The 127829-nt window shown below is 41.6% G+C and overlaps 1 protein-coding gene and 1 long non-coding RNA gene across 3 annotated transcripts; one reads left to right on the top strand and one right to left on the bottom strand.

Moving 5' to 3' along the window:
- Nucleotides 1–7859: 7859 nt before the first annotated feature.
- LOC132891708 (uncharacterized) lies at nt 7860–12454 on the top strand. The gene is made up of 2 exons (XR_009655354.1): nt 7860–10137; nt 10455–12454. It is a non-coding gene; the product is annotated as an uncharacterized LOC132891708 (long non-coding RNA).
- A 14655-nt stretch (nt 12455–27109) lies between these two features.
- LOC132891707 (prostaglandin F2 receptor negative regulator-like) lies at nt 27110–67792 on the bottom strand. Of its 2 annotated transcripts, XM_060929568.1 has the most exons (9): nt 67408–67788; nt 65127–65498; nt 61511–61924; nt 60369–60752; nt 58480–58899; nt 53691–54095; nt 48472–48579; nt 28844–29152; nt 27110–28708 (listed from the first exon to the last, which is right to left on the bottom strand). In XM_060929568.1, exons 1-9 carry the CDS (start codon nt 67457–67459, stop codon nt 28548–28550), a joined length of 2625 nt encoding a protein of 874 aa, XP_060785551.1. In that variant the 5' UTR covers nt 67460–67788; the 3' UTR covers nt 27110–28547. The 2 variants fall into 2 exon arrangements, with proteins under 2 accessions (XP_060785551.1, XP_060785552.1); XM_060929569.1 differs by lacking the exon at nt 48472–48579 and having other exon boundaries at nt 67408–67792.
- Nucleotides 67793–127829: the final 60037 nt, after the last annotated feature.

Here is a 127829-nt window from a genome sequence, read left to right as displayed (position 1 = left end):
AGACTTCCGCCTGGTTGGTAGTAATTTCAAAAAGAAAAGAGACCCAGTAAATTCAGGTAATCCAGAGGAGGCACGGGACATTTTGGGGAACCTCGTAGACTTTTTAGACTTTTGTTTACGGGACGAGACGGGGCTGGTAGAGCCACGGGATTGGACTGGTAAACCTCGTAATTTGTTTACGGGACGGTGAGCCTCGTGAAGACACTCCACGGGAGAGCTGTCATGAGAAGAGCGCGCTTTTAATCTTTGATTCCTTCGTGCAGCCACCATGGGGGGAATAATTGTATTATATTAATTGTATTATATTAATTGTATTATTGTATTAAGGTAGCCGGACCCCGAGAAAAAACCCACGGGATTGGATGTGGTTTAGCATTCTACACAGATTCTAGACAATTTGGCCGGCTCAGTTTTGATTTATCCTCATCCAGGTAGCCTATTTGCAATCTCTGGGAGCTGTGTAATGTATCTTTAATTGTTTTAGCATTTATATAAGGCATTACTGGATATGCACAAAATAATGAAACAACAAATCAGTACTCTGGACATGAACAGTTAGAACTGTGTTCCTGGTGTGCATAAATGTCAAACCTTTGGTCAATCAAACCTGTATAACCAACTTCCAAAATCCTTATTTCCCTTATAAAATCCTTATAAGATGCAAATTAAAATGATTTACCTAAAAATTGAATGATAATTAACAATGATATATCCCAGGTACTTTTTATTCAATAAACTTTAAGAATGAATACAAAGCTTCAGTGTTTGACAAAAAAAACACAAGGTGTAACTGTTATGTGCTCTTTTATCATCGTGGGAATTGATTATAGCTCTAAATAAATATTGAAGGGTTTTTTTTGTTAAAAAGAATCCGTATAACTTTATTTGTACGCCCGTATACTATGTTTATTGAATCAAATCCGTATAAAATACGGACATTCTGTATATTGTTCATTATGATCTCAACGAAAGCTTCACTGAATCGATTCTTTAGAACAAACTCGCATGCGTGTGAATCAATTTACTTGATTCACTCTTGATTCTTGAGAAACTACGGAAACCTTATTTGTATTCCTGTTTTCAAATTGTAAACAATAATCACACTCTCATGCTGCATGAAATTAAAGTATGAACTTTCCTTAAACCATTACGTGTGCATGAACTCAACAAATGCCGTTGATGCGTCTGTATCGATTCGCTTGATCGAGTCATTTATGTTTCGTCCCAAAAAAGATCCGAATCGTTTGTGAATCGCATCACTGTTAGAAACCCAAGAGAAGAGATCCTCTTCCCTTAACATCATCAGAGGAAAAATCTGCTCCTTAATCAATTAGTTTCAGCGTTTGGTGAGTAGATCATCTGCATTTTATTTTATATTCCTTGTGTGTTGATAGTCCGAAACTTGTAACTGGAAGGTTATCAGGAAAGTCACGAGTGGTCCGCGAGCACTCTACAAGACTATTAATGCGTTTTAATAATTAATAGTGCAGCTATTAATGCAGTTTCATGTCTAGATCTTATAAATGATGAATACGAAGTATGTGACGGCAAAATAACATTATGAGAACTCCCATGATGCTTGTGAACTGGGCATGCGCACTGGATAAAAGAAAAAAAAAAACCCAGCTCTTTAGGGCAAAACTCTCGTCTCCTCAGATTTGGGCAGTAATTCTATGCGTTCAGACCTTAAATAAGGAAATAACTGTACAAGCAAATACAACACAAAAACCATTTAAAAAAAACATTCACTTAAATTAAACAGACATGGTAAAAACAGAAGAAATATATTTAAGGCTTAGAGTTTGATTAATTTAGCCAAATCAAATATCACTTTCAGATTTGAAGATATTTATCAGGAGTCACTTTTAAAATATTGAGTATTATACCACTTCCTGTTTAAAGGCATAATAAAAGGCATCAAATATATTTACCCTACGTGTGAATGGAAATGCCGAAAAGTTTAATGTTTAACCTAATGTTTAATGTTGATCTAAAACATTTTAAACTGATCGTGTGGTGGTCTAGTGGTTAGGATTCGGCGCTCTCACCGCCACTGGTGTAGTGGTATTTTTATTAATCATATGTTTCTAACCTTTAAATATCCTATATACTCCTGTTTCTGACGCGTTTTAGCGAAATGTGGACTTGTCTTGTCTGGGAAGCATGAAATTAGTTCAACAGCGAGCTAACCCGCTCTTTACTTCATTTTGACATTTTTTGAATAATTGTCGTCCTATTATAATATATAATATTTTGAATAATTGTTCCGTAGCAATATGCTTTGTCTCTTTCTCAGTCAGCATTGAGATAAGGGCTCCCAGACTGTTACAGAGAGCTATAATATAAACAAACAACTCATGCAAGAACAGCCAGTGGCGATTCTAGGGTCTAGTGGGGCCCCAATCAGAAATTCATTGGGGGGCCCCACCACCACCACACACACACACACACACAACAGAATTTCACTAGGACAAACTCTGGACCTTTGTAATTTTAATAAATAACCAACAAATTGTAGCAAGTATAGTTTTGTTTTATTTCACAAGTTAGAAATATTACATAAACAAACATGAACATTGTGAAGTTTCTGTTTATTTTAACAGAGAGTGCAATATTAAATATAATATTATATTAAATGTATTATTTCAATATTATATTAAAACAAACAAACGAAAAGCCTTTAAACTTTTAGCTTTTAACCTTTGTGTAAGGCAGCGGTTCTCAACCTTTTTTTTTTTTAAACAAACGCCCATCATAGGGAAAAATACTATTGTCTCTGTTCATTATTATTGCTACTGACTTACCACCATCTTGCTTTCTTCTCCCCTCGTCTTCTTTTTTCTTCTTTCTTTTTTCACTCCCGGATGGATAGTTTCTCTTCATAATAATTTAGCCATGGAGGTCTACCAACACGCAATATGTGCACGTTAATAGCCTACAGGGTTTCCGATTTGTGCAAACATGTGGTTGCACGCGCAGGAAGGGATCCCTCTGCAGACTGCAAGCGCTGATTGCTTGAAGAATATTGTCACTCAAAAATGTGGTCACACAATTGGCTGCTTAGCATTTTGTTCCTCCCAACAGCTTATTGTAAACGGGAAACCCGTGAGAGTCAGACTCAGCGAATGACTTTTCAAAACGCAAATTTCGATTCTTCTTCACTCTCGACTCGCAAATTTCTCTATCAACTGCTGTGCAAATTTCGACTCTCTTGGTGGGGGCCCCAAGCAGCTGATTGGCTTGCCTGGTGAGAAAAATCGCCTCTGAGAACAGCAGGCAAGGACAGCCACAGAAATCTGCAATGGGCAGAGAAAATCATTATTTTTGGCACTTTCTCACAATAATAAATTTAATAAGTAATCTCTTTATATTATTAGGTAAATTCCATATACATAAAGTCAAAATGTCCAAGACAACCAATTATCATTCCCATTAATACTGTTAATTGAATTAAAAATGTATTTTGAGTCTCTGTCACATATCGAATCCAACAAAGAGTGCTTATCAGCTATTCAATTTTATTCAAATTACATTCAGTGAAATTGTTTGTCATTTCAATTTGCCCTGTTTTTTTATCTCCTTATCTTTCTTTAAACTTATTGCTACTTATGAGGCTAAGCTTAAACATGTTCCTCCTAATTTCAAACTATTGATATGAAATGCTCTGATTAACTGCTTGCTGAGTTTTAAACCTCCATACTTTTGCCTTTAAAAACCAGAGGATATGGAATGGATAGGCTTTTAATGTATTTAGTTAACCATAATTTTTTTCAGCAAGAAACAGATAACAAACGTTTACTTGAATAACTTTTTGTTTATAAATCAGAGACTTGGGTTTATCTTTGTTTAACCATTAAGAAAAAACTTCATAAATTATCATGATTATGATACATTGGCTTGTATAAGTACTCATTGTCCTTGAACCTTTCCGCATTTTGTTGCACTTAAATTGACATGAAACTACACAGAATATGATTTAATAAGCAATACCTCTCTCTCTGGATCCATGTCATCCTACAGTCTCTTCTTGAACAAGGCGTGGTGAGACACTTTACACAAGATTTACGTATGAATTGATTGTTTCTTCTGTAATATCACAGGTTCCTGCCATTAATGATCTCTGTTCTGCCTTTTTTTCACGCACATGAGGAGATAGCGTTTGGACTCAAAGTTTCATTTGACTCTCCTGCTGTTTTTTTTTTTCAGCTGTAATTCATAACGCGCTCTGTGACCTTCTCCCTCCCTCAGGACTCTGTGGTCTGTGTGTTCTGGTATCTGCTGAGTCACCAGAAATCTGCCAAGACACTGACACTTGCGCCTGCTCCAACATCTGGCACATAAGGGCTTTAAGGTTTCCAGAACCAAGCTGCAATATTGCATGGACACTTAAGTATTTGAACTTTTGAACTTTCTCAAGGCTGTCATTCTAGACACAAAACCTCCTCCACTGCAACATCCTTTGACCTGGACTGACGCTATGGTGGTCGCTTATCACTCCCTCAAAAGCACCCTTTGTTCCACCCCTGGGTCACCTGCTCACTTCAAGCCCTTCCACCTCTATGCCTGTGGACACCGGGGCACGGCCTCTGGGGAACATGGGGGGGGGGGGGGGGGGGGGGGGGAATGCATCATTGTGCGTTTTTATCCAAAACATTAAAACATTAGACAAGGCTTATTGCGTGTCTGGGGGCTGTCTCCGCATGTGCTTTGATGGTTGCAAAATTTACAGACCCATTACATTCATTTAATCAGTAATTTAATAGATAATTAGATTAACATATGACTGTTTATTCTCTGTTCTACTAACAATCTCGAAATTCGTGTCACATCCTCTTTTGATAATGTAGGTCGCGCTCTCGCACACCACCTTAATTCTCGGGATGACACTTGGGATGACATTGATATTGTCTGTCTAAAAATCATACATACTACTAGTATCAGGTCTGATCTCTTCCCTCCAGCCCTCTAGGGATCTTTGTTGATGGTTCTTGTTCTAAACCCTCAGACGGTTCTTGTTTTATAATTTATAATATCACACCTCTGTGGTTATTCTGTGTTCAATCAATATCAGCCTGATATTCTGCATGAGACATACGCTCTTCCTTTCTCATTTGATTTTTGTCACCTTGATTGTGGACAAATTCTCTAAATGGGTAGAAGTTTTTCCCTGTTCTCGAGAGAACACGAAGGTAGTTACTCGTTTTGATACCTAGTTATAATAATAATAATGATACATTTTATTTATAAGTGCCTTTCAAAGTACCTAAGGGCACTGGACAATAAAAAAGAAAACAAACAATAAAAGCAGAACAATAAAATAACAACAATAAAATAATAAGAAATCAATAATAATAATAATTATTGTTATGGGGTTTCAAATGCCATAGACTCAGACAAGGGTACCCGTTTTACCTCAAAAGTCACACAAAACCTTTGTAAGTATCTCTAAACTAAACTGGTGTTTTCACATTCCTCAATCCTCTGGTATCGTAGAACGTACTAATCGAACATTGAAAGACAAATTAATTAAGGTCATGCAGGACACAGGTTTGGTTCTGTAACCCATAATTCATTCTGGCTGAAATTCGTGTGACACCAAGAAATTATTCTCCCCTGGAAGAAGGGAACTCCGGCTCCGGGTACCTCTGATTTGAAAATGCATATGGATGAGTATTCTGCAGCCCTTTAGATAAGTTGCATAAAATTTGTACCAAGGTCAATAGTACAATATTATCTCCACCACACACCCCGTTCACGTGGGAGACAGGTGCTGGTGTGACTTTTTAAAGTAATGATTTGGACAATTGGGAAAACAATATAATGGGCCTGCAGACATAGTCGCCATTACTTTTGCTGCTGTTTTAACTGATCTTTTTCCACAGTGGATCCATGCCACTCGATTGAAGAAGGCTCCATAACAAAGTTGTGTTACAATAACAAGTTTGCTGCTATTAACGCTTTTTGTGTCCCTATCTAGTCTCCCTCTGGCCAGTTTTCTCTCTCTCTCTCTCTCTCTCTCTCTATTTCTGAGCTCTACACAGATTCGACTGAGAATCCTCAAGACGTTGTGAACAAAGAGGGGAAGAGATCTCGCACCCCATTTGGAACCAGTCATCCTCACTACAACCATGACAGTCCTCATCACGGGTTTCGTGACTTCATTGTTGCTCGGGGCAGGGTTACCCGCCCGAGCCTTCTGGACCACTTCATTGTTGCTCGGGGCAGGGCTACCCGCCCGAGCCTTCGTGACTGCTTCATCTTTGCTCGGGGCAGGGTTACCCGCCCGAGCCTTCTGGATCACTTCATTGCTCGGAGCAGGGTTACCCGCTCGAGCTGGACTTCGAGACAACATCTTCTGGACTAACTTCGCTAACTGGACTGCACAAGCGCACACCACACGAATGTGTTATGTCTTTCATCTGATGCCGTTTTCTACTATTATTACACATCTCTATGCTCTGAAACTCTGTATTCTTACAGGACTCTGTTCTCACTATAGGTCGATATGCCTTCTAATTTCATTTTTCCCTCACTGTTTTAGAACAAATTACTCTGAAGGAAGTAGCGTGTATCTGGGAATTAAGAGGTTTTGAGTTTCTCTAAGCTCCGGTGAGGTGGGACGAGGGCTGATTGGGCATGCCCGCCCTCTGAGCACCAATATACGTCAAGAAGGGCAAAGATTAACTCAGGATTAATTCTCGATGTAATCACATATGATCATGAGGTGATAATAGGATTTGATAATAGTGATACTATTATCAAAGGGGCGGATTGTTGGGTTTATATGGGTGTTATTCTTGTTGTTCTTGTGAGTATTATTGTTGAAATGGTGGCAAGGTTGGGAGTTGGCTTGGGGTTCGGTTGGGGGTGGCCTTCTGTCTCGGCTGGACGTTGTTTGGGAGCATTTTGTTTGTGAGGTGTGTGTTTTGGGCAGGGGGGTGTCTGGGGGGCCCACCGGGGTCTGTTTTGGTGTCGGGTCGACCCGCGCACGCACTTTGATGTTGGATGTGGTGGTGGCCTTGTTGCTGAGCGGCGAGTTAAGACTCTTATATTTTTATAGTATAGTTATAGTATATATTATTATAGTATATATTACTTATAGTATATTTTAGAGCTTTTTAAGATCCTTTATTATTTTGGACTATTGCATATACTATGGCAGTGATTTTAAACTGTTCCTGTGTAGCCTGACCTTCGTCCAGTGGAGAAGAACACTTCTTTGTTAGACCAAACATAGTCTTTGTTTAAAACATTGTCGTAAAAACATCTCACGCGTTTTAACGTGTGTAAATGAAATTGCTGAATTGCTGAAATATTATTTTGCTTATGATTGAAGGTTTCATTCACACACATACATATGGAATTAAGATGTGATTTGCTGACCTAGCACATAGACACAGATATCAAAATGATGTCACTCACTCACACCCTCCCATAGACACACACACACACACACCCCTCTCTGAGGTCACATACAAACACACACACATTTGACAGACACAACAGCCGTTTGGAGAGATTATGATTTGTTATAAAAGGTGTTTGTAATCTTTCATCTTTGACGAAGTGACTGTGCGAATAAACTGGCATGTGAATCTCTGATTCTTTGTCTGTTTTTCTCGACCTGATCATTATCGTCCTCGGATCTGAGGGGGCTCATGAAGGAATCGGGGTCTCTTTCTGGGTGAACCCCAACATTCACAATAGAACATAGACAACATATCAAATGTCGAAAGAGAGACATTTTGAAATTTCATGCCAAATATTGGCTCATTTGAAATTTCATGACAGCAACACATCTCAAAAAAGTTGGGACAGGGGCAATAAGAGGCTGGAAAAGTTAAAGGTACAAAAAAGGAACAGCTGGAGGACCAAATTGCAACTCATTAGGTCAATTGGCAATAGGTCATTAACATGACTGGGTATAAAAAGAGCATCTTGGAGTGGCAGCAGCTCTCAAGTAAAGATGGGAAGAGGATCACCAATCCCCCTAATTCTGCACCGACAAATAGTGGAGCAATATCAGAAAGGAGTTCGACAGTGTAAACAGTTCTTTGGTTAGACAAATCAAAATTTGAAGTTCTTTATGGAAATCAGGGACACCGTGTCATTCGGACTAAAGAGGAGAAGGACGACCCAAGTTGTTATCAGCGCTCAGTTCAGAAGCCTGCATCTCTGATGGTATGGGGTTGCATTAGTGCGTGTGGCATGGGCAGCTTACACATCTGGAAAGACACTATCAATGCTGAAAGGTATATCCAGGTTCTAGAGCAACATATGCTCCCATCCAGATGACGTCTCTTTCAGGGAAGACCTTGCATTTTCCAACATGATAATGCCAAACCACATACTGCATCAATTACAGCATCATGGCTGCGTAGAAGAAGGGTCCGGGTACTGAACTGGCCAGCCTGCAGTCCGGATCTTTCACCCACAGAAAACATTTGGCACATCATAAAACAGAAGATATGACAAAAAAGACCTAAGACAGTTGAGCAATTAGAATCCTACATTAGACAAGAATGGGTTAACATTCCTATCCCTAAACTTGAGCAACTTGTCTTCTCAGTCCCCAGACGTTTACAGACTGTTGTAAAGAGAAAAGGGGATGTCTCACAGTGGTAAACATGGCCTTGTCCCAACTTTGAGATGTGTTGTTGTCATGAAATTTAAAATCACCTAATTTTTCTCTTTAAATGATACATTTTCTCAGTTTAAACATTTGATATGTCATCTATGTTCTATTCTAAATAAAATATGGAATTTTGAAACTTCCACATCATTGCATTCCGTTTTTATTTACAATTTGTACTTTGTCCCAACTTTTTTGGAATCGGGGTTGTACTCTCACTACTTGCCATAATGCTCAAAATTAAGATGCTTGAAACATTTTAGTTTATGTGTAATATGCCTAGAATACTAGTGTATCTCAAACAATTAGAATATTGTGAAAAAAGTTCAATATTTTCCATCAGCTATTTAAAAAAGTTAATATATAATATATTCCAGACTCATTACATGTCAAGTAAAATATTTCAAGCATTTTTTTTACTTTAATTTTGATAATTATGGCCAACAGTGCAATTTTTTTTTAAAATTGCAACATATTAGAATATTTCATTTTGAGTTTGAGTAAAACAGTATAAATACTATGTATCTCTCGGTCTAGTTCAGTATATGCAACCACAATCATGGGGAAGACTCCTGACTTGACATTTGTCCAGAAGACGATCATCAACACCCTCCACAAGGAGGGTAAGCCACAGAAGGTCATTGCTGAAAAGACTGGCTGGAAAAGGTGCACAAGCAACAGGGATGACCGCAGCCTTGAGAGGATTGTCAAGAAAAGTCGATCCAAGAACTTGGGAGAGTTTCACAAGGAGTGGACTAAGGCTGATGTCAGTGCAGCAAGAGCCACCATGCATAGACGTCTTCAGGAAAGGGGCTACAACTGTCGCACTCCTAATATCAAGCCACTCCTGAACCAGAGACAACATCAGAAGCGTCTTACCTGGGCTAAGAAGAGAAAGAACTGGACTGTTGCTCAGTGGTCCAAAGTCCTCTTTTTAGATGAAAGTAAATTTTGCATTTCATTTGGCAATCGAGGTCCTAGAGTCTGGAGGAAGAGTGGAGAGGCACAGAATCCAAAGTGTTTGAAGTCCAGTGTGAAGTTCTCACAGTCTGTGATGATTTGGGGTGACATGTCATCTGCTAGTGTTGGGCCACTGTGTTTTATCAAGTCCAAAGTCAACACAGCCATCCACCAAGGGATTTTAGAGCACTTCATGCTTCCATCTGCTGGCGAGCTTTATGGAGATGCCAATTTGCCAATTTCCAGCAGGACTTAGCACCTACCCACAGTGCCAAAACTACTACCAAATGGTTTGCTGACCATGATATTACTGTGCTTGATTGGCCAGCCAACTCGCCTGACCTGAACCCCAGAGAGAGTCTATAGGATATTGTCAAGAGGAAGATGAAAAACATCTGACTCAAAAATACAGACGAGCTGAAGGCTGCCATCAAAGCAACCTGGGCTTCAATAACACCTCAGCAGTGCCTCAGGCTGATCGACTCCATGCCACACCACACTGATGCAGTAATTCATGATAAAGGAACCCCAACCAAGTATTGAGGGTATTAATGAACATACTTTTCAGTAAATCCTTTTTTGATTGATTTTCAGAAATATTCTAATAATTTGAGATACTAGATATTTTCATGAGCTATAAGCCATAATCATCAAAATACAAACAAAAAAAAAAGGCTTGGAATATTTCACTTTACATGTGATGAATATAGAACATATGAAAGTTTACAGTTTTAAAGTAAATTATGAAAAAACAAACTTTTTCATGATATTCTAATTGTTTGACTTGTGAATTGTTAATTTACTATATATTTTGCAACATCTATATTGTATATAATTTTTTTTCTTTTTTCTGTATCACTAGAGAGACACCAACTGCGGGAACCAAATTCCTTGTGTATATTAACATACTTGGCCAGTAAATCTGATTCTAATTCTTAGATCAGCATGCTGAAACAACTCACTCATCACAAAGATCTCACTCAGTTCAAATACCAGGCGTCTGCATGTCCATAACAATTTAAGCAGCAGGAGCTCTTTTTGGACTTGTCCAGGGTGTAACCTGCCTCTCGCCCATAATCAGCTGGGATAGGCTCCAGCTTGCCTGTGACCCTGTACAGGATAAGCAGCTACAGATGATGGATGGATGGATGGATCTCTTTTTGGAAGAATTCCATGCTACACTTTGTGAGACTACAATCCATAGCAAAGAGCTAAAGATACAGAGGCACAACTTTCCAATAACAACTGAAATAATGCTCCACTGAATGCAAAGAGCAGTGTCAGCTTTTCTGAAACCCCATGTTGTTAAGTTTAACTCCCTTTTGCATGATTTTTGCATAGCTAAAATGGAACTTCAGCATTCTCTTAACTTTGCCATTGCACAGAGGACAATGGAACAGTAATATAAAATGTATTAATGCTCATTAATAAGCATTCCCATAAATAATGTATGGATTCCTGTAGTCTTTTTAAATTTGTGGATTTAGCATGTACACAGGGCTAACAAAATGCTTGGAGAACATCCTAATCACAGTCATGCTCAAGCTCTGTAAATTCTCGGCCAAAGTGAGCCTGTGTTACAATATTAGAGCTGCTTAGGGAGAGAAAAAAGCAAATGGAGACAGGGTGAAGAGAGGAGAGGACATGGACAATAACCTGCACAACCCTTATTTAGAAGAGAACTAGTTATGAGCAGTTTGAGAACATTTTTAAAGCTTTAATAAGTGAAGCAGTTGACTTAAATGAGGATTGAGACCCCACCATGAGTTTCGGCATACTAGTGTCAATGTATGGTGCTCACCCAAATGGGATGAGAGGTGAAACGTCTTCAAGAATCTCCAAGGAAGTCCAGTTGCTCTCTTTTACCACCCACAGTTTACTATGACCTGGATGACTGAGAATCTTCAGAGACACCCAAACACAGATGGTGTGTTCACACCTATGAAAACAGCCCAAACTAATGCCTAGTTTAATAAAATAAGAAGTGCAGTGATCATAAGGGGTCCATGGTATTTATTTTAAACACTGGATGGGATACATAGAGAGTTTGGGAACAACTTCAAGCTCAGCAAAGAGATAGTGTGAGGTAGGACATCATATTTCTATAAAATGCATTTTTCAAGTCACAAATGATCAATTTAGCAATAGTATAAACAACAAAAATGTGAAAAAATATTTTTGAGGGGGAAATAGTATTTTTTCTGAAGTTTCTTGTGAAAATCTGTGAACCCAGAAGTGTAACTTCATTCTAAGAATAACAATGGCTGCTGTGATTGGAATGTTGAAATCCAGTCAGTGGATGATTGGGAAAGTTCCCCTTTCATTGTATATGAGGTGGCATGAATGAGGAGTTAGAGGGGGAGGAAGAGATCAACAAGATGCTTTATGTTGGTTGCTATATGTATGACCCAGATGCAACCAACACCGAAAATGTGGTACCTGAACAGCCAGATATGGAATGGTGTGAAATGACCCACTGAGACTGGATAATAGTTTCAGTGCTTTTTTGTTGACTCACCCGTGAGAATACTGTTAAACACTGGATATTTCTGGATTCACTGTTTAAAAGCTGCTTAGTTTGACTACTATGAAGTATCCATGCCAATTGCAAGAATACCCCGTGGGTATGTATCAGCATGGCCGACTAAAAGTGCATGCAGAGACAAGCCTGTATGCATAGAACATCACTACCAAGCATCTTCCTGGCTAATGTTCTGTGTCTGACAAACAAACTGGATGAGGTCCAATGTTGGATTACTTTCCCATGGATTAAAGACCGCAATGTCACTATTTTAAGGTGGTGTGTGTATCAAATACAGGATCCAGCAGTACAGCAAAATTTACTGTTGGATCTAGCATGAAGCATGTGTGTGCGAGTAAGGCTCACTTACATCATGGTACAGTACATAATGAATCAATGATTTAGCTCAACAAAGTCAGTCTAATACCTGCATGTTAGACTATGTGTGGCACTCGCTCTACAAAAATAGTACTATAGACCCCTTGAACTAAAGTCACATTTATGTTAGCAACTGTCACTACCCTAGACCTGGGGGACAAGCGAACTTTGTTCACATACTGAAGCCAAGCGAAGAAGTCCGGTGTCTACTGCTGTTGTCTGAAGAAAACTATAGCTAAAAAAAAAACAAAACAAAAAAACCAAAAACTCTACTACCCGATTACTTGGATAATTTTAGTCAGAAAGAAGTGAAGGATAGATATATGCGGAAATTAGAGTTTATTAGCAGCTATGATCCGTACAAAATTCCTCGAAATGACTGGAGTGACAGTGCAGATTTGTGGTCTAGCATTAGCTACATCTTGGAATATACCTTCTTTTCCCAAAGAGTCCCGACATGGAAGAACAGTTTAAAAAAAAAAAATTACAAAAGCAAGAAAACCTTCTTTATGTAAAAGACTTTTTCCCCCCGACATCAGCTTTTGGGAACAGAATGTTGCGAAAGCCAAAACATTTACTCTCAAAGGACTCCGACCTGAACTGTGGGCTAGATGGTATGCCCGGCCCTCCATGTCTCAGCAACCCTAAGGACATCTAGTTACACACACATTTGCACTCCATCATTTATACATTGATACTTATTGTTGTTAAAACAATATCTGAAGTATTATTTGTATAACAAAATATCTTGCTCTAGACTTTCAAACAATATTGTCAGATTTTAATTTGATCTAATAGTGGATGGTACAATAATTTCAAACGCTAACAATCAGCACATTCCAGTTGTAGCTATCGTCATATAATAACTATAATCACCCTTGTAATAATAATTTCAGTAAACGGTTATTGTTGTTCAGTTCCCTGTTCATTTATTCTCTATTCAAAGGCACAGCTGAGTCACACAGGTTGACAATAACAATTTTATCTGAAATAGTTTTTCCTGTCTTAGTCGATTTATTTCCATTTCACATGTATGCAGCTGTTGTAAAGTTCAGTCTGTTTGTATCAAACTCTCTGTAGGTTAATTACTACACTCTGGCTCCATGGTGATATTTTGCACAGGACTGGGTTCCTCTGATAACAGAAACAAAGCTTCAGCGCTCTCTGCTCTTAATCTTTCCTGTTCTTTCAGGATATATTGCGCATGTCGCTCCTTGTTTTTTTTTTAACTGAGTTATGTCCGAGTTGTTTGAAACCAACCTGGGTTTTCCATGACGAATAAGGAAGCTGTTTCACCTGTAAGAAAATCAAACACTTTCATGAAGAAGCTAACTTGAATGCGAGCAGAAAAAATAAAATGAGATTCTTAAGCAAACTCTTCCATACTCACTTGCGACATTCTATTTAAAAAAAAACAAAAACGTTAAATACAATAATCAAGTTTTCTGGAGTTTTAAGGCTTAGCTCCTCTCCTCACATTCTCTTTAATCGCTCATTTCTTCATTGTTCTTGAAGCATTTGCTTCTCTTTGTTAACATTTTTCTTGACAGCGGGGAGACCTTTTATTTATTTCTCTATTTGAACAACCAAAAACAGTGAAAAAATGAACATATATTGAAGACAGATTAATGGTAGACCGCCTTTCAGATTTTTTTAAGTGCAAGTCATAAAAAGAATTTTCCTTGATGCCCAATCATTTTTGTTTAGTGGACCGAAAGCTACTGAAATAAAATCGCAGACTTCCAATTTTCTTCATTTTAAAAAAAAATATAAAACAATTAATGAATTTAGGGCCACGTGGCCCAAAATTCTCTGCTAAACCCTAAATTTCCTGCTTCACCATGAGCCAATTCAAGACACTATGTCATGCATCACGTGGTGGGCTTTCCCCGTTCAACGCAAGGCATTGTGGGATACAAATTTGAAACAGGAGAGAAAAATGGAGGGCGCGAGTGTGCGAATGAAATGTGAAAGACTGACTACAGCAACAGAAAGCGAGAAGAAAAGTCATTATGTTGTGAAGGAAAGAAAACACAGGACCAAACTAAAATATATTGGCAGTCAGCGAGCACCTCAGTGTGATCAGCTGTTCATTTAGCGACAGAATGATGCAACTGTCAATGCACGGTCAAGGTAAACCTGTAGATGGCAGTAATGCAACACTGGATGCCAGCTGCCTCGTCTCGTCTTCTTCCGCTTATCCGGGACCGGGTCGCGGAGGCAGCAGTCTAAGCATGGAAGCCCAAACTTCCCTTTCCCCAGACACCTCGGCCAGCTCCTCGGGAAGAACACCGAGGCGTTCCCAGGCCAGCCGAGAGACATAGTCCCTCCAGCGTGTCCTGGGTCTTCCCCGGGGCCTCTTCCCGGGGGGACATGCCTGGAACACCTCCCCAGGGAGGTGTCCAGGAGGCATCCGAAAAAGATGCCCGAGCCACCTCAGCTGATTCCTCTCGATGTGGAGGAGCAGCGGCTCTACTCCGAGCTCCTCCCGAGTGACTGTGCTTCTCACCCTATCTCTAAGGGAGCGCCCAGCCACCCTGCGAAGGAAACTCATTTCGGCCGCTTGTATCCGCGATCTTGTTCTTTCGGTCATTACCCAAAGCTCATGACCAGCTGCCATAAAACCCAAAAGAAGGAGGTAAACCTGAGCATGCACACACGGACTTCCTCTGTCTGCTTGACTGTGTGAAGCAAGCCATTTCATGCACATTATCTGCTCGGGAATCCCCTCAAATTAAATAACTTCCCAGCCACGGAATGGCCTGTTTTTTTTTTTTTTTAGTTTAAGATAACAGAAATAAACATCTCACAATGTCCAAATTTCAGAGGGAACTATTCTCATCTCATTATCTCTAGCCGCTTTATCCTTCTACAGGGTCGCAGGCAAGCTGGAGCCTATCCCAGCTGACTACGGGCGAAAGGCGGGGTACACCCTGGACAAGTCGCCAGGTCATCACAGGGCTGACACATAGACACAGACAACCATTCACACTCACATTCACATCTACGGTCAATTTAGAGTCGCCAGTTAACCTAACCTGCATGTCTTTGGACTGTGGGGGAAACCGGAGCACCCGGAGGAAACCCATGCGGACACGGGGAGAACATGCAAACTCCACACAGAAAGGCCCTCAGGACATAACTTGGGACTGGGCAGGTATTTATGAAAACATTTCAATGAAAATCATTTGAGTCATTTTCAGCCTCAGAAGGGTTGTTCTTCATCCATCAGAAGGCTTGTTCTTTGTCCATGTGGTCACCTGCAAACTTTAGTCAGGCTTGAAGGTGACATTTTTTGGAGGAGGAACTTCTTTTCTGGCGAACAGCCTCTCAGTCTGCAGTAATGTAAAACTTGCTTGACTGTAGATGGTGTTTCAGCAGCTTCCAGTTCATGGTAGGCCTGTGCTTGGGTTGTTCCTGACCATCAGAACCAATTTCCCCTCAGCTGAGGCTAACAGTTTGGGTCTGCTTACAACAAAGTTGCTTGGCAAAGTGATTACCCCTCCCAATAACTTGTACTTACATATTTTTTGAACTGCTTATCTTGGACTCTGTGGTTGTTTAAAAATGGCTCCAAGAGACTTTCCTGATTTGTGTAAATCTATGATCCTCTTTCTCAAATCTGCACTGACTTCCTTGGACTGTCATGATCACTAACAGGAAGTTAAGAGGCCTTGGCAAATAGGGGAAAAAAAAAGACCTATTTTGGAACTTTAAACACCACTGAATGAATAATGGAAATAAGCGTATGCAAATCTGACCCTGTACTGATTTCAGAAAAAACAAAATAAACTAAAACATGAGCACCAAATTTGATTTTTCCTATTAAAGCTGTATGTTGTACAATCATTCTGCCACAGAAAAACAACAGCACTTAGAAATAACTGAAAGCCCAGTTTTGCCATAATTCATTTTCCAAAATGATACGTCTGTGTATGTAAACTTCTGACTGTGCACATATATTAATTTTGTATAATTTTAAACAGGAGTTACGTTGACTTGCAGATTTTGTTGCCTATCTAGGACAATCTGATTACTTATTACACAAAAGATTTTTTTTTTTGTATAGAACAAACTTCAGTACTGTTGGGCGTATACGGTGGTCAAAACTGTAGGTGATCTTGAGGTCACTCTGAATGGTGAATCAAATAAAGTACAATTCACAAAGTAATTGAAAAAATATTACCACCACACACCGGTTTAAAAAAAAAAAAAAAAAGGTTAATTATAATTATCTGATTTTAACCATAAAGCATGTCAGCAAAAACAGACCCTGGCTCCATTCTTGTGGATAGTATTTAATTTACATTTCTCAACAGGTTTTCTGCAGTCGTGAAATCCAGATGAGGGACAGGAAGTGAAAATCAGCATGGATAAGATTAAGGAAAGCCAGTACTGTGCTAGTTTTGACAACATCATTATACAAAAGGAGAAATAAAAAAAAAAAATCACAACTCCTTATGGTTTCTTGGTTTGATCGATTTGAGCAACTGAACAACACAAAGCTTTAGCATTTTGAGAGCTTGTGATGGTGCGTGCAAAATCATTTCCTGACCTCTGTGGTTAATGCCATAGCAACATTATATTAGCAACAGGCTATTTGGTGACAGAGATAAAACTATGCAACATCACCCTTCTTCACCCTTCAGTGAATACAATGCCTTGTTTTCTGGGTAAAAACTATAACGCTTTAAATAACTTCCCAGCCACGGATGGCCTGTTTTTTTTTTTTAATTTAGTCAAGTCAAGTTTATTTGTATAGCGCATTTTAACAATAAACATTGTCGCAAAGCAGCTTTACAGAATTTGGATGACTTAAAACATGAGCTAATTTTGTCCCTAATCTATCCCCAATGAGCAAGCCTGTGGCGACGGTGGCAAGGAAAAACTCCCTCAGACGACATGAGGAAGAAACCTCGAGAGGAACCAGACTCAAAAGGGAACCCATCCTCATTTGGGCAACAATAGACAGCATGACTATAATATTAACAGTTTTAACATGAAGACAGTTTCGTTAATGTTATAACTCTTCATTGATGGAAACTTGAATGCAAAACTGTTCATGACAACTGCAGTCCTAAAGTTAGCAAGCCAACTGTAGTCCTCAGCCATAAAAGCATTACTGTAAGTGTCCAGAGCGTCTTCCAAGTGTGACTTTCAACTGTCCATATGGGGCCATCCTCCACAGGAGCGATGTGATAAAACTCCGACCAGACACAGGGCACCAGGATGGATCAAGCAGGTCCGAGGGGCAGAAGAGGTCAGCATCTCAATCCCAGGACCAACATGTAACTCAAAGGGACAGATTGGGGGGGGGGGGGGGGAAAACACAGGTTGTTAGGTATGCCCTAAAAATGACAAGTATTAAATCTGTGTGGTAGGCTCGCAGAGACGAGAGTCTTGACATCAGACATAATACACAACAATGGCATGTTAATATGGTTAAAAAATATCATGACCTGCTCTGGATGGATGCTTGATTGGGTGATGGGAGCACACTCCTCAGCAATGATGAGATGCAGATGGGACCCTTAGGGCTGGCCAAGACAATTCAGTTACATTTCACCGGGTCTGGGACATGCGACAAATGTCTGACGGCCGATTCCCTGCAGGCTACGATAGCCAGTCGAGGTCTCCACCCTCTCCACCAAAAGATTTCCTGTTGACTCCATGTAACTCAGAGGGACAGATTTTTTTTTTTGGGGGGGGAGGGAAAGAAAACACAGGTTGTTAGGTATGCCCAATGTCACCTGAATAAGTAGGAACAGTATACATATTGCACTGAGTACAAGCAGGGACTCCGGCAACTAACTATGACAGCATAACTAAAAGGGGAGAGCCAGAAGGTAACACAGGCATGAGGGTGCCCCGGGACATAAAGCAGCCAGCCACTACACCGTCAACAAACTCGAGTGAGCAAGAGAGTGGGGACTGACAGCATCCATACATCCCAGTTTACCAAAACACTCTATGTCTGAGGACCCTCCAGATCTACTCCTTTACCTCATAAACACCATTAACAAAAAGCTTGACTAAACAGATGTTTTCAGCCTAGACTTAAATGCTGAGACTGTGTCTGATTCCCGAACATTACTTGGAAGGCTGTTCCATAACTGTGGGGCTTTGTAAGAAAAGGCTCTACTCCCTGATGTAGCCTTCACTATACGAGGTACCAGCAGATAGCCTGCACCTTTTGATCCAAGTAGGCGTGGCGGGTCATAGAGGAGCAGAAGTTCACTCAGGTACTGTGGTGTGAGACCATTTAGTGCTTTAAAGGTCAATAGTAGTATTTTATAATAAATACGAAATTTGATTGGGAGCCAATGCAGTGTGGATAAGACAGGCGTAATGTGGTCATATTTTCTAGTGAGGACTCTTGCTGCTGCATTTTGAACTAACTGGAGCTTGTTTATGCACTTATTGGAACATCCAGACAGTAAGGCATTGCAATAATCCAACCTGGAGGTAACGAAAGCATGGACTAGTTTTTCCGCGTCATGTAATGACATTAAATTTCTTATCTTAGCAATGTATCTGAGATGAAAGAAAGCTATCCGGGTGATGTTATCAATGTGAGTTTCGAATGAAAGACTGGGGTCAATAATCACTCCGAGGTCTTTTACTGCTGCACGTGAAGAAACAGAAAGGCCATCCAGAGTCACTGTGTAATCAGAAAACTTACTTCTAGCTGTATGTGGTCCTAGTACAAGTACTTCAGTCTTGTCAGAGTTAAGTAGAAGGAAATTAATAAGCATCCAGTGTCTAATGTCCTTAACACATTCCTCAATTCTATAAAGCTGGTGTCTCTCATCAGGTTTTGCAGAGACATACAACTGTGTGTCATCAGCATAACAGTGGAAACTAATACAATCTCATCTCATCTCATTATCTCTAGCCGCTTTATCCTTCTACAGGGTCGCAGGCGAGCTGGAGCCTATCCCAGCTGACTACGGGCGAAAGGCGGGGTACACCCTGGACAAGTCGCCAGGTCATCACAGGGCTGACACATAGACACAGACAACCATTCACACTCACATTCACACCTACGGTCAATTTAGAGTCACCAGTTAACCTAACCTGCATGTCTTTGGACTGTGGGGGAAACCGGAGCACCCGGAGGAAACCCACGCGGACACGGGGAGAACATGCAAACTCCACACAGAAAGGCCCTCACCAGCCCCGGGGCTCGAACCCAGGACCTTCTTGCTGTGAGGCGACAGCGCTAACCACTACACCACCGTGCCGCCCCAACTAATACAATGTTTACAAATAATATCACCCAGAGGTAACATATATATAGAAAAAAAAGCAGTGGACCCAAGACAGAACCTTGTGGAACACCAAACTTTACCTCAGTACATCTAGAAATATCACCATTTATATCAACATACTGATAACGATCAGTTAAATAAGACCTGAGCCAGGAGAGGGCCGTTCCCTTAACTCCCACAATATTTTCTAGTCTATCCAGAAGAATGGAATGATCAATGGTATCAAATGCTGCACTAAGGTCAAGCAACACAAGTAGCGAGACACAGCCCTGATCAGACGCCAACAGTAGGTCGTTTACTACTTTAACCAGTGCTGTCTCTGTGCTATGATGAGGTCTAAATCCTGACTGATACATTTCATGGATGTTATTCCTATGTAAATATGAGCATAACTGTTGTGCCACAGCTTTTTCAAGGATCTTGGAGATAAAGGGGAGGTTTGATATTGGCCGATAATTGGACAGCTGACAGGGATCAAGGTCAGGTTTTTTTTAAATCAGGGGTTTGATAACTGCTAGTTTAAAGGATTTGGGTACATAGCCAATTGTAAGAGAAGAATTTATTATTTTTAGAAGCGGTTCAATTACTTCAGGTATTATCTGTTTGAATAGACGTGTAGGTAAGGGATCTAGTATGCAAGTTTTGGCTTTTGATGCCGAGATTAATGAAAGTAATTCAGTTTCTTTAAGGGGAGTAAAACATTCTAACTGATGATCTGATACAGTTATATAGACCCTTTTCACTCACGTGACCTTCGTAAGCGCGACCGCCATTTTGGACATGAAGAAATAACGGTTTATGGCACAAACCCTTTCGGTTCTCGCTCATCTAGCTGCTACAATGACTGCTTAGACTGCAACAATAATACCTAACACACATTTAAGTATCCGTCGTAAAGACGTGAAACTCGTTGAGTGACGAGTGTGTTCATTGATAAGCTAACACAATCTAAAAGTAGACATACCATCACACTGCCCTGGCGCTGTGTACAGTTTACCTTCTATGGCTTGTGCACTCACTATTTGCCATTACTTTCTCCAACCCAGTGTTCGAACTATGCTGATATTTTTGGGGGGTCCCTTTTTTTCCCTTGGGGGGGGGGGGGTGGGGTGCTTGCGCTTGTCTCAGAGCGCGGATCTCCAAACATATGAGAAGCCTATCTTGCACACACATCACGCGGACTCCACACCTCCACACACGCATCGCGTCTGAAGTCATAACTCATCAGGGGAAATCGTGTCCGCATTGGCATGTTCAAAAAACAACCTCGCGTCAACAATGATACCACACGCAAGAAAAAAAAAAAAACAGTCAGGCTACTCAACACATCTGATCCACAGCAGCACCAAAGCATCACTGGAAATCATGTCAACAACCAATCTTCCATTTCAACATGCGTCAACAAACAAATGGCACCACAAACATGAACGAATCGGTCAGGCTACCGATTCCAAACCCACAGCAGACGAATAATTAAATGCATCTTACCTTAAAGCAGAATCGACCACAAAGGAAGTCTGTTGGCACACTTCCTTTCTACTAGTTTGTGTCCCCAACCTGGCAGCAGCAGTCGTTGTCATATCGGTTTATTTTATCTTTGATGTAAACACAACACTTCGGATATGCAAATGCTTCCCATTACACACGATTGCTGTGTCAATAAACATCATTTTGCCAATATTTTAGAGACCATCCATCTTCTCCGTCGGTCAGCATCTGTCGGGATCCGATAAAATGATAAATCTTGCCTTGTGTGTTGGTTACTGCATCCAGGTGCACAACAATATAATGGCATGATGGAAGTCTTGTTGAAAGTAAAAACTTTCTTTGATGGCTATATTCCTTTCGATGCTTCGCCGTCGTTCCTCGTTGTTGGCTGTGGTAGACTACTGGTAGTACATGTCCAAAATGGCGGCCACGTTTGTCGTGACGTCACGTGAAAAGGGTCCATAGTTAACTACAAGGTCACTTTCATTGTCTGACCTTAAATTAGTAGTTTGAATTTTTTGTTGGATATTCTCAATTTTGTCATTAAAAAAATTCATGAAGTCGTTGCTACTACATACTGCAGGTGTGCATGTGTCTATAGTGGACTTATTCCTGGTTAATTTTGCTACAGTATTAAATAGGAATCTAGGATTATTTTTGTTATCTTCTATTAGGGAGGAGAGATATGTTGATCTTGCAGCACTATTTATTAAGATAACAGAAATAAACATCTCACAATGTCCAAATTTCAGAGGGAACTAAATTTCACAGATTTTATGAAATCAAAAGGCTGTCTAGCTTTAAACCTTGCTTACATTTAAGACAGTGTCTGTCTGAGCCCCAGGTGTAATTATCACGTGATGCCATGCGCAAGGATTCTATACAATAACATCAGCTGATAGTCAACCTTGGGGTCAACTTCAAACCCAAATCTTTTTATATTTCATCCAAATAGATTGTCACCACATTAAAGATTTAATTGATTACATTCATATTGTGTAAATTATATGTACCTCTTTGCAAATCCACCCTCATTTGCCATTCACTTAACAAAGCAATCATCCGCAGCACGCTAATACTAATTGGGTTGAAATTGGCTTGTTTAGCTCGAACGTGTTCATTTTTGCACTCCATGACTGTCTTTAGGCTGTTCAATCAACTGTTGAGCCAAATGTGAAAAAAACATTGCAACACAATGACATGGTATGTTTTGAATGAAAAAAAGAATAGGAAGTAAGCAAGATAATAGCAAAGATTGGCTTCAATAACTACACACAATGGCTTTTACTCACAAAAATAGTCCTTGAAATGATGGTCATTACTGAAGATTTGCATCTTGGTTGCTAACAGTGTTGTTAGGGGCATAACTCGGGAGTGGGCAGATATTTATGAAAACATTTCAATGAAAATCATTTGAGTCATTTTCAGCCTCAGAAGGCTTGTTCTTTGTCCATGTGGTCACCTGCAAACTTTAGTCAGGCTTGAAGGTGACATTTTTTGGAGGAGGAACTTCTTTTCCCGAGTGACTGTGCTTCTCACCCTATCTCTAAGGGAGCGCCCAGCCACCCTGCGAAGGAAACTCATTTCGGCCGCTTGTATCCGCGATCTTGTTCTTTCGGTCATTACCCAAAGCTCATGACCAGCTGCCATAAAACCCAAAAGAAGGAGGTAAACCTGAGCATGCACACACGGACTTCCTCTGTCTGCTTGACTGTGTGAAGCAAGCCATTTCATGCACATTATCTGCTCGGGAATCCCCTCAAATTAAATAACTTCCCAGCCACGGAATGGCCTGTTTTTTTTTTTTTTAGTTTAAGATAACAGAAATAAACATCTCACAATGTCCAAATTTCAGAGGGAACTATTCTCATCTCATTATCTCTAGCCGCTTTATCCTTCTACAGGGTCGCAGGCAAGCTGGAGCCTATCCCAGCTGACTACGGGCGAGAGGCGGGGTACACCCTGGACAAGTCGCCAGGTCATCACAGGGCTGACACATAGACACAGACAACCATTCACACTCACATTCACACCTACGGTCAATTTAGAGTCGCCAGTTAACCTAACCTGCATGTCTTTGGACTGTGGGGGAAACCGGAGCACCCGGAGGAAACCCATGCGGACACGGGGAGAACATGCAAACTCCACACAGAAAGGCCCTCAGGACATAACTTGGGACTGGGCAGGTATTTATGAAAACATTTCAATGAAAATCATTTGAGTCATTTTCAGCCTCAGAAGGGTTGTTCTTCATCCATCAGAAGGCTTGTTCTTTGTCCATGTGGTCACCTGCAAACTTTAGTCAGGCTTGAAGGTGACATTTTTTGGAGGAGGAACTTCTTTTCTGGCGAACAGCCTCTCAGTCTGCAGTAATGTAAAACTTGCTTGACTGTAGATGGTGTTTCAGCAGCTTCCAGTTCATGGTAGGCCTGTGCTTGGGTTGTTCCTGACCATCAGAACCAATTTCCCCTCAGCTGAGGCTAACAGTTTGGGTCTGCTTACAACAAAGTTGCTTGGCAAAGTGATTACCCCTCCCAATAACTTGTACTTACATATTTTTTGAACTGCTTATCTTGGACTCTGTGGTTGTTTAAAAATGGCTCCAAGAGACTTTCCTGATTTGTGTAAATCTATGATCCTCTTTCTCAAATCTGCACTGACTTCCTTGGACTGTCATGATCACTAACAGGAAGTTAAGAGGCCTTGGCAAATAGGGGAAAAAAAAAAAGACCTATTTTGGAACTTTAAACACCACTGAATGAATAATGGAAATAAGCGTATGCAAATCTGACCCTGTACTGATTTCAGAAAAAACAAAATAAACTAAAACATGAGCACCAAATTTGATTTTTCCTATTAAAGCTGTATGTTGTACAATCATTCTGCCACAGAAAAACAACAGCACTTAGAAATAACTGAAAGCCCAGTTTTGCCATAATTCATTTTCCAAAATGATACGTCTGTGTATGTAAACTTCTGACTGTGCACATATATTAATTTTGTATAATTTTAAACAGGAGTTACGTTGACTTGCAGATTTTGTTGCCTATCTAGGACAATCTGATTACTTATTACACAAAAGATTTTTTTTTTGTATAGAACAAACTTCAGTACTGTTGGGCGTATACGGTGGTCAAAACTGTAGGTGATCTTGAGGTCACTCTGAATGGTGAATCAAATAAAGTACAATTCACAAAGTAATTGAAAAAATATTACCACCACACACCGGTTTAAAAAAAAAAAAAAAAGTTAATTATAATTATCTGATTTTAACCATAAAGCATGTCAGCAAAAACAGACCCTGGCTCCATTCTTGTGGATAGTATTTAATTTACATTTCTCAACAGGTTTTCTGCAGTCGTGAAATCCAGATGAGGGACAGGAAGTGAAAATCAGCATGGATAAGATTAAGGAAAGCCAGTACTGTGCTAGTTTTGACAACATCATGATAGAAAATAGAAATTTAAAAAAAAATTAAAAGAAAAAAAAATCACAACTCCTTATGGTTTCTTGGTTTGATCGATTTGAGCAACTGAACAACACAAAGCTTTAGCATTTTGAGAGCTTGTGATGGTGCGTGCAAAATCATTTCCTGACCTCTGTGGTTAATGCCATAGCAACATGGTGGCATGTCATATGCAAACAGGCTACTTGATGACAGAGATAAAACTATGCAACATCACCCTTCTTCACCCTTCGGTGAATACAATGCCTTGTTTTCTGGGTAAAAACTATAACGCTGTGCATACATCAAAGAATATTCAACAAAGCTATTCACATCTTCTGAAATGACAGTTCATCAAGCCCATTCCCTGAACACTGTATACTTCAGGAGAAGGGCTAGAGCAGTACAAAAAGATAGAAAGTGAGGGGCAAATAGAAGAAACTTGTAATAGAAATAAAAAGAACAAAAGTCAGTGAGTCTGAAGATGGAAAAGAAAACTTAAAGGGATAGTTCGGGATTTTTGACATGAATCTGTATGGCATCCCCATCAATAGTGTCGTGCAAACACACTGACCTACCCCTGACAGCATCCTGTGAGTCCAGTTCTTGTCCAGTTTTGGTCCAGACGAAAGTAGTCCGGCAAGTTTGTTGGGGTCACGAAAGTAAAACGTTTTTCGTCTCAAAACAGTATGTGTTCAAAAGAGTGATATATTTGCATCACAAAACCGTTGCCAAATAAAAAGTCAGACCTCGAAACCGCTTGGCACTATTTTCTCCCTCGGTATCACTGTGCGCTGTCATGTTGACATCTGCGCAGGAATCAACACCTTTCCCATTGTTTGGCAGTGATTAGGAGTTCAGATCAGCGGCGCTAACAAGCTAATTTGAGAGCAAGAACAGCGACAAATTTATCACCTTCTATAACCTATACAATAATATATTTGTGAAAATGGTGCGCACTTGTGACTATCCAGGCTGTAGCAACAAAGATGTGGCTGAATCTCCGCACACATTTCACCATCGTAGTCAGACATGTTGTCGCTAACTTTGCTAGCAGTAAACAATGTAGTGATGTGTCGGTCGCGAACGATCCGGTTCAAAGAGCCGGCTCTTCGGTGGGAGCCGAGTTGGGGAGCCGAATTAGTTTTTTGTCCTTAGGTGCCTGAGAGAGTTAGTTCAGCTCAGCTGAAGGATGATTGTCTATTTGACAACCATGATCATTGTTTTGTTGCCGTGAATTCCTAAAGCTCATGATATAAATTGTCGCTCATAAATTGACAGGTTCGGTCAGCAACCGCCTTGACATGGCCAGATTAATCTGCGGTATACAACGAGACAGCAGTCATTATAACAGGAGCATATTTGCTGTTCCAGCGGCTTCTCATTACTGGTGGAGCAGAGTGCGGCACTTTTTTCTCTTTTTACATGCGCTCAAGGTGCCACATATTTTGTTGCACATTGCTCTGTGTTTGTTAAAATAATTTCCAACTTTGCTTCATAGTTTCTTAGGCCTGATTTATACTTCATAATTTTTGTGGCATTTTGTTCAAGGTCGAGTGTGAAATAAAGCCATAAAGGATAAACAGTTGATGTCTTCTGTGTATTTTATATTGGTAATATAACAGTTTTGCATTGTTTGTGAGAAAATAATTTATTAATTGGTAAGTAAGTTTTATTTCTATAGCTAGAACATTGTTACACTGCTATACTTTACAAAGCTTTACAATGGCTACAAAAACTAAAAAATAAAATGGAAAACATCCTATTGATAAAATATAAATAATGTAATTAATTAACTAGTTAATTGCAGCAATTAAATCAAAAATAAAATCTTGGGAGCCGAAAGAGCCGGCTCCTTATAGTAAGAAGAGCCAAAAGAGCCGGCTCCCGAAAAAGAGTCGAAATTCCCATCACTAAAACAATGAATGAAACAGCCGTGGCTGTCACCTGGCGGCAGCGCGCAGTGATAAGAAGGGAGAGAAAATAGTGCCAAGCAATTTCAAGGTCTGACTTTTTATTTGGCAACGGTTTTGTGATGCGAATATATCACTCTTTTGAACACATACTGTTTTGAGACGAAAAACGTTTTACTTTCGTGACCCCAACAAACTTGCCGGACTACTTTCGTCTGGACCAAAACTGGACTCACAGGATGCTGTCAGGGGTAGTGTGTTTGCACGACACTATTGATGGGGATGCCATACAGATTCATGTCAAAAATCCCGAACTATCCTTTTAAATAATGAAGGAACAAAGAGAGATGCAAATGAAAAGTAGTGAAATGGAAGAAGTCAACCACCAAGTCATGTCATGAATATAAGAAAGAGAATTTATTCAGACCATGCAGAACAAATTCTGAGGGGCTAAGGAGAGATTAAAATTAATTAATAAAAAATAAAAAGCACATCAATCCATTTTGTGGTTATTAAAACCTTTATTATGATATCAATTTTTGGAGGAATTATTTCCTGTTTAATGTAATAAATCATTATTCAAAAATCATTTAACCAAAAGACAGGAAAAGCACAAAAGTGCACTCGGTTGAGCATCAATTTAAAAAGATTTTCACCCCCCCCCCCCCCCCTTTAATATTTAAACAGCAATAAACCAAACAATCCTAGACGTGATTTTAAAAAGTCCCACCATGCAGCGATATAGTGCAGAATGTTTGTGTTCAGCTTCATCCTAAAGAACTCTTTACCAACAAATACATAATCTTACTTTGAATCAATACAGCAAAGCTCACATTGTAGATGGTTTCCTCATAATGGAGGACTGCAGGCCAACAGCTGCTGCTTTCAAAGGAGACAGAGCTTGTAATGGACAAGAGAGCAGTTGAGTGCAGTTTGAGGGCAATTACATTGCAGCTGTTCTATTTTCTAGAGGAAAAAAAAAATTAATGCATTTTAAAAATTTGTATGTGACTGCATGAGTGTGCGCGCACACATTATGTGAAGGAAGGGAGCGAGCATTTGTGAGCATGAAGTGGAAGATCATTTATCAGGGCTTTTTTCATGGCCAGAGTGCTGTACACTAGCAGAGCAAGCAGGACACACTTTCTCCCCAAAGTGCCCAGCTCTAGTAACTGATAATCATTAGGACAATGGGCTCTAGCTTGTATCCAAGCAAACCCGAATAGATAGCACTGTGTGCACAAGAGAGAGGGGTACATTGTGGGAGCGGATCAGGAAACCATGCCCCCGGCCATTAGTGACGGTCAGCTGGACTTCTAAATAACACTCCTCTGAACAGTGGGACTCTGCTCTGACTGACAGGCAGGCTGGATAGATGCAGGACATGCATGGCTGATGTCATGTAGTGACATGGGCTGAATCTGGAGTGGGACTGGGGTAATGAAAGAAATGAAAATCAGACTCTAGAATATGCTTCCCTACTTGCTCCATGTGTCTTGTGCTTCTGCAGCTCTTTCACAAGAGTCCTTCATACAGGAATAAAAATCTGCTCTTCATCTCATAACTTTAATAGCTGCATCACAATGCAGTTCTATGCCTGTAGGGAGTGCAAAATGTTATTCCTGATGAAGTGCTTCCAAAACATTGAAACCCAGAACAGGTTCTGAGAACAGTCATTAAGGTGGATGGGGCCACCGTCACCAAGTTAATCCTGAGATATGGCAAGTGTGTTTCACTGGAGTGACCACATCCTCCTGAGTACACACAAGTAGTCAAGATTCTCCTTTTCTCCCTTGCAACAGTGCACTCGCACATATCTGAATACTTGTGGCTCAATACAGTTTCTAAGGGACATTAGCAGCCATGCAATTTTGAAGTGGGTTAAAGTAAAAAGAGGTCACATTTGCAGGAGGAAGAGGACTGGTTTGGGTCACGTGGCTCAGTCCATCTCCAGTTCCATGAGCTTGCTGCGTGGTGTGTGCATCGGGTTTCTGGAAAAGCAGCAGCGGGAAGTGATAAGTCCAAGAACGATGGACAGTAGGCCAACAACTAGAGCTGCTCCAATGCCATACAACACTGGGTTCCTCATGGAGTCCCACACTGAAGAGACACAAAAACAGTTTTTATTAGACAAAACATGAATGCAGGTCACGTCTGCAAAAGTAATTAACACATTTGCTGTTGCCTTTGTAAATATTATATATAAAATCTACAACAACATGGAAAAATCCTTACATGCTAGGTTGATGGAGAGAAAGACTGGGGCAGAGGTGACTTTCTGCCCCTCACTCCAAAGTCGAGTGTCAGGAGAGAAATGCCAGAGCTTGGCCGTGCAGTAGTACTCTCCCCTGTCCCTGTCCCGAACATGGTAAACACTCAGCACAAATGTGTCCCTGTCTGTGCGCTCTAGAGTACACTGTGTGCTCTCATTTCCTCCGCTTTTCTTCACTACTCCCCAGTGGTCCATGCTGATCAGGGGCACAGCACCATTCTCCATCATCTGTGCTGGACTCTGGAACCACTGAACATCATATGCCACCTCACCTGAGGGATAGGCAGAGAATAGACATGAACACATGAGCACAAAAGGGTTTAAAGAGACTTTAAATGTTTTTATAAACCACAGCATAAGAGGGAGCAAAAATAAACGCAAAACCTCTTCTCAATATATTCAATACATTTCTACTTTAAGAGGAGTGCAAAACTCCTTTAGTATCCAAACACTGGGACTCAGTCAGGCAGGTCCCTGCATGCACGCTATCTGAGGAATCTCCACAAAGGCCATGGTGTATTGCCACACCTCAATGTGCTTTTATCAGCGCCAAGTCATTTTATCCCTGCACAGACTTGTAACTAAATGCATTCACAACAAGATATACACAGCGCCCTCCAAAGTTACTGAAACAACAAGGCCAATTCTATTGCTTTTGTTGTACACTAAAAGGCTTGTGGGTTTGAGATCAATGTTAATTCTGATCCATTTTCTCATTTGTTTCCTGCTATTTACATCTAGATATTAAAACAACTTAGAAAATAGCACCTTTTGTTTGAGCCCACCCATCAAGTGATAAACAAGAGTGCTCTGAGAGCACAATATCCCCCACTGGCAACTATGCTATAACTCTGGTAAAATGCAACTGAATTGAACAAAATTGCAATGTGTATTACCGAAATAAAAGAATCCTGTCAAGTTTCATGAAATTCCTCAAAATTGTGAAAGGAGTTGATTTCAGAAGGCGAGTACCCTTCCTGGGACGGATGGACATCGCCACGACATAATCCCCCTTCGGGCCTTTCGGCCAGCGGGGGATAAAAGTTTTGAGGAGAGTTGATTTCAGAAAGCAAGCACACCTTGATGAAATTGCCAAAGTTTGTTAATAATCAAGGGCATAACTCGTAAAATCTGCCCAAATTAAACGAAATTTCAATATACATATAACTGTCACATAAAGCCTTTTGCCAAGTTTGGTGAAATTCCTCCATAAATTGTGAGAGGAGTTGATTTCAGAAAGCAAGCACACCTTCATGAAATTGTGAAAGTATAATTTTGTTAATCAAGGGCTGTAACTCTGGTAAAATGTGACTGAATTGAACGGAATTACAATATGCATAGTACCGACATATAACAAAAGAATCCTGCCAAGTTTCGTGAAATTCCTCCACAAATTGTAAGAGGAGTTGATTTCAGAAGGTGAGCACCCTTCCTGGGATGGACGGCCAGACGGACATCACCATGACATAATCCCCCTTTGGGCCTTTCGGCCAGCGAGGGATTTAAATTCTTTTTTAAATAAATAAATAAAAATAGGGAAATGTGAAAGACATTTTTGAATATGGTGATGTGCCCCCTTGTTACCCAGGCATAACCTGTTAGACTGACTGTTAGCTCAAAATGATGGCTTGAGCACATACAGTATCAGTCAAAAGTTTGGACACACCTACTTATTCATAGGGCTTTCTGTATTTTGATTTTTTTTTTCTATATTTCAAGTTTTCTTCAAATGGTGGATTGTGATCTCTTTAGCCCTGCCCAGTGAAGGTTGTTAGTGACATCACTGTTTTTGGGTTTTTCTTAACAGCTCTCACCATCATATCAACTTTTGCTTCCTTTTTTCCCCCCAGGACATTCCAAACTAATATTGGCAAATGCTCAATGCTTATGCAATAGTACTGAAAATGATATTCCTTTTTTCCTCAGCTTCAAAATTACTCTTCAACCATTGACAGTTTTCTGGTCCATCCTTTTTTAAAAGCTAGATGGCCTTTAGATTTCATAAAATCGGTGAAATTTAGTTCTCTCTGAAATTTGGTCATTGTGGTATGTTTATTTCTGGAAGAGACAGATGACCCACAAAAGTGCTCCGAGAGCACAATATCCCCTGCTGGCAACTATAAGTGCTTAATATACCCTCATGAAATTGTCAAAGTACAAGTTTGGTAATCGAGGGCTATAGCTCTGGTAAAATGCGACTGAACTGAAGGAAATTGCAATAGAAATTGCAATACGTGTATTACCAACATATGAAACAGAATCCTACATCAAGTTTTGTGAAATTCCTCCAAAAATTGTGAGAGGAGTTGATTTCAGAAGAAGGTTAGTACCCTTCCTGGAATGGAAAGACAGATGGATGGATGGACGGACATCACCATGACAATCCCCCTTCTGGCCTTTTTTTTGGGGGGGTGGGTGGGAGGGGAGATATATATATATATATATATATATATATATATAAAAAACAAATAAAAAAATAAAATAAAAACCCCAACCACCAAAAAGCTATTCTGTGGCTGGGTAGTTTTTTTTTTTTAATTTGAGGGGATTCCGTAGCAAATAATGTGCATGAAATTACTTGCTTTTATTAGATTAGATTAAAAACTTTATTGATCCCTTTGGGAGGGTTCCCTCAGGGAAATTAAGATTCCAGCAGCAGCATTACAGACAGAGAAAAAACTTCTAGATAAATTAAAATAAATTAAGTATTTACATATACAAATATAAAAGAATAAGATATGGGGAAGAGAGACGGGGGGAGGGGGGAGAAGTGGGGCTGGGGTAAGAGTGTGTGTATGTGTGTGTGTGGGGGGCAGGAAAGATATTGCACATTATCCAGTATTGCTTATTGTTAGCCTAGGCTACTGCTCCTTCCCGTCCTCTGTCCTCCTGTTACCCCTCCCCCCAGAGAGGAGTTGTACAGTCTGATGGCATGAGGGACAAAGGAGTTTTTGAGTCTGTTCGTCCTGCACTTGGGAAGGAGCATTCTGTCACTGAACAGGCTCCTCTGGTTGCTGATGGTGTGCAGAGGGTGACTGGCGTCATCCATGATGTTCAATAGTTTGTCCATAGACCTCTTCTCTGCCACCGTCACCAGAGTGTCCAGCTTCATGCCGACCACAGAGCCGGCCCGCCTGATCAGTTTGTCCAGCCTGGATGTGTCCTTCTTGGATGTGCTGCCCCCCCCAGCACACCACGGTGTAAAACAGGACACTGGCGACCACAGACTGATAGAACATCCACAGGAGTTTCCTGCAGATGTTAAAGGACCACAGCCTCCTAAGGAAGTATAACCTGCTCTGTCCCTTCCTGTATAAGTGATTGGTGTTGTAAGTCCAGTCCAGCTTGCTGTCCAGCCACAGCCCGAGGTACTTGTAGGAATCTACAGCCTCCACCTCGACTCCCTTGATCAGAACTGGTCGTGACCTTGGTCTGGACCTCCCAAAGTCAATGACCAGCTCCTTGGTCTTCAAGGTGTTGAGCTGCAGATGGTTCCTGTTGCACCACACAGCAAAGTCCCTCACCAGGCTCCTATACTCCTCCTCTGTCGTCACTGATACACCCAACAATGGCTGTGTCATCGGCAAACTTCTGAATATGACACAGCTCCGAGTTGTAGCAGAAGTCCACGGTGTACAGGGTGAAGAGAAGAGGGGCCAGCACCGTGCCCTGGGGTGCTCCATGGCTGCTAATTACAGTGTCAGATGTGATGTCCTTCAGCCTAACGTACTGCGGCCTGTCAGTGAGGTAGCTGGAGATCCAGGTGACCAGGCAGGGGTCCACTTGCATCCTGTTCAGTTTGTCCTGAAGCAATAGGGGCTGGATGGTATTGAAGGCACTCGAGAAGTCCAAGAAGAGGATCCTCACTGTGCCATTTCCCTTATCCAGATGCGAGTGGGCTCGGTGTAACAGGTAGAGAATGGCATCTTCCACACCAACACCTGCCCGGTATGCAAACTGCAGACAGTCCTGGACATGTTGTACCTGGGGTCTGAGGAGGCTGAGGAAGAGCCGCTCCAATGTCTTCATCAGATGTGAAGTGAGCGCCACCGGTCGGAAGTTGTTCAGCTCGCTGGGCCGATTCTTTTTGGGAACTGGAACGATACATGATGTCTTCCAGAGGGTTGGCATTCTCCCCAGCTGCAGGCTGAGGTTGAATATGCGTTGGAGTGGTTCACCCAGTTCAGCAGCACAGGTCTTCAGTAGTCGCGGACACACCTTGTCCGGGCCTGCTGCTTTCCTGGAGTGAAACTTCCTCAGTTGACCTCTGACCTGGTCTGCAGTAATGCATAGAGGAGTCGGTGTTGAGGTGGGGGCTGCTGTGATGACTGGGGGGAGGTGTGTTGAGGGAAGAAGGAGAGATGGCTGCAGTGAGGGAGAGGGTGGGGGGGACATGGGCTGGTTGAACCGATTGAAGAAGTCATTCAACTCGTTCATCCTCTCCACTGTCCCCTCAACGACTCTGGTCTTTGCATTGTGGCCTGTGATGGTTTGCACACCTTCCCAGACCTCCCTCATGCTGTTCTTCAGCTTCTGCTCCACCTTTCTCCTGTAGCTGGCCTTAGCTTCCCTCACGCAGTGTTTCACCTCCTGCTGTGCTGCTTTCATCGCCTCCCTATCCCTGCTCCTGAAGGCGGCCTTCTTCCTGTTGAGGACAGCTTTGACTTCCTGTGTTACCCATGGCTTGTTATTAGGGTAACACCGTACAGTCTTAGCGGGGGAGACCACGTCTGCACAGAAGTTGAGGTAATCTGTCAGACAGTGTGTCAGCCCCTCTATGTCCTCACAGTGCAGCACATCCCAGTCCGTGATGTCATAGGCCCTGTCCACACGGCAACGGATTCAGGTGAATCTGATAAAATTGTTTATTGTTTTGGCCTGGCGTCCACACAGCACCGGCGTTTTGGGTACCCCAAAACGAAATCTTTTGAGAATGGGTTCCAGAGTGGAAAAATCTGGCAATGGCCCCGTTGCAAAGTTGTCTGGATGAGTAGAACGGATTCGTTTACGATGACGTCACAACCACATGACTGTCAGTGCTTCACGCTGGGTAGAAGTGTAACGAACTCGATGCGAGTTGTCAACAAATCCTATAACTTGGTTCATGAAACGTGCTTACAAAATATTTTCACTGTGAATATTGTGTAATGGTGCAAAGTGAGAGAGAGAGAGAGAGAGAGAGAGAGAGAGAGAGAGAGAGAATAGCCCTTAGGGCAGAGTCTTTAGTCCAAACACTGCGGAAGTACTGAGTATAACCAAACCGCGCACTGCCTGTGCGCTTTCCAAAAACAAAAACAATCCCACCAGCAAAAATGGGGAAAAAAAAAAAGAAAAAAAAAGAGCGATTTCACCTCTTCCGATGTTGGTTTAAGTCCGACAATACATTCCTCAAAAAGGGCATAGAACAACAAGTAATCCATCAATGTGTAGCATTCAATTTATTCCGGACCATTAAAGAATTCTGGAGGATATCAGAATGTTGGCGTACTAGCTTCCATCTACCCCCATTCATTCCTCTTTCCGCGTCTTTCGTTTTACGCTACTGATTAATAATCAAAACTTTGTGGCTGATGCTACAGAAGAAAGGGTTTATGCGCATGCGTCTACTTCTATTGTTCTGGTGTCTCCGATGGGACCGTCTTACAGCGCATGTAGAGGTGTGGCATGTGTATTGCATCGTTTTCAGCAAGCGTTGCGTTGCCATATGAACCTGATATTTTACTGATCTGTTGCCCATGTGGACTCGATATTTAAAAAAAAAAAATCTCGTTGCCGTTGTCGTGTGGATGTAGCCATAGTCTCTGAGGGTATCTTCCATTTCAGGGGACCACCTCCTGATGGAGCTAGTTGTTGCAGGCTGCCTTTGAACCAGGGGGGTGTACTTCGGCTGTAGAAGAACCAGGTTGTGTTCAGACTTCCACAGTGGGGGGAGGGGTGTGACTCTGTATGCATCCCTCACATTAGCATACAGCAAGTCAATTGTCCTGTTGTTCCTTGTTGGACAATCCACAGCCTGGTAAAAAGCAGCCAAAGTAGAGTCCAAAGTAGCATGATTAAAGTCCCCAGAAATGATCATAAATGCCTCAGGGTGCTGTCTGCAGCCTTGCTGTGACAGAGTGAATCCTCTCACATGCAGCGGCTGCATCTGCCCTCGGAGGGATATAAACACCGATGGTGATCACATGACTGAACTCCCTCGGCAGATAATATGGCTGCAGGCTAATGGCTAGCAGCTCCAAGTCCGGGCAACGTAAACTGTCTTTACGGAGATATGTCCCGGGTTACACCAGGGCAATTCCATGTAAATGTCAACCTCACCATGCAAAAATAAAGCAACATGTAATACATCAAAACCACTCCCAGAGATATCACCTAGGCCTGTATTTTACAGATGTGAATAAGTTGAACCAATTTGTAACCAACCTAATATGTCAGTCAGTCTTTCTTTCTTATAATGTAAAACCCAAGCTAAAATCAACTTTGATCATGTACAATTCTATATTATTGCCACAAGCCACAGAAATGTATGCTAAAATCCACAAAACAGCAAAACAATAGCCATCCTAAATATTATTTAAGAGCTTTGATAGTTTTAGCTGATATTTAGAGTTTTTCAAAGGGTTATGGTGGTTAAATTGCTGATTTTCTAAACATATGCCATGTCTATTTCAGACGCGTCACATCCATAACGGAATTTCGTCACATCCATAACGCTGACTTTTCCTTCCGAAACTCTGCATGAAATACAAAATATTTTAAACAAAGATTTTTTAATATTCACCTTGAACCCCTCTATCAAACGGATATCTCCATTTCGACATTAGGTTTACAATTTCACAGAGTTTGATAAAAATGTACAGTAACACAAGAAAAGTGATACTTTTTCTGTCACATCCATAACGCATCTTTTATTGGGCATTTTCTGGCATGCCCTAGATGTACTATGGGAATTGTTCTTGTTCTATCACTTCTCCAGTATGGTACAGCCTTAAAATATGCAACACCTGTTTAAATACTGGGAGACAATAAAACATGCACTGGGTCATTTGTTGCCATTTTGAGTTCAAGTGTCACGTCCATAACGCTGGAATTGCCCACCAGCAACTGTTGACATAAATGATGAGTCCCCCACCTTTGCTTTTCCCGCATGTGTTAGTGTCTCTGTCGGCTCTCACAGCAGTGAGTCCCCGCAGATCCACGTTAGCATCCGGTACAAGGTGTGTTAGCCATGTCTCCGTAAAGGTAAATAAAGCTGCTCTCCCGGTAAATCCGCTGGTTGTTCAGAGCGGAAAGCTCGTCGACTTTATTCGGCAGCGAGTTCACATTCCCCATGATAACGGAGGGAATGGATGGTTTGTAGCGCCGCCGGTTGTCCGCTAGCCTAGCCTTTAGCTTTGCAGCCCCTGGGTTTCCTCCTCAGTTCCGCTTGGATGGGGCATCGTATCCCGGCTCGTCCCATTGTTTTCAGGGCCAGCAGCTCCTCTCTCGAATAAGTGAGAAAATTGGCTCCTGGTTGCGTGTTAAAGTTAAATATATCCATGTTATATAGTTAAACACACCATGTCTTCGTAAGAAGAGCAAAAAAGTTTAAAAAAAAAAAAAAAAAGGTTTAAAGAGCTAAAAACTACAGAGCTACTGGAGAGGCAGCCGTCTCACACAGCGCCCATACGTAAATGACAAATGTTTGCGCAGTCAAACAGGCAGAGAAAGTGCATGTGCAGGTTTACCTTCTTTTGGGTTTTACAGCAGCTGGCATCCAGTGTTGAATTATTGCCATCTACAGGTTTACCTTGACTGTTTACACAGACAGTTACATCATTTTGTTGCTAAATGAATGGCTGGTCCTGCGTTTCCTTTCCTTTACAATCTTCCCTTCGGGCAGTACGACGGCGTAATGGTTAGCACTGTCGCCTCACAGCAAGAAGGTTCTGGATTCAAGCCCAGCGGCCGATGTGGGCCTTTCTGTGTGGAGTGTGCATGTTCTCCCAGTGTCTGCATGGGCTTCCTCCAGGTGTTCCGGTTTCCCCCACAGTTCAAAGACATGCAGTTCGGTTAACATGGGGTGGCTTTGGGCTGAAGTGGCCTTGAGCAAGGCACCTAACCCCCAACCGCTGCAGCATGGTAGCCCACTGTTCTGGGTGTGTGTGTGTGTGTGTGTGTGTGTGTGTGTGTGTGTGTGTGTGTGTGCGCGCATGTGCACGCACGCACGTGTGTGTTCACTGCTTCAGATAGGTTAAATGCAGAGGATGAATTTCACTGTGCATGTGACAAAGGGGGCGGCACGGTGGTGTAGTGGTTAGGGCTGTCGCCTCACAGCAAGAAGATCCGGGTTCAAGCCCCGTGGCCGGCGAGGGCCTTTCTGTGTGGAGTTTGCATGTTCTCCCCGTGTCCGCGTGGGTTTCCTCCGGGTGCTCCGGTTTCCCCCACAGTCCAAAAGACATGCAGGTTAGGTTAACTGGTGACTCTAAATTGACCGTAGGTGTGAATGTGAATGGTTGTCTGTGTCTATGTGTCAGCCATGTGATGACCTGGCGACTTGTCCAGGGTGTACCCCGCCTTTCGCCCGTAGTCAGCTGGGATAGGCTCCAGCTCGCCTGCAACCCTGTAGAACAGGATAAAGCGGCTACAGATAATGAGATGAGATGTGACAAAGGCTTCTTCTTAAACATATCTTTTCTTCTCGCTTTCTGTTACTGGAGTTGGTCTTTCACGTTTCATTCGCACACTCACGTCCTCCATTTTTATCTGCTGTTTCAAATTTGTATCCCACAATGCCTTGTGCGAACAGTGAAAGCCCACCACATGACGGATGATGGCGTATCTTGAATTGAGTCATGGTGAAGCAGGAAAAAAAGAGAATTTAGGGCCACATGGCCCTAAATTTATTAATTGTTCTATTTTTTAATAATAATAATAATAATAATAATAATAATAATAATAATAATCTAATAAAATTGGAAGTCTGATTTGAATTCAGTAGCTTTCGGTCCACGAAACTAAAATAATTGGGTGTCAGGAAATTTTATGTCCCACACTTGAAAAATCTGCAAGGCAGTCTACCTTTAACAACAAATGCAGTCTTCACAGATGAATTGCAGGGTTCAAACCAAGAGTAGACATTCAGAGATACAGTGCCAGTCAAAAGTTTAAACACCTAATTCAATGGTTTTTTTCTTTACTTTATTAAGACACTCCATGTCTTAAAGTAATGATGGATGTCGTTTCTCTTTACTTAGTTGAGCGGTTATTGACAGAGCGATTACTACAGTTGTCAAATCGGACTATTGACTATTTTTATTTACCATTTACTGGTCTTATGCATCAAAGCGACAAGAAACCCAACTAGTTAACTTTTGATGAGGGACACCTGTTAATTGAAAAGCATTTCAGGTGACCACCTCATTAATCTGGTCAAAATAATGCCAATAGTGTGCAAAGCTTCATAAAGGTAAACAGTGGCTACTGTGAAGAATCTAAAATATGAAACCCTTTTTTGTTTACCATATAATTCCATATATATGTTCTATATTTCATAGTTTTGATATCTTCAGTATTGTTCTACAAATGTAGAAAATAGGTCACAATACAGAAAAACCTATGAAAGAGTAGGGGTGTCCAAACTTTTCATTGGTATTGTTCAACCCCAATTCCATACAAGTTGGGACACTGTGTAAATTAAAACAGACTACAAATTATCGTATATTATGGAAAATATTTCATTGAAAATAGTAAAGACAACATATCAAACGTTGAAACTGAGAAATTTTATTTATTTTTAAATATGCGCTCATTTTGAATTTGATATCAGCAACATGTTTAAAAAAAGTTGGGACAGGAGCATGTTTACCACTGTTGCATCACCTCTACTTTTAACAACACACTAAACCTTTGGGAACTGAGGAAACCAATTGCTGTAGTTTTGAAAGAGAAATGTTCTCATTTATTACTACTTTTTTATATTACTTTTTTCATATATTTATTTCTATACAGTTTCATCAGTTTAATGACCGCCTTACATAGCTCTATTTAGTACTCTCACTGTTGTTACAATTGTGTATTATAGTGCATTTATTTTAGAATGTATATTGTTTTGTATTTGTAAATGGTCTTTCTTGCTTTTTTCTTTTAAATGTTTATGAAGCTGACTCGTGGAAAATGCTCAAGAATTCCAATGTACCTGTACTGCAGTGTACTTGTGCAAATGGCAATAAACTTTATTCTATTCATTCTTGCCTGATGTACAATTTCAGTTGCTCAACAGTTCAGGGTCTCCTTTTCTGTATTTTGCGCTTTATAATGCACCAAGTGTTTTAAATAGGAAACCGGTCTGGATTGCAGGCAGGCCCGCTTAGCACCTGGACTCTTACTATGGAGCCGTGCAATTTTAATATGTGCAGAAAGCAGTTTGACATCATCTTGCTGAAAGAAGGAAGGCCTTCCTTGAAAAAGATTTTGTCTGGATGGCAGCATATTTGTCATTGCATACTGTACGACGAAATTGGATGCAATCCTACTAGTGCAACATTTGCTTATAATAATATACTTAAAAAAAAAAAACCCCTCTATCCACATTCAAATGGCAGCGCACATCAAGTCAGATAGATCACTTTATCAAGTATTTAAAAGAAACAGAAATAGCTAAATAAAAAAAAAAAGATAGTTTCCCCCATATCTCCTGTTCCACACTCCAGCCCAGCCAGTGGTGGTAATGCACCTGGTTTGCCAACTCCCAAAAAAAAAAAGGGGGGGGGGGGGGGGGGCAAGGGAAAGAGAGACTATGAAACTGAAACAACTGAGGACGAAATAAGAACCCCACTCAAACATCCCCCCCCAAACTACAGTGGTGCTTGAAATTTGTGAACCCTTTAGAATTTTCTATATTTCTGCATAAATATGACCTAAAGCATCGTCAGATTTTCACACGAGTCCTAAAAGTAGAAAAAGAGAACCCAGTTAAACAAATGAGACAAAAATATTATACTTGGTCATTTATTTATTGATTGAGGAAAATAATCCAATATTGCATATTTGTGAGTGGCAAAAGTATGTGAACCTTTTCTTTCAGTATCTGGTGTGACCCCCTTGTGCAGCAATAACTGCAACTAAACGTTTCCGGTAACTGTTGATCAGTCCTGCACACCGGCTTGGAGGAATTTTAGCCCATTCCTCCAGACAGAACAGCTTCAACTCTGGAATGTTGGTGGGTTTCCTCACATGAACTGCTCGCTTCAGGTCTTTCCACAACATTTCGATTGGATTAAGGTCAGGACTTGACTTGGCCATTCCAGAACATTAACTTTATTCTTCTTTAACCATCCTTTGGTAGAACGGTTTGTGTGTTTAGGGTCTTGCTGCATGACCCACCTTCTCTTGAAATTCAATTCATGGACAGATGTCCTGAAGTTTTCCTTTAGAACTCGCTGGTATAATTCAGAATTCATTGCTCCATCAATGATGGCAAGCCATCCTGGCCCAGATGCAGCAAAACAGGCCCAAACCATGATACCATCACCACCATGTTTCACAGATGGGATAAGGTTCTTATGCTGGAATACAGTGTTTTCCTTTCTCCAAACATAATGCTTCTCATTTAAACCAAAAATTTCTATTTTGGTCTCATCCGTCCATAAAACATTTTTCCAATGGCCTTCTGGCTTGTCTACGTGATCTTTAGCAAACTGCAGACGAGCAGCAATGTTCTTTTTGGAGAGCAGTGGCTTTTTCCTTGCAACTCTGCCATGCACACCATTGTTGTTCAGTGTTCTCCTGATGGTGGACTCATGAACATTAACATTAGCCAATATGAGAGAGGTCTTCAGTTGCTTAGAAGTTACCCTGGGGTCCTTTGTGATCTCGCTGACTATTACACGCCTTGCTCTTGGAGTGATCTTTGTTGGTCGACCACTCCTGGGGAGGGTAAAAATGGTCTTGAATTTCCTCGATTTGTACACAGTCTGTCTGACTGTGGATTGGTGGAGTCCAAACTCTTTAGAGATGGTTTTGTAACCTTTTCCAGCCTGATGAGCATCAACAAGCCTTTTTCTGAGGCCCTCAGAAATCTCCTTTGTTCGTGCCATGATACACTTCTACAAACACGTTATGAAGATCAGACTTTGATAGATCCCTGTTTTTTAAATAAAATAGGGTGCCCACTCACACCTGATTGTCATCCCATTGATTGAAAACACCCGACTCTAATTTCACCTTCAAATTAACTGCTAATCCTAGAGGTTCACATACTTTTGCCACTCACAGATATGTAATATTGGATCATTTTCCTCAATAAATAAATGACCAAGTATGATATTTTTGTCTCATTTATTTAACTGGGTTCTCTTTATCTACTTTTCGGACTTGTGTGAAAATCTGATGTTTTAGGTCATATTTATGCAGAAATATAGAAAATTCTAAAGGGTTCACAAACTTTCAAGCACCACTGTACATGTTATGTAGTTGGCATAACATGGACAGAACTTTGGTCTAGATAGTAAAGCTTTTAACAGGTTGCATGGTTTGGCACTACTCAATCCAGTCTACTGGTACATGCACAAGCATGTCATACTTAGCAGCTCTACTGCACTACAAAAAAAAAAAAAAAAAAAAACACATGCCAAATGGCAAAATATATGAACGTTTAAATGTACATCTGGATGTGGGCTTTGGATGCAATACATTTTATTAGATCTAATGCTTGGCTAGACTAGTAGCATGTTTGTTATGTACTGATAATGTAAACTAGGCTAAAACACAAAATATGCTAGATCTTGGCAGGGATGAGAATGAAAAAAGTCTGAAAAAAGCAGGGGGTTTGGGGGCTGCAGGCACCCAGCGGGGCCCAGAGGCAGGGGGCGGGAGCTAATGATTTTTGGCTATTTTTTTTTTTTACCCCAAAACCATTAATTTTAATCATCAAAAAAGTTGCAATTTATATGGAAATAAATTCCCCTTCTTGGTGGACTACCAGGTGAAAATGATTAATATGGTACAAGAGACTTGTTTTTAATCAATTCAGATTTGATGATTTAAAAAAAAAAAAAAAAAAAAAATCAATGCACCTTTTAATATAAACGAGCTCTACAGTATTATATTTCTGCATTTTTGCTATTCATGTCTTTGAATACTCTAATCCTTTAAAATGAAGTGCAAACCAGAAAAAAAAGTTTTATCATATAATTCTCTTAAGCTTTCTTCTGATGTTATCATAGTAGCAGGAGGTCTTGCATATTAAGCAGGCAACATTCAACATCACTCATCACTTCCCTTTCAACTGTTGTGTGTACTAACTAGGTTTTATCTGGACAGGATGTTGTGTAATGTAATACATATACCATATGGTCAATTTGAAGATCAAGATGGTGATTTTGAATTAAAGAACAGGCATGTACAATTGGCATTACATATTGGAATTTTTTTTTTAAATCAAAAAGTTCATCTTGGCCTAAAAAATTTGGGCAGACGCTCCCGCGCGGCACATACCAGCAATTCCCCATGAAATGAGCAATAAGTAGGAGAGTTATACACGGTATCATACCTAAAATTTTATCAGAAATATAGATATGATACTATGATTCTCCCCAACATGCTACATTAGACAAGCTAACCTCATTTATAAAGATACACACTTATATATGACGTGTATTTGATATATATGATGTATATTCATACATTGTTACTTTACGGAAATCTTCAATAAGTTTGGTCTTTTCATGACAGCCTGTTGTTGACCTAAATATAATGCACATGAAATGACACGCCTCACCTCAACATGTCCTTTACAATCATTTAAGCCACCATGGGCAATGCTGAAACCACTGCTGCAAACAGTACATCGCGCGAAACTGTCATTATTTTCTACCCTTATTAGACAGGGAGATTCTTTTGTGTAATCTGAGCTGAAGTGGGTTTTGTACTTTCGTTTTTTGGGGCGCGCGCTCTCTCTCTGCTATGCCGGTCGGTCCTCGAGAAAAGGGATAAAAGCCCGCCCACACTGAAAGCTGATTGGCTTATTTTGCTGAGTAATCCAATCAGGATGCTCTTTGTCTGGCATGCGCTACATGAACAGGCACACAGGCAGTGTTGCCACACTGGGTGGTTTTAAGTGCATTTTGGCGGGTTTTGAACATATTTTGGGATGGAAAACGTCAGCAATATCTGGCAACACTGCACACAGTCTCCCTCGCGCGCGCACATTCTAAGATGCGTGATGCAGACCTTAATGTTGCGCACGCACGCTCTTGCTCGCTTCTATCAATATGCAGGAGACTCCCGGAAGTTCTGGGAGACTTGGGATGTCTGCGTTATAAGGTGACCACAGATCGTTAATCATACCCCCCCCGAAAATTTCTCAACGGATTTACATCGATCTCAAAAACGATCATTTTGGTCTGAAAAAGTCGGAAATCCGCCGATCGGCAGAAAATTCTCATCCCTGATTATAAATATAATGAATCATTGAATAGGCAAAATAATTTGACCTACCTTTGTGTTTTTTGGTGTATATGTGAAGTTCGATAGTCCTTGCCCATCTACTAGCATAGTTTATCATGTCCGAACACAATGAGCAAAGTACTTTTCCTGGGACGTCTATTTTCCATATGTGATCACCGAGCTTCGTTGTGACAGTCTGCTTGTCGATCTCGACATTCGGTGTTCTAACCAAGCCCATCAAAAACAGTTCTTTATTCCTGCACCTTTATCAATCTCCCTCGCTTGATCCTCTTCTTTCTTATCTAGGACTTTTGCCATTGTCGATATACTAAAATATCCCGCCTGAATACGTGTCTTTCTGATGTTACCAATGCATATCGTCAAACAGTGTGTACAGTCGGTGAACAGCGATTGCAAGCCACGCGTGGAGAGCATGCGTACTTGTGTTTATACACTGCACGTGATGGGATTTCCCGAAAATTCTACCGCAAATAAGTCGAACATTGTCGCAAAAGTGAATGTTAATTACGACATGTCAAAAGACTCGAGTGTGTTAACCCGGAGCCCACCAAGAATCAAGACGTTATAAGGTGACCCCCCCTCTGAAAATTTCTCCACAGATTTACATCGATCTCAACAACGATCATTTTGGTCTGAAAAAGTCGGAAAATTCTCATCTCTGTCTTGGCCCTGGCTTGTTTACTACTATTAATCTGCTTTGTCCAAGTTTGAGCTTACCTTTGTCATAATGAGGTATTTCTCTTTATCAGGAATTTCCAATAACATTCTGGCATGCATGAAACCTACTTTGAAATACTGGTAGGCATCGGTACTTTTGTATGCCTTCAGCATATCTCCCGGGTATTTAGAAGTCCCAAATACTAAATAGTCCAGGATGTTGTAGCATCCCAAATCTGGCAGCTGGTTTGCCGTACACTAAGTGAAATAAATACATTTGTGGGTAAATTACATGGATCTGTGATGTCTGCATGTTTCAGCTTTTCAATGTAATGTAATCTGTTGATATAATCTAAAATTTTTAATAGTTTCAGAGAGACTACTGACTGCAGTCTTCTCGATTTTCATTATTAAATGTTGCAGCCAGGGCGGCACGGTGATGTAGTGGTTAGCACTGTCGCCTCACAGCAAGAAGGTCCGGGTTCGAGCCCTGTGGCCGGCGAGGGCCTTTCCGTGTAGAGTTTACATGTTCTCCCTGTGGGTTTCCTCCGGGTGCTCCGGTTTCCCCCACAGTCCAAAGACATGCAGGTTAGGTTAACTGGTGACTGTAAATTGACCGTAGGTGTGAATGTGAGTGTGAATGGTCGTCTGTGTCTATGTGTCAGCCCTGTGATGACCTGGCGACTTGTCTAGGGTGTACCCCGCCTTTCGCCTGTAGTCAGCTGGGATAGGCTCCAGCTTGCCTGCGACCCTGTAGAACAGGATAAAGCAGCTAGAGATAATGAGATGAGATGTTGCAGCCATATTTCTTTGTTTTCCCGACAATATGGCAGACGCTGCATGATAAACAAAAATCTGTGATGTTAGTGAAAAGGCCCTATAGACTGACATCAGTTTGCCTACTGCCACAACAAGTCAACAGAGTAGGCCATCTCCATGGCACACCACTCTGCTCTGGCACAACTCGTACATCAGAATGCTGTTCACTGACTTCAGTGCAATCACACACAGTAACACCGATCCCCTCCAAGCTGATTGCCAAGCTTAGATAGCTTGGTATTAGCACGTTCCTTTGCAACTGGATTCTGGACTCTCTGAATAACAGACCCCAGTCTGTTAAGACAGACAATTTCTCCTCTACCGCTATAACCCTGAACACCAGCATGCCACAAAGCTGCGTGCTGAGCCTTCTTCTGTTCTCCTTGTTCACTCATGACTGCATTCCTGCCCATAGCTGCAACCCCATAATCAAGTTCACAGATGACACCACGGTGGTGGGTCAGATCAGAGATGACGATGAGTCAGCCTACAGGGATGAGGTCCAGCACCTGGTTGCGTGGTGTGACAATAACCTGGTGCTTAACACACCGAATACCAAGATGATAATCATGGACTTCAGGTGAATTAGGAGCCATGTGCACACCGCCATCTTCATGAAAAGAACTGTTTTAGGCCATGTGTCAAGCTACAAGCTCCTTGGTATCCACAGTGATTATCTCACCTGGTGCCTAAACTCCTCCTTTCTGTTTAATTTTATAAACAAACAAAAAGGGACAACAGCATCTCTACTTCCTACGGAGCCTGAAGAGAGCCCACCTCTGTCTCAGGATATTGGTGAATTTCTACTACTGTACTACTGAGAGCATATTCACAAACTGCATCTCAGTATGGGATGACAACTGCTCCGTAGAGACTGTAAAGCACTCCACCAGGTGGTGAAAACTGCCCAATGGATTACCGGCGCTCAGGTTACCCACCATCAAGCAATGCTTGCGCAGGGCAAATAACATCATCAAGGATGCCACCCACCTGAGCCATGCACTTCTCTCCCTCCTCCCATCCAGCAGACATTACAGGAGTCCGCGCTCCCGCACCAGCAGGATCAGGAGCAGCTTCTTCTCTGAGGCAGTGACCATGCTGAACTCCACACCAGCATTCTGCTAGCATCACTGCACTCACGCTGCACTGTTCAATACTCTAACACAGCGTTTCTCAACCTTTTTTCAGTCATGGCACCCTTCAGAAGTATGCAAATTCTCAAGGCACCACCATATAAAATATATGCAGTCACGCTGACCCCGGCAGTGAGGTTGTGACATGGGAAAGGGAGCCGTGAGACAAATTTTGATGATGCGTGAGGCGGCGACGATCTGCATTAGTGTAACTATCGTTTTTTTGGATTTTAATTAATTTTATTTATTTCAATGTTAGAATATATAATTTTTTGACGGCACCCCTAACGAAGCCAGACGGCACCCCAGGGTGCCGCGGCACCCCGGTTGAGAAAGGCTGCTCTAACATGTCATTTGCACTATTAAAATTCTTGTAAGAAATGGACCACTTACATTGTTGCACAGACTGTGCCACTTTATCCAATAGTATTACTGCACGTGTACATACTGCTGCTGCACAGACTGCCACTTTGTTCAATTGTATTACTGTACATTTAAATAACTGTACATACATAAATTGTACATGTTCAATACTGCTAACTGTACACACAACCTTACATACACTAATCCTGTCCATGTCCCCTTTATTTAAATATTTACAAACATATGTATATTGTAACTCTCCACTGACCATACTGTAAAATATAGCATCACTATGCTGCAGTACTTCTGGCACGTCTCTGTAAATACTATATTTTGCACTTCTGGTTAGATGCTAACTGAATTTCATTGGCTTTGTACCTGTACTCTGCACAATGACAAAATTTAATCTAATCCAATATCCATTCAGTCTTCATTAAAGGTCACACTTTTCAAACCAAATGGATATGGATCACTTCCTATCCGAACCACTTGCCATTTGTCAGTTCTCCTTGTTAACGGTCAGTGACCCATCATTTCAAAAGTACAGTACAGCTTCCTTTCACCTCTGAGTAATCAAACTAAAAAATAGAGAATCATTTCACAGTCCGTCTTCCTTACATTAAATTATTCAAAATACTAAATTAAATTACAAGTTGCTGAACCTGGTTTAACTAGAATACACAGAGTATGATATTCCAAGACGGCTGGCTTAAAGCATTTCAGGTTATTGTGCAATTTGTTCTTTATGGAGTGGTGTGCTCACTTGTTTCCATTGTACACTAGTAGCAGAGTGGGAGCGAGTGCAGAGACGACAGCAGGGGCAGAGCACTCAGACAGAAATAGAAGGCGCTTTTTAAGAACCAAAGATAATTTCAGGACCTTAGGGGAGAACAATGACCCTTATTTTCAACCTATGAATAACAACTAGGCCGAGATTAGCCTTGAAATAAGTGTGTCATTCTCTATAGAGTGTACATGAAATGAGAGAGAGAGATACACAATGGGAAAATTGGCATTACATACTGGCATTTCTTTTTTGGAAATGTATTGCTGTACTGGTGGGTAAATTCACTAGACAGAAGAGAAAACTGTTCAGGCTTAGTGTTAAGCAAGTGACATTCAGATCCAAGTTAATGCATTACACCCTAGAGCAGACATTTACAAGTAAATAAAATAATGAAAATCTAATATATGTTCTGAAATCATGTGTAATGCTGCCACGTTGCTCATCTGAGCACTGATGTCATAAGTCCCCCCTCCAAAAAAAAGGCACAAAAAAAAAAAAAAAAAAAGCAGTTATAGCCCAACATGACAAAGACATAACTGCACCATTATGAAAGTGTAATGAGATTCACCTTTTGCCAAAATACAATGATAAATTATTTAAACTGCAGCATTAAAAAGTAGGAAAAAAATTAACCACCTCATTTAAAAACACTAATATTATTGAAAAGGAATAAAATTTTCATAATCTGAGTAACTCTTAAATCCTCTCGTCTAAGGCACATGGATTGCATAGTTATGCTAACCTTTCTGTACAGTTTTCAGGAAAAGAGATTTGTGGAATTGTTTCAATTAGAAAATGGAGTTTGTATATGAAAACACATACATAATAAATATTCAGCATTTCTGTCCTAACAAACAAATGGGAAGTGTGATTTAACTTAATAAAAAAAATAAAATGTCTTGAAAGTGAGTTTAGATACCTGGTATTACAAAGACTGGAGAAAGGAAGGACCGTTGCCTTGTGCTACTTAGCAACGTAATAAACGAACCTGGACCAGCAGCACTCCACATTAGTCCATGCTATTAAGTTACAGAACTACAACTGCAAATATTTATACTAATATAAGGATAAGGATCAAACCATAAAAGAAGGGGGGGGGGGGGGGGGGGGGGGGGGGGGGATACCACACAACTCTGACAGACCTTCACAGACTTAACCACATGATAAGCTGGAACAAAGTCCAATGGAGACAGTGTTATAGTTCTTTCATGCCAGAAGATTTTGACCTGAAACATACTGTATTCAGATTATCCAGGACTCTACTCAACCTGTTTTATGCTGCAGGCAGAAACAAGACTTTCTGCATGTTCTTTGAGATATGCGATATGTTTCCTAATGGGCTATGGCCATGTTTACTATAACGCAGAAATCAGAGACCACTTACCTGTGTTGGATGTAGCCCCCTTTACAGACATGATACACGTCATTTTAACTGTGCTTCCAGGCACAACCCAACTGTTGCTTGAGTTAATGGACACATTGAATACTGGACCTATGAGGGAAAGCGAGACACACATGCACTTCCTTATTGACTCCCCCTAAGGAAACGAAACAGTCAGACCAGTGAAGAAGGCAGCAGGCCGGTATGTCCAAACCTTAAGTGTTGAGTGATTTTTTTTTTTTTTTTAAATGCCATGTCAGCACCTAAGGCTATTTCATGGCAAGAGCATCTCTAAAAGGCATTATAATTTATAAGTAAATAAAACAAATAAAATTACATAAACATGCAACTAAATGAGATGATTCAGAAATGCATGTGATATAAATTCTAAAACTTTGTGGTGGCACCTTCTTAAAAACTTCATCCAAAATACTTTGAGAATAAAATTGTTCCCTCTGTGGCGTTTAGACCAAAACAACAAAGTAAAACATACTTGACTGTCAGATCTTCTACAAAATGGCATGATGGTGGCTCATCCTTTCATAAAAAAACATGGGTGAGCCTTGAATGACCAATATGACACCTGGTATACACCATGATCATGTCTGGTTTGAAATGAGAATAAAAGAGTCTTATTGATGGCGGGATTGATTTCATACAATTTGTTTTCAGGACATTCATTCCATTCAGTCTGCCACTTCCTTAAAGTATAAGATGCTAGCGCAGATCTGAGGCTGGGATTTTACATTCATTTACAGTTGTGATCAGAAGTTTACATACAGTGACATGAATGTCATCTTGGATATGAAGGTCATGGCAATATTTGGGCTTTCAGTAATTTCTTTGAACTGTTCTTTTTCTGTGGCAGAATGATTGTACAGCATACATCTTTACTTAAATAAACAACAAAAAAAAAACAAACAAAAAAACCCCACTACGATTTGGTGCACAAGTTTTAATTTTCTTTGGGTTTTCTGAAATCAACACAAGGTCAAAATTATACATACAGGGTCAAAAATTTACATATGCTCACAGATTATTAATTCAGAGGTGCTGAAACTTCCAAAATGTCTTATCTTGCCAAGGCCGAGGTCTGTTAATGATCATGATTGACTACAGCTGGTAGTTTCTCTGTGCCTTCATAAAAAGGGTTTGTTTACAGCACTCATTGGATTGACCAACACAATACAATGGGAAAGTCCAAGGAGCTCAGTGCAGATCTGAGAAAATGGACTGCAGATATACACAACTCCGGAATGTCTCTTGGAGCCATTTCTAAACAACTGCAAATTCCAAGACCAGTTCAAACAATTGTATCCAAGTTATTGTGAGGTGTAGGCACTTTGCCACGCCACTTTGCTTCAAGAAAACCCTGACGGTCACCCTCAGCTGAAAGGAAATTGGTTTGGATGGTCGGGAACAAACTGGGAACCATCATGGCACAGCCCTGCCATGAACTGGAAGCTGATGGATCACTGTCTACAGTTCAGATCACCATGGACTAAGGCTACGTTCACACTGCAGGCTGAAGTGACTCAAATCCGATCTTTTCGCCCATATGTGACCTGTATCCGATCTTTTATTGACAATATGAACGACACAGATCCGATTTTTTCAAATCCGACCCAGGCCGTTTGGATATGTGGTCCTAATTCCGATTCCTATCCGCTCTTTTCATATGCGACTTCAGTCTGAACCGCCAGGTCGCATTCATCCGACTTACACGTCATCAGCAAGCCACAAACGTCACTATTCTGCGCTGAAGTAGGCGGCGGGTCTCTCAAAAAAAAGTAACAACATGGCGCATAATCACGGGCGCAGATAGAGGGTGGGACTCGTCCCACCCAGATTTAAATTCACCTCGTTCGGTCCCCCCCACTTATAGGGAGGAAAAAACGTCTATGCTGTCTTTCTTTGCATAAGGCAAACCTCACGGAAAAATCAAAAGACTAATTACCATTCGGTTTGTTGAGGTGCACGGCAGTGTATACATAGTTGCAACAATTCACATAAAACAAAACAAAGACTGATATTCGGTTGGTTGAGCTGCGCAGCCTGCACAGGTTGCAAGCTCGAGCTTGGTTGCTATGGTAACCCACAACAAGTTTGACAGGCATATCGGGGTTGGGGTTGGTTTGCTGGCAGCTTTGTCCCCCCCAGTTTTTTGTCCCTCCCAGTTCAAAAAACGTATCTGCGCCCCTGCGCATGACGTAAATGCGAGGGACGCTTCGGGCTGTGAAGGTTCTGAATCTTCTCAATGGAAGGACGCAGAGGTTAGGGAGCTGATTTCCATTTGGGGGGATGCAGCTATTCAAGCTAGATTGGATGGGTCATACCGCAACCGGGCGGTTTTACTTCCGTAAACACTGGCCATGCTCACTGCGTGTGACGTCGTCGTATCCTACAATGCGCATGCGGAACACTTTTAGGTCGCTTTTCGTTCATACTGAGGATCACATACAAGTCGCATATATTTGTTAATGTGAACGACCTCACAAAAAAATCGGATTTCACAAAAAAATCGGAATTGAGCATTAAGCCTTGCAGTGTGAACGTAGCGCAAGAGGCTGCTATCCAAGAAATAACCCCCTGCTCCAAAATTGACTCCTTCACGCTTAACTACAGTTTGAAGTTGACCACACAGACACAAAAAAAGCCTTCTGGAGGAAAGCTGTATGGTCAGATGAGACAAAGATTGAGTTGTCTGGCCACAACACTTATACAGGAAGGGACAGAGCAGGCTATACTTCCTTAGGAGGCTGCAGTCCTTTAACATCTGCAGGAAACTCCTGTGGATGTTCTATCGGTCTGTGGTCGCCAGTGTCCTGTTTTACACCATGGTGTGCTGGGGGGGCAGCACATCCAAGAAGGACACATCCAGGCTGGACAAACTGATCAGGCGGGCCGGCTCTGTGGTCGGCATGAAGCTGGACTCTCTGGTGATGGTGGCAGAGAAGAGGTCTATGGACAAACTATTGAACATCATGGATGATGCCAGTCACCCTCTGCACACCGTCATCAGCAACCAGAGGAGCCTGTTCAGTGACAGAATGCTCCTTCCCAAGTGCAGGATGAACAGACTCAAACTCCTTTGTCCCTTACGCCATCAGACTGTACAACTCCTCTCTGGGGGGGGGGAGGAGGGGTAACAGGAGGACAGAGGATGGGAAGGAGCAGTAGCCTAGCCTAACAATAAGCGATACCGGACAATATGTAATATAAAGTCCAATATCTCTCCTACCGCCGCCCCCCTTCCCCCATATCTTATTCTTTTTATATATTTGTATATGTAAATACTTAAATTAAAATAAATTATCTAGAAGTTTTCTCTATTTCTTTTCTCTGTTTATCTGTAATGATGCTGATGGAATCTTAATTTCCCTGAGGGAACCCGCCCAAAGGGATCAATAAAGTTTTATCTAATCTAATCAATGACCACCATGTACAGAGGGACATTGTACCAGCTGGTGGTGTGGTGGTGATAGGATCATCATGCTCTGGGGCTGTTTTGCTGCTACTGGAACTGGCTCATTGCACAAAGTGGATGGAATAATGAAGGAGGACGACTACCTCAGAATTCTTCGGCATAAACCATCAGAAACTTGAACACGACTTGGGACTTACAAAAGGGCAATGAACCCAAAACACGCATCAGAGCTGGTTGTGGAGGATAAAGCAGATTAAGCTTAAACAAGTCCTGACTTCAACCCTATTGAAAACATATGGATCGTGCTTATAAATCGAATCCATGGAAAGAAAAACATTTAATTGAACTCTACCAATTCTACCATGAAGAGTCATGAAATATCCAACCAGAATTCTGCCAGAAGCTTGTTCATAGTAAACAAAAATGTCAAGGTGAATCTTGTGAAGAGACATTTTACCCAAATATTAGGTGTGCTGTATATTTTTGACCCCATGTTGATTTCAGAAACCCAAAGAAAATTCAAACTTGTGCACCAAATTCTAGTGTTTTTTTTAATTAAAGATGTATGCTGTACATTCTGCCACACAAAAACAGTTCAAAGAAATTACTGAAAGCCCAAAATATTGCCATGACATTCATATCACTGTATGTAAACTTTTGACCACAATTATACCTCTTTAGTGAGGGCTCTCTTGGCAACATTATCTGCCTGCTCATTACCACTGAGGCCAACATGACCTGGAATCACTTATAAGGTGTTAAAACATCTTGTGAAACAAGGCGTGTCATTCAGTTCCTCGCTTCACATTAATTAGCAGGTAAACACTTAGTGCTGGAAACCTGAATGGATTTCTGTTTTGCCAGGAGGAGACTCAAATACCCCCCCCCAAAATAAATAAATAAATAAAAGTGTTTATACACAAGACTGAAGGGCTGTAAGCACAGCAGCAGATACTCTTTGTCCGAAATCATTCACTACTCTCTACTCACTATATAGGGAATTACTATATAGTGAGCTCCTTGGTAAAATGAAAAAATAAATAAAAACGCTTTCGGACACTACTCCATCGCACTGTTATTTACATCATTACTGTCGCACAATTAAAATGTGCCAGATCAGTGGGCTGGTGGGTTTTCAAAATAAATACATACATGTATTTTTGTGATAAATGCATATTATACTGAGCGCATTTCCCACATTAATAAAAAGTACTTTGTGTCTGCTGCATCTTTCAGTTCTTTTAAATCAAGGCTGGATCCTTTCTTCTTTGCTGCTGCCTTTTATTAAGTCAAATTTGAGGTTTGTGATTAATTCCTCACGCTGTACTATAGCTTTTATTCTTGTATTTTTTCTGCCTTATTCTATATTAGCTTATTTCTATTCTCTTACTATTTTTAATTGTACTTTAATGTCCGTTTATGATGCGTTTCTTCCTCCGTCCATTCAACCCAGCACACTTTTTTTCTTTCAGCAAGACCGCAATGCATGATGGTATATATTGCTTGATTAGTAACCATTGGTTGCACACTTCTTTTCATGATGCATTGTGGGATACTTTGAGTGCACTATGGTGTAATTCTCAATATACATTCACAACACTACAAAATGGCGCGCTCACTATATAGTCCACTATACAGTGAGTGATTTTGGACACAGAGATAGAGTTCCTATCTAGAGCTAAATCGGGCAATGCAAAATACAGAGAACAATATAACCATATAAACTATAAATACCAGTAACACTCAGGCAACCTCTTAACTAGTCTAAATGTAAATCATGTTTGCAGAGAGATACCTGTGTCGGAAAAAGCAAGCTGTATTTTATTTGACTCGGCACTGACTCCACTGTTCCATGTGTTGCTCTGATCACGTGTCCAAGCTGTCACATCACAGTAGTAGAAGCCTCGGTCAGAGACTTGAGCCCCATACAAACGGAAGCGGTATTCTTGTGGACCGGTTTTCTCCAGAGCCACACTGTCCGCACGGTTGGGCCCTATTCCTTCCTCCAGCTGCATTATGGAGTCTACAGTCAGAGACAGAACTTTACGTGACTTTCCACCTGTTGTCTCTTCAAAGCGGATGAGCACTGAATATCCGGGGTTTTGCATGTTCTGACCAGTCACCTGGCAGCTCATCTCAAATGTGGAGCCACCTGTTGAGGCCCCTCTTACTTGGTTAGCTACCACACTGAGCACTGGTGCTGCAAACAAACAATGGTTTAAATGTTAAGATCAAACATTTCTTTTGCTTTCTACAGTAAAATACAATTGAAAATCAAACCTATTACAAATGTCAATTTGTTCTACTGCTGACTTGTCAACCACTACAACAAATTTAATAGTGTTACTCCATCTCACTGAAATTAGAAGCTTAGTGGAATGAAACATGGACATTGTCCACTCTCAAAGATTTGTGTATGTCTAAACTCTTCCGAAGGAGACCTAATTATTTCCACAATCAAAAGCCACTTATTCGCATTCATGATTGCATTATGAAACAGAAACCACAGGGTACATTCATGTCCATTACTGTGACCTGGGTGATTTGACTGCATTTCCTGCAGTGAGGAACGAATAAGCAAATAAGTACCTAAAATGCAAGAACTTAAAACATATACGCAGAGTCATGGCCTCACTTTCATTTATAAATACCTTGAGACCTCAAGAATGGCACAGGAATAGTTTTAAGCGTTAACAATAAATCTAATATCGTAATTTTTACAATTAAAGTGATTTATATAGGTAGGGGCCTGAGTGAACGACCTTGACGTCTGTAACGTCACAGCAGGAAGTCTATCGGTCTCGTCGCCATTTCTGCTATATTATAAAACACAGAGCTGACTGCAACTCCGATCCTCCATTTTGAGCTAATTTATCGCCATGCCACGTTGATGTGTTGCTGGCCGGTGCAGCAACATGACAGAAGGTGGATTTACGTTGCATTCATGGCCCAAGAATGTTCAAACTGCAAAGATTTGGACACGTTTTGTGAGAAATTCAAGGACACATTGGGCGACTACGAAGTGGTCTATCCTCTGCTCTGCACATTTTACCGAAGACTCATACGAAACCTCTGATCGGTTGAGGAGTGTTGCTTATAAGCCTGTACTAAAAGAGAGAGTGCAGTCCCAACAATTTAAAAAAAAAAACAACAAGTATTTATTTTTTTTTAAAGTGAGTTCAGTTGCACCAGTCCTCTTGGAGTGTGAGCCAAGGGTTGTTGCTAAAACCCGGGATGGGACATACCGCTCGGGCAGCGACCTCCCCACGGTTGTTGCTAAAACCAGTGACATCCTGTTTCGTCCCAGGTTTTAGTAATTGCCTGAGCCAAGCAGTAATGGTGGAATACACAGTATAGAGTGAATGAGTGGAGCAGCCGTCTTATTTCTAAACTGGATATTGCTGCCATCTCACCCTTACGTGGAAGAAGTGAATGAACGGAGAACTGAACAAACAACTGAAAGTCAGGTTGTTTCAAAACAATCAGCCACAAGATCGGCCTTCAAGAAGCGAGAACACAGACGGGTAAGCGCCGACTCATTTGGAAAAAAAACAAAAACAAAACAAAAGCTATTGTTTACCTGCATTTAGATTAATACAATCCCGATTCCAAAAAAGTTGGGACAAAGTACAAATTGTAAATTAAAACGGAATGCAATAATTTACAAATCTCAAAAACTGATATTGTATTCACAATAGAACATAGACAACATATCAAATGTTGAAAGTGAGACACTTTGAAATTTCATGCCAAATGAAATTTCATGACAACACCACATCTCAAAAAAGTTGGGACAGGGGCAATAAGAGGCTGGAAAAGTTAAAGGTACAAAAAAGGAACAGCTGGAGGACCAAATTGCAACTCATTAGGTCAATTGGCAATAGGTCATTAACATGACTGGGTATAAAAAGAGCATCTTGGCCCATGTTTACATTAGACCGTATCAGCGGATCATCAGATTAACGTTTTTAAAACGATTAGTGTGCACACAGCAACACCAACACACAATTTGCGTGCACACAGCAATACCAATACACGGATACGCTTGGCTCCGCAGGCATCCTGCGCTCCAAATCACTCCGCCCTGAACAGCGAGTGCCCTCTGGAGGGTGCGCACTCCGGCCTTGCGCAGCTCACAGAGCATGCGAGTGAAGTGAACAAGCTGTGATTCGGGACTGAGCCGCTGTGTGTGTGATCCCAGCACACATCACTTACCACTTGGAAGTGGAAGGATGGTAAGCCTAAAGACAATCATAACTACACAATGGGCAGTATTTGCATCAGTATTTGCAGTATTTTCATACTTTTATACTCTTTAATGAAAGGTGATACAAGGCGGAAGTCCGCGCCATTTTTCAGCAGTCGCGTCACATGACCAACACCAGCGAATCAGGAAGGTGGATGTCAGTGACGTTGTCCAATGAGACGCCAGCTAGAGCTCAACACAGCGTATCCACGTATTCTGAATGTTTACACAGCACCGGAGCCGACACGATCTGGATTGAATACGTGGACGCTGGCGGATTCCCGTTTCCCGGCGGTTTAATGTAAACGGACAGTGCATCCGCGAAGAAAACGAGACAGATACGGTCTAATGTAAACGTAGCCTTGGACTGGCAGCGGCTCTCAGAAGTAAAGATGGGAAGAGGATCACCAATCCCCCTAATTCTGCGCTGACAAATAGTGGAGGAATATCAGAAAGGAGTTCGACAGTGTAAAATTGCAAAGAGTTTGAACATATCATCTACAGTGCATATCATCATCAAAAGATTCAGAGAATCTGGAAGAATTTCTGTGCGTAAGGGTCAAGGCCGGAAAACCATACCAGGTGCCCGTGATCTTCGGGCCCTTAGACGGCACTGCATCACATACAGGCATGCTTCTGTATTGGAAATCACAAAATGGGCTCAGGAATATTTCCAGAGAACATTATCTGTGAACACAATTCACCGTGCCATCCGCCGTTGCCAGCTAAAACTCTATAGTTCAAAGAAGAAGCCGTATCTAAACATGATCCAGAAGCGCAGACGTCTTCTCTGGGCCAAGGCTCATTTAAAATGGACTGTGGCAAAGTGGAAAACTGTTCTGTGGTCAGACGAATCAAAATTTGAAGTTCTTTATGGAAATCAGGGACGCCGTGTCATTCGGACTAAAGAGGAGAAGGACGACCCAAGTTGTTATCAGCGCTCAGTTCAGAAGCCTGCATCTCTGATGGTATGGGGTTGCATTAGTGCGTGTGGCATGGGCAGCTTACACATCTGGAAAGACACCATCAATGCTGAAAGGTATATCCAGGTTCTAGAGCAACATATGCTCCCATCCAGACGACGTCTCTTTCAGGGAAGACCTTGCATTTTCCAACATGACAATGCCAAACCACATACTGCATCAATTACAGCATCATGGCTGCGTAGAAGAAGGGTCCGGGTACTGAACTGGCCAGCCTGCAGTCCAGATCTTTCATCCATAGAAAACATTTGGCGCATCATAAAACGGAAGATACGACAAAAAAGACCTAAGACAGTTGAGCAACTCGAATCCTACATTAGACAAGAATGGGTTAACATTCCTATCCCTAAACTTGAGCAACTTGTCTCCTCAGTCCCCAGACATTTACAGACTGTTGTAAAGAGAAAGGGGGATGTCTCACAGTGGTAAACATGGCCTTGTCCCAACTTTGAGATGTGTTGTTGTCATGAAATTTAAAAAAAACAAAAAAAAAAAAACCCCTAATTTTTCTCTTTAAATGATCCATTTTCTCAGTTTAAACATTTGATGTGTCATCTATGTTCTATTCTGAATAAAATATGGAATTTTGAAACTTCCACATCATTGCATTCCGTTTTTATTTACAATTTGTACTTTGTCCCAACTTTTTTGGAATCGCGGTTGTACATGTAACTTGTATTGTGTATTTACGTTACCAGTATAAGATTAATTAATTTGCTTCAGAATGTGATTGTCTCAGTTCATCTGATTATTTAATTAGCCTTTTACGTTTTATCAGTGAAAATGCATGCATGTATGTCTGTTGCATAAGTGATAACGCCTATCCTGTTTTAATGAGAGTCAACCCACAATCAACGAAGTCAAATCAGTCTTAGTTGAGCAAGTCGGAACGGTATTTCTTACTTTCACTATAAATTTTTATTTATATGACTTTGATCTATAGCTGTCAAAGGCCTCGGCCTTAAAACCGGTTACCGCTCTGACGTCACGCACTCAAGGCGGGCTGGCTCAGTGGGGCAACTTGAATGCCAACTTTGTGGTCGATTTTAACTCTCAAAAATATATATTTTTTAATTCCCATTTATGCAGCATACAAGAGTCAAGGATGGAGATACTATCCACTCAAATTTATTTAAAAATAAAAAGGTTCTGCGTATCTGCTTTAATATTTGTGCATTTTCCAAAAATCATAAATATCTTAGGTCCGTAAAGATCTAACAAAACTGAATTGAGCTTAGCAGATTTCCTACTTAAATCAGCTAAGGAAATAACTCATCTTTATGTTAAGAGCTTTACTTTGATTCAGTTTGAAATGACCAACTCCACAGAGAGAGGAAAAAGGAACTCGTGCTTACTCTTAGAGGACCACTGTACTGAGACAGGAATGGACTTAAGCTCTTTAGCCTTGCTCCATTCTCCCTGGTGGCCACGGGTCCAGGCAGCCACACTGCAGGTGTAATTGCCCATGTCCTTGTTCTGAGTGTGCAGCACTTGCAGTCTGAATGTGCTCAGACCACTGCGAGTCATTGCGAAATTACCGCTATCCAGCTGCTGCCGATACAAATCTCCTGGTTTGAGTACCCCACGATGATCTATGGAAGCGATGGTGTTTACGGTCTGAGAGATGGCTTCCGGCATGTTGGTATAGGACCAGGTCACACTCAGACGACTGTCCTGCATGTTCAGTAGATCGGTCACCTCACAGACCAGCTCAGTGGGGTCATCTGTAAACTGGGGGATCTGAACAGCTGTGAGACCCACTTTAAATTCTGGTTCTGTGATAGAGAAATGAAGGGAAAAAAAATGCGTCATTAAAAAGCATTAACCTGTAACCATGTCCATATCTTCACAAAAGTCCACATCTGCTTATCTTGCTTGCCATTGCAATAAGAAAGGTAGGTGCTGTCATACACTTGGCCTCTGATTAAACAAACAGTCTTATGGTAGAAGAACATAAAGGATTAACATTCTCTCTTGTTCCAGTTGTCAAAGTTCAGTCTCTGCACATTCACAGCCGTGTGTACAGAAGCACAGATACACAAATTATTCTCCTCAACTACTGTTGTATTTTTGGAAAAAAACAAGTGCTATTCCTTTTGCATTTGATAAAAATAAATAAATAAAATACCGTATTTAATGTTTAAGCACAATAAAGTCTGAGCACGTAGCACTATTTGTAGAACAGACAGACATTCATAGAGCATTTAAAACTCATCAATACTGATAACACTGAGAGGGAGCTAGTACAATAAAGCTCTTAACAGCACAGAACACTTCCTTCTATAGATGGAAAGAGGAACCAACCGATTGTGACAGTAGTTGTACCGTTCTTTCCTCTAACCTTCACCATAGGCAGGTGTGCAAGAGATAAAAGCACATACAGAAATCAAGTGACATTAAGCAAAGGCCCATTACGACTGGGATCACAGGCAGAAACTGTGGCTCAGTGTAGAATAAAAACACGTAACCAAATATGGAAATAAACAGCAATTTAGTTAAACAGAAACTTCAAGTTAACCAAGGGCAAATCTTATTGGTTTTCCCCATCAGTTTCCAATTTTGTAACAACATCTACTATAAAAGTTAAACGTTACATGACCGTTGAAACTTAGTGCTATAATGCTTTTGTTTGTTTTCTTTATCTTCCAGACAGAAGATAGAGATGGCACAAAATCCAAAAACGGGAAAAAAACTTCCTGGTAATACCTGGGGCTTTCTGCAGCCTCAGGCAGTTTGCAGCTTGATGACATAAGAGGTGAAAACACACCTTAGCCGTGAGTGTTAAGGTATTTAAAAATACATCTTATGCAAAAGATTTATTTCCACAGTGTGAAGGATAAAAAAAAAAAATTACATCTGTTCGATTTCATTTTGCTGATATATGATAAATAGTAAACTATTTAACATAAAATGATAGATTGGACAAAAAGTAGACACAATCACCTACTCACATACTTTTTTCAATCCACATAGAGGACTAACAGGTTTATTTAGTGTGACTATGCAGCCCGTTGATGAGGCTTGTCTGGACACTTCCTATTATGCACAATGTTTTTAAATGTTCAAGCTGCAGAAAGTAGAACTGTATGTGATGAGACAGTTGTTGAGATAAACACACAAATGAACACTGCTGTAAACAAAATGCTGGAGCAAGGAGAATGAACAGGAATAGGAAAAACAGAATTCAGTGGGACAGAGGAAGTTTAAAAAAAAAAACCCCACAAACTCATTAAATTCTTCTTACCTAGCTGTGTCACCTGAACTTGGATAAGATCAGAGGTTTTCTCAGCCGCCTGATACCATTCTCCACTGCCCTGTGGCAACCAGCACTTCACCTGGCAGGAGTACAGGCCAGAGTCTGAAGGCTGCACTTTGGGGAGGAGAAGCCTGAACGTGTCTGGCTGAACCCTGCTCATGCCCACCAGCTCGGAACCAATCAGCACTTGGCCATCTCGTCCAACATGGAGCAACACTCGCTGGCTGTCTGAACCATCACTTTCTTTGACCAACCAGATTACCTCCATGCCCAGAGAAAGCAGGCCAGCAGCAGCTACTGAGCAGGTCAGATTCAAACTGTCTCCCACATTCAGTGTAACATTCTTCTCCATAGAAACCACCAGAGACTGGGCTAAAACAACAGAGAAGCAACTCCATTACAAAGTGCTGGAAATGAAAAGATGCTTGAATGAGAAATAAAGCCTGAATTTTATTTATTAAATCAAGGCAACATCTTTGAGAACACTGGATTATTCTATGTCAACACTGCTGGGATGCAGTGTGTACTACTTGGAATGCCTGTAAATGCAGGGGCGTTTTAAATAAAAAATAAATAAATAAATAATACAAACAAACAAACAAACAAAAAAAAAAAACACCCACTTTGAATTGTTCTTATAGCATTCCCACACACTGTCTTTGTTCATAGTGCTTCATAATTATAGCTAGGATTTACAAAGCTCTTGATTTCTCCCCTCTGGTTGAAGTTTAGATAGGTCCAACATTGGGTACTGTAGCTCACACCAAGACTTTCTACAATAAATACTAGTTGCTAAACTAATGGGAAAGCAGTGACAGCCAGAATGCCAATCATTAAGTTAAATTTTCACAATATCCTCCATATGTAAATTTACATTTATTATTAATAATGTATTTTTTTTCAACCAATGACTCAAATTCAAAATTTTATTTGCATCTCACACAAACATGGCATACAGTGAAATGCTTATGACTGTACATTTAAAGTACAAAAAAGGAGGGAAAAAAAAAAACACAGCAGCTGACCTCACAAGCACCATTTTGGAATGCCATGAAACAGTGCAACCTGTTCTCTTCTCAGTTCAAACCTTGTGGAAAAAAAAACAAACAAAACCTCACAGTGTTACTCACCCAAGGGTGTGACTGTAAGTGTCCCCATTTTTTCACTCCTTTCTAGAATCTTCTGCCAATCATTCCCTCCTCCAGGCTGCCTCGTCCACTCTCTGCCTGTGCAAACATATGCACCCTGATCCTTTGGTTTTACCCCCTTCAGGACCAAGGCATAACTGCCACCACCAGAGAGCCCCAAGATGAGTTCACCATCTGCATAACGCTGTGCAAAGACTTGTCCCACCTTCATCCCATCTTCCGGTCCAAATGTCAAGAGGTCAAGTGAGGTATCCCCTTTTCTAACAGACCAAGTGACAGACAGCGAAGTGTGTGCCGTGTAGGCCCGAGTGATGTTGCACTGCAGTGTCACAGACTTGTGTTCTGAGACTGTTGGCTGAGAAATGGCTGGAGCCACTTTTAGAGAGTCACCAATAACTGTACAAAAATAATTACAATTCATTTGTAGTTTCAACTTGATAGTCTATTAGAATTTACAAAGTCACACATTTAACTAATAAACTTTACTAATAACTTTGCTGGAGCATATGGTAAATCCTAGTTCAATTATTTTACTTCAAAGATATACAGTAGTTAAGCAAATCTGATTTCTCTCTTATGTTCTGGTGATTGCTGATGAGAAAGCACTCCCTCACTACTGGGATGTCATGTCACAAGGTATGTAGTACATTTAATTTTCATATCTCAATATGGAACATTATTTTGTAACTCTACAAAATAATTCACATTTTAACCTCTATCCAGGCCCAGTGTGTTTCGACGTATATGACAAGTAAAATAAAACATCTTTCCACGCCATTAAAGACACATTTAGTCCATCTACAGCATATAACAGAATACAAATTGAATGAATACTTGTGGTGCAAATCCTAATGAAGCCTTAGATTCATGGAGTGCGTCATGAAGTCTCAGTTAACCTCTGTCATTGAGTTGGAATGAAAACTCAATGCCATTTCCTGTTGCAATAAGGGTCACAGCCCCAATCTAAGTTAACCCATAAATAGCTCACAACTCCAGAAGTTGTGATGGATTTAAAAAGATTTCACAACTGACTAAACAAGTAGGGATGATGATTTTCCATTTCAGAAAATTGCCAATTCCATTTTGTGATTTTGCCATAGTTTGATACAGTCCATAAAAACAAAACTTGAGCAATAACATTTTTATTCAATTTCTCCATAATTAGATTTTAAGGTTCAAATTGGGAGAGTGAGAAAAAGAAGTTGAAGAAATGTATGGCATCACCTCCACTGAAAGACATCAAAATGAAATAAGACATCATGTCAGAGCTAGACATTAACTTTTTGATCCACCTGTCCAATTGGACAAGCAACAAGATTTTTTCAGTTATCCTGACCATAACCTTATTACTATGTATTTACTAGTTTAACAAAAGGAAAGTGGTTAGCAAAATTTAGCAAAAAACAGGTAGTTATGATAATCATTATGCTTTAATGATCTTTAATTTTTCAATAAAACTCAAACTTTAACAATAAACAAGAACTACCCAATGCCCCATTATGGTGCAAGTGTTGTTATAACCCATTACCTGATGTGCAATTTCAAGCATCAGACTCACCCAAATTCAAAGCTTATGGATGAAATAAAGTTAAATCTTGATTAATCCAATAAAACCAGAATAAAAATTAATTTAAAGAAACGAAACCGAAAGAAAACAAGTTGGGCATGAGAAGGGTGACAGAATCACATAGGGAATGAAAACAAACCATAAGTGAGTTTGGCACAGTCATAAAATTCCTGCAAAATATTTTATGACATTTGTGATGGTTAATGTGTATGATACAAAAGAAAAATATAATGAATGGCCGAATGATAGTTCGCCACAGATATTTATTTTATTGAGGTATTTGATCGCCATTTCATAATGATCGAAGAATTGATCGCCATTTGATAATGATCGATGAATTCAAACTCTAATAATCTATAATTTGATATTACGATGTGGTTAATTTTTTTCCTTTCTTTCTCTCTCTTTTTTTTTTTTACACACACACACACACAGTACTCAGCTTACCCAGAATTTCGTAAACAATAATGCCGCTTTTCCACTACAAACGCGTCTGAGTCGGGCTGAGCCGTGCCGTGCTGAGTCGGGCTGAGCGGGGCTGTTGGAGTTGCATTTCGACTACAACCGCGCTGAACCGTACTGGCTGGAAGTGGGTGGACACATTGGGTGGAGTTAGCGAAAGTGGGTGGACGTCAGGTGATGTCGTTAAGCAGCGCAAACAGTGACATCAGTGAGCTTTTAAGCGGTAGTCTCACGACCCGAATAGTAAACAATAAACATGGAGGACATGGAGTCGTTAGTGTTGCTGGTCTTGGTGCTGTGGCTTGTTGTCACCGACAACGCGAACAGATACTGGCAAGAGCATATAGATGAGGCGAGGCGCATAAGGCTTCAGAAATTCTCGTAATTCGTAATTCTTCTCCTTCCGGGTTTACGGTGTTTACAGATCCCAGCGCGCTCGCGGGGCGTGTGTGGGCATGTGAGGACACTCCTCCTCACCAATCAGTGCACAGGGGAGTGTCTGCTCACGCCCCCAGCCTCACTCGGCACGGCTTGGCTCGCTTCAGCCCCACTCCAAAACGGTGCGAGTTTTAGGGGCTAAGCAGGGCTGAAACGAGCTGAGTCGTGCTGGTTTTTGGTAGTCGAAACGCGAGCCGTGTCGGGCTGAAGTGAGCTGAAGCGAGCTGAAGTGAGCTGAAAAAGGGTAGTGGAAAAGGGCCATAACACAGCCGCATCACTGAGATGACCGAACTAGATTTGTTGGAACTTCATTGATGTAACTCTTGAATAATTACTGTAAAAATGGTGATTTTCAGCAAATATTCAACTTGTCCCATTGGACAGGCATATGCAGATTTAACATTTGGTTGTTAATGTCGAGCCCTGCATGTGCATGAAAAAACGTCACCATAAATCCACAAAGTACTCAAGTCACAGAAATAGCAATGAACATGAACTGCCAACTGATGAAGAAACAGACAGAAGACCGCTTCAGCAGGATTTACCCAAACCAAGCCTCAATATCACCATTGTGAGCTGCTTTGTATTTTCTGCGGGGAGGTGTTCCTGCTTATAATCCCCAGGTGTCTTTTTTATTCAATCAGCGTGCACACGGAGCATAAAACCTTGCATCATTTACAACTTGGTGATAGTTGAAAGTTTGCTGACAACCCGGTTTATGCCAAGATTCGATTTCTTTTTGCCCCCTCCCCACAAAAAAAAAAACCCTCGCTGTATATCTGCATGGATTAAATTTCTCAAATTTTGAAATTGGATGCCGACAAAAACTCGTTTTCCATTTCAGAATGGCAGTTCCGTTTTGGATAAGCGATTTCCGCTGTGATTTTCCGGGATCACGGAAATCATCATTCCTAAACAAGGACAAATTTATATCTCTCTTATAAACATTACATGCAGTTAGTTCCCCGTAGTCAGCTGGGATAGGCTCCAGCTTGCCTGCGACCCTGTAGAACAGGATAAAGCGGCTACAGATAATGAGATGAGATGGCATCATTACCCCATTTGAGTTTGTTTTATGGTATAAAAATAGCACAATAAAATCAATAATGTAAAGTTAGTACAATAACCCACCTTTAAGTTCCACATCTGCATCATAGTTCCCTTTGACAAACGAATCAGTGCTGGGCGTGCTGCATCGATAGGTTGCGCTGTCTGAGGCCCTGACCTCTCTTATAGTCAGCTCTACTGCATCATCTGCCAGTTTCTTAATGCTGATGTCCCCACTTTTGACCCGGTCCTTCATCGACGGGTTTGTGTATGCAGGATCAAAAGTAGAGATGAGCTGGATACCGTTTTCACTATTCAGCATGAGCTTCCATTCAAAATCCTGCTCAGGTGGCCCTTCATAGTCCGAGACATCACACCGGATTGACACAGACTGGCCCTCGACACGCACCAGTGGACCAGTAGGTACTTTGACCACTCTGCTCTCACACAGCACAGCTAAAACAGAGTTATGTAAATTATTTACATGTACATAGTTTTCCCCTTTCTCACTCTACTGCCATCTTAGAGCTTTGTTTACCTATACACATTAGTATTGGTGGAAAGAACACAGGGAAAAAATTAGTCATTCTAAACAACTCCTACGAAAAGAATGAGAAATTTTGCAGAACAACTGTGAGCCAGGACTCTAAGAGCAAAGTGCATTTCCACTGCTATGCAGTTCCTGTGGTCCCATCTTCAGCCTCTGTACATATGCTATAGCCACCAGAACTACATAAACACAGTTAGCTACGTTAATAATGAAATTACACCACATTGGCACATGGTGAAAAATATAAACCTAGTTGTTCAAAATAGGGTAATAGTGACAGCTAATTGGCAACAGTGGCAACAACCACCCAGCCTTCCCCCACCACCACTGATCCTATTCGTGCCCAAACTCCCTTCACAGTACACAGCAGCAGATTACAATGGATAAAATGAAGTGGAAATTCCAAGAAAGTGCCACAGGGTTGCCACCCAATCTATTGGTAAGTAAAGGGACTGAAAGTGCAATGCAAAAAAAAAAAAAGACAATAGTTGTACAAATACCCATTCCCACTATACAACAAGGCCTATAGCTGGCACTTTAGAAGTAGCTGCCAGAAGTGAGAGGTATCATTTCAATGCCAAATACTGAAACACACACCATTTATGGAAACGTTCACTGTAAACAGCCTTCTTTGGTCCTCATCCTGCTCTAATGACTGAATGAAGAAACACAAGTCACTATACTAAATATTTAGATATTTTTCACTGCACAGTTAAGAGAGTTATAAACAAGTGCAGGCAGCAGGGAAGCCACAGAATGGAAACTAATAACATTAAATAAATCTACAATTGAGTAACATGATAACCTGGAGGCTGTTTCTGAAAAGAAGGGAATACAAAAAAAAACAAAAAAAAAAAACACAACAGTAAAACAGAAGCAAGCACAGACAAGTCAAAGCTTACCTCCACCTATACTGGCAGCATGTTTCAAGCCAAAGCGATCTGATAAATCAAGATTAAAATGAAAAAGCAACAACAAAAGCAACAAGATTTAAGCCAAATAAAAGTCCGAGGAAGGATCTGATTAGTGCATCTGAATATGGCGGAATTTTAATTACTGAAACAAATTTATTTCTCCCAGTTCCTTTTTCCTAGCCAAGTCATAACCAACACCCCACACAAAATTTATGTAACTAACAGGCCCAGAAAGAACAAGAAAAGCTAGAGAAGTATGAAATTACCCCACCAAAAAAAGTATTAAATTTAATCTGATAAAAACCAAGAGTGGGATGAAATGGAGGAGAACAAAAAGGGTTGTGTGTAATTTTCCTGGTAAGTAGAGTTTAACTCAAGGAAACAGCTGAAGTGTTAGTCAACACAGAATCAAAACTGACAAAAAAAAAAAGCCTTATTGTGATACACAATCAACTAAATACTAGTTCCTACACTATAAACCCAACACACTCAGACCACAGTCATGTTAGATTCAGTTCATTTCTGTCCAGTTCCCAGGCAGCTACTTCACATCATTCTGGCTTGTTTCCAAACCACTTCACACTGACACTAAGCACTTTACTTGTGTATAAGCCAAGAGCAACTTTCCCTGGACTCTCACACAACTTTTAATTCACCTACACAGACCCTTTATCCTACATGTCGTTTCTAGTGGTATATAGTTAGTAAACAGTTTGGTAGTTTGTCTCATAAAATCACCTTAGCAATCAGTACCCTGCCGTTTCCCTCGGCTCGGACTGAGGGGAAATAAGGCCAAGAACCGCCACCGTGTTTTTTTTTTTTTAAATTACTATTAATAAAACAACCTTTAAACACATATACACCAGAGGAAGAAAAGAACATACTTCACTGGTCAACTTACCAAACACCACGAACAAAATGAAGAGATGAAAAGCTCCGTTTTCTTCTCGCATCCTGACAAGGAGATTAAATTGTTCCCACAGGATCGCCTTTGTGAACCAAACCGCGGGAAGCTCTGTGGCTGTCCTGCAGAAACACACTCGACTTTCCTGTAACCGGTCACTCACAACAAAACACAGATTCGGTGCCGCAAACTCCTCTGAACTTCTTCAGGAACCGTAAACCAAAAAATCTCCTTCACAGCACAAACGCAAAAGTCCCACCGGTTAACCTTCGCGCATATTTCATGCTCATTACCTTGACTAGATTACGTGTGAGGCGTAACCACTCCGCCCGGAAGTGAGATCTCGGTGCTGTTTTGTAATTGGACGAGAATCGGCTTGAGGCAGCGCGTGCTATCCGCCGCAGGTGAATCACCGCGCCCCAGGCACGAACCGTTCGCGAGCAATAGCATGCGCATGCGCAGTATGCTTGCTTATTCGCTCTGCCGGAATAACACCAAACGTCTGGAGACGCTGTGCACGTTTTTAGCTCCGCTCCAACTTCGCTTTTCGTTTCTCCATTGAACACTACACAATGAGTCATCTTTGACGACAGGAAAGACAGGATCCAGTCACGATTTCAGCTTGAATAGTAACAGTTTTATACAAGATAGTGAAAAAACCCTGCCCTGTTACAAACTGTCATTGGCTCAAAGTCTGAAAGGCCAGACTTAAATGTCTTATTTAATAGCTTCAATTAATTATTTTATGCTTGCTCAGAAGATTTTGCATTATGAGTCATGGTTCTACTCATACTTCCTGCACCAATGACACTACTACCACTCCCAGAATTATTCATTCATTCATTCACCCTGAGTTCAATCCTGGAGAGGGGCTCGTAGTGCCTATCCCAGGAGGAACATTGGGCGTGGTGTAGGGTCAAACCCTGAAGTGGCATCATGCATACTCACACTCACATTCACTCCTACTGGCATGTTTTTGGGAGGAAACCAGAGAACCTGGAGAAAACCTACACAGACATGGACATGGACAGAAACTCCACACAGACAGTAACCTGAGCTCAGGATCGAACCGGGGATCCTGAAGATATGAGATTGCATCAGGGCGGTACGGTGGTGTAGTGGTTAGCACTGTCGCCTCACAGCAAGATGGTCCTGGGTTCGAGCCCAGTGGCTGACGGGGGCCTTTCTGCATGGAGTTTGCATGTTCTCCCCATGTCTGCGTGGGTTTCCTCCGGGTGTTCCGGTTTCTCCCACAGTCCAAAGACATGCAGGTTAGGTTAACTGGAGGCTCTAAATTGACCGTAGGTCTCTATGTGTTAGTCCTGCGATGACCTGGCGACTTGTCCAGGGTGTACCCCGCCTCTCACCCATAGTCAGCTGGGATAGGCTCCAGCTTGCCTGCGACCTTGCACAGGATAAGCAGCTACAGATAATGAATGGATAAAACTGCATCACTGCCCAAAATAAGTACATCGTCCACTCGCATGTAACTCCTAATGGAATTACCAATCACAAATCTCACCCCACATCAACCAATCAGTCTAAAAAGATAAAATTACTAAGTCATAGGTAGCATGGTGGAAAAAACAAAAATAATCCAAGTTTAAAAATTACATCCATTTTTCAGAATATTATTTAATTACTACCTCATATCCCATTTGCATCCTTTGAACAGCTTCTTAGCTGCAATATTCAGTCATGCCCAGACTCCCTCCTATTCTGTTCAAACTTGCTTGGCCAATTTTTGCCCATTCTTCTTGACATACTCTATATACACTTCATATACACATACACTTCATTCTATAAGGCAGAGATGGAGAGGGTTTAAAACTACTGTACTTTTCTGTTCATTTTCCTTGTGTTTTGGGCATTATGTTTTTAGTTGTCTTACTTTTGCTGAATACAATCACATCGAATGTTTAATCTTGAAATAATTTTTAAAGATAAGAGGCGCTTCTTCTTTCACTGAAAAAATCATGGGGCTGGCTGCAATCTTTTGCAACAGACTGTGTAACAGCAGGCAGTACGTGTGATTCTGGTATAATATTACACAAAGAACATCATGCATTATGCCAAATTATTATACATGTAGTAACAATGTCCTAGTGTAATTAAACAGTAATAATAAAGACCATGCATCAAAATACAACCAGTCAGTAGACACGGTCTCTAACATTAGAACACTAATCATTTATACAACTTGTATTAAAGGAACAGTCCACCGTACTTCCATAATGAAATATGCTCTTATCTGAATTGAGACGAGCTGCTCCGTACCTCTCCGAGCTTTGCGCGACCTCCCAGTCAGTCAGACGCAGTCAGACGCGCTGTCACTCCTGTTAGCAATGTAGCTAGGCTCAGTATGGCCAATGGTATTTTTTGGGGCTGTAGTTAGATGCGACCAAACTCTTCCGCGTTTTTCCTGTTTACATAGGTTTATATGACCAGTGATATGAAACAAGTTCAGTTACACAAATTGAAACGTAGCGATTTTCTATGCTATGGAAAGTCCGCACTATAATGACAGGCGTACTAACACCTTCTGCGCGCTTCGACAGTGCATTGATATCTGAGCTCCGTATCAATGCGCTGCCGAAGCGCGCAGAAGGTGTTAGTACGGCTGTCATTATAGTGCGGACTTTCCATAGCATAGAAAATCGCTACGTTTTAATTTGTGTAACTGAACTTGTTTCATATCACTGGTCATATAAACCTATGTAAACAGGAAAAACGCGGAAGAGTTTGGTCGCATCTAACTACAGCCCCAAAAAATACCATTGGCCATACTGAGCCTAGCTACATTGCTAACAGGAGTGACAGCGCGTCTGACTGCGTCTGACTGACTGGGAGGTCGTGCAAAGCTCGGAGAGGTACGGAGCAGCTCGTCTCAATTCAGATAAGAGCATATTTCATTATGGAAGTACGGTGGACTGTTCCTTTAAAGCATAGCTTGGAAAATTCTCCCCCTTTATTCGAAGTCAATACCCAGAGCTAGCTATTAAAGAATAGCTAACTTTAACCTGACTTCTTTTCAGCTTTTCAAATGTGATGTTTTCTAACTCTGCTTTCAATTCTCCATTTTACTGCCTTCTGTACTTTCCCAAAATAGTCCATAAAAGGTCAAATAAACTAGCTCAAAAGGACATCACCAATTCATTTTAAACCAGGTATAGACTGATATAACCGCTTTATAAAATGGGGACTGTACAACAAAAATAATGAATAAAATCTGATGAGACAGTTTCTAACTTCAGAGTATCTATTTAGCCTTTTTATCAAAAGCCATACTCCCTGTTGTAAACTATTGAGCTTGAACTGTTCAGTTTAAACTGTTGAACTGTCCAGCTTGTTAAATTCTTCCTGAAGAATGATACAATTTTTAGACATAGCTTGATAAAACAAGCATATTTATTTATAGCAGCATCAGTACAGCACAAATTTAAGCTATTTTAAAGAGAAGGAGCAGCCCAATCACTGGGTCAGCGGATGATATCAGTGTGCCCAAGACAGATTATCAAGAATTATCATACAGTATGATCTGGCTAACAACACAACTGAAGTGTTTAATATACATATTACAACTATATAATATACATATTATACTGTTAAACAATATAATAGTTTCTCCTTTTGGAAATACTTTATTATTTCAGATGTAACAATAGGCAAACATTATTATTATTATTATTATGTTTTGTTGAAATAGCATAAGAAAACACTTCAAAGGGCAGTAGGATTTATAGATTAGACTTACCATAAGCACGATCAAATTTATGCTTTTACAAAATAGAATAGATTTATACCACCATCTAGCGTCAAAGACTTGTACAAGTCTTTGGAACTGTAGCATTTATTCACCCAACTTACTTCCTCTTTGATTCTGTGGCTCCTGGACAGTGTTGGGCAAGTTACTTCAAAACTGTTTTGCATTATTTATTACTTGTTACTGTCATTTTAAAGTAATTAGTTACATTACAATATTACTGAATTTAAAATGTAAGGCATTACACTACTATTGCATTACTTTTAAGTTACTCTCACCAAAATAACTGGAAGTATGGATTTGGCAATCTAAATGTAGCTCAAGACGCTCAATTAGCTCATCACACATCCAGTGGAAGGTGATGTGGTATCTGACTGAGCTAGGCTTATGGTTAAAAACACTAGAATATAATAGCCACAGTGATGGCTCATGGCACAATACAAGGAACAATCATCGCAAGAACAGACAAAAGGTGAAAGTCTGGCAAATTAGAAATATTGTAACTTTAGGCCTATTCATCTCATCTCATCTCATTATCTCTAGCCGCTTTATCCTTCTACAGGGTCGCAGGCAAGCTGGAGCCTATCCCAGCTGACTACGGGCGAAAGGCGGGGTACACCCTGGACAAGTCGCCAGGTCATCACAGGGCTGACACATAGACACAGACAACCATTCACACTCACATTCACACCTACGGTCAATTTAGAGTCACCAGTTAACCTAACCTGCATGTCTTTGGACTGTGGGGGAAACCGGAGCACCCGGAGGAAACCCACGCGGACACGGGGAGAACATGCAAACTCCGCACAGAAAGGCCCTCGCCGGCCCCGGGGCTCGAACCCAGGACCTTCTTGCTGTGAGGCGACAGTGCTAACCACTACACCACCGTGCCGCCAGGCCTATTCATATTAACATTAATTGAACTATATTGTATTGTAATGTCTAAAGATATGACAGGATACAAAATTAGCATTTCTATGCCTTTATTGTTTTCAAGTTTACAGCATTAAGCATAGTTTATGCTTCATAAAAAAAAAAAGATTAGCCCTAAGGGATATGACTCCATTTCAGAAATTTAACAAAAATGAACATATTATAGCAAATCGTAGCCTACAATAAAACTGGCCTGAAAAAAACCCACAAGCCTTTTAAATCACGGCTAGACAATGACTGTTAGCTATATGAGGCTACCCAGTCACATTTCGAAAAACAGAATTAGAAATAATAAAATCAAAGTGCTTTTAATGATATTGAAGTGCTTAGGCATATTAGCCCTCGAAGGAAAGGCAGCTCAATCACTTTAGTCTGACTTCCGACCAGAAAAAAAAAAAAAACCTCAGTTATACAGGACAAAAATGTAAGTCAGCATATCTTCAACAACATACTCCGCCACAAGTCTCCTAACCTCTTGAGGCTGAAGGAGCATCTGAGAGCGGCAGAATGTTAATTTTGGCTGCTTTGTGATTTTATCGCCATGCTCATCCTCCGCTTGCTTCCTTGCTAACTTCATGTTACTATGGCACCTCTGGAAATGTTTAGTTAAATTACTGGTGCTATTTCGGGAAGTGGACAGTTCTTCAGGTTTAGCACACAAAGTGCATTTGACTACGATGTTCTTCACATCCTTATTTTTCACAAACTTAAAGTAATGGGCGTGTGCCCATCTGGAGAATGTGCTATCCGCCATTAGATCAGCTGCAGGTTCACTCATCTCTCTCTCCTGTCTGACTAGCCTAAAGGAAAAGGAAGCGAAACATTTTGCGCGGACGTTTCACCTCTGCTGATCTCGCGGTGATTTTGGCGAATTTGTATGAAAGAAAAAAACCCCACCACTTCATTCCAGGTTAAAAATGCATTGTAACGCGCGTTACTGACATTTGTACCGAGTAAAATATTACCAATTTTTTTTCTGTAATGCCTTACATTACCGCGTTACTGCAAAAAGCAATGCATTACAGTAATTCGTTACTTTTGTAACGCGTTACTCCCAACACTGCTCCTGGAGATACAGCAGAGTGTATTTACAGCCACTTTAATAGGAACTTGTTCTTGATTCTAAGGTTCCTGTTCTTGGCTGGCAGGAGTGGAACCCAGTGTGGTCTTCTTCTGTTGCATGCTGAGATGCTTTTCTGCTCACCATGGTTGTAAAGAGTGATTATCAAGCCAAGTCAAGTCAATCTTATTGTCAAATATGCTATACATGCTCGACATACAGCACAGATGAAATTTCAGTCCTCTCTGACCCACGATGCAAACAGGCAATGCAATAAATAAAAATTAAAATAGAATAATTGAAAAAACAAACAATAGAAACAGTATAAACACTCTAGATAGAAACTAGACATAGACTAAACACTCAGACAAACAATATAAACAGTATAAATAAACAGTATAAACACTAGATAAGAACTACACAAAGACTAAACACTCAGACAATATAAACAGTATAAACACTCTAGATATGAACTAGACGTAGACTAAACACTCATATATACATACACACACACACACACACACACACACACACACACACACACACACACACACTGGTTCAAATAAACAAAACAGTCAAGGGCACTTGAGGTATAGCAGGTAAACATGAAATAAGCAGTATAAACAAACTAGCAGCTGTTAAGGTGAGGTAGTGCGGAATAGTGCAAATGAGTGAGGTAAAGTGAGATGTGCGGTCCCTGAGTTCAGTGTGTTAATGAACGATGAGATGTATGTGTGTGTGAGAGAGAGAGAGTGTGTTGGGGGGGGGACTGTGAGGATGACATGTCAGATGCTGAAGGGGGGGCAGGGGGGAGTGCGAGCAGAATCTGTGGCAGGAGGCAGAGGGGGGAGGAGGGGCAGAACAGGGAGGGAGTTGAGCCTCCTGACCACCTGGTGAAAGAAACTGTTCTTGAGCCTGCTGGTTTTGGCCCGGAGACTCCGCAGTCTCCTCCCCGACAGCAGCAGGCTGAAGAGGTTGTGAGATGGGTGGGTGGGGTCACCTGCAATCCTGATGGCTTTGCGGGTGAGGCGGGAGTTATAGATTTCCATAAGAGAAGGGAGAGAGACACCAATGATCCTCTCAGCTGCTCTCACGATGCGCTGCAGAGACTTGCAGCAGGACACGGTGCAGGCGCCGTACCACACAGTGATGCAGCTGGTCAGAATGTTCTCGATGGTGCCTCTGTAGAAAGTGTGCATGATGGGGGCTGGGGCTCTTGCTCTCTTCAGTTTGCGGAGGAAGTACAGACGCTGTTGGGCTTTTTTGGCCAGTGATGCGGTGTTGTTGCTCCAGGAGTATATGAGTTACTATATCCTTCCTGGCAGTTTGAACCAATCTGGCCATTTTCCTCTGACCTCTCTTATCAACAAGGCGTTTCCACCCACAGAACTGTCACTCACTCAATGTTTTTTGCTTTTTGCACCATTCTGTGTAAACTCTAGAGACTGTTGTGTGTGAAAACCCCAGGAGGTCATCAGATTCTGAAATACTCAAACCAGTCCATCTGTAACCGATGCCACTGTGAAAGTCACAGAGATGACAATTTTTCCCATTCTTTCCCATCCCACTTAAGTGAACATTAAAGGAATACTCTGGAGTGAAATGCTTTCTAGGTCTATTTTCGCATTATTGGGAGTGCATACGTTGAGTTGCTACCACAATCATGTCAATCGGATGTGTTTTGAGAAAATTAGTTTTTTGCGATTTCAACTGGAAAGCGCTAACACAGCAGTGCGCAGGGCATGTCTTTTTGTCGATACAAAATGCTAGTTTTAAAACCATTGCAAAGCTCAAAACAACATGACAGTTCTGTGGAAGTGAGTAGAGGGTTCCTACAAGCAAAACGAAGTGTCCCTGGGTCTGCAAGTGCACGGATAGAGTGTGTAGAAGAGTAAATACAAAGCCAGTGACCTTACCTGAATTTGGTCTTCTCCAGATGCCATCTTCATGGGACAGTCCGTAAAAGTGGAGTGCCGAGTGCAGAGCCCATCCCGCTGGAAATGCACAATGTTGCTTGTAGGAACCCTCTACTCACTTCCACAGAACTGTCATGTTGTTTTGTGCTTTGCAATGGTTATAAAACTAGCGTTTTGTATCGGCAAAAAGACATGCCTCGTGCACTGCCGTGTTAGCGCTTTCCGGTTGAAATCGCAAAAACAAATTTTCTCAAAACACATCCAATTGACGTGATTGTGGTAGCAACTCAACGTATGGTATGCACTCCCAATAATGCGAAAATAGACCTAGAAAGCATTTCACTCCGGAGTATTCCTTTAAGTGAAGCTCTTGATTTGTATCTGCATGATTTTATGCATTGTGCTGCTGTCAATGGATTGGCTGATTAGATAACTGCATAAAATAGCAGGTGTGTGGATGTACCTAATAAAGTGGCTCATGACTGTGTGTACATATAACACCCAAAAAAGCTGAAAAAGTTAATACTGGCTGAAACAGAAAGGTGTCAGCATTAACGTTTTCAGCAGTTTGTGCAACAGTAGCTCTTCTGTGGGACTGGACCACATGGGCTAGCCTTTGTGCCCCATGCAAATCAGTGAGCCTTGGCAGCCCATGATCCTGTCACCGGTTCACCGATTGTCCTTCCTTGGAGCACTTTGGGTAGATACAAACCCCTGCATACCAGAAACACCCTACAAGATGTGCCATTTTGGAGATGCTCAGACCCAGTCATCTAGCCATCACAATTTGGCCCTTGTCAAAGTTGCTCAGATCCTTATGCTTGCCCATTTTTCCTTTGTTCTCTTGCTGCCTAATATATCACACCCTTGACAGGTGCCATTGTAACATGATCAATGCAATTCACTTTACCTGTCAGTGTTTTTAATTTTATGGCTGATATTTACCTAATAAACTAAAATGCTGATCATCATTTCTCATGGATAAAGGCACAAAGGATTCACAAGAGAAGTTTTAACTGGGCAGTACCAAAATAAATGAACATCAGTCTATAGGCTTTTATTATAAATGTACTGTTCATGTTGATGCTTTTCTGAATTCTTTTTCCATGAAATCTAGAAAAAAAAACCCTCTAAATGAATGCTACATATGGTAATGCAACAATGTCTTTTCCTCTTATGAACCTATTATTGCTGTAAGAATGATTGGAGAAGTGAATCTTACCCACAGGAGAAATGTGCAAGAGTAAATTCCTTACATTCCTGGTTGTTGTCTGCTGTGTTTGTGTTGGGATGCATCACATTACCCAGGTGTTGATTGTTTTCCTATAACAGTATGCCTTGTTCCTTAAATCTTTTTTGTAGTAACATTAAAACCAGTTCAAAAATAAACAGACAGTGCAATCAAGCTATAGCTCAGAAAATTATCATCTTTTAGTGTCTGACAATGTATGCTCATCATAAGGCTATAAGGACAACTCAGAGGGCCATTACTGTGGTGTGGGAGTGTGAAATTAACAATTACGCATTGAGATGTGATATTAAATCCTTAATCACTGTTATTTTTCAGTAAACACAGTCTTAAGCATCTCCTAAGACTATAACTTTTGTTGCAAAAGCAGAGGAAGACCCACTGTTGCAGCCTACAGTTGCAAATTCAGTAATTATTAATGTTTTTCATTTGCATTGTTGTGTAGTTTCTCATTTAGCCTTTCAGATTATGGTTGACTGGAATTTCTGACCAACTGCCACAATGTTTTTTACATTTCAGAAATGAGCAACAGATTTTGAGCATGAACACCAGATGGTGGCACGGTAGTGTAGTGGTTAGCACTGTCACCTCACAGCAAGAAGGTTCTAGGTTTGAGCCCAGTGGCTGACAGGGGCCTTTCTGTGTAGAGTTTGTATGTTCTTCCTGTGTCTGTGCAGGTTTCCTCCAGGTGCTCTGGTTTCCTCCACAGTTCAAAGACATGTGGTTAGGTTAGTGTGTATGACTGTATGAGGACCCCATTGAAAAGATGTTCATTCATGAGATTGTGAACTGTGCACATAATTGGGCTATCCTAAATAAATATATTCCATTATTATTTTACACCCTCTTCCTGTTTCCCCTGTTTACAGACCAACCTTTATTATGAAGTAGCATATACATGTACAACCCCAAATCAGAAAAAAAGTTGGGACGGTATGGAAAATGTAAATAAAAAAGAAGAAAGCAGTGATTTGTAAAATTTTCTTTAACTTGTATTTCATGGCAGACAGTACGAACCCTAGATATTTCAAGTGTCAGGTCAACTTCATTTAATTTCTTAATATATATCCATTCCTGTGTTTCAGACCTGCAACATATTTAAAAAAAAAGTTGGGACTGTCACAGTCTGGCCAAGGGGTTCCAGATCCTGAGCCGAGTTTTGCTCCTGGGGACTGGTGTGCTGTGTGTTTCCAGCCGCTCCACTTTGGGTTTTACCCAAGACCTGCTCTGCCTGCACCTTCTCTGTTCCCAGTCCCACCTGCTACTGATTAGTTAATCAACAACCGTACTTTAACTGTGTAGCGTTTATAGAGGCCCTGTGTCCGAAATCACTCAGTACTCACTATATAGTGGACTATGTAGTGAGTTCGCCATTTTGTAGTGCTGTCCGAATGTATAGTGAAAATTATTACACCCTATATAATAGTGGACTCATAATATCCCACAATGCACCATGAAAAGTAGTGTACACCCGATGTCACTAAAGAAGCAATACCATCATGCACTGCGGTCACGCTGAAAGAAAAAAAATGTGTTGGGGTGAATGGACGGAGGAAGAAACACATTATAAATGAACATTCAAGTACAATTAAAAATAATAAGAAAATAGCAGATAAGCTAAAATAGAATAAGACAGATAAAATACAAGAATAAAAGTTACAGTGCAGCGTGAGAAATTAATCACAAACCTCAAATTTGATTTAATAAAAGGCAGCGGCAAAGAAGAAAGTATTCAGCCTTGATTTAAAAGAACTGAAAGATGCAGCAGACACAAAGTACTTTGTATTTATTAATGCGGGAAATACACTCAGTATAATATGGAGTTATCACAAAAATACATGCATGTATTTATTATTTTGAAAACCCACCAGCTGACTGATCTGGCACATTTTAATTGTGCTGCAGTAATGACGTAAATAATGGTGGGGTGGATTAGTGTCTGAAAGTGTTTGTTCATTTTACCAATGAGCTCACTATATAGTCCTCTATATAGAATTCCCTAGATAGTGAGTAGGGAGCAGTGAATGAGTGAGTGATTTCAGATACAGCCTCAGTCTTGGCATTCTGTCTTTGTGGATTTCTTTTTCTGTCTATACCAAGTGCTTGTTGGATTTTTTTTCCTGGGCTTTCGGTTTTATGTGAGTTTTTGAGTTATGGAATTTGTCTGATTGGAACTTTGTCTTGATTCTGCTTTTGGTCTGTGTGGCACTATGCTCTGCATTAGACTTTTCTTCTGAGCTTTCAACACTTAATGTGTTGTGCCTTAACTTCTGCTCTGACTGTACAATGACAGTTTATGTGAATATCTGCCCTTTTCCCTGTTACTACTGAGAATTTATATTTTGTGTGAAGACACATTTAAAGCCATCCTATTTTCAGAACTTTCTTTAAGTCTGCTTTTGGGTCTAAATCTGATCAGTCGGCCATAGGCTGTGATAGGGATGAGGCAATTTAGGGCTAGTAATGAGATAAAGCAATTAAATAATGATTTGAAATGGGTGATGTCAACAGGTGATTGCAATCCTGATTTGGTACAAAATCAGTATCCAGGACAGGTCTAATGTTCGTAGTGGGGCAGAGAACCACAACCATTGTGTACTTTGTGATGAAAGCCTGAAATTTGGTACACTTATAGCCAAAGACATTCTGAAAATAATTGGATATGGAGCCATCTTGACTTGTCAATATGGCGGCCATGGCAGCCATTTTTCAAAATGGCCACCAGCAACAAACATTTTCTTATGTGTGATGGATATAATTTGATATTGAGGACACAATTTGTTAAATTTATTTACCATACCATTATGAATTGCCTTTTGCATACACCCCATCCCCATCCAGGGGCGTGTTTAGCCTATTTTTGGGGGTGCTCAAGCACCCCCAAAAACGAGCTCAGCACCCCCTAGCTCAGTACCCTCAAAAACACTGCTTTTGGACGTAATTTTCAGAAATAAGTGCCCTTGCGCACTGCGCAATGAATGTGTGCGCGGGCGTGTGTGTGTTCTTGAATTCACCTGTTACGTGATAGTTCTATGAGCAGTAAAATACCTCTCCTCCTTGCATCCCCTCTGATTGGGTTGCCTGTCCATGCGAGCGCTTGCTACGACATGGTGTTTTTTTTAACTGGATTCCACACCGATGAGGAACTCGAAGTAGCACGTGAGTATTACTGGCATAGCGAGATGTGAAGGTACGGACTAGAGTTACAGTTGTTAAACACAACACAATAATATGCATAAAGCAATATCGATGTTCCCTGGTCTATGAACAGAATGATAAAAACGACATTTATCATCCATATCGAGATACTTTTGTGCAGAGCTGTACAAGTGCTACGGTGCTAGACCACCGTGTGTTAGTCAATTTTATTTAATGTAACATAGCGTTTACGTTTGCTTATCATTTATATATTTATATATTTATATTTATATATTTATCATAAATAACATCATAATAATTAGCAAATTAATCAAAACAGACACTGAAACGTACATGCACGAAGCAAACAATTAAACAAATGACTATCAAAAGAACACGACCAAAATATAACAAATATAACAAAAAATATAAACTAATGTAAACTAATGTAAAATCATAATAATACACACTATTATTACACAATACACAATAACACATTAATTAACAATTACCACTGTTCAAAATGAATAGCTCCAACATTACAAATGCAGTAGTAGGTCTTGTTTAGTTAAAAATATAACATAAATATTTGTGTCAGTGGTCGTAAATGTGTAGATATCATAGTTTATTGGGTCAGCTTCTGTTAAAACATTGCATAAGTCTAGTCTTCTTGTCTAGTTAAGTCTAGTCTAAATGCGGAATAAACGTGGAAACACTGTCGTTCAAGCCAGGTGCCTCTGTCAGCTCTGGGGGCTAAGCACCCCCAAAGATCAGATGCTAGAATCGCCCCTGTCCCCATCATGGAAAATTCAAGATGGCCAACAGTTTTCAGCTGTGAGGTGGACTGGTCAGCTATGGATGATCTCAGTGTAGAATTTTACATTTTTCTAGATGCAGAATTTGAAATAGGAACATTAGAATTGCTTGGAAGCTTCCATCTACCTCACAATTCAATATGAACACCATTTCATTCAAAGAACTGGAAACCAGAGGTTTAAGCTGTGACACATGGAAAGTGGGGTGAATACGTCGCATGGTGAGTGGTAATGCCAGTCTGACAGAACATGGATTGATTACCTTGCTGATGAGGAAAGGTCCTAGGTACCTGGGAGCCAGCTTGCGGGAGACGGTTCTGAGTGGCAGGTGGCGTGTGGAGAGCATGACTCATTGCCCCACCCGGTAGGTGGGCGCCTTAGAGCGGTGTTTATCGGCTTGCCTCTTGGATGCTAGGGTGGAGCGAATGAGTCTTCTCCAGGCCATTGCCCACGTCCTCCTGCGGCAGTGTATGAAGATCTGGGCTGAGGGTACGGTGACCTCCTCCTCTTGGTTGGGGAAGAGTGGTGGTTGGTAACCTAGGGAGCACTGGAAGGGTGAGAGACCTGTGGCAGATGAAGGAAGAATGTTATGAGCGTACTCAACCCAAGGTGAGTACTTACTCCAAGAACTGGCATCCCTGGATGCCATGCACCTAAGTCCCACCTCCAAATCTTGGTTCACCCATTCTGCCTGGCCATTGGTTTGAGGGTGGAACCCTGAGGAGAGACTACAGGAGGCCCCAATGAGTTTGCAGAAGGCCCTCCAGAACTGCGTAGTGAACTGAGGACCCCGGTCAGAGACAATGTCAGTAGGGAGTCCGTGTAGGCGGAAAATGTGAAGGATGAGTAATTCGGCGGTTTCTTTAGCTGTGGGAAGCTTGGGCAGAGGGATGAAATGGACTGTCTTGGAGAAATAGTTGATAACTGTGAGGATGCATGTGTTGCCACCTGAGTTGGGGAGTCCTGTGACGAAGTCCAGGGCGATGTAAGACCAGGGTTGATGAGGAATCGGGAAGGGTCTTAGCAAGCTGGCAGGGGGGCGATTGGCTGTCTTGTTCCGGGCACATGTGTCGCAGGCTGCCACGAACTCCTGGATGTCTTCCTTGATGGATGGCCACCAGAAGCGCTGTTGGACGAGTGCCAGGGTTCGAACATCTCCTGGGTGACAAGCCGACTTGGAGCCATGACCCCACTGCAGCACCTGGGTTTGCACAGAACAGGGAACAAACAGATGGTTAGGTGATATGTTGCTTGAGTTACTTTCACCAGGGTCCTGCTCCAGGGCCTTCTGCACGAGCGTCTCAACCTCTAGAATGGCGGCTTCCACCAGGCAGCGTGGAGGAAGGATGGTCTCGGGTGGCTTGGACTCCTCTTGGTGGGAAGAGAACATCCTGGACAGGGGGTCGGGTTTGCCATTCTTGGAGCCTGGGTGGTAGAACAGCATGAAGTTGAACCGGGAGAAGAAGAGAGACCAACGGGCTTGACGGGAATTGAGATGTTTGGCAGACTCGAGGTACTCCAGGTTCTTATGGTCGGTCTAGACTAGGAAGGGGAGATCCAACCCCTCGAGCCAGTACCTCCACTCCTCCAAGGCTAGCTTGATGGCCAACAACTCTCTGTCGCCGATGTCGTAATTACATTCAGCAGGGGACAGCCATCGAGAGAAGAAGGAGCAGGGGTGGACCTTGTTATTGCTGGCCCTCTGGGAGAGAATGGCTCCGACCCCATACTCGGAAGTGTCAACCTCCACAATGAACTGTTTGGTTGGATTGGGTATGGTGAGAATGGGTGCTGTGGTGAACTTGTGCTTGAGCATGGAGAAGGCTTTCTTTGCTTTCTCCCCCACTTGAACTTGGTCTTAATTGAGGTCAAGACAGTGAGAGGTCCGGCCACCGTGCTGAAGTCGCGGATGAAGTGCCTGTAGAAATTAGCGAATCCCAGGAAATGCTGGAGCTCTCATTACGAAGATGGGGTAGGCCAGTCTGCAACTGCCTCAAGCTTGAGGGGGTCCATCTGGATCCTAGCCGGGGAGATGATGAACCCCAGAAATGAGACAGAGCTCTGGTGGAATTCGCTCTTTTCCGTCTTGACAAACAGCTTGTTTTCCAGCAGGCGCTGGAGGACCTGCCGGACGTGGCCCTGATGTTCCTCCAGGGAGCAAGAGAAGATCAGGATGTCATCCAGGTACACAAAAACAAAGATGTTAAGAAAGTTCCTTAGGACGTGGTTGACGAGTGCCTGGAAGACTGTGGGCGCGTTGGTCAGGCCGAAAGGGACCACAAGTTACTCGTAGTGGCCAGTGGTGGTGTTTAAGGCCGTCTTCCACTCGTCCCCCTCCCTGATCCTGACGAGATGGTAGGCATTGCATAAGTCCAACTTGGTGAATATCTTGGCTCCCTGGAGTAGTTCAAAGGCCATAGACACGAGCAGTAGGAGGTACTGGTTCTTGATGGTGATGGTGTTGAGACCTCGATAGTCAATGCAGGGGCAGATTGACTTGTCCTTCTTTTCCCCGAAGAAAAATCCCACCCCTGCTGGGGAGGAGGAAGGGTGGATGATCCCAGCTGCCAGAGACTCGGAGATGTACTTCACCATGGCTTGCCTTTCAATGGGAGAAAGAGAGTAGAGTCGCCCTTTGGGTGGCGCCGTCCCAGGCAGAAGGTCGAGTCCACAGTCATAGGGTCTGTGAGGAGGGAGGGACACTGCTTGGGTCTTGCTGAAAACAAGTCTTAAGTCCAGGTATTCCAGAGGCACGTGAGAGAGGTCGGGAAACTCGCTGGCTGAAGGCTGGGGTGGTTTGGCGGGAGGCAGAGTGAAGTTCAGGCAGGAAGCTAGGCAGGAATGGCTCTAGCCTAGGATGGTATTATCGGCCCAGTTTAGGTGGGGGTTGTGCTGCGTTAACCAGGGTAATCCTAGGATGATGGGTATGTGGGGGTTATTCATGATGTGGAGTTGGATGGCTTCAGAGTGGTTGCCGGAAATCCTCAGAATGAGCGGGGCAGTAAGGTAGGTGATGGTGGTCAAGCCGGTGCCATTGAGTGTCAGAACTGTGAGAGGGACATCGAGGGCGAGTAGCGGAATTCCCAGACACTTGGCGGTGGCAGAGCAGATCAGGTTCCTGTCTGCCCTTGAGTCAATGAGAGCCTGGAGATGGTGATGCTGGTTGTTGTGGATGATGATGACAGGGAGTAACAGTCGATCAGCGTGGGGCTGGTTCCGAGTGCTGCCCACCAGGGCCCCTCGATTCACTGGTGGTATCGTTCCTTTTAGTGAGCAGGCTTGGCAGATGTGTCCTTGCTGACCGCAATAGAAACAGGCCCCTGTGCTCCACCGGCGCTGTTGTTCCTCTGCTGACACCCAATCCCGGTCTACCTGCATGGGTTTGACGGACGTGGCAGGGGGTGGAGAGGAGGTGAAGCTGGGGTGGTTCTTCTCTCTCCTCCATTGCTGGACCCGGGCATCGATGCGGTTGGCGAGGTCCATGAGGCTGGAGAGGTTCGACAGCAGTTCCTGTGATACCAATTCGTCCTCACTGGTGTCAGACAGGCCGTGCAGGAATGCGTTGATCTGGGCACTCTCATTCCAACTGCACGATGTTGCCAACACCTGGAACTCGATGGCATAGTCCGAGGTAGACTGGGACCCCTGCCACAGCTCCATGAGCCCTCTAGCCACCTCCCAACTGGACAGAGAGAGGTCGAAAGTTCGCCTCATCTCCTCGGAGAAATCCTTGAAACAGGAACAAAAGGGTGCAGCAGCATCCCAGACCGCTGTTCCCCACTCTCTGGCCTTGCCGGTGAGGAGTGTGATTGTATATGCTACCCGGGAGCATTCTGTGGGGAAAGCCAGAGGTTGCAGTTCTAGGCTCAAAGAGCATTGAGACAGAAATGTTCTGCAAGTACCTGGGTCTCCATCGTAGGGCTGAGGCGCTGGAAGTCTCGGTTTGCGGAGAAGAGCAGTGGCAGGAGCTGAAGTAGGAGACGGCTGGGCAGGGGTAGGCACGGCTTGATAGCGCTGCATCTGTGTGGTGAGGAGGTTGAGTGAGTTGGACAGGGTGGCGAGGTTCTGGGTGATCTGCTGGAGGTCTTGTTGATGGGTCCTGAGGAGAGTCCCTTGGTGCTGGATGATTGTTCTCAGACAGGTGAGTTCCACTGGATCCATGATGGCCAGAACATACTGTTAGGGGAGGTGGAGGTGTGGTGAGATAAGGATCCACAGGCAGAACACAGACAGTAATCCAATAAAAAAAAGGTGATTTAATCCAGGGAAAAAGGGCATGGCAAAAAGGTGAACAAATGGGACAAAAACAAAAATAGCAAAATAGTCCGGGTAAAAAGAGACAAAAAACTTGACAAAAACACAAGGCAGACAAGGACAAAAATGCTAGAGCAAAAAACCATAAACAAGAAGAAAACCCTAAGTGCAAAAACCATAAACTAGAAAAATAGCTTGAGCAAAAAACATGAAATGCAATAAAGGCACAGAAATGGCTGGAATAGCAAAACGAGACGTTCTGGCAAAGTCAGGGTCTGAGAACGGCCTTTATATAGGCAGGGGTGAAAACCAGGAAGTGAGTTGAAGGTGAGCTGGAATTCCCGTCCTGGATCCAGATCGGCGCTGGCGTGGGAGATCCGTAATCTGCAGAGTGGATGTTCGGGGCGGAGCATGACAGGATGTCAAAACACAGCCAGGGCACACTGGTGACACCACTGCTGTGAAACTCAGCATGGGGTTCAGTGTCAGCTAAATACACTCTGCTTTATAATGCCATGCTTTCTGTAGTCACTAATCAATGTACTGGTTCTGGTCATAGTTTAGTAGTAGTGTATTTTAGTTTCCTAAATGCTATCTAATATTAGCCCCACATCTAATTAATATTGTAGTTTGCATATTTAGATGTAGTTAGATAGCCGCACCTGAATAGACAGGATGTGTCAAGGCGGGAGAGCCAAGGGTAACGGGGCTTTATATTAATTTAATATAGTTATCCGGATGGTGTAAATATTGCACAGGAATTAAATGGCACTGGATGAACAATCGGGCTAGGTGTAGGTCAATTTTTACATCCGAACCTAGTTGTATCCCATACTTGAATGTATTTCCTGTGGTTAAAGGTGGTAAAAGGATAGCCCCTCAGCCTTTGCTGCATTAATAGTTTTCACTTCTGTAAAGACCTTCAGTGACTACGCCCAAGAGACCTTCATTCCATATTTAGCCAGAAAACTTGAGTGTGTCTAGGCTTGATCTGGTGTGGGACCGGTACTTTCCTGAGTCTCTGAAAGCTGCTACAAGAGCAAAGCGTGGTACAGGGATGCAAAGATGTGTGCTAGGTGCGGCAGCCATTCCCAGGAACTGGCAAAACTTTCTCAGGTTTGACAGCAATAAGACTGAATTGTTTGCCTTTCTTTCAGATGCTCTGCTCCAATGGTTTGTGGAGAAGGATAAACAACTTATTGTCACAGATGATAGGGAAGTCCTCAGCAAGCCATCACTCCTAGATGTGTCTTCAATTGCCCCTTGTATGCATGAGGAAGCCGATAGTCGTATGTTATTACACGTTGCCCATGCAGCAAGAAATGGCCATCAGAAAATCATGATTGAAATGGTTGATACTGATAATGTGGTGCTGGCTGGGGCAGTGGCTCAGACTTTACAGCCAGAATATGAGCTTTGGTTGGCATTTGGAACTGGAAAGAACTTTTGATACCTTGCAGCCCATGAACTTGCAGCAGGGCTAGGGCCTGAGAAAGCACGTGCACTACCAATGTTCCATGCATTGACGGGCTGTGACATTGTATCAAGCTTTCTTGGCCATGGGAAAAAGACTGCATGGGCTGTATGGGCTGTGTTTCCAGAGCTTACACATGCCCTGTTGAAACTGCCCCAAATGACATACCACAGGAGGTAATGGCCACAATAGAGAGGTTCATTATGCTAGTCTATGACCGAACCAGCACACGCATAGACATGGCAAGGCAGAAGTTATTTGCAAAGAGGCACAATGTGCGGTCAATCTCCCCCCAAAAGGCTGACCTTGAGGAACATGTGAAGAGAGCAGTGTTCCAAGGAGGCCATGTGTGGGGTCACGTGCTGGTGTCCACACCACAACTACAACCCCGATTCCAAAAAAGTTGGGACAAAGTACAAATTGTAAATAAAAATGGAATGCAATGATGTGGAAGTTTCAAAATTCCATATTTTATTTAGAATAGAACATAGATGACATATCAAATGTTTAAACTGAGAAAATGTATCAGTTAAAGAGAAAAATTAGGAGATTTTAAATTTCATGACAACAACACATCTCAAAAAAGTTGGGACAAGGCCATGTTTACCACTGTGAGACATCCCCTTTTCTCTTTACAACAGTCTGTAAACATCTGGGGACTGAGGAGACAAGTTGCTCAAGTTTAGGGATAGGAATGTTAACCCATTCTTGTCCAATGTAGGATTCTAGTTGCTCAACTGTCTTTTGCAAACGGTCTTTTTTGTCGTATCTTCCGTTTTATAATGCGCCAAATGTTTTCTATGGGTGAAAGATCTGGACTGCAGGCTGGCCAGTTCAGTACCCGGACCCTTCTTCTACGCAGCCATGATGCTGTAATTGATGCAGCATGTGGTTTGGCATTGTCATGTTGGAAAATGCAAGGTCTTCCCTGAAAGAGACATCGTCTGGATGGGAGCATATGTTGCTCTAGAACCTGGATATACTTTTCAGCATTGATGGTGTCTTTCCAGATGTATAAGCTGCCCATGCCACACGCACTAATGCAATCCCATACCATCAGAGATGCAGGCTTCTGAACTGAGCGCTGATAATAACTTGGGTCATCCTTCTCCTCTTTAGTCCGAATGACGCGGTGTCCCTGATTTCCATAAAGAACTTCAAATTTTGATTCGTCTGACTACAGAACAGTTTTCCACTTTGCCACAGTCCATTTTAAATGAGCCTTGGCCCAGAGAAGACGTCTGCACTTCTGGATCATGTTTAGGTACGGCTTCTTCTTTGAACTATAGAGTTTTAGCTGGCAATGGCGGATGGCGCAGTGAATTGTGTTCACAGATAATGTTCTCTGGAAATATTCCTGAGACCATTTTGTGATTTCCAATACAGAAGCATGCCTGTATGTGATGCAGTGCCGTCTAAGGGCCCGAAGATCACGGGCATCCAGTATGGTTTTCTGGCCTTGACCCTTATGCACAGAGATTCTTCCAGATTCTCTGAATCTTTTGATGATATTATGCATTGTAGATGATGATATGTTCAAACTCTTTGCAATTTTACACTGTCGAACTCCTTTCTGATATTGCTCCACTATTTGTCAGCGCTGAATTAGGGGGATTGGTGATCCTCTTCCCATCTTTACTTCTGAGAGCCACTGCCACTCCAAGATGCTCTTTTTATACCCAGTCATGTTATTGACCTATTGCCAATTGACAGGGCCGCTGACAGCTTTGGCTGGGCCCGGGACAAAATGCTCTGAATGAGCCCCCCCCCGGGCCAACCCACACACACACACACACACACACACACACACACACACACACACACACACACACTTCTCTTATCCCAGGTGGGGTTTACATTAGACCGTATCAGCGGATCATCAGATTAACGTTTTTAAAACGATTAGTGTGCACACAGCAACACCAATACACGATTCGCGTGCACACAGCAACACCAATACACGGATACGCTCGGCTCCGCAGGCATCCTGCGTTCCAAATCACTCCGCCCTGAACAGTGAGTGCCCTCCGGAGGGTGCGCACTCCGGCCCTGCGCAGCTCACAGAGCGCGCGAGTGAAGTGCACAAGCAGTGATTCGGGACTGAGCCGCTGTGTGTGTGATCCCAGCGCATATCACTTACCACTTGCAAGTGGAAGGATGGCAAGCCTAAAGACAATCATAACTACACAATGGGCAGTATTTGCATCAGTATTTGCAGTATTTTCATACTTTTATACTCTTTAATGAAAGGCAGTGGCGGCTGGTGAAAAAAATTCTTGGTGGGGCTGGTGTGTGCCAGTAGATTTCCCTGCCTAGTCCAGTATAAGCATTCAAATGAACAGTCAGAAAATTACAATTCCACAATAATAATTTAATTTCCTTCTCAAAATCAGCAGTTTCACAGATAAAGTAAATTAACAATTTACAGCTATATTAGGCTCCATTTATGCTTTGGAAGGGAACGGTTTCAAATACAATACAATACTCAAGTTCTTGAGAGAAGTTTACAGCAAAGGTATGATTTCAGCTGAATCTATACAAATCAACTGTGTGTGTGTGTGTGTGTGTGTGTGTGTGTGTGTGTGTGTGTGTGTGTGTGAGAGAGAGTGTGAATGAGTGAGTGAGAGAGGGAGGAAGGTTTCTAAGGTGAGTGTGGGACTGAGTGAGGTGGTGTGTGTGTGTGTCTGATTCTAAGGTGAGTGTAAGATTTCTGTGTGAGAGAGTGACTATGAAATGAGGTGTGTGTGTGTGTGCGTGCGTGTGTGTGTGTTCTGAGCTAGGTGTATTTCTGTGAAACGAGACAGTGAGAGGGGGAGCGAAACACAGTGTTGACACTCTTGTTGTGAATACAAACTATGACAAGAAAGATGTTTGATTATTGTCCAATATGAACCAAAAGTCTAGTTTTGAACATCAAAGACAGAGAGAGAGAGAGAGAGAGAGAGAGAGAGAGAGAGAGATGCATTTTCTGTAGCAGGGGCGAAATTTCCAGCGCCCCAAAACCATTAAATTCGGTGATGCTGATTGGCCAAATATTTATGATTTTTCCCGAGCAACCATACACGATTGGCTATTCCGCTGCACTTCTGGGGCGCTTTGCCGAGCGCCCAAGAAGAGAAATGATACGCGTCTGTCGGTGGAAATTCACCATTGAATGAGAGTCAGTTGGTGGAAATGTTGTTTAAATAATTCAGATCGCATGTAGGCACACACTATTAAGTAAAACTGACATTGATAATAAAATTAGTAAAAATATATATCGATATATTTTATATTTTTTTCCCCTCCACATCTGGGAGGGTGGCGCCCGAGCGCCCCCTATGAGCCAGCCGCCACTGATGAAAGGTGATACAAGGCGGAAGTCCACGCCGTTTTTCAGCAGTCGCGTCACATGACCAACGCCAGCGAATCAGGAAGGTGGATGTCACAGTGACGTTGTCCAATGACGACGCCAGCTAGAGCTCAGCACAGCGTATCCGCGTATTCTCAATGTTTACACAACACCGGACCAGACACGATCTAGATTGAATACGTGGACCCTGGCGGATTCCCGTTTCCCGGCGTTTCCAGGCGTTTTAATGTAAACGGACAGTGCATCCACGAAGAAAACAAGACAGATACGGTCTAATGTAAACTTGGCCCCAGTCTCTACTCACTCCAACCCTTAAATGACAGGTATTCAAAAACCATTCAACCGGTCAACAACCATTTCATTTTAGTATTTCAACATTTTTACAGTTTTAATATTTTCACATTTCCTTAGTCTGCAACTATTCAGGTGCGAAATGCAATGCGCCGGACTTTTGTTGTGCGTGCGTGCATACTGTCCAGTGTGAAAAGCAGAGAACAACACACTGCTCAAGAAACGGCGGGATATGATTGCGGGCTAATGTGAATATTCTTAGCTTCAGTCAGATATATGAAACACAATGTTATTAAGCCATTGTGGTTATGAAATGATTCAATACCCTGTGCGTTTGATATGGTGTTCAGTGTGACTTGCTCTCCCCTCGTTTGTAACATGAATTGTGTGCCGCGCGTGCCTTGGTTGGAGTTACTTTACGGGGCTGGAAAAAGTTGGCTGTGTCTTACCCAGTGATGGCAATAACGGCATTAGAAATAAACGGCGTTACTAACGGTGTTACTTTTTTTAGTAACGAGTAATCTAACTAATTACTTTTTACATCGTTATAATGCCGTTCCCGTTACTTACAATAAAATGCTATGCGTTACTTTATTAAAGCTGTTCTCATCTGGCACGCTGCTCGTTCAGCCTTTCTTTACTCTGCTTTTGTGTGGGGCGGGGAGACACGAGACAACGGCACAGTAAGCCAATCAGAGTAGATTTGGACAACATACGTAGGTAGGCCACGCCTACTGCACTGGGCACTCTTTCAATCGGAAGACACAGCGATGGCGAGCGGTCAGCCCAGCACTGCGCTTTCACATTGGAAATACAGCCATTACTTTTCATTACTTGAAATAAAAGGCAAGAGTGTTTACGTGCAATGCACATTATGTCGAGGAACAAAGCGTTTGTCCTCGTCAGTGGCCAGTAATTAGTAACATAATTTTAATAACTACAAAAATATATTACATTTGATAGACGTCTTATCTCACATTGTCCCACAAAAATATTACTATAGTGTAGATAACATTACTAATTGGTTCTGTTAAGTGTCCATTTCAGTCATTAAATACATTTAACATTCACTTTATGATTACACTAATTGAATTTGATTTTTTTTTTGAGGGGGAACAAAATGTAACGGAATAATTACTTTCCCTGTTAATTAGTTACTTTTATGACAAAGTAACTCCGTTACTAACTCAGTTACTTTTTGGGAAAAGTAACTAGTAACTATAACTAATTACTTTTTGAAAGTAACGTGCCCAACACTGGTCTTACCTGGCTCAGCTGCCCCACTGCCTTTGCTAGTACCTGCTGCATCATCCGAATCTTTTTTAAAATATTTATGCAGTGAGCCCCTGAGTCTCTTGGTTTCTTCCTCTCTTTTTCTCTTTTCTTTTCTGTGCTCCTGACTTGTGCATGTTGGCAAATGGCACGCACGCTGATTGTCAAAGCGCTATGATCGAACGATGTCGTTTTATTCCCCTTAATCAAAGAGTCAGACCAAACCATTTTTGCATTAGGGGTGGTAGGGGGTTACTGACGCCTTTTTCAAAGACAATAAAGGCAAAAGATCTAGAAATCATTTATTGAATGCAAATATAGCACATTTCTCCCCCAAATCAACACATTTTGAAATGAAATAAAATAATCGCAACTTCATGAGAGCCCAGTTCTGGCCCCCCCCCCCCCCATTCCTGGGCCCGGGACAACATACCCGTTTGTCCCCCCCTGTCGGCGGGCCTGCCAATTGACCTAATGAGTTGCAATTTGGTCCTCCAGCTGTTCCTTTTTTGTACCTTTAACTTTTCCAGCCTCTTATTGCCCCTGTCCCAACTTTTTTGAGATGTGTTGCTGTCATGAAATTTCAAATGAGCCAATATTTGGCATGAAATTTCAAAATGTCTCACTTTTGACATTTGATATGTTGTCTATGTTCTATTGTGAATACAATATCAGTTTTTGAGATTTGTAAATTATTGCATTCCATTTTTATTTACAATTTGTACTTTGTCCCAACTTTTTTGGAATTGGGGTTGTACCTTCACCATGTAAATGGGGCTGGTCAAAGACATCTGAGGGATATTATGAACCCTTCTGGACATGCCTACCAGATGCAGGCCAGTCCAGCTAGGAACTTGCCTCCTGCAAATGTAAGAAGGGTTGTGTTAGGCAGTGCAAGTGCAAAAAAAGCTGCCTTAGGGTGCACAGCCCTTTGTTTCTGTGAAGGTAAGTGTGAATAAACTTCCCCTTGATTGAAAACCTTAGGTCTAGCCAGGGTATTGTCACAACCACTGTGAGTCTTGTGAGATTGAAGGAAGCTTCTGAGAAATTCTAATCTTCCTATTTCAAATTCTGCAAATTACGCAAAAGGCAATTCACAAGGGTATAATCAATAATTTTAACTAATTATGTCCTTAATATCAAATTATATCCATCCCACATAAGAAAACTGTTGTTGCTGGTGGCCATTTTGAAAAATGGCTGCCGTGGTTGCCATATTGAAAATTCAAGATGGCTCCACTTCCAATTATTTTCAAAATGCCTTTGGCTATAAGTATACCAAATTTCATGCTTTTATCAGAAAGTGCACAATTCCTCCTTATTTTTGAGCTAAGCTACTCCACTACTGAGGAGCAAAAATGGGCTGAGGCTCTCTAGTTTGTCAACAGATGGGTGGGAAAATAATTGAAATGCTTTAACAATAATGTTCCTCAAAGAAAGCTAGGAAAGGATTTGGATATTTCACTCTCTACAGGGCATATCATTAAATGGTTCAAGGAATCTGGAGGAATTTTGGTGCAGAAAGGGCAAGGGTTCAAGCCTAAGCTGAACACCTGTGATGTCTGAGAGATTAGAGAGCACTGTGTCAAGAAATGTCACTCATCTATAGATATAGCCACAAGGGCTCAGGATTACTTTGGCAAATCTTTTGTGAAGCACTACAATATGGAGTTACATCCACAAATTCCAGTTAAAACTTTTTACTGTGCAAAAAAGAAGCCTTAAAGCATATACACAGAGCCATGGCCTCACTTTCGTTTATAAATGCCTTGAGACCTCAAGAATGGCACAGGAATAGTTTTAAGCATTAACAATAAATCTAATATAGTAATTTTTATGATTAAAGTGATTTATATAGGTAGTGGTCTGAGTGAATGACCTTGATGTCCATAATGTCACAGCAGGAAGTCTATCGGTCTCATCGCCATTTCCTCTACACTAAAACACAGAGCTGATTGCAACTCTGATCCTCCATTTTGAGCTAATTTATTGCCATGCCACGTACATATGTTGCTGGCTGGTGCAGCAACATGACAGAAACTGGATTTATGTTGCATTCATGGCCCAAGAATGTTCAAACTGCAAAGATTTGGACGCATTTTGCGAGAAGTTCACGGGCACATTGGGCGCCTAAGAAGTGGTCTCTCCTCTGCTCTGCACATTTTACTGAAGACTCATATGAAATCTCTGATCTGTTGAGGAGCGTTGGCTATAAGCCTGTATTGAAAGAGGGTGCAGTATCAACAATTAAAGAAAAAGAAAGCTACAAGAAAAGGAAAGTATTTATTTTATTTTTTATTTTTTCAAAGGAAAGTGAGTTCAGTTGCACCAGTCCTCCCCGAGTGTGAGGTGAGGGTTGTTGCTAAAACCCAGGACGGGACGGAACACATCGCTCAGGCAGTGACCTCCCCACAGTTGTTGCTAAAACCAGTGACATCCCATTCTGTCCTGGGTTTTAGTAATTGCTTGAGCCAAGCAGTAATGGCAGAATACACAGTATGAAGAAAACAGTGAATGAATGGAGCAGCCGTCTTATTTCTAAACTGGATATTGCTGTCATCTCACCCTTATGAATGAACCCTTTATTATCACTAGTCACAAGTACCAGCGAAATTGACCATCAACCTGTCCTTACATACACACATACACACAATTGACAGAGGGGGAGTAGACAGGACAGGAAGACAGGGGTGAAAAGAAAAAATACAGAGTAACATGAGGAGAGGGGAGGAGAAAAATAGCAACCCCCACACTATGCTCCTGTGAGAAGTACAGTGTGGGAACATTAAAAAAAACACCTCAGCACATAAGCACAAAATAACACAAGTACACTTTACAACATGAAAACTCGGGACTTGGGGGGGGGGGAGGGGGAGGGAGGGGAGGAGGTAGAGGTAACCCAGTGCAAGCAAGCAGCCGTCTGCTCCTGCAGCCATGATGGCGCTGGTCACGCACCCGCTTGTCACACTGGGGGTGAAGCAGTGACCACTGGAAGAGGGGGGAGGAATACGAGAGAGTCTAACAGCAGTGACCTCTGGGGGGAATTGTTGTCCCAGCAATGGCCTTAGCCAAGGCCAGTGCTGTCTGAGGGAACCGAAAGCAGATAAGATTGGGCTTGTTTGGTCTTGGGTCGAGCAGACGCATTCCTTTACATGACTACTCTGATTGTCCATTCTGGTCTCTCGAATCCATTTTCCTCTGCAAAGCCGAAAGCTTCTCCATGATGTTATCCATGTTGCTGTTCAAGTTCTGAATAGCCACAGTCTGAGTCCTGACAGCTCTGCCCACCGCTTCAATCATGTCGGGCAGCTTTATGGGGCTTTGAACAGCTGTCACGGTTTTCTGATTTCCTCGATAAACCAGGGCAATACCTAATCCAATCAGCAAAAGTCCTGTAATCATGGTTCCGAATAGGTAGATGTCTTCAATGTCCTCCACAGAAAGAACTGCCAGGCACATGACCCACCACCGCTCCCACACATCCATCATGTAGCCAGCTGCGAACGTTCCGGCAGGATAGGCTGGTTCCCCGAACCCAGGCTTCTCGTCGAGAAGATTGTGTCAATTGCGTGAAGAGACCAGTTTATCAATTCCATGGTTTTTAGTTTGGAGAGCAGTGTGGAGAGAGTCTCTCAAAAGTATAGACACTAGACAGATGAGACAGCAGAAGCAGGAAAGATAAGGGAAGGGAGAGACAGAGAATGCGACTGTCTTCTGCGAGAGCACGGAGAAGAAGTGAATGAACGGAGAACTGAACGAAGAACTGAAAGTCAGATTGTTTTTCTTTGTGCCTCCAGGCCAAGCCCTGACATACCGATAGGTGTGCCCCAAATGTTAATCTTTTTTCTGTTTTTCATAACACACAGGATGTTCCAACTAACGCATGCAATTCCTTGTGTATCGTGCACTTAGCATCAACCTTTCACTTGGCAGCACTCTGATCTCCTGTCTCTGTTTCTATGCATGTCATTATTGCTGCCATGTCTCAACCAATAATAAAAGAAGATATACATTTCTTTGTTTGAACTGACCAACTATGTTCATCTTACTACACCTTTATGAACACATATACGCTCATGTTTGACTTGGAATAAACCGAGAAACATTTCTGAATATGATCTCTGTTAGTGATGTCCCTCCTGGGCCTGCGAGGAAACCAATCGCTGAGTGGCAGATGCACAGGGATTATTAATTCAGTCTTCTTTTCTCAAAACTTGGATGCATGCAATTGCAGAATCTAACATGCCATACCAATTTACAAAAGGTGTGACGAAAGGCTGTGTCAAAGGCTGGTCTTATGTATCCTGCCTGACAGATGCATGCAATTCAGGTTAATCAAGAAGACTCTGGGCAACAAAGGTTCCCCAAATAGTCACTCACTGTGGGCCACTGCCGTCCTCTGCTGGCTGCCGGTGGTGTAGCGGGCCTTTTCCACTGGATTTATTTCAGATCTTGTCTACCAGATTTCTTATTCTACATAAGGTTTACATTTTTTATTTAGAAAGGTACATGAAAGGTAAGGAAAAAAAAAAGAGAATGCCCACTTGGTGTCCAGTCAGCTCCTTTTAAAAACAGCATTTTTATCAACCTTTTTTCAAGAAAAAAAAATCTAATTTAATGGGTTAACAATAAATTGTGCTATTCTATTAAATGTAATTAAATTATAATTTAATTAAACACTGAAGTCACAGTAGGAAGCTCATTGATCAGTGGTAGTTCAGCAGTTTAGGCCTGGATTCTGAATCAAAATGCTGAGTTCAAATATTAGCATTGCCAAAATGCTGCAGTTGGGTCCTTGGGAAATGCCCTTAACCCCTTCTTTGCTCAGCTGAACAAGTTTTTTTGGACGAAAGCATGAACCAACTGAATAAATGTACATTTAGATGTTTGGACATACTAGATGGAATATATATACAGTGTGTGTATATATATAAATTATTCCTCACTGTCTTAAAGAGGATATGATAAATATTCATGATTTAAAATTTGATTAAGACAAATATACAGTCATGGGAAAAAGTATACCCTCTTTCAATTCTATGGAGATATATAAAGCAACCCCCCCCCCCCACACACACACACACGATTTCAATATGTAGGCAGTTTTTCCCAAGAAGTAAACCAACATTCAGAAACCAGATAGGAAAAAATAAGTACACCCTTTCTACTTCCACAATCATTAATTAGCAGCCAGGTGTTACTAATAAAAAGCACAACAATATTTAATCAGCAACAAATGTGACTACCTGCCCAAAAGCAAGCCTTCGGGCAGTTTGGTGTTCTGGAGAATCTACATCATGAAAAGAAGAAAGACCATGAGCCATGACCCCAGAGAAGCAATTGTTGCTGTTCACCAATCTAGGAAGCATTATAAAGCATTTCCAAACAATTTGAAATTCATAATTCGTCAGTGAGAAGGATTGTTTACAAATGGAGAGCCTTGAAGTCAGTTGTCAATCTCCCCAGGAGTGGGCATCCTAGCAAATTCAGCCCAAGGTCAATCTGTTAAAGTTCAGAGATGTAAAGAAAAAGCCACAAGCGCCACATCATGCGACCTCCAGGCCTCTGTAAGCACATTTAAACGTGTACATTCATGACTGCACCATCAGAAACAGACTGAACTAATATGATCTTCGTGGAAGGGTGGCTAGAAAGAAGCCACTTACAACCCCGATTCCAAAAAAGTTGGGACAAAGTACAAATTGTAAATAAAAACGGACTGCAATAATTTACAAATCTCAAAAACTGATATTGTATTCACAATAGAACATAGACAACATATCAAATGTCGAAAGTGAGACATTTTGAAATTTCATGCCAAATATTGGCTCATTTGAAATTTCATGACAGCAACACATCTCAAAAAAGTTGGGACAGGGGCAATAAGAGGCTGGAAAAGTTAAAGGCACAAAAAAGGAACAGCTGGAGGACCAAATTGCAACTCATTAGGTCAATTGGCAATAGGTCATTAACATGACTGGGTATAAAAAGAGCATCTTGGAGTGGCAGCAGCTCTCAGAAATAAAGATGGGAAGAGGATCACCAATCTCCCTAATTCTGCACCGACAAATAGTGGAGCAATATCAGAAAGGAGTTCGACAGTGTAAAATTGCAAAGAGTTTGAACATATCATCTACAGTGCATAATATCATCAAAAGATTCAGAGAATCTGGAAGAATCTCTGTGTGTAAGGGTCAAGGCCGGAAAACCATACTGGGTGCCCGTGATCTTTGGGCCCTTAGACGGCACTGCATCACATACAGGCATGCTTCTGTATTGGAAATCACAAAATGGTCTCAGGAATATTTCCAGAGAACATTATGTGTGAACACAATTCATCGTGCCATCCGCCGTTGCCAGCTAAAACTCTATAGTTCAAAGAAGAAGCCGTATCTAAACATGATCCAGAAGCGCAGCCGTCTTCTCTGGACCAAGACTCATTTAAAATGGACTGTGGCAAAGTGGAAAACTGTTCTGTGGTCAGATGAATCAAAATTTGAAGTTCTTTATGGAAATCAGGGACGCCGTGTCATTCGGACTAAAGAAGAGAAGGACGACCCAAGTTGTCATCAGCGCTCAGTTCAGAAGTCTGCATCTCTGATGGTATGGGGTTGCATTAGTGTGTGTGGCATAGGCAGCTTACACATCTGGAAATACACCATCAATGCTGAAAGGTATATCCAGGTTCTAGAGCAACATATGCTCCCATCCAGACGACATCTCTTTCAGGGAAGACCTAGCATTTTCCAACATGACAATGCCAAACCACATACTGCATCAATTACAGCATCGTGGCTGCGTAGAAGAAGGGTCCGGGTACTGAACTGGCCAGCCTGCAGTCCAGATCTTTCACCCATAGAAAACATTTGGCGCATCATAAAACGGAAGATACGACAAAAAAGACCTAAGACAGTTGAGCAACTCGAATCCTACATTAGACAAGAATGGGTTAACATTCCTATCCCTAAACTTGAGCAACTTGTCTCCTCAGTCCCCAGATGTTTACAGACTGTTGTAAAGAGAAAAGGGGATGTCTCACAGTGGTAAATATGGCCTTGTCCCAACTTTTGAGATGTGTTGTTGTCATGAAATTTAAAATCACCTAATTTTTCTCTTTAATTGATACATTTTCTCAGTTTAAACATTTGATATGTCATCTATGTTCTATTCTGAATAAAATATGGAATTTTGAAACTTCCACATCATTGCATTCCGTTTTTATTTACAATTTGTACTTTTTCCCAACTTTTTTGGAATCGGGGTTGTAACTTTCCAAAAAGAATATCCCAACACAACTTAGGTTGGCAAAACTGCATCTGAACAAAACCACAAAAGTTCTGGAACAATATCCTTTGAACTGATGAGACCAAAGTGGAGACTGAAAACCGAACACAGGATATTACCACCTCATACAACATGTCAAGCATGTTGGAGGAACAGTGATGATTTGTGTTTGTTTTGCAGCCACAGATCCTGGGAACCTTGCAGTCATGGAGACAACAATGAAATCCACTTTATACCAGAATGTTCTTGAAACAATTGTGAGGCTATCTCTCCAGCAGCTTAAGCTGGGCTGAAATTAGGTCATGCAACAGGACAATGATACCAAGCACACCAACAAATCAACATCTTAAAGCCAAACAAAACCTAAAAAATACTCCTTTATACTGAAAGATAATATCCATACAAGACATGTTCGAGTGTTCGCTTGTTCATATTTGTACCTGATTAATTTTAAAAGAAAAACAAACAAATGTCCCTGGATGCTGCCATCTTACTCTCTTCAAGGTTCAGACATCACACTCCGAGTACAAATTACGCAAGAGCATCTGTTATTGTGACATCACTTACATGCCACATGACTCACCGCAGGTGAGATCTAGTGGATGTACAGGTCAGGAAAAAATTAAGAGACCACTGCAAAATTATCAGTTTCTCTGTTTTTACTCTTTACAGGTATGTGTTTGAGGAACATGAACGTTTTTGTTTTATTCCATAAACAACTGACATTATTTCCCCCAAATTCCACATTAAAATATTGTCACTTGAAGCATTTAATTGCAGAAAATGACAACTGGTCAATGCGGCACGGTGGTGTAGTGGTTAGCACTGTTGCCTCACAGCAAGAAGGTCCTGGGTTCGAGCCCCGTGGCCAACGAGGGCCTTTCTGTGTGGAGTTTGCATGTTCTCCCCGTGTCTGCATAGGTTTGCTTCGGTTTCCCCCAAAGACATGCAGGTTAGGCTAATTGGTGGCTCTAAATTGACTAAGTGTGAATGGTTGTTTGTCTCTACATGTTAGCCATGCAATGACCTGGTGATTTGTCCAGGGTGTACCCTGCCTCTCGCCCATACTCAGCTGGGGTAGGTTCCAGCTTGCCTGTGACCCTGTACAGGATAAGCAGCTATGGATGTATAACTGGTCAAAATAACCAAGATGAAGTGCTTTCAGACCTTGAATAATGCATAGAAAGCAAGATCATATTTAAACAATACAATACTAATGTTTGAACTGAGGATGAGTTCAGAAATCAATATTTGATGGAATAACCCTGACATTTAATCACAGCTTTAATGCATCTTGGCATGCTCTCAATCAGTCTTTCACGTTGCTCTTGGGTGACTTTATGTCATTCCTGGTGCAAAAAATTTAATCAGCTCAGCATTGTTTGTCAATTTGTGACCATCCATCTTCCTCTAGATCACATTCCAGAGGTTTTCAGTGGGGTTCAAGGCTGGAGATTGGACTGGCTATGACAGAGTCTTGATCTTGTGGTCCTCCATCCACCCCTTAATTGACCTGGCTGTGTGGCATAGAGCATTGTCCTGCTGGAAAACCCAATCCTCAATCAGAGATGTCCACAAATGCCAGCAACCGGCAGTTTTCTGAGCATACACAGACGGTCTGTGCCAGCTACTCGATCCCGGGGGGAACTCCTCACCTTTCAACGTTCAAGAGATTTATATTGTGTCCACTGACCATAATTTGCTGCAAATCCAATTATTTCACCATTCGATTCAGGTCTAGCATGATCGGAAGCGATGCCATATTTGTTGATCGATTCTTGCACTCTAATTGACTGACCCGGACCACGTGACCATGCCATAGCAGACAACGGTAAAGATGCAGTTGGTGGCTATTGCAGACAATTTCACTCAGTTTTCACAAAAGCCACTGAAGAAGAAACTAAAACCTTCCATGGGCCAAACAAGTATAAAATCTGTTTTATGCAGGTTTGTATGTATACATCATAATTAATATTTTCATATCTAAGAATTATTTTCATATCCAGATACGAGCCAGAGTGCCTAAGTTCCCACAGAAATGTATGGTCCCTTCACTAAGACTTCATACTGATAAAGTGCAAATAACTAATTGTGTGCAAATATTTATGCTGAAATTAAAACTATACAATGCACAATACCACACCAGAAGTGCATCAGGTACATTACACATGCACCAAATAAGCTCACTATGTAGTTATGTTACAGAGCCTGGCAGCATACTACAGAGGGTAACTGAGAAAGCCAAGCACACACACATTTGGAGGGAAATTTCATACATATTTTGCAAGTATTTTACAGAGAAATGGTTAATTATTTATTCACTGAGAAGGCACCAGAAGGCATGTAAATTTCAAAATTTTGCCACCGCAAATTCCAGCGCCACCTACTCCTTTTTTTTTCAGCGGCTATTTCAGATTTACTGGAGAACCTTGTTCAGTGTTAGGGAACCCTGTCAGAGCAGAGGGAAGCAAGTTTTATTCCAGGAGAACCTTGTACATGGCCTGATTCATGTACCCTTCACAAACAAAAATCTGCCCCATTCCAGCCTTGCTGAAGCACCCACAGATCATCACTGATTTTCCACCAAATTTCACAATGGGTGCAAGACACCATGGCTTGTAGGCCTCTCTAGGTTTCCATCTAACCACTAGATGGCCAGGTGAGGGGAAAAGCTGAAAATTGGACTCAAAGAAGATGACCTTACTCCAGTCCTCTACAGTCCAATCCTTATGTTCTTTAGCAAACCTCAGCCTGGATCTTCTTTGCTTCTCATTGATAAATAGCGTTTATCTAGCTTTGCATGACTTCAGGGCGGCACGGTGGTGTAGTGGTTAGCGCTGTCGCCTCACAGCAAGAAGGTCCGGGTTCAAGCCCTGTGGCCGGCGAGAGCCTTTCTGTGCGGAGTTTGCATGTTCTCCATGTGGGTTTCCTCCAGGTGCTCCGGTTTCCCCCACAGTCCAAAGACATGCAGGTTAGGTTAACTGGTGACTCTAAATTGACCATAGGTGTGAATGTGAGTGTGAATGGTTGTCTGTGTCTATTGCTGCTTTTCCACTACCAACGCGGCTGAGTCGGGCTGAGTCGAGCTGAGTGGGGCTGTTGGAGTTGCATTTCGACTACAACCGCGCTGAACCGTGCTGGCTGGAAGTGGGTGGACACATTGGGTGGAGTTAGCGAAAGTGGGTGGACGTCACGTGATGATGTTAGGCGGCGCAAACAGTGACAGTGACCTTTTAAGCGGTAGTCTCACGACCCGGATAGTAAACAATAAACATGGAGTCGTTAGTGTTGCTGGTCTTGGTGCTGTGGCTTGTTGTCACCGACAACGCCAACAGATACTGGCAAGAGCGTATAGATGAGGCGAGGCGCATAAGGCTTCAGAAATTCTCATAATTCGTAATTCTTCTTCTTCCGGGTTTACGGTGTTTACAGATCCCAGCGTGCTCGCAGGGCGTGTGAGGACACTCCTCCTCACCAATCAGTGCACAGGGGAGTGTCTCCTCACGCCCCTAGCCCCACTCGGCTCGGTTTGGCTCGCTTCAGCCCCACTCCAAAACCATGCGAGTTTTGAGGGCTGAGCAGGGCTGAAGCGAGCCGAGTCGTGCTGTTCTGAGGTAGTCGAAACGCGAGCCGTGTCGGGCTGAAGTGAGCTGAAGTGAGCTGAAGTGAGCTGAAAAAGGGTAGTGGAAAAGGGCCATTAGTGTCAGCCCTGTGATTACCTAGCGACTTGTCCAGGGTATACCCCGCCTTTCGCCCGTAGTCAGCTGGGATAGGCTCCAGCTTGCCTGCGACCCTGTAGGACAGGATAAAGCAGCTAGAGATAATGAGATGAGATGCATGACTTCAACCCCACCTGGAGGAGCCTGTTTTGAACCATGCACTTAAACCCAGCTGTCATTTGCCATTCTTTTTGTAGATCACTTGATGTCATCCTGCAGTTGCTGAGTGACATTTGAAGGAGTTGACGATCATCCCGGTCAGTGTTTTTTGCCCTCTGCCAGTCTGTAACTTTGTCCCCAATGTCTGCTGCTTGACTTTGTTCTTATGAACTGCCATCTTTGAAATTTTGAGGACGGAAGCAACCTGATGCTCACGGTATCTCTTTGCCAATAAAGTCAGAACTGAACCATTCTTTTTCTTACTCAAACCTATTTTTGATGAATAGATATTTTTGTATTCTAATTAAATGTAGGGTACTACTAACACTGTTTTTGCCACCTAACTGGTCCAATTGCAAGAGGATAGTGATGATCATCTTCTTTGAGGTTTTATGGCAGCTGGCATCCATAATGTTGCATTACTGCCATCTAAAGGGTTTTTTTTTTATTCTACATCATTTTCACTTCATTTTAAAGCAGTCTTTCCAGTCCAGTTGTTCTTAAAAATGTAAATAACTATTTCCTCCCGTCAGCAGTTTCCAAATTTGAATATACTTTTAATGCTGTCCCCTGCCCATCCTATTTTCCATAACTCTGTCATCATTTTCTGCATGATATAAGGATATATTCAGCTGTATCGACTTCATGGCATTGATCACAGAAACCCATTGGATGTTTCCCAGTGATAAGTGAACTGTTAAGATTGCTCTGTCCAGTGCTCAGCCTGCTTATTATTTGCTCTTTCTGGTTCGATCCTTTGCTTCTCAATATACCTACTTTGTTTTGGATTGAGCGCAAATGTCTCCCTTTTTTTTAATCATCCCATTGCCGTTGCCACTATTGGTTTACCTTTCTCCACATTATGCTTTCCCCTCTGATTTGATAATTTGATGCTAACTTCAAGCATTTCTTTTTTTTGACCGCTTCTTTTGCTCATTTGTCCACTCTCTTGTTCCCCTGGATGCCTGAATGTGCTGGGACCCAAATGAACGTGATATTTTTCCTTTGATTAACCATTTTTGAATTGGTAAACATGATTTCATAAAGCAGATTTTGATGAATTCTGGTTGAACCTGTCTTCATGCTTCTAAGTGCTGACATGGAATCACTACATGTTAATATATTTCTCCAGTAACCTGTTCACTCCATTCTAATGCCAACAATATGGGAAACAATTCCACCATATATACACTCCAACAATCAGAAGTTCTCTTACTAATTTCCACTTGGTAACTGGGTACAGCAACTGCAGAATCTGTTGCATCTGTTTGCAAATCCTTTGATCAAATCTGAAAAAATTTGAATACTGTCTTATATAATGGTCCCTATAACTCTATTCACTGGTTAGATTGGCATTCTTAAGGGCCCCATACATGTTCAAAAAAGTCGTCAAAATTTTGTATCAAAATTTTGATATCAAAATTTTGATACAAAGTTTGTGTGTAGGGTGTTTTGATGTCAAAAATTTGATGTCAAAATTTTGAACCCAAATTTTGACATATCAAATCACTTTGATATTTTTTGAAGAGTTATCAAATTATTGATGCATGTGTGGGGGGCTTGTCAAAAGTTTCATCAAAATTTCATTTCAATCTTGACCGCCGAAGAGACAACTTCACAAGTATCATCACCATGTCTGGAAAGAAAGAGACCAAAGTGGCCAAAGAGGCAAAACAAAAGTTTCTCATTGAAGTTTTGGAGTTGTACCAGACTTTGCCGGCCCTGTGGAAAATTAAGTCAGATGATTACAGCAATCGTGATAAAAAAGCCGAAGCGTACGAGATTCTACTGAAGAAATATCGGATGTATTTCATTTCCGCCACATTAGATGATCTAAAAAAAATGTATTAACAGTCTGCGAACGAATTTTCGCAATGAATTGCGAAAAATGGACAAAAGTGCCAAATCTGGTGCCGGAACCGAAGACCTGTACGTGTCAAAATCGTGGTTCATGGATTCAATGATGTTCTTAAGAGATCAGGAGACTCCTGCCCAGTCGAGAAGCACAATGTCCGACACCGATGATAACAATAGCGAAAAACCAGAAACAATTCAGGTGAGTTGATGAGTATTCTTTTTTTTTTAATTTATGCATTATAATTCATTACATAAACACCGAGTTTGAATATCCGTATACGTGTCCGCTGTACACATGGTGCGACTCCAAGAGAGTGATATTGTCCATACAGTTTCATATCCAGCACAACTACAACGTCTTGAATGTCTCGGTGTCAGAAGGTTTAGTGCAGGCTACAAAATCCCCATAATTATTATTATGAAATTCTGGCATCTTGCCAATGAACACGGCCTTGTGTACAGAAGTATTGGTGGTAGGAATCTCATACACCACGTATGTCAGCACGAATGTTTCTATTCCTACAAGTCTCCAAACCTTCGAGCTCATTTGCTTCGCGCCAGTCTGCTGGATGCAACTCGTGATTAGCATCTTCCCAGTCTACACTTCCGGCCCTCAAGTAGCGTTTTGATTTCTTGCGGAGGAAATTGTGCAGATAGCAGCATGCTAGTGTTATCGTCGTGGCCTTTTCAGGGGCAAGTTGTATGGCGCTTCGAAATACACCAAACCGTGCGGACAATATGCCAAAAGCATTTTCTGATACATGTCGTGCCCTGCTCAGGCGATAATTGAACACTCGCTGGTCATGATCTAAATTATCACCGCTGTATGGCTTCAGTAGGTTTTCTGTCATTCCAAATGCATCATCGGCGACGAAAACGTACGGCATGTTGTTTCCGTTTTGAACTATGGGCTCTGGTGCTGGGAGCTTGAGAGCGCCGTCGTCAAGGCATCGGCCGAATTCAGTCACTGCGATCACTCCTCCATCGGAAACGCGCCCATTGATGCCTACATCTGCCATAATGAATTCATAATCGGCATTGACAACAGCCATGAGTACAATGCTGAAGAACTTTTTGTAGTTGAAGTAGAATGATCCGGATCCGACTGTTTTTTTAATCGCAACGTGCTTGCCGTCTATAGCACCTATACAGTGCGGGAAATTCCAGGCCGTCTTGAAGGCGTCGCTCATTAGAATCCATTCCTCTGGTGTGTTCGGCAGCTGAAAGAAATTGAAGGCTGTTACTCAACTGACAATAATTGTATACAAAACAATTACCATAATAATTTTTCTCGATAACTGATATCCTACTGCGCCGCTGTAATTTAATAAGATAATGTCATTCTGTTTATTCTGTTACAGACCCAAGATGACGCAGGAGACAGCACTGTTGATGCAGGAGACAGCATTGAAACAGAAATCTGCGAGGGGTCATTACCAGAGATGAAAAGCACAAAGCCGAGGCCAATGAAGCCGTCAGCCTCCAGTCAGATCTCTCTCGGCGGCGGTGGCAAAAAATATAAGCAAGTCCTGGAAGCTGAGAAAGCAGAGCTGCTGTCCATGGCAAAAGCACGTTTAACTGAGCCGGATGACGAGTACCTCAACCAAGCCAAGACATGGGCACATGAATTGAAATATATGGATACCAGACAAACGCTGTTTGCAAAGAAAGCCATAAACGACATACTGTTTGAAGGTCGATGTGGCACGCTGCACAGAAATTCGGTGCAAATAAATTGCGAAACCTCCACTCCATCCAGTAGTCATTGCAATACCCCCCAGGGTTCACTTGGCAACTATCCATTTCAGCCTGAATCTACATCTTCTTTCATGAGCAATTTCCAGGGCAGGCATTTCTCTCGACCAGAAACGGGTGGTGACCAAACCGAAATGTCGGAATTTTTCAGCAGTTTCGATCCCAATGCTTGACTTTCATGACATACCAAGATGAGGTGTGTCAATATTGATATAATGTCAAGATTGTTCATGTACAGTATGCACATGATTTCGTGATCCTGTAATATCGAACTCAGATTGCCACAGACAGTGCGTATTTTCAATTTTCAATTTATTTTTATACTTAAAATACTATAAATATGTTCAGTTTATTTTTATGTTCATAAATTTGAAACATAATATGAATGTTTCTTGAATAAAAGTTTACTCACCTTTATTGTTTGTTGACACTTCAGACAAAAGATGATGGCCTTGCAAGTTTCAATAACTATCTTTCCAATTGCTTGCGGAGACGTTGCAGTCAGGAATTTCAAGTCTTCAAAAGAATTTCCAGATGCCAGGTACCTCAGTGTGATGGACAAGCGTTCACTTGGTGGTATAGATGAACGCATCACAGTGTCTTCTTTCAATATCAATGGCTTGACAAGGTCCAATAATTCATCGAAGGATGGGGCATCCATCCTAAGGAAATTACGGAAGTCCTCTGGTTCTTTGAGACGAAGTTCTCTGAGAAGGTTGACGTGACCGTATGTTCGCCGTTTCAAAAACCAGTCTTTCGACCATTTCCGTCGATGCCGAGGCGGTTCATTGTCCAAAGCAAACACAAGTGCTACGGCCACTGCTGCGTCCATGTCAAAGTTTTTGACAATACTGAATTTTTGATAGAAAAAACAGTGAATCGTGTGTGGACATTTTACATCAAAATTTTGCATCAAAATTTTGATATCAAAATTTTGATACAAAATTTTGACGACTTTTTTGAACGTGTATGGGGCCCTTTATTCACATGCTTAAAGGTCATAGGCAAGGGTTGGAGGTGGAACGTAGAATATCAACTTTATTTTCTAGAAGAACGACCCAAAAAGCGAATTCAATATTCCTGGTGTCTAATTTTCACCCTAAAATTGAATAAAACAGTTAAAATATACTGGTTTGCGCAAGTTCCTAAGGTTGTTTACATCTCACTTATACACACTTTTACTGCCAGGGGACAGTTGTCATGATGTCATTCAAGGCAAACAGACTGGGAGCAGTTCTGTGTTGACTTGCGAACTGAGCACACGTGTACGGACTTTGGTCGTGAGAGGTTGTGTAAAATGTCTGAAAGCGATAGCGATTTTGAAGTAGGAACTCTCCAAATTGAATATCGAGAGGTGAAACCATATATGTATGAACCTATGACCGTTGCGAAGCAATTGGTGAATGTGGCTCACTGGTTTGACTGTGCAGCCTCAGAATCGGACAGCGACTCGGCCGACTCTGATCACAGTGACCCCAGACCTCAATAAGACTTGCGCCCAAATGATTTATCCTGGAAGTTATGATAAATTCTTACTTTTGTCGTAATACCAAATAAGAGCCCTTCTGAAGAATAAACAAACCACATGGCACACACATAATCCCTATAATATAATGTGGATTTGTTTATATTGCTAATATAATATATTGCTAATAGTAATACAAGCATTATACTATTTATAGCTTACTCCAGGGGTTTTTAAAGTGTGGGAGAGTCAGCCACCCTCAGAGAGCAAATAAACAACAGCGCCCCCTCACAATTTTTGTTGTTGTTATACTTAACGTTCCATTCGTATTAAAAAAAAATGGTTGTTGTACACATTTTTATTTTTTTCTTTTACACATTTTAAACATCTGTGCTTTTTAAAACATTTTTTTTTACACATTTTAAACATCTGTGCTTTTCTTTTTAAAACATCTTGCTTTACACATTTTAAACATCTCATAGCATCGTTAGCTAGCACCTCTTGGCAGACAACACATTGTGGCAGTGGAGCATCTTCAGATCCAGTCCATGAAAATCCAAACTTTAAATAATCGTGGTCATACTTCCTTCTTTTTTCAGTCCCCCCAGGATCTCGTGGGCCTTTTTTGTGATTGTTGTGGGCTAAAATGTCTGATGTTGCAGGGGGTTTCCAAAAAATTGCGATGAAAGTTGCGGTGTTTTTTAGGTTTTTGTTGCAATTACATTGCGGGAGGAAGTGAAAGGTGCGAGAAATTGTTGCAATTTTCTCTTCTTGTGATTAAAATTGAGTGATATGTTAAATATTAAGTTATTACCCAAAAACTATTGATTAAAAGAACAAAGACACTGAGAAATGGTCCTATAAACAACTTTACCAATATAAAAGATTACCAGGACTACAAAAATGCAGAAAAATAGGCTTTACTTATCCAAATGCACCTGTTGGTTCAAAAGTTAAAGTGCATAGAACCTTACAGCACAACATGAAGTTACCTTAAAATATAATATAAATGCCTCAGCTTTCATGTAAGAAAAAACACTATTAATACTAGTACTGTGTGCAGGCAGTCCCTCCTGAAGACTAAATTAAACAATAATTATAAACTAATAAAATAAATGGCTCAGGCTTCATAGAAGAAAAAACAACAACAATTGGAACAGAATCTCACAGTATGATGCTGAAGCTGCCTAAACAATGGAAAATAAAATACCATTTTGGCAAAAATGTTGGCATCCATTAATTTCTTGTATTAAGTAAAAAATAATGTAAAGTGCACAGTCCTTCACTGTAAACATAACACACTTTCAGTAACAGAATTTAAGCCTATATAAACACTGTCTCGCACATGCAGTGTTGCCAGATACTGCTGACGTTTTCCAGTCCAAAATATGTTCAAAACCCACCAAAATGCACTTAAAACCGCCCAATCTGGCAACACTGCGCGCATGCTGCTTCTTTTGAACGTCTACACAGAAGTAAGGTGGAAGGTAGTTTGTCGACGTCACCTCAAGACGACGCCAACGATTGGTCAAATTTGCGGGAAAGTTGCGGTGATTGGATATAATTGCAACACCGCCCTGAATTCGCGGGGATTGGTTGAATTTGCGTTGAAGTTGCAAATTGCAACATCGCGAAATCCTGGAGGGTCTGGTTTTTTGCTTGGCCCAGACTCTGTCTCCTCACTCACTGTAGCTTTAGGTACTAAAAATCGATCCATTTTGTCTCTGGCGAAGGCGAGCTGAAGTTCGCTAAATGTCCGCAATGGAGCTCTTGCAGTCACGTGACCGAATCCCGGCTGGAATGTAAACAGCCGCCATCTTGTCGGTCAACAACACAGCTGAATATTGTTGCACTCGTATACTAAATGGATCAATTTCAACCGACGGACTACACGGCTCATTTTTCTAATGAACAAATAACTAGATATATGTCTAAAATAAACGACCTACAGATTAGTGACCCTTATCGATTACCGGACGTAGTTTTCACAACCGTGTCAGTGGATATTGAACTGCCAGAGGTGGAATACCCAGATGTGTATAATTACCTCATTAACTTTCCCTCGCTGTTCAGTGGTGAAGCACTGCATGCTTATAAATCTCTGGACAGTTATCTTTACAGAAATTCAGGATTTGTCAGCCGCCCTCAGATGTGGCATCTTGTAAACAAGAAAATAACAATCCTCATTGGACGGGTAAGTCACTTAAGTATTGAGTACTAGTGCTGATACTAGATATATCAGTAGTATCTAGTATAGCACTGACCAGCCGATTATGGTTGAATATTTTATTTGTTTATTTGACAGGGACAATGCACAACATACAATTGAGCCAGATTATAGCCACAAGGCTAATTTTCATCTGTAGCCCCTGGACAGGAATTGATGTTAAGTTAAAAAAGAAGATTAGAAATAATAATAATTTAAAAAATGACAACAAAACATGTTATGGGTGGGACTATGTGCAGATATAGGCCTACTGTATATTGCAGTGACAAGTACATAGTTAAAAAGATAAACTAAAGGAAACAAAAAAAACCATGATATATGATAAAATAAACACAAAGACACAAGATCAATGACTAAAAATGTCCACAGTGCTGCCCTGCTTTTAGCCATTTCTTAAGACCTAATTTAAAAGTACTGAGTGTGGTGCTTTGCCTGATACTAACAGGAATGCTATTCCATAGCCCTGATGTTTTTACTGAGAAAGCACTTTGGCCAAAAGTAGAATGTCTAAACACACTTATGCAGTCCCCTCTAGATGACACTCTTGTAGTCCTTGTATTATTTGTGGGTCTGCACAGACTCACAAATTGCTTAAGGGGAGGTGGAGCAAGATCATTTATAATTTTAAAAAATAAACAGCAGTTTGAAAAGAAAATAAAACTGTCCAAACTAAATAAGCCATACTTCTGTATGATAGTACAGTGATGGTAGGTGTTGGATTTTTTGTCCAGAATTTTCAGTGCCTGTTTATAGGATTTGTGTATTAGTGACATGGCGGTTGCATTTGCTTGAGACCAGGTGGTCAAGCAATACGAGATGTGTGTTAAAATCATAGAATGAAAATAAAGTTTGGCTGCCTCTGTGGTCATCTGATTCCTTATTACCTTAAAATTGAGGAGATTCCTTTTAACTTGACCATTAACCTTTTTAATATATGTTTTTTAAAAGTTAGATGAGAGTCAACAATGACCCCTAAATATTTAAAATCATCTACTACATTGAGCTTTTCTCCTTTAACAAATATGTCCGGCTCTTGAGTAGTGTTTTTACGTGAAGAGAAGTACATACAAACAGTTTTTGACGTATTCAGTGTCAGAAAAGAGTAATCTAACCAGTCAACTATTTTGCTCAATGCTCCATTGAGTTTGTATGCCGCTTGTTGTTTTGTTTTTGCATAGACATATATCACTGTGTCATCAGCATACATTTGGATGTTAACATCAGGGCAAACTAAGGGAAGATCATTTATATATATACTAAACAATAGAGGGCCTAGGATTGAACCCTGAGGCACCCCTATTGAACAGGTATTTTCAGTGGAGAGTGTGTCATTTATTCTAGTGCAATTCTTCCTTCTTGATAGGTATGATGTAAACCACTTAATTGTGTCAGCTGAGATGTTATGCGAGGACAGTTTAGAAACTAAAACATTATGGTTTTCAAAGGCTTTCTTCAAATCCAGAAAAACTGCTCCAACTACTCCACCCTTGTCTACCTTGGATTTCAATTCTTCCACAAAGTAGCAAAGAGCAGTATCTGTGGAGTGATTTGTTCTGAACCCAAATTGCATTGCATGCAGTGGAATGTGGCACAAATTAAGATGGGTTGTGAGTTGTTGTACGACAACCCTCTCAACTACCTTGGAGATAATAGGGAGTATACTTATGGGCCTGTAATTTGCCACGTCAGTAGTCTCCCCAGCTTTGAAAATAGGTATTATCACAGCTTTTTTCCAAGCATCAGGAAACAGACACTCATTAATGGACATATTTACCAGGTGTGTAATGGGTTTGCAGAGTGCGTGTGCATTATTCTTAAACAGGGAGGAATCAAAACCATATACATCTTGAGCCTTAGATCCTTTAAGATTAGTTAAAATTTTGTTTATCTCTTCATTTATTTCTTGGAGATTAAAAACTGGGTATTCATAGTTAGGTGGGGAGATGAGCACATTCCTACGACCAAAAGTTGTTGCTAATTGTTCAACAGACTCCTTAAAAAAGGTGTTAAAAGCCAGTGCAATTTCGCTATCATCTCTTGAGATATTTCCATTAATGTTTAACTCTAGTGGCTGGTTTCCTTTTGTTACTTTCCTTGACATTGTATTTAGGTGTTTCCATATTTGTTGGCCATTACCTCTTGCCTGGTTAATAAGATCAATAAAAAAAGTTTGCTTTAGATTTACGGAGCATGCTTATTACTTTATTCCTCAGTCCTTTAAATATCCTGTAATCACTGTCCAATTTACTTTTTATGGCAGTTTTAAGTGCATGATCCCTTTTCCTCATAAGGCTCCATAACTCTTCATTTAACCATGGTAAATTGGATTTTTTACATCCATGTGTACATTTCTTCATGAATTTATCTTTCACACCTCCAATAATGTTTAAGAAAAGTGTGCACTTATCATTTAGAGGCCTGTCATCATATTTAAAATCAGACCAATCTAATAGTTTTAATTGTTCCTCGAACAGTTGCATATCCTTCTTTGGTATTCTGTATGATATCTTTTTATTTTCATGTTTGTAGATAAGCCTTTTCTTTGTTAGTTTTCGACACACCAACACTAGATTGTGGTCTGAAATACCAGCGATAAAGTTATATGATGTAGTGATTCTCTCTGGTCGATTACAGAATATTAGATCAATCTGTGTATTGGAACAGCGTGTAATTCTAGTCGGCCCATTAACCATTTGGGAAAGACTGTGTTTGCCAGTGATATCTTTAAGTTTTTCCCTGTCTGATTTGCTAGACCAGTTTATATTGAAATCACCAAGTATCATAAATTCCTTCCCAGTGTGTTCAAGGTTTCATACAAGTGATTTAAATTCATCATAAAAAGAATTGCTTGATGATGGTGGTCAATATAGACAGACAATTATAAATGACATGTTCTCTGACAACGAGACAGATACAGCGATGCATTCAAAGTTTACAGTCAGCTCATATCGAGTGCTTCGAAAGCAGTCCTTAATGTATAGTAGTAGGCCGCCTCTTCCAGTCTGTCTGTCTTGTCTATAAATGTTATATCCTGGCACGGCATAAACAGAGTCTGGTGAATTTGGCGTTAACCATGTTTCAGATAGACCTAAAAAAATCCAGATTAGAGTCTGACAAGGGTTTGTAAATTTCATCAGTCTTGGATATAATGCTCCGAACATTCAGATGCCCTCCCAAAAGTCCCGTCGGCTTAATGCGAGGATTCCAGAGGATCTTCGCATGATTTACGGTTTGGATAGAGAGACAGTCACGTCTTTGTTGCAACTTCAGATGGAGAGTATTGCAAGATCCTACCGTTTTCATTGGTTTCGTTTGTGTAATCCATGCCGCTTGATCCAGAGAGGATATATCCACTGAAGTAGGCCCAGGGTTGAGCTGGATATCCCCAGCGGGGAGTAGCATGAAGGCCAGGTAGGACAAATGTTTGTATGGGTAATGCCGCTTCCATCGGTGGCTTGCACTTGTAGTTTTAGTTGATTTAGCTGACGACATGACTGCACGTTTATTAATGGCTAAGTAAATTATATGATGTCCAAAAGTTATTGTTGCGGCAGAACAGGAGGTAGATAAGCCTGCGTGTTCCCATTGTTGTGGACACCAGCAGGCACGAGCTGATAGCATCAGCAATGCAGCGATATAGCTAGACATCAAGTCATTAATCCACGTTTCATGCTTGATTTTTTGCAGATGTTTAAAAAACGTCTTAAAAATGACCTACTCCAGCCGGAGTTTGATCAAAGTTAGATCGGAATTTAGATAAAACCATGTAGGCAAAGACAACGCAGCTCCTGTCCTGTCCTGTTAGACCCCAAGGTTTTTCAGTTCAGTTTTATATTATCAGTTAGATCAAGTATCAGTAGTCTATCACCATTACTGTATATATGGTATACCTGATAGCAGCAATCCATTTTGCACGCCTGTCAGGGTCCCGTGGCAGCCTATGAAACTTTCTTCCCGATTTCTGACCTCTCCTGTTGTGGCATTTATATGCCATACAACTCTCCGGCATTGTGGCACGGTAATATTTGCAGATTTGGGCGAAAAACAACAAAAGTCAGTGTCTGTAAATTGCGATGGTGGAAATATGGCATTTGACTGACAAGATGGCATCTGTTTACAATCTGGATCAGCTGTGACGTCACATGCAAGTGGACTATAGTAACTTATTCTGGTTTATGTTTCCTCACGTTGCGCCCCCCCCAAAGAACTCTGGCACTCCCCAGGGGAGACGCGCCCCACACTTTGAAAAGCCCTGGCCTACTCTAAGCGAGGAAATATCCCTTTTGTCTCATTTCCACAATGATTGTACAAGATCCCTCAGGATTCTTGACTTGTCAATTGCAAGCAAAAGTAAAAATGTTTACCTCCAAGATTCTCCTTTTTGCTTGAGCATTGCTGGTCCTTTTCTTCTTTGACTGCTTGATTTTGTGTTCAAATTTTGTCGGAACAGCGTCAGGTTTGAGCCTTCTTTGACCGACACTGACACCTAAACTCTCCAACAGATGGGGATTCTTCAAAAATGAATCAATGCTCCCCCCTCGACGTGACCGGAGCACAGAGTGGCATATTTACCCAGCTGCCAACCCTCTCGCTATAAAGGAATTACATCAAAACTGATGATACATTTCATCCATTTATTTTATTTTGCTTCTCACATCAACATTTGTCTTCCCCATGACTTGAAACCCATCTCCAATTACTCAATGTGATTTGTGAAATTTCTTGCAAATAACTGCAAGAATTTACTTAAGTTTTTGAAACCCAAAGTGGAAAAGAGTGTTTGAAGCAACACCAAGAAATTTGGGGAGAGTGATTATTTGGCTCAAGAGTTGGTTGGCACCCAGTTAATTTCCAGGCCACTAGAGGGTGCTGCCACAAAAATATATAATTAAAATGATTGCCTTCTTGACCTGAACACATCCAGTCTGCCAAAATATCTGAAGGTCACTAACTGTTGAGGTGGGGACAACTTTTCAGTTTTGCAGTGTCAAAAAAGGTCCCCCTACTAAATAAATTACAGGAATGTGTTAGGTAAACTGTGGGTGGTAGAAATGGGCAACTGGACTTGCTTGAAGATTCTTGAAAACGTTTCACCTCTCGTCCAAAAGGAAATATCTGATACTCCCTATTAGTCAGACAGAACTGAGGAAGCCTTTTGGACGAGAGGTGAAACGTTTTCAAGAATCTTCAAGCAAGTCCAGTTGCCCATTTCTACCACCCACAGTTTACTATGACCTGGATGATTGAGAATCTTCACAGAAATGTGTTAGGTAGAGATACAATAAAGGTATTGATTTCAGTTGATCGATATTGGAATCCACTATATTTTGATATGAAATCTGTGGTGAGTGATGTGCACTGGCTAGCATCATTTTAGTACAGAGGTCTATCCTAATGTGGGTGGGGTTGGTTGGCACAATTTGCAGTGTCAAAAAAAAAAGTCCCCCCCACTAAATACATTATACAACACCAAATAAGAAAAAAGTTGGGATGGCATGGAAAATGAAAAACTAAGAAAGCAGTGATTTCTAAATTTACTTTGACTTGTATTTCATTGCAGACAGTATGAATCCAATACATTTCATGTTTTATCTGGTCACCTTCACTTCATCTGTTAATATACATCCATTTCTGTGTTTCAAGTAGGAACAGGGTCAATTTAGGGCTAGTAATGAGGTAAAATAATTAAATAATAATGTGATTTGTAACAGGTGATGTCAACAGGTGATTGTCATCATGATTTGACACAAAATCAGTATCCAGAAAATAAAAGTATACTTTATTGTCCCCAAATGGGAAATTCATCTTGGGCTCCAGTCACTGGATCACAGACCTACAGTAGCTCACACACTACATAAAAACAACACGTAAATAGAACATACAGACATGTGCTTCACTGCATCATACACAACACAGACACTGACACAACATAGTTGCAGCTCAGCAAAATGAACGTAGCACAGAGTGTGGGTGGTAAAAGTAAACAACAGCAGCAGCAATCAAGGCTACAGTAAGCCCAATAAATAGGTTGAATAAATACTGAATAATAAAAATACACTGCTATTTGTTACTATTTAACATCTTTATGGCAACTGGGATGAATGAGTTCTTATATTTATTTAGCCTACAGTTTGGTACCCTGAATCTTCTACTTGAGGGTAGCATAGCAAATTCCTGATTCAGGATGCGAGTAGGGTCATCCAAAATCTTCAGGGCCTCCCTGAGCACTGACTTTTCATACAATGACTGCAAGTAACACTGATCTTGATGCCCTACAATTTTCAAAGCTATTTTAACCAAACGCCCCAGCTTGGACTTTAACTGAACTGAAAGATTACCATACCAGGTTTGCATACCATAACGTATCACACTCTAAAATCATTTGAAAAAATAAAAACAGAAGTTTGCTACTGACACCATACAGTCTAAGTGTTCTTAAGAAATACATCCTCTGTTGAAGTCTAGTACAAAGACTTTCAACATGAATGTGCCAGGTGAGTGAACAATCCAATAAAAACACCCAGATACTTGTATGAAGTAACCTGACGTATGGGTATGTTGTGTATGACCACTGGACTAGGTTCACAGATTGATCTTGGGTCAAATACCACTTCTTCTGTTTTATTAATATTAACGACAAGATGGTGAGCATCACACCAGTCTACAAGCTGCTTAATTTCAGAATGGTAAGCGGTTACGCCTTGATCTCTGCCAAAAATGGCAGTATCATCAGAAAATTTAACAATGTAGTTTTGTGGGTGTTTACTCACACACTCATTGGTATAAATAGTGAAAAGGACTGGGGAGCTCACACACCCCTGTGCTGATGAATTTGGGGTCTGAGACTGCTATGGATCTTCACATATTGCATCCTGTTAGTTAAAAAAAGAATAATACCATTTAACAATAAAAGAGCTTACACCCATCTTTTTCAGTGTCTCCAGTAGTAGAAAGGGCTGAATAGCATTAAATGCCGAACTAAAGGACTATGTAGGTGATGCTACTTATAGCATCATCCGTACTCCTACCCCGTTTGTAGGCAAACTGCCAGGGGTCTAAATCCTGGTTTACCTCAGTTTTTAAAAGAGAGACACCATATATTTTTTAAAACATTTCATTACAATAGATGTCAGTGCTACAGGCCTAAAAATCATTGTTCTCTATGGGACAAGGCTTCTTAGGGACTGGAGTGATGACAGTCTTTTTCCATAGGGCTGGGACAGTGTGTGAGTCAAGTGATCACTGAAAGAGAGGACACCAGGCTGGGACAAGCTCCTCCACACATGTTTTTAAAAGGTGGGCAGAGATCCCATCTGGACCCCTAGCTTTCCTGGTACACAGCTGCTGGAACAGTGACTGTATCCTTAACCAGTCTACTTCATGCCCTACATTCATGTCAATGCTTAAAGGAGATACACAGAACCTTTATTTTTAAATACATTTGAGTGAATATTATCTCCATCCTTGACTCTTGTATGCTGCATAAATGGGAATAAAAAAATATTGAGAGTTAAAATCGACCGCAAAGTTGGCATTTGAGCTGCCCCACTGAGCCAGCCAGCCCTGAGTGCGTGACATCACAGCAGTAACTGGTTTTAAGGCCGAGGCCTTTGACAGCTATAGGCCAAAGCCAGATTCGGCAGGCGAGAGTGGTTGCAATGGCCTCTTCATTCGGATGTATCGAAGATTCTTTGGATTCCTCAGATAGTAATACATCTGACTGTGATAGTCTTGAAATTGGAGTGTGTGTACATGCTACTGCTATATACATAGAACCGTATCAGTTCAAACCATCCGAAAGTGAATCCGATAGCAACACGTCAGCCACGGAGGCCCCCACCTTATGAAATAAAGCCAGAGAACAAAGTCGTCTAGAGAATTGGATGGAATTGAACTGACAGTCTCATGTGACTCTCATTAAAACAGGATAGGTGTTATAACTTATGCAACATACATGTACATGCATGCATTTTCACTGATAAAACGTAAAAAGCTAATTAAATAATCAGATGAACTGAGACAATCATATTCTGAAGCAAATTAAACAATTGTATACCGGTAACTTAAATACACAATACAAGTTACATGTGTTAATCTAAATGCAGGTAAAAAACGAGTGGTGGTGGTGGTGTTTTTATGTAACCAAATGAGAGGAGTCACATCTTACCCGTCTGTGTTCTCGCTTCTTGAAGGCCGATCTTGTGGCCGATTGTTTTGAAACAATCTGACTTTCAGTTCTCTGTTCAGTTCTTCGTTCATTCGCTTCTTCCATGTAAGGGCGAGATATTGCTGCTGAGGCAAGCATATCCAGCAGGAAAAAAAAAGAAGCATATCCAGCAGAGAAATCTGACGACTTGTCCACTCATTCTCCATTTTCTCCATCCTGAGTACTCCGCCATTATTGCTTGGCTCACACTCCGGGAGAACTGGTGCAACTGAACATACTTTCCTTTTCTTGTAGTTTTCTTTTCCTTTAATTGCTGGTACTGCACCCTCTTTCAATACAGGCTTATAGCCAACGCTCCTCAACAGATCAGAGGTTTCATACGAGTCATCAGTAAAACGTGCCTGTGAATTTCTCGCAAAACGCGTCCAATTCTTTGCAGTTTGAACATTCTTGGGCCATGAATGCAACATAAATCCGCCTTCTATCGTGTTGCTGCACCCGCCAGGAACACATCTACGTGGCATGGCGATAAATTAGCTCAAAATGGAAGATTGGAGTTGCAGTTAACTCCGTTTTAGTATAGCAAAAATGGCGATGAGACTGATAGACTTCCTGTTGTGACATCACAGATGTCAAGGTCATTCACTCAGACTGCTACCTATATTAATCATTTTAATCATAAAAATTACTATACGGGCGGCACGGTGGTGTAGTGGTTAGCGCTGTCGCCTCACAGCAAGAAGGTCCTGGGTTCGAGCCCCGGGGCCGGCGAGGGCCTTTCTGTGTGGAGTTTGCATGTTCTCCCCGTGTCCGCGTGGGTTTCCTCCGGGTGCTCCGGTTTCCCCCACAGTCCAAAGACATGCAGGTTAGGTTAACTGGTGACTCTAAATTGACCGTAGGTGTGAATGTGAGTGTGAATGGTTGTCTGTGTCTATGTGTCAGCCCTGTGATGACCTGGCGACTTGTCCAGGGTGTACCCCGCCTTTCGCCCGTAGTCAGCTGGGATAGGCTCCAGCTTGCCTGCGACCCTGTAGAAGGATAAAGCGGCTAGAGATAATGAGATGAGAAATTACTATATTAGATTTATTGTTAACGCTTAAAACTATTTCCATGCCATTCTTGAGGTCTCAAGGCATTTATAAACAAAAAGTGAGGCCATGGCTCTGCGTATATGCTTTAAATACACTACTAAATTTAAGGCTCCTTTAAGGATTAGATTAAATGCAATTAAATTCACATTTTCACCAAGTGATTACACAAAAACTACCAGCCCAATTTTCATGAAACTTGGTGGAAAGGTGTAGTATGGGCCAAGGAAGAACGCATTAAATTTTGGAGTGGATGGTGAATTACCTCTCCCGGACGACTCCCCAGCCTGAGTTGGGCAGTGGAGGTATGGGGCAGCAGGGGTGTGGTCGAGCACCAGTTTGTGAATGGAGGGCAGGCCAGGGAAGGTGAGTGGGAAAATGATCACACCTGTGTCAAATTAATGGTGCATGTCTGTGTGTGTCTTGCAGTGACAGCTGAGGGCTTATATGGAGGAAGCAGAGAGGAAGAGCGAGCTTCCTTGCATGCTGTGTGTGTGTAAAATAAGAAGAGTAGAGACCAAATAACAAAGAGGCACAAAAAATTATTATACAAGTTATTTTTAAGTGGAACATTGTGCAAAGTACATGCAAATAATAATGCAAAGTGGCAGAACACCTGATCTCATCTCATCTCATTATCTCTAGCCGCTTTATCCTTCTACAGGGTCGCAGGCAAGCTGGAGCCTATCCCAGCTGACTACGGGTGAAAGGCGGGGTAAACCCTGGACAAGTCGCCAGGTCATCACAGGGCTGACACATAGACACAGACAACCATTCACACTCACATTCACACCTACGGTCAATTTAGAGTCACCAGTTAACCTAACCTGCATGTCTTTGGACTGTGGGGGAAACCGGAGCACCCGGAGGAAACCCACGCGGACACGGGGAGAACATGCAAACTCCACACAGAAAGGCCCTCGCCGGCCCCGGGGCTCGAACCCAGGACCTTCTTGCTGTGAGGCGACAGCGCTAACCACTACACCACCGTGCCGCCCCAGAACACCTGATGTGTTGAGAAATTAAAACGTGCTGTATGTTTCTCTTAGCAGTAGGTGTTGCAAGTGAACTCTATTGAATGAGACATTGACTAATGAACCTTTTCGTGAATCACAACCAAGTGCCACAGGCTGATTGCCTCTATGCTAAGCCATATTGATTCAGTAATTCATTGTAAAGGAGCCCCAACCAAATATTGAGTGTACAAATTAACATACTTTTCAGACTTTGTATATTTCTGGATTGTAAATCCTTTTTTTGATTGATCTTAGTAAATATTCTAATAATTTGAGATGCTGGATTTCTGATTTTCATGAGCTATAATCCATAATCCATGGTCTTTCAATTACGTTCATTATGTCTTATATTAAATATAGTTAGTTTTTTTTCTTTTTTATCAGACATCTATTTTTTAGGTTTGTTTACCTGACATGTTTCGACGTACGACTGTCGTCTTCCTCAGAGTGTCACCGGATGTTATTGGTGACACATCTTTTATCAGCTGATGTTTCCGAAGGCGTGGCCTTCCTGTCTGGTTTGACAGGTCGGTCATGCCTTCTACTGTCTGTTCGTCCCCTGCAAGATGGCACTCCAGGTATGGGAGAGCATGTATGCTCCCTCATCCCGGTTGATGGTCCTCGGGCTTCGCTTACGGATCTCCATGACCTCCCTGATCCAGCGCTGATGTTTGTTATCTTCTGTGCGGATGACTCTGGCATTCCCCCAGTCCATAATATGATTTTCCCTTTTGCAGTGATCTGTTATAGCTGACTTATAATTTTCCTGTTGTGCCTTTTCTTTTATTGTTCGGGTTTGTCTTGTAGCTGTCTCCTTTTCGCACTCTTTCTTATGTTCATTTTTTCTTCTGTTGAAACTCCTTCCTGTCTCCCCAATGTAAGTTTTATTGCATAATTGACATGGAATCTCATATATGGTGTTGCATCTGTTGTCCGGATGTATTCTGTCTTTGGGATGAACCAGGATCTGACGGAGTGTTGTGTGTGGTTTGACAGGTGTGTTAATGTTGTGTTTCCTCATTGCTCTTTGAATGCGTTCAGTTATTCCCCTAATGTATGGTAATGTAACTACTCCCCTGTGTTCTTGTTTGTTGGTGTAGAGGCTCGTTCGTAGTGAGACCTTGAGAAAAGTGCTATAGCTTACGCTGACGAAGTCTCTGTCCCAAAGTAACTGTTTCCACTCTCAGTGTCCGTGTGCCTTGCAATAAATCCACTGGAAACGTCTTGAAAGTTGAACTTTAATCCTCGTTTAACTATTACAAAGGTTCTAAGATGCAGAGAGTCGGTGAGTAAATATCAGAGTGTCAGAGAGTCAGAGAGTCAGGTAAGAAAAACTGTTCGCTTCCACGGCTTCTCGAGATCTCCCTGAGAAGCGCGAGACCGTTCTTATATAGCTGAATGACTTCTAATTCTAATTCTTGAGAAGTGTGAGACAGTTCTAATTCTTGTTCTAATTCTTCACATATGAATTCTTAAGAAGCGTGAGACAGTTCTAATTCTTAACATATGAATTCTGATTCTAATTCTTTTAACCTTGTCACATATTATTCATCATCTTAATCATGACATAAACTACTTATATGAAATTACACACTCAAATGAAATTATATATACCATGTAACATAAATTGTAATTCACATCTATATGAACTCTACTTTGGCCGTTACATACCCGGCCCCTAATTGCTTTCTATCCTAGAAACAATTACAACATTGAATGTACTTAACAGTCCTTTTCATTCTGCTTCTTGAAGCAGGCAGAGTTTGGTGATCGGCCGCTCAAGTTCGTTTGTCTTCGTCTTGACTCGAACCTTGCGGACGACTCCATGTTCGTCCTCCACAGTCTTCACGATTCTTCCCATCAGCCATGATCCTCTGGGGGCTGATTCGTAGACGAAGTTTTGCCAAATTCAGGTGGCTTAAAGCATCGAGTTACTCCAAAGCCAGTGAGCTGTTGGGGTTCTTCGGTCCACTTGGTCCATTGTTGTGCGAGGTGTTCTGGCACAGGGTCATCCCAGGCTGTTCTTAGTCTACACAATTCTTGCAAGATGTTTCTAGCAGGTAGTATGACTGGTGACAACATTCCTAGTGGATCATAGACAGAGCTCATTGTAGACAGGATTCCTCTCCTGGTAAAAGGCTTTTGCTCGATGTTCACCTGAAACTTGAAATGATCTGACCGGATGCACCATTGTACTCCCAAGGCTCTCTTGATGGCGAGTGAGTCCTGGTCGAGATCAAGATCTTTGACTTCTGTTGCTCGGTCCTCAAGCGGAATGGTTAACAACACGTTTCGACTGTTGGTCGTCCATTTTGTCAGTCTAAAGCCTCCTGTTTGACAGATGGCCGTCAAGTCGTGGAGTAGCTTGATCGCTTCCTGTTCTGAGTTAACTGATTTTAGACAATCGTCGACGTAAAAATTGTTCAACACTGTCTCCACAGCTGCTGCATCAAAAGTACTCCTGTTGTCCTCGGCACATCTTCTCAGCGCATAGTTCGCACAGCTGGGTGAAGAGGTGGCTCCGAACAAGTGTACCTCCATTCTGTACTCCTGCAGCTCCTTTGAGATATCCCCGTCAGGCCACCATAAAAACCTGAGAAGGTCTGCGTCTTCAGATGGGACCTTGACCTGGTGGAACATGGCCTCCACATCTGCCATAACTGCGATTGGCTCCTGACGAAATCGTGTTAAGACTCCAACCAGACTGCTTGTCATGTCAGGCCCTTGCAGTAGTTGCTCGTTAAGTGTGGTTCCCTGATATGAAGCACCGCAGTCGAATACCACTCGAAGTTTATGCTTCTTGGGGTGGTAGACAGCATGATGTGGAATAAACCACACCTTTCCATCACTCCTGTAAAGCTCTTCGTCTGGGACCTTGACGGCGTATCCCTTGGTTATGACCTGGTTCATGAAGCTGACGTATTCCTCTCGGAACGTCTGGTTTCTCTGAAGCTTCTTTTTCATGTTGAGCGCTCGTTGCTCTGTCATTGCTCTATTGTTAGGCATTTTCACATCTTTGTTCTTCAATGGCAGTCCGATAGAGTAGTGACCGTCAACCAGTTTTGTGGATGTGGTGACTCTGTCCATAAACAGTTGATCTTCCTTTGACATCTCAAGCTGCTCTCCTTGAGCATTCTCGGGAAAGTCATACTTGAATTGCTGGGTCCACAATTCTTCAAGTCGAGCCACCGATATCCGATTCATTTGGATCTGTGGGTATCCGTCTTTTGACCAGCTTCCGATGTTCTCACGCAGCGGCCCGTTCACTGTCCATCCCAAGACTGTACGTACTGCATACGGTCCATCTTTCACGCTGCAGATTACCTCTTTTGGCTCTAAAGCCTTTGCGACATCAGTCCCAATAAGAAGATCGATATCTGCCTTGACCAATGGAATTCGTACACCTCGTAAGTGTGGCCACCTATCCACGTCCTCTTGGGTTGGGATATTCTCCTGACTAGCAGGTATGGCCCTTTGTGTAAACACACCAGTGAGCCCGACAAAGTCATCCCCCTCCAGACTGCTGACTTCTAGGTCTGGCAACACCTTGCACGAGACGGTCTTTTGGTCTCCCATAGTAGTAAGTAGGATGTTCACATTTTTTCCTTGCAGGTTAAGGTTGTTGGCTAGCTTGTTAGTGCAAAAGGAGGCATTGCTCCCTGGATCCAGGAACGCATAACAGGTCAGCACCTTGTTGCCTTTCTTTGCCTTCACTCTCACTGGAACAATGGCGAGGACGGTTCCTGCACCCCCGGCCCCCATCTGAGAGCAAGTTTCCCCTGCATCCACGAATCCACTGACCACAGTTTGTTCTTCCTGTAAAGACTCCTTTTTTGGTTCCTCCCTTGAAGTGTCTTCTTTTGTTATGTCTTTAGGTTTCTGCTTTATGTGTAACAGTGTAGGGTGTTTAGCTGAACACATCTCACAGCTCTTCTTTTCTTCACAGGCACTGCTCATGTGTCCTCCTATAAGACAGCTGAAGCAGAGTCCTTTACTTTTAAGGAATTCCAATTTTTCTTTGTGCAGCTTTTTTTGAAGTTTCTTGCACTGTTCCATGGTATGCTCTCCCTGACAGAAGATGCATGGTTTCACGAAAGCCATGTTCATGTTTGGTTTCTTCTCTTTAGCTTTCTTGTTCTCGGCACCAGCAACATCTTTCACTACCCTCTGCTCTTTAGCTTCAGTGGCTAGCGTTATGATGGTTTTCTTGCCAGCTGGTTTTTCAGGTTGGCGCTTTGTCTGACCTGAGATTTCACCAAACACAGGGTGTGCTGCCATTTCAGCCTGTTTGGTTACAAATGACACCACGTCTTGGAACTTTGTTCGCCGATCTTTCTTCTGAATGTCAATGGCGACACTCCTGAATTTCTCCCTCAGCCTGTATGGGAGCTTGGAGATAACTGTGCGCATGTTCGCAGCATTCTCCATCTCATCCAAGTACTCTAGATCTGACATTGCATTGTTACAGTTGATCAGAAACAGAGCATATGCTTCAAGTGCCTTAGCGTCGTCCGACTTGATAGTAGGCCAATTTAAAGCCTTGTCCAGGTATGCCATCGAGATCTTATATTTGTCACCAAAGCGCTCCTTTAATAATTTCTTGGCTTGAGGGTAGCCCCGTTCAGGATCCATATGAAGACAGCTGCGCACTAAGTCATTAGGCTGACCACATGTGTGCTGTTCCAAATAATAAAGCCGATCTTTGCTGTTTTCAGTCTTGCTTTCTATGCGATGCTCGAAAGCTCTCATGAATAGATGGTATTCCATTGGATCTCCTTTAAAAACTGGAATATTCGGCGAAGGCAATGTAGATAGCTTTTGTTGCTTTATTAGACTCTCAGTTATCTCATTTTGGCGTTGCATGACAGAAGCCAGGTTGTCTGTGTTTGCAGAATTGCCCTTTGAAGTAACAGGCTCTTGTCGCACAACAGGCGTTGCATCGGCAGCTATTCCACTACTATGGCTATGCTGAGATACATTACTAGCCCCACTGCTCCTATTGCAGCTGACATGTTGTTTCCGAGTAGCCCTCAGTGAATCCACCCTACTGCCTTTAGAGCCGCTTGACACATCTGAGCCTCCATATTTTCTTAACACAGCTAATCTTGCATTCGATGCAGCGAGCTTTGCTTGTAACTCCAACTCTTCCTTTTCAGCTTTGAGCTGTAGCTCCTGTTCTTCCTTTTCAGCTTTGAGCCGTAGCTCCTGCTTTTCCAAAGCCCTTTTCTGTTTCAACACAGCTGTCTCGGTTAACAAAGCGGCTTTCTCCATTTCAACTTTTACGCGCTCAGAGCGAACCGATGATGCTACAGAAGCAGAAGAGACAGACTTGGTCTTTTTACTCTTTCTGGATGTAACTGAAATGCTATCTTCAGGATTTACCTCATTGTTCACTCTTTCAGACTCTTCTATGCGATGCGTTGCATCCTGTATCCATGATCTAACCTCTTGCACAAAATTGCATTGCTTATCATATCTTGGCTGAAACCACTTACTTTGATCTGTATTCATATTTTCTACGTATCCAAGTTGACTGTACAGGTCTTTGACATCAGCATTTATCTTACTGAATTCTTCTATCAGCTCTTCATACTCGGTTAACAATTCCTTTGTTATTTTTTCCACGTTTGCATCATCATACATTAACTCACGCAATTCATTTTTTTTCTCAGTCAGTTTCTTTAGCTTTGCTCTTCTGGAGTCAATTCTTGTCTGCAGACTATTTTCCAATGACCGTGGTGTTGGTTTACGCTGACGTTTTTCCCTCGGAAGGCTTACCGTCTTTTCTTCTTCATCCGTCATGGTTGCTTTGAACGTCGGTCCGGTTTTTCGTTCCGATTCCACTTGCGACAGTCACGTTGCAGCCACGTCCACTTGTCAATCACCAGCCACGAGTGTAGCGCGCGATCGCGAAAGTTCAGAAGTCCCTCGGTAAATCCCTCGATGAATCTTCTTTCCAGTTTCAGCGAACCTCTCCAGCGTTTTGTAATCCGATGTCAAGCAAGTTTTTCTTACTAATGTAGAGGCTCGTTCGTAGTGAGACCTTGAGAAAAGTGCTATAGCTTACGCTGACGAAGTCTCTGTCCCAAAGTAACTGTTTCCACTCTCAGTGTCCGTGTGCCTTGCAATAAATCCACTGGAAACGTCTTGAAAGTTGAACTTTAATCCTCGTTTAACTATTACAAAGGTTCTAAGATGCAGAGAGTCGGTGAGTAAATATCAGAGTGTCAGAGAGTCAGAGAGTCAGGTAAGAAAAACTGTTCGCTTCCACGGCTTCTCGAGATCTCCCTGAGAAGCGCGAGACCGTTCTTATATAGCTGAATGACTTCTAATTCTAATTCTTGAGAAGTGTGAGACAGTTCTAATTCTTGTTCTAATTCTTCACATATGAATTCTTAAGAAGCGTGAGACAGTTCTAATTCTTAACATATGAATTCTGATTCTAATTCTTTTAACCTTGTCACATATTATTCATCATCTTAATCATGACATAAACTACTTATATGAAATTACACACTCAAATGAAATTATATATACCATGTAACATAAATTGTAATTCACATCTATATGAACTCTACTTTGGCCGTTACAGTTGGTTTGTTTTTTCTCTTTCTTCTGTGTTTTGTTGTTCTTAACCTGTTCCACCCCTTTGGATATTGCCCATTGTGAATATTGACATGCCTTCAGTGCGTGTTGTATGTTATTCCTCCTGTTCTTTGTCCTGTGGATCTGTAATTATTGCTGCGCGTTCATGTAATGTTCTAACTACAGATATTTTGTGCATTATGGGGTGTTCGGAAGTCCAGTTTAAATATTGGTTGGTGTGTGTGGGTTTTCTGTGTACTTTTATTTTGATGTCCCCATCTTCTGTGTGATGTATTTTTAAGTCCAAAAATGCTATTGACTGCTTCGTTTCCTCTTCATGTGTGAATTTTATATTGCCGGTAAAATTCACACATGAAGGGAAGGAGTTTCAACAGAAGAAAAAATGAACATAAGAAAGAGTGCGAAAAGGAGACAGCTACAAGACAAACCCGAACAATAAAAGAAAAGGCACAACAGGAAAATTATAAGTCAGCTATAACAGATCACTGCAAAAGGGAAAATCATATTATGGACTGGGGGAATGCCAGAGTCATCCGCACAGAAGATAACAAACATCAGCGCTGGATCAGGGAGGTCATGGAGATCCGTAAGCGAAGCCCGAGGACCATCAACCGGGATGAGGGAGCATACATGCTCTCCCATACCTGGAGTGCCATCTTGCAGGGGATGAACAGACAGTAGAAGGTGTGACCGACCTGTCAAACCAGACAGGAAGGCCACGCCTTCGGAAACATCAGCTGATAAAAGATGTGTCACCAATAACATCCGGTGACACTCTGAGGAAGACGACAGTCGTACGTCGAAACATGTCAGGTAAACAAACCTAAAAACTAGATGTCTGATAAAAAAGAAAAAAAAAACAACTAACCATAATCCATAGTATTGCAGTGGTTAGCACTGTCACCTCACAGCAAGAAGATTCCAGGTTTGAACCTCACAGTCAACAGGGGCCTTTCTGTATGGAGTTTGCATGTTCTCCCCTTGTCTGCATGGATTTCCCCTGGGTGCTCCGGTTCCCCCACCCATGGGTGCAGATCCCGGGGGGGACATGACCCCCCCAATTTCTGAAAAACATACCCCCCAATAAAAATCCCCTAAATTATTAAAAATTGTACAAACAAATGTATTCTCAGACAAATGATTCCCTGTGCAGTACTTTTTGAATGATGTGGCGAGCCTCTACGAAGTTATGATTTATGGTTGCATGGTATGAGTTGCATATGGGCAAAAAAAATCACTTTTGTGTCCCCCCCAATCCTGACATCGGCTCTGCACCCCTGCCCCCACCATCCAAAAACATGCGATTAGGTTAACTGGCTACTCTAAATTGCCGATAGGTGTGAAAGTGTGTGAGTGGTTGAGATGAGCAAACCTCTATAATAATCCAGTAGAAGCCAATGGGGAAACCACTATTGTAATTTTTCCCTTGAACCTTTGATGGCTGGATCCGTAAGAGCAACCATGTCACTGTAGTGATATGCCAGAGTGATAGATAAGCATTAATCATCAAAATAAAATTTAAAAAAAGCCCTGAAATATTTCACTTTACATGTAGTGAA

This window comes from Neoarius graeffei, chromosome 9, assembly GCF_027579695.1.
Source record: "Neoarius graeffei isolate fNeoGra1 chromosome 9, fNeoGra1.pri, whole genome shotgun sequence".
NCBI classification, from domain to species: Eukaryota; Metazoa; Chordata; class Actinopteri; order Siluriformes; family Ariidae; genus Neoarius; species Neoarius graeffei.
The sequence above is the reverse complement of the archived record's forward strand: the minus strand, read 5'-3'. Positions and strand labels throughout refer to the sequence as shown.

What these genes read in the sequence shown, in the direction of transcription:
- LOC132891707 (XM_060929568.1), bottom strand. Translation starts at nt 67,459, where the DNA reads ATGCGAGAAGAAAACGGAGCTTTTCATCTCTTCATTTTGTTCGTGGTG. An exon ending in AGTTCAGGTGACACAGCTAG is followed by an intron (nt 58,900 to 60,368) that starts GTAAGAAGAATT and finishes TCTCTATCACAG; the next exon opens with AACCAGAATTTAAAGTGGGT. An exon ending in TCTCTCCATCAACCTAGCAT is followed by an intron (nt 28,709 to 28,843) that starts GTAAGGATTTTT and finishes GTGTCTCTTCAG; the next exon opens with TGTGGGACTCCATGAGGAAC.